We start from the raw sequence: 144,179 nt of genomic DNA, 5'->3' as shown, positions 1-144,179 counted from the left end.
TTTTTTTTTAAATCCTGTATGGTAGGACTTACTGAAGAACAAACAGAGAGGGGAGTGGAGGGATAAACAGAGGCATTCATTACTAACCAAATTCTCAAAATTTCCTGGGAATCAGCAGAGTGAAGAGTCTGCCCCAGAGCTTCAGAGAGTTTCCCACTCTGCTTTGAAAAGTGAGGGACCCTATTGTATTAGTTGGGGTCACCCTAAGAGGAGATTGAGTTGAGGTCTTGGATGCAGGAAGTCTAGTCGAGAGGTAGCTCAGCTGCTGGGAGTTTAGGTGGGAGAGGACCCCCTACCTTCAAGTAGCACTAGGAGGAGCTGGGAAAGGGGGGCACAGAAGTGGGAGGTAGGTTATTGCTATGGGTGGCTGGGCTGGGAACTGGGGAATTTATCGCTGACTCCCATTCCACATCGACCAAGGGTGGCTCCTAGTAGCACTGGCTCACCCCCCTTCCAGGCTGCCCCTTTGCCAGGGTGCTGGAAAAAGTCCCTACAGAGGCTGAGAGGGAGACAGAACTTGGGGTGGGCCAATGTTGGCACGCACAGGAGCTGCCCAGTCCGGTTTCAGGTGAATGCAAATGTGGGGTAAAGGATCAAGAGCACCCAGACCCCACATGCCCCTAAAGAGACTCGTCCTTATGAGGATTGTTTCGGGTGGGCTTCCCTCTGCTAGGAAGAACAGACCCACTGGAGCAGCTCTGCTGATGGGCTTAGTGCAGGACACAGACTTGGAAAGAGGAATGTAGTGCCGCAGGGCCTCAGGAAGGCAACGAGGACTGGAACACTGAGTGATGCCAAGGAAGCCTCTGTGCCTCTCAGGCACCACATCTGTTTCTTCATGCAGCTCTGTCCCCTCTGCCGCTCTTCACCCTTCCTCTCCAGATGAACTTTCTCCATTCACCAGTTCAGGGTCTCTCCCATGGTCCACACAACCATAAAGCTCAGCTAACTCAGGCCAGCTCCTGGTGTTGTGATGGTGAAACCCCGGGAGGTGAAATTTATTATTCCTTCTTGGGTGCGTCAGCTCTGTGGGGTGGAGGATGCTTGAGTTGGCTGCTCCAGAAGCGGAGCCTGAGAGGAGATCTGTGGACTATCGGTGCCCCATAAGGGAGCAGGGTAAGCAGAGCAGGACAGGGACACAGGAGTGACAGAGCCTGCAAGGGAAAATTTCAGGCAAAGGCTGCAGCAGGCAGCTTCACTCACTCCTGCAGGGAATTCGGGAGGGCAGGTGACTCCTCAGAGGTGTCCCAAACTGAGACTTTCACATCCCTGCACTAGCACTGTTGGAGACCACCCTTGAGGAAAAATAGACTCCCTGGTAACCCTACTGGGTGTGGGTTGGTGAGTGGCTGCAGTTGCTCTAGGGCTGGCCTCTGAGGAACCACGGGTGAGTGCTGTCAAAAGTACACTGAAGCTTTCGACAGGGGCACAGAAATGGTAAGGGAACTCAAGGGATCCAGTCAGCACCCACATTATCTACTGAGGGCCATGGAGTCAGGGGTTCTGGAGCAAGTTGGAAACCAGTGCGCAGCATGGGTCACTATGTCTGTCCCTTCTGTGAGACTCAGGTTAATGATGGGTCTAAGAGACAGGTGCTGTGAGAAGCTGGCCTCTCAAATCACACCCTCACAGGGATTCAGGGCACAGCTGACAATGCAGAAATCAAGCATGTCACACCACTTGGTGGCCATCTGCCAGGCATCGCTAACTTGACAAAGTCAAGTTTGAAGACTGCTTATTTGCAGACTTTGCATGAAAATGTCAACACCACCATCTTCTGTTTCATGAGTTTAAACTCCCTTCAGGTTTAAGGATGTGGTACCTTCAAAAGTCACCTATAGAAACCACCAGAGTCCCAGGGGTTGTTGTAGCTTAGTTTTGTTGATTTAGAAGGGGGGTTTGGCTTGGGCTGTTGGGGTCAGGACTGAGCATCCGCGGACACAGAGGGGCCTTATTGGGAAAAGGTATCAGCAGAGCATATGATCCGAGCGTTTTCTGCTGCTGAGCTGAATTCACCGCAGTTGCCGGGGGTTTGCTGAGATGACAGAAATGAGGACATTTTCTCAAGCTCTTTCGGAAGTGTGACCACACTTTAGGAAACCTTAAATATATACTCAGAAAAATACTTGTTTTTCCTCCAATTTGTGATTTCCACAAGCCTTAACAACTCTTCACAGACCCCACAGGAGGGTGAAATTGAGGGTAAGAGATTCCGCCCAGAGCCCGCACAACGCTGCGCTCCCTTCCCTCTGTGCCTCCTTTCCAGGCATTTTCCGTCTGAGTCTTGGCGGCTGGCTCAGACATCTGAGGGGCCCTGTGTGCTTTGATGAAGCTCTAACCAGACTCACATCCTCCCACCACAGCCATCATGGGGAGCTGTCATGGCCACATCTCCTGGGCAGCAGAGTCAGCCACCTAACTGCACCCCTCTCTTCCCCTTGGAGGGCTCAGAGATAACCTCCCCCAACCCCAGCCCAAAAAGGGGATTTGAGGTGAGCAGAACACAGTTCACACACTACAATGCTTATTCTTTCTGCATCTTCTCAACTCAATGGGACATCCCATTTTCAAGTTGGGTTAATAGGAATGGACTGAAAATTATCTATTTCCTCAAATATAAAGCTGTCTCTTAGGTAAACTCCATCTCCTTTAGGTTAAACCAGTGGTTCTCAAACTTAGAGCATTATAGTTGTCTCTAGGGCTTCTTGAAACACATGGCAGACCCAGCCTCAAGAATTTCGGGGCCGGGCCCTTAGAATATGCTGCCATAAAATGCTGACGCTTTGAGATTGGCTGGGTTAAATGGGAAGTTCAGTCTAAACTCTTAAGCAGAGCTTTTTCTCCCTTCTCTCAAAAGCTTCTGCCCTTTTAATATGGTTTGGCTGTGTCCCCATTCAAATCTCAACTTCAATTGTATCTCCCAGAATTTCCAGGTGTTGTGGGAGGGACCCGAGCAGAGGTAGCTGAATCATGGGGGCTGGTCTTTCCCATGCTATTCTCCTGATAGTGAATAAGTCTCATGAGATCTGATGGGTTTATCAGGGGTTTCTGCTTTTGCTTCCTCCTCATTTTTCTCTTGCTGCTGCCATGTAAGAAGTGCCATTCACCTCCTGCCATGATTCTGAGGCCTCCCCAGCTATGTGGAACTATAAGTCCAATTAAACCTCTTTTTCTTCCCAGTCTCAGGTATGTCTTTAGTGAAAATGGACTAATACAGTAAATTGGTACCAGTAGAGTGGGGCGTTTCTAAAAAGATACCCAAAAATGTGGACACAACTTTGGAACTGGGTAACAGGCAGAGGTTGGAACAGTTTGGAGGACTCAGAAGAAGACAGGAAAATATGCGAAAGCTTGGAACCTCCTAGAGACTTTTAAGTCTGACTTGTAAAATGGAGGAAAAAAATCTCAAAGCAAGGTGAAGATGATGTCCAGGAAGCTGCCTGGGATTCTCTGGATGCTTTCTTTGTTTTCCTTGTGAGGACACATTTTGGGACACTTTTCTGCCCTTGTCACTTGCAGAATCGTCTGCTGCAGGTCTTGGTCCTCCTAACTTCCTGATCTGGCCTCTCTCACTTAATCTCCCTGCAGACATTTCTCAGGACCTGCTTTTAGAGGCCCATTTGTCTGCAGTGCCTGAGCCTCCCAATCCCCATGCCTTTGCCTCCCATGATATGCGAGGCAGCCCATCACCTCGGTCTGAAGGTAGCCACCTTCAGCATTTCTTCAGCTGCGGGACTTTTTCAAGTCTGTGTAAGGTCATTGCTTCCTTGCACTTCAGCCTGTCAGGGATTCCATCATTGTTGTCCTTCTGTCTTTTAATGCCATCTAGCTGACCTGGCAGGAGCTCATTCTTCTCCTTGAACCACTCAGCCTCCAGGTGTCTGCACAGCGTTTCACATAACAATTGCTTCATTCTGAAGACTTCGGGGACTTGGATTTCTCTCTTTGAGGTCTGAAATGGGGTTGCGATGAAACCTTAGACACTTTCATCTCTCTTGTTCCTGTGTTTCCAGGAGTTTTGCCAAATGTGTTTTCCAGAAGGTGGTATCAGGACCCCCAGGACACTCACCAGGGAGATCACAACATGCTTGCCTTGTTTCACTGTGAAGTTACTCTTCTCGTGATCCATGGTCTCCGCTATGGCCTGAAAACGTGTCCTCCCAAAATTCAGATGGTAAAACCCTATCTTCTAATATGATGGTATTAGGAGGTGGGGTCTTATGGAGGTGATTAGGACTAGATGAGGTCAGGCAGGTGGGTCCCTCATGAACAGGATTAGTGTCCTGATGAAAGTCTCGAGTTGTTTCTCTCTACCATGTGAGGACACAGATAGAAGAGCTGTCGATGAACCAGAAAACAGCCCTCACCACACATTGAATCTGCCTGTGCCTTGATCTTGGACTTCCCAGCCTCCAGAATTGTGTTCAGAACTGTGACATATTTCTGTTTGTAAGCCCCTTGGTTTATAGAATCCTGTTACAGAAGCCTGCACAGACTGAGACATCTGTCTTATAGTATAGCATGTGCCATACTTGTAGCACAACAGTTCCTGGAACTGTACTGGGTGCCTCCCTTTTTCCTGGCAGGCTGGCAGAGCCCAAGTGTCTTCCAGAGCCTCTAGGAAACACGTTCAGGTGCTCTTGGCATGAGCCAGATCTTCACAGAGCTCTGTGTCCTCAGAGTTCGCTTAAAAGTTCCTTCCACTTCCAGAATCTCTACATCCTATCTCCTGGAGCTCACTTGCTCTGTCAGCTGGAGCGCAGGTGCAAGTTTGAGGCTCACATCCTCCAGGTCTTTCTTCACTGTCCATTTCTATTTACTCATGGACTGATGATCTTGGTTCCTGGATCTGGCTCCATAAGGTCAGCTATAACCACCCTGTTAGTATTTCTAGACTTCTCCAGATATCTAGTGACCTTTTCCATGAAAAAAGGGACTTTCTTCTTGTGTTTTTACTCTTGCCATCCACTGTTAATACTTGTTTCTTCCCATTTCTCTTGCTGTACATCCTACAGAACACATAAGAATTCTTTACAGTGGACTTCTTTATTTTCACACAGGCTTATTATTGCATTTTTTTCTGCCTCCAAAGCTCATCCCATACATCAAATCATACAGATCAGATTTCAGAGTTTTATTCTTCTCTTTGCAGTTTTCAGGTTTTTGGAAAGTCGGTCTATGTCAAATGCCATTCCTTCTTGTAAGTAAGCACAAAACTCCCCTGAAGATCTTCCACCAAAATACTTTTTTAAAGATGGGGTCCTCTCTGTCACCCAGGCTGGAGTGCAGTACTGCAATCACAGCTCACTGCAGCCTCCAACTCCTGGGCTCAAGTGATCCTCCTGCCTCAGCCTCCTGAATAGCTGGGACTATAGGCATGCACCACCACACCCAGGTAACTTCTTTAAATTTTTTTTCAGACATGGCATCTTGCTATGTTGCCCAGGCTGGTCTCAAACTCCCAACCCCAAGTGATCCTCCCACCTTGGCCTCTCAAAGTGCTGAGATTATAAGCATGAGCCCCTACACTCAGCCTCATTTCTGATTTTTCTAATATTTGACACTATCTAGTTGAAGCTGTATGTGCACATGTCTTATAGAAAATGAGTTGGCTTCTTTCTCCTGATACTGAATGAACTACACCCAGTTTCTTCACAGTTAGCTTGCCTGCAGAGTTAAACTATAAAGGTTACATACCTCTTTTCAGTCATTCTGAGTTTGAGGACCTCTGAGCTGCAAGCCAACTATGAAGGATGCTGTTGCTGCTGTGTGGTCGGTGAGTTCTTCCTGAGAAGGACAATGCCTGCATCTGTGTGAGGACATGTTCCAGTTTATCAATCTGTTGCTGATGCTTTGACATCTCTGATCCTCTTCGTTCAACCTCACCTGATGAGACAGGTGTTGTTGTCCCTTTTTGAGTCCCTCAGGAACGGTCTCCATAGAGTGCTCACTCATCTCAGGAATGACTTAACTTGATCTAATCATCTTATCATCAGCTAACGCTCTGGAATTCTGAGCACAGAACCAAAGCTTTACATCTCAGGGTGTGGTCAGGGACTGCCAGGACTGGTGGGTTGTTGGTGGGCTTATAGTCTTAAGTCTTTCTGCACAAATTTTATTTTGCTGAGAAGTTTCTTACTACTCACAGGCTTTTTGAGGTTAAAGTTCCCTTTTGCAAAAACTTAAACCCCAACTTCAAGTCTAGCTATTTCTTCCTCGTTCTTTGAGTTTTTTATGTGTTTGCTTTGACTCATTCAGCTCTGAATTGGCAGGAGTTGTGCTTTTAACTTCTCAGTGCTTGTCAGTAAGCCTAGAGTTTTTGCAGCTTTAAGGAAAATTCCTCTTGATGTTGGTCTTTCATCTGTGCTAGATGTTTCATGAAAAGCTTTTTCTAGTTTTGCAATAATATGGGCACTTATCTTTTCAGCTAACTTTATAAGCCTTAGGATGCAAGTCCTCCATCCTCCTCCCTGAGGGAATTCTGTTGGTGGAGGCTTCATTCACAAACTCCATCTTAGATGCTCAGCCACCAGGTTGGCTTCTGATTAACCCCGATTCCAGGAAGCCTCTGAGATTTCCAGTTTGTCTATTGTTTGTTGCATAAGAACAGGTCCTGACTATAAATCTTGCTCTTAGGTCCAACAACCCGTATGCTATTGTGCTTCAATTGTCCCACACATCCCTTCTGAATCACCCTTTTCCTATGTTGGGGTGGCTGAGGGCAGAAAAAAGCATGAGTTAGGCCCTAAAAACTGCATGCTTTCTTAGCCCTGTTCCCTAACAGGCTCTACCCTAAATCCAGTAATCTAATGAAGAAACAAACTAGTATCAAACTAAATCCGCCTTTATAACTCTTTGTGAAATAAATGCATGTCTTTAAAGGAAATCTCCATTTGTAAAGGCATCTTTGTCTTTGCACTTAAACCACCATCTAAAGACCTGGAATCAATAGAAGGGAATGTCTGGGATAAGATAAGGGATTGTGAAGACCAAGGTTAATCATGCAGATGAAGCGTCCAGGTGGCTGGTTTCAGAACTCTGATAAGACAAAAAAGGTGCCAGACTCTTAGTTAATTCTCTCCTGAACCTGGGAAGAGACCTGGAAAGGAATGGAGATTCTCTACAGGATGTACATTTTCCCCACAAGAGACAAGTTTGCAGGGCCATTTCAAAATATGTCAAATATAATTTGGGATAAAAAACCTTCCATTTCTTTCAGGGCCAGCCATCTGTCATGTGATAGTAGAGTCAGGTTGGAATTTGGTGTCTTACTTCTACAAAGAGTCTGCTTTGCCAGTCTTAAGATCTGTTTTATTTGGGATACTGAAGCAAGAGGATCACTTGAGCCCAGGAGTTTGAGACCAGCCTGAGCAACAGAGTGGGACCCCATCTCTATTAAGATAAAAAACATCTGTAGTAATGTAAATGCTGGTCAGCTGTGCCTGAATTCCAAAAGGAGAAGGGTATAATGAGGCAGTCCAACGCCCTACTTCCCATTATGTCCTGAATTAGTTTTTCAAATTAACTTTAGAATGTCCTTGGCCCAGGGGAAGGGTCCATCAGTTGGTTATAGTTCCTTGAATTTTATTTTTCACTTACATATATGATTAATATGATTAACATATATAACATATATTAAACTTTATGTTTCAAACGTGTTTATAGAACATGAAGATACAATTTTCAATTAAAGAAAAAGTCATTTTGTTTAGAGGCTATTTAAAAGTTGTTTCAAAACAAAGGAGAAAAATGATGAAACTAAATGGATGGAAAGAAATGATAAAATGGTGGGAAATGAGAAACCTTTGATTCTTGGGTGGCCATGTGGTCACCATGGTATGGAGCTATAGTTGAATTCCATTCAGTTACTAAGGATAAAAGTTACCAGTGGAACTTAGAAGATGAATCGAACCACCAGGGAACTGAGTCACTAGATTCATAAGGAGATGCAAACTAATAGTAAAACATAAAATACTCAATCTCCTGGTTATTATCTATCATAGCTGAAATGAAAGTAAAAAGAATGTGCTGGGTTGGGCCTTGAGGATGGACCCAGCTCAGATGTGGGCCTGTGTGAGCTCAGGTCACTAACTTCAAAGCTACCCACAGAGAAAATTATGCCAGAAACAAAAGTACCTCTCAGATTTATTGTTACTGTGAAGGTAGTCTATGTGGGGGATAGGCAAAAACAAGTAACTGTTGAAACCAGAGGGTATAGTGTGAAGGAGTGTTCCATTTTATAGATGGGTTTCATCAACTTGCTGAGGAACCTTTACTAAAATGGATTGTGAATGCCTTTGATTTTTAAGTGCTGCAGAGTGGAAGAGCATGTTTGGGTTGATGCAGGACCCACGGCTCACTATTCAACAACCACAGATGGGTATATATATCTATATATATAATCCAGATACACAGGTATTCCCAAGAGAACAGCCAGCATGGTAGACCAGATAAAAGCCACTGGATAAAACTGTCTGCTTACCTTAAGAAGGGGAACTGTCCCGTTCACTCAATAAATGCCAAGTGGAGCACAACAGATGAAGAAGCTGTTATGCTTCACAGGCAAGGACTGACTTTATGATGAGCTGAATATTCACCCACTGAATATGACTATTACCTAGGTCATGGTAAATGCTCTGGTTGAAGGAGGCCCCTTCTGCATGAACAGCTCGTTGTTGCCAGTGTACTGCTGGTAAATCTATACAATATCAGGTACCCTCCCTAAAGGTTCAGGGACCACTGTGGAAGAAGAGGATAGATGATATTGTAAGAGCAAATAGGGGGTAGAGTGTGGAGGCCAAAGAATGCATTTTGGATGCTGATCTGTCATGTTGACTTTTGATTAACCCCTGTTCCAGGAAGCCGCTAGGATTTCTGACTTACCTATCATTCTTTGTGTAAGAGCAACTGCTTATTATAAATCCTGCCCTTGGATCAAACAACCTTAATGTTATTATACTTCAAATGTCCTACACAGCCCTTCTGAATCATTCCTTCCTTAAGGTATATAAGCCTTGGGTCTGGCAGTGATGGCGTGGGGAATCGACCATATTTTCTCACTGCCACCTGAGACACAGACATGGCTTCTGTTTGTCAGTCCCTTTTTTTTTTTTTTTTTTTTTTTTTGAGAAATTGGATTTGCAAGCCTCTTGTTCGGCTTCTCAAATTCCTCAGATTTTTGGGCTGGTTTGTAGAACACTCTTAAATTCACCAGGTTTCCTAGGAAGATATATATCTTAATAATTTCATTGCTCTCCACCATTGCCTTTATGGTCATTGTAAAGACAGCAGGAAATATAGAGGATTCTTTACTCATTCTTTCAATGCCTCATGTTTGTCTCACCACTGCCAGGTGGGCTTCCAGACCATGGTTAACACTTGCCAAACTGCACCCACCACACAGGTTTCCTTTTAACACAGACCAGCCAAGGCAGAATCCCACAGGTAGGTTTATAAAAAGGAACCCTGATAAGAAAACCCTAGCTCCAGCTTTCTCTTTCCATACTAACGTAAGAAATACTCAAAACTTTGTGAAATTGCTCCTCATGTCATGAGAAAACTGGGATGCATCATCCTAATGTACTACCTATACCAGTCGGTCCAAATGCAAAGATGATGTCATTACTTATGCAAGACACCACAGAGCTCCTGGGCACAGGTAAACACAGGTATCAGAGTAGTGACCAGAAAGGCCTCAAGGAAAGCACAGATGAGGCTATAGATTATAGACTACAGATTAGCTATAGATTTTGTGTTTTCTTCACAAAGCTCAGACAGTTTCTCTCTCTTCCTCGTGTGCTGGGAGTCTGTATCACTAGTGAAAGTTGAATGTTATCAGATGCTTTCCTGGGTCTGTTTTTCTCAGTCTGTTGATATGGTGGATTATATTAATTGATTTTTTAAAAATTTATTTAAAGATGGACTCTCAGGATTCAGGGGATCATGGCGGATGGGAGGCAGGACTAGATTGCAGCTCTGGACAGAGCAGCATCCAGAAGTTTGCATTGTGAATTTTAGCTTCAGGCTGACTGCAAGAACAAACCAGCAATCCCAAGAGGACCCACAGACCCTCTGAAGGAAGCAAACTTCTCCTGCAGGACCAGAGAGACACCCCAAATACTGTGAGTGCCCCAACAGCCAAAGTGTGAAAGGGAGACCTCCCCTCCTGAACACACACCCCCAGTGGAGAAGCTGCAGGTCTTTTTGCAGGAGAAGTTTCCAATGTTACCTAGATCTGAGTCACGTTAGAGAGCCAAGCAAACTGGAGAGGTAGAGTAAGGAGTGGAAAGGCCCTGGGAGCTCACTAGGTCCCCAAGCAGTCCATTCAACCTGGCACCACAGGGATCCATCGGGAGGGTGACCAGAGGAGCAGGGGGTAAAACTCTACAGGGAGAAGGAATTTTCTAACTGAACTTTGTAACAATTTGAAAGGTGTGAGAAGCCTCCTGGATAGAACTCGGGGGAGGGCATGATCGGGCATGCAGACTTCACAGGCCAGGGAAGAACTAAAGCCCTTTTATCTCGCAGATGGGAGGCAGATAGCTTCAGGAAAGTTTTCAAGCCCATCTCACTCTCTGCCAGGAAACAGACTTGGGGCTGTTGGGGGGTGCACAGTGGGAGTCAGATGAGCCCTTCAGTTTGTGTGGGAGCTGGGTGCGGCCTGTGACTTCCGGCTTCCCCCACTTCCCTGCCAACCTGCATGACTTAGCAAAGGCAGCCTTAATCCTCCTAGGTACACAACTCCAGTGACCTGGTAATCTCACCTGAACTCCCAACAGCAGCTGCAGCAAGACTTGCCCAAGGAGAGTCTGAGCTCAGATATCCCCCGCCCCACCTGATGGTGCTTCCCTATCCACCCTGGTAGTGGAAGACAAAGGGTATATAATCTTGGGAGTTCTAGTTCCCCGCACACCACCAGTCCCTCTTCACACTATTACAGGTGATGCTTTCCGGAAAGCACCACCTCCTGGCAGGAGGCCAACCAGAACAAAAATAGAGCATTGAACCACCAAAGCTAAGGAACCTCACAGAGTCCACTGCACCCTCCATCACCTCCACCAGAACAGGCAGTGGTATCCTCGGCCGAGAGCCTCATAGACAGTTCACATCACAGGACTCTGTGCAGACAAGTCCCTGTACTAGCCCAGAGCTGGGTAGACTTGCTGGGAGGCCAGACCCAGAAGAGAGACAACAATCACCTCAGTTCAGCTCACAGGAAGCCACATCCATAGGAAAAGGGGAAGAGTACTATATCAAGGGAACACCCCGTGGGACAAAAGAATCTGAACAACAGCCTCTAGCCCTAGACCTTCCCTCTGACAGAGGCTACCCAAATGATACGAACCAGAAAACCAACCCTAGTAATATGACAAAACAAGGCTCTTAAACACCCCCCAAAAATCACAGTAGTTCACCAGCAATGGATCCAAAACCGGAAGAAATCCCTGATTTACCTGAAACAGATTTCAGTTTAGTTATTAAACTAATCAGAGAAGCACTAGAGAAAGGCAAAACCCAATGCAAAGAAAAAATCAGAGAGAGAGAGAGAGAAGAAAAGAAACAAGAAGTAAAAGGAGGAATATTTATGGAAATAAATAGCTTAAAGAAAAGACAATCAAAAATTCAGGAAACATTGGACACACTTTTAGAAATGGTCTGGAAAGTCTCCGGGATAGAATTGAATAAGTAGAAGAAAGAAATTCAGAACTCGAACACAGCGTCTTCAAATTAATCCAATCCAACTAAGACAATGAAAAAAGAATCAGAATATATGAGCAAAGCCTCCCAGAAGTCTGGGATTATGTTAAACAACCAAACCTAAGAAAACTCGGTATACCAGGGGAAGAAGAGAATTCTAAAAGTCTGGAAAACATAATTGGGGGAATAATCAAGGAAAACTTCCCTGGCCTTACAAGAGACCTAGACATCCAAACACAAGAAGCAGAAAAAACACCTGGGAAATTCATTGCAAAAAAGATTATTGCCTAGGTACATTGCCATCAGGTTATCCAAAGTTAAGATGGAGGAAAGAATCTTAAGAGCTATGAGACAGAAGCACCAGGTAACCTATAAAGGAAAACCTATCAGATTCACAGCAGATTTCTCAACAGAAACTCTACAAGCTGGAAGGGATTGGGGACCTATCTTCAGCCTCCTCAAACAAAAGAATTATCAGCCGAGAAGTTTGTGTCCAGCAAAACTAACCATCATGTATGAAGGAAAGATAGAGTCACTTTAAGACAAAAAATTCTGACAGAATTCACCATTACCAAACCACCACTACAAGACCTGCTAAAAGGAGCTCTCCATGAAACAAATCCTGGAAACACATCAAAACAGAACCTCTTTAAAGCATAAGTCACATAGGACCTATGAAACAAAAATACAAGTTAAAAAGCAAAAACAAAAAAAACACAAAAGTACACAGGCAACAAAAAGCATCATGAAAGCAATGGTAACACACATTTCAATACTAACAATGAATGTAAATGGCCTAAATGCTCCACTTAAAAGATACAGAACTGCAGAATGGATAAGAACTCACCAACCAATTATCTGCTCCTTCAGGAGACACACGTAACACATAGGACTCACATAAACTTAAAGTAAAGGGGTTGAAAAAAGCATTTCATGCAAATGCACACTAAAAGTAGCTATTCTTTTTTTTTTTTTTTTTTTTTTTTTGAGACAGAGTCTCGCTCTGTTGCCCAAACTGGAGTGCAGTGGCCGGATCTCAACTCACTGCAAGCTCCACCTTTCCAGTTTACGCCATTCTCCTGCCTCAGCCTCCCAAGTAGCTGGGACTACAGGCGCCCGCCACCTGGCCCGACTAGTTTTTTTTTGTATTTTTTAGTAGAGACGGGGTTTCACCGGGTTAACCAGGATGGTCTCGATCTCCTGACCTTGTGATCCGCCCGTCTCGGCCTCCCAAAGTGCTGGGATTACAGGCTTGAGCCACCGCGCCCGGCTATTCTTATATCAGAAGTAGCTATTCTTATATCAGACAAAACAGACTTTAAAGCAACAGTGGTTAAAAGAGAGACAGTATATAATGGTAAAAGGCCTTGTACAATAGGAAAATATTACAATCTCAAACATATATATACCTAACACTGGAGCTCCCAAATGTATCAAACAACTACTAATAGACCTAAGAAATAAAATAGACAGTAACACAATCATAGTGGGGGACTTCAATACTACACTGACAGCACTAGACAGGTCATCAAGAGAGAAAGTCAACAAAGAAACAATGGATTTATATTATGCCTTGGAACAAATGGACTTAACAGCTATATACAGAACATTCCATCCAACAACTGCAGAATACACATTCTATTCAACAGCATATGGAGCTTTCTCCAAGATAGACCATATGAGAAGGCATAAAACAAGCCTCAATAAATTCAAGAAAATTGAAATTACATCAAGCACTCTCTCAGACCACAGTGGAATAAAACTGGAAATCAACTCCAAAAGGAGCCCTCAAAACCATGCAAATACATGGAAACTAAATAACCTGCTCCTGAATCAACATTGGTCCAAAAAAGAAGTCAAGATGGAAATTAAAAAATTCTTCAAACTGAATGACAAAAATGACACAACCTATCAAAACCTCTGGGATACAGCAAAGATGGTGCTAAGAGGAAAGTTCATAGCCCTAAACACCAGCATCAAAGTCTGAAAGAACACAAACAATCTAAGGTAACACCTTAAGGAACTAGAGAAACAAGAATGAACCAAATCCAAACCTAGTAGAATAAAGGAAATTACCAAGATCAGAGCAGAACTAAATGAAATGGAAACAAACAAAAATAAATACAAAAGATCAATGAAACAAAAAGCTGCTTCTTTGAAAAGGTAAATAAAATTGATAGACCATTAGCAAGATTAACAAAGTACAGAAGAGAGAAAATCCAAATAACCTCACTAAGAAATGAAATAGGAGATATTACAACTGACACCACTGAAATACAAAAGATCATTTAAGGCCACTATTAACAACTTTATGCACATAAACTAGAAAACCTAGAAGAGATGGATAAATCCCTGGAAAAATACAACTCTCTTAGCTTAAATCAGTAAGAATTAGATACCCTGAACTGACCAAGAACAAGCAGCAAGATTGAAATGGTAATTTAAAAATTACCAACAAAAAAAGTCCAGGACTGACTCAAGCAGAATTCGACCAGACATTCAAAGAAGAATGGGTACCAGTCATTTTGATACTATTCCACAAGATAGAGAAAGAAGGAACCCTTAATTCATTTGATGACACCACCATCACTGTAATACCAAAACCAGGAAAAAATATAACCAAAAAAGAAAACTACAGATTAATATCTCTGATGAACATAGATACTAAAATCCTTAACAAAATGCTAGCTAACTGAATCCAACAACATATCAAAATGATAATCCACCATCATCAAGTGGGTTTCATACCAGAGATACAGGGATGGTTTCACATAAACAAGTCAATAAATATGATACACCACATAAACAGAATTAAAAGCAAAAATCACATGATCATCTCAATAGATGCAGAAAAATCATTCAACAAAATCCAGCATCACTTTATGATTAAAACTCTCAGCAAAATCAACATACAAGGGACATACTTCAATATAATAAACGCCATCTATGACAAACCCACAGCCAACATAACACTGAATGGGGAAAGTTGAAAGCATTCCCTCTAAGAACTGGAACAAGAGAAGGATACCTACTCTCACCACTCTTCTTCAACATAGTGCTGGAGTCCTAGTCAGAACAATCAGACAAAAAGAAAGAAACAAAGGGCATCCAAATCAGTAAAGAGGAAGTCAAACTGTCACTATTTGCTGATGATATGATTGTTTACCTTGAAGACCCTAAAGACTCCTCCAGAAAGCTCCTAGAACTGATAAAAGAATTCAGCAGTGTTTCCAGATACAAGATTAATGTACACAAATCAGTAGCTCTTCTATTCACCAACAGCAACCAAGCAGAGAATCAAATCAAGAACTCAACCCCTTTTACAATAGCTGCAAAAATAAAATAAAATACTTAGGAATATACCTAACAAAGGACTCAAAAGACCTCTACAAGGAAAACTACAAAACACTGCTGAAAGAAATCATAGATGACACAAATGAATGGAAACACATCCCATGCTCATGGATGGGTAGAATCAATATTGTGAAAATGCATATTGCCAAAAGCAATCTACAAATCTTAAACGTAATCCCCATCAGAATACCACCATCATTCTTACCAGAATTAGAAAAAAACAATTCTAAAATTCATTTGGAACTAAAAAGGAGCCTGTACAGTCAAAGCAAGACTAAGTCAAAAGAACAAATCTGGAGACATCACACTACCTGATTTCAAACTATACTATAAGGCCATAGTCACCAAAACAGCATGGTACTGGTATAAAAATAGGCACATAGACCAATGAAACAGAGCAGAAAACCTAGAAATAAACCCAAATACTTACAGCCAATTGATCTTCAGCAAAGCAAACAAAAACATAAAGTGGGGAAAAGGCACTCTTTTCTACAAGTGGTGCTGGGATAATTGGCTAGCCACATGTAGGAGAATGAAGCTGGATCCTTATCTCTCACCTTATACAAAAATCAACTCAAGATGGATTAAAGACTTAAACCTAAGACCTGAGACTATAAAAATTCCAGAAGATAACATTGGAAAATCCCTTCTAGACATTGCCTTAGGCGAGGATTTCATGACCAAGAACCCAAAAGCAAATGCAATAAAAACAAAGATAAATAGCTGGAACCTAATTAAACTAAAGAGCTTCTGCACAGCAAAAGGAACGGTCAGCAGAGTAAACAGACAACCCACAGAGTGGGAAAAAAATCTTCACAATCTATACATCTGACAAAGGACTAATATCCAGAAACTATAACGAACTCAAAAAATCAGTAAGAAAAAAAATCCCATCAAAAAGTGAGCTAAGGACATGAATAGACAATCTCAAAAGAAGATATACAAATGGCCAACAAACATATGAAAAAATGCTCAGCATCACTAACGATCAGGGAAATGCAAATCAAAAGCACAATGTGATACCACCTTACTCCTGCAAGAATGGCTATAATAAAAACGTCAAAAAACAGTAGATATTGGCATGGATGCAGTGAACAGGGAACACTTCTATACTGCTGGTGGGAATGTAAACTAGCACAGCCGCTGTGGAAGACAGTGTGGAGATTCCTTAAAGAACTAAAAATAGAACTACCATTTGATCCAGCAATCCCACTACTGAGTATCTACCCAGAGGAAGAGAAGTCATTATTTCAAAAAGATACTTGCACATTCATGTTTATCACAGCACAATTCGCAATTGCAAAATCACGGAACCAATCCAAATGCCCATTAATCAATGAGTGGATAAAGAAACTGTAGTATATACATAAAATGGAATACTATGTGGCCATAAAAAGGATGAATTAACAGCATTTGCAGTGACCTGGATGAGATTGGAGACTATTATTCTAAGTAATATAAGTCAGAAATGGAAAACCAAACATTGTATGTTCTCACTGATATATGGAAGCTAAGCTATGAGGATGCAGAGACATAAGAAAGATACAGTGGACTTTGGGGACTTGGGGGAAAGTGTGGGATGGGGGTGAGGGATGAAAGACTACAAATATGGTGCAGTGTATACTGCTCGGGTGATAGGTGTACCAAAATCTCACAAATACCACTAAAAAACTTACTTATGTAACCAAATATCACCTGTACCCCAATAACTTATGGAAAAAATTTTTTAAAAATGGAGTCTCACTCTGTTGACCAGGCTGGAGTGCTGTGGCACAATCTTGGCTCACTGCAGCCTCCATTTCCTGCATTTAAGTGATTCTCCTGCCTCAACCTCTGAAATAGCTGGGATTACAGGCGTGTGCCACCATGCCCAGTTAATTTTTGTATTTTTAGTAGAGACGGGGTTTCCCTCTGCTGATCAGCCTGGTCTCGGACTCCTGACCTCAAGTGATCTGCCTGCATCAGCCTCCCAAAGTGCTGGGATTACAGGCGTGAGCCACCACACCCAGCTGATTTTAAAACATTAAAAACAACCTTACATAACTGGAATAAATACCACTTGATCATGGGATATTATTCTTTGTGCACTGTTGAGTTGCATTTGTTAGTGTTGTGAGCATTTTTATATCTATAGACTAACATCTCTCAAGAACTTAGTTTTCTTTTGTGTTTGTGCTCTCTTTCTAGCTTTGATCTCCAGGTAATACTGGCTTCCTCAAATCCTTTGGGAAGTGTGGCCTGCCTGAAACAGTTCCTATAAACTTCATAATGAGGGAAGAGGAGAGGGGAGAAACAAAATAAGTCCAGCTTGCAGCCCACTCAGCGTTCATCGTGAGGTCAGCCGCTCTCTGACCCGCTTCTTCAGAGCTGCATGGTTTCTGTTGTGCTGCAGTCATGTAGACCCTGTAGTTTCTGTTAACTGCTCTATAGACAGCGTTTCATGATGTTCAAGTTACATTTTCCCTTTGGGAGAATGCTTCAGGTCCTGTATACTGATGCAGCTACTGACTCAGCTGTTCTTAAGAACCCCAAGAGGAGCTGACTCAAAAGAACAATTTCCACATCCTGATGATTTCATCTCCCATACCTCATCCAATCAACAACCCTAATTTTCCAACCCCTCACCCTCCACAGTCCCCTTAAAAACCCCAGCTCACAACTCCTCAGGGAGATGCATTTGAGGGTCTCCTCCCATCTCCTCATTTGATGTACTATGATCATTAAACTTTCTCTGCAAACCCTGCTGTCTTAGTGTAATTGGTCAACTGCACAGCATGCATATGAACCTGTTGGTTCTAGAACATGCTTTTTTCTTTTTTGGAAGTGATATATGAAACTGGTGTTACCTTGACTTTGAATGTTCGGTAAAATCCTCCAGTAAAACAGTCCCTTGTAATTAGCATAGCGATGAATAAATGATATACTGTCTCAAATCTTCGAGTAGGAGTTATAAGAATATCCTCTAACAAGAATAGAATCTAGTCCAAATTCTTCAACCTACAGGTAATTGGAAGAACAGTGAACAGCCATTTGGAAGCAGGCTGCAGTTGAGGCGGTTGACTCACTGCTGCCCCCTCATTGTAAGTCATCCAAAGGGCCACAAAAGAGGGACAATTTTGGATAAGTCCAAAGAAAAGCCACTAAAAAGCTTCAATATAAAGGGCCCAGAAGAGGGTAGCAAAATTTTCAAAGATAATTCTGAAAAAAATTCCAGGTCACTGGTGCTGGCTCTTCAAGCTGGGGGAGTACCTGGGCATGCGTGGGAGCCCAGGTGTCTGAGTCCTTGGGAACATGCCTAGGGGTCTGCTCCTGCCTGGATAAAGAGCTTATGGGAATTCTGGGGATGGGCAGGAGGGCTGCTCCAGGATCGTAGGCTGTGCTGCCTGTTGATCCATGGCCCAGTCATTATTATGGATCCGTTCCTTGGAGCTGGAAGAGGCAGTGTGCCTCTGCCTGGGCTTCATAAAGGTACAGGCACAGGAATGCTGGTCCAGAGGCCCCTCTGAACTTAGTCAGAGTTGCTCTTCTTTACCTGCTTTGTTCAGGACTCTGAATAATTAACTTGGAAAATCAAAGTTGGACCACTCAGAAAACAAGTTCTTCATCTCTCTAGAATCACCTGTTCTACTCACCCCATGAGCTGAAAGGAACAAAATTTACGTCACTCTTTTCTTCTTGGAATTTACCTTTTGGTAGTTAATAAACTTTGTTATATGGTATTCACTATATATTTGACATACTAAGTGTCACATACATGTCAAGCCATGATGAACCAAACATTCCCAAGGGTAGCTGGGCCTGGAGCTTGGGACATCTTGTGATTGAATCCTTCTCCATAGCTTTGAGTTTCCGCGTGGGCTTTTTAAAAAGCTGTCGGGGAGGGGAGGTGTTAGGTCTTCCCTTGTTTCCCTGTTGGCTTATCCACTTCTCATTTCCTTCAAGCACTGACACTGTCCCTTCTTCACCATTTCTTAGCACCTAACAAGGGACCCTTGCATAGAACTTTGGAAGAGCAGAGGATGATAGGTAAAATTGAGCGACCTTAAATCTGAGCAGGCACCATTGTTTCCCCTGGGCACAGGCCATTCCCACTTCATGCATACATACTCACAAACACTTAACCTAAGCCTTTGTCCAAATCCCTCTCACAAAGCGTCTACCTTGCCTCTCCTTCCTCTGTCCCAAGTCACCAGGAACTTGAATTCAGGCTTCCCGGAGCAGTAAGAAAACCTTCTCAACTTAATATGATCAACAGCTCCCCTATACGTCTGAGCAGCCTGGATGACTCTTTTGCAGAGCCAAAGATCCATTTCCCAAACAAAATGTCCTTCTCATCTTAGGGAGAACTCTGTTAGGAATGGGGATGGGATCTCTACCTTGAGGTCTTAGGACAGAAATCTGGTTAAGAAGAAATTACATCTTTATTTCCACTAGCCTGTAACTGAATTTTGGAATCTCCTTCTACCATGAATGGAGGTAACAAGCTAGAGTTTTATTATCAGGACCTATGATTTTATCTCCAGTAGAAATTGAAGATATTTTCATCTCATTTCAAACAGGTAAATATATCTTCAAATAGCATTTATGTTCCCTACTACTCTGAAATTATAGAAGTTATCACTCCTGCTGCTAGGACCTGTTAATAGCTAAAACCACATAGCTTTGACTATACTTACAAAGTTTAGTGTTTTTTCTTTGAATCACACATATTTGATTTTCAGCACTTATCAGCTTTCTTCTGAGAAAGGTTTCTTAGGCTCCAGCAGACTGCCAAAGAGGTCCATGGCACAAAAATCCCCATATTCCAGACACATCTTGTGACTGACTGCAGTCTATCTGTACCACAACCTGTCTCCTTTTTAAGCACCTCACAATTTGGTCAGCTGTCAGTTACCAATTAAAGGCATATCAAAGCTTTAGAGTGGATAACTTATTCAAGGACTACAGGAACTGGGAGGAGAGTGAGCAGGTGGGTGTGGAGCTACTTGTAGCAATACCCTATCCATACTGGTTTCGTCTGGGTTTTCCCATAGGCCCAAGTGCCCAAACTGGCCTCACCTGACATGCTGACATGAGGATGGCATTGTCGCATGTGCTGCCATCTATGACAGAATTTGGTCCTAGATACCCTGTTTCAGAACCCAGAGGTGGTGGTAGGCAGAGGAACAAAGTTAACTGAGCCTCTAGGGGAACAAAAGGGAACAAAGGAAATATTTAACATATTAAGAGACAATTGGAAGACAATGAGAGGAGGCAAACTATCAATGGTCAGATAATCAGGGAGTCCCCAGCATGGGTGAGCCCACCCTCAGTGGGGAAGGGAACTTGTCTGTGGTGTTAGCTTCTGTGATGGAAGTCCATGAAGAAGAAGTTCTACAAATGGGGAAATTGAGACAACACAAGCAAACTAAGAAACTTGGGACACATAGTAGAAATCTAGATGGTTCTTTTAATGGACAGGCTATCCTTTAAAGGAGGTCCTAAAATTGTAGAGATCACAGTCCCCGCTAGGTTCACCATCCCACCTGGCAGGAAATATTGTGAGAAGGGGTTTAAGTGTAAAGCAAACTTGTAACAAGAGTGGCTGGCGTCAGTCTAAGTAAGAGGTACGACAGGGAGGTTGTGCACATCCAGAAATGTGGAGTTCCACAACTCTCAACTAGCTTGTGGGAAAGCGTAGGGCTGCTTTTCTGTTGACTAAAGCTATGAAAGAACTGAAAACTGTGGCTCACCAGGAAAATAATCACTGTCCCCAAAGACACTAGCTCTGAGGACCTGAGAGGAAGCAACACCCTTGGATCTGCTGTCCCTTGTCTAAGAATGGCAATCATCCAGTAAGAGATCACCCTTGGCTTTCAGGACAACAGATTTCAGGCACTTTTAATAACCTGTGCAACCATTGCCACTATTTTCTTACCCAATTCCTTTTCGGCTCCAGCCGGTCCTGCCAGTCACCTTATACAACTTACCCTCACTGGCTTTTTACATTTCAGAATTAAGGAACATCATACAGCAAACAAAGGGTTGACTTACAAAAACTTGTTTGCACATTGTTTTAGGAATTCAAAACACATTTCCCAGAGAAACAATGCAGACAAGCCACAAAGGCAGATGGTTCCCTTCCTTCTGCCCCCACCCAAAAGTTTAGCCTGTGATGTTCAGAAAGCACAGCATTATTTCACCATTAAATTGTTCCTGAAATAATACCTTTTGAGTCATAATTCAGAAGGCCTAAATGAATTTTATGGTGGCTTTATATGTGACCCCAAAGTTCTCTGTACTCTACGTGCTCTTCCCTTGAACCTGGCTCTGATGACTTGACCAAAAGAATAGGGCAGAAAGGATGCTGTGCCAGTTAATTTTGTTATTGTAGAATTACTCGGATACCAAAACCAGACAGATAGTACTAAAAAGTCCCAAAGACCAATATCCCTAATAAATACGGATGCAATAATCCATACAAAATATTAGTAAATAGAATTCCGCAATACAAAACTATATACCATGATCAAGTGAGATTTTTTTTCCCAGGAGTGCAAGGCTGCTTTAATATCTAAAAATGAATATAATCTACCATGTTAACATACTAAATAAAAATCACATGGTCATATCAAGGGGGAGGGGAAGCATTTGACAAAATTCAACACTCATTATGATTAAACTCTCAGAAAAATAGGAATAGAAGAAAACTTTCCCAACTTGATGAGCATCCACAAAAAGTCCAGGCTCCCTACATGGTCTTCCTGGTAACATGGGAGTGGGGGACTTTCACAGGCTGGCAGGGATGGAAATCTTGGCTCCCTACTCAGTCTTCTTTGACAGTGCCCCATTCATTGTGGTGGCTGGGCTCCTCATTAGCCTGGTGGTCTAGATACCCCATCTGGCCTTGGCGGGTGGAGATGGGGCCACAGATTTTCTGTGGTGTTTAGATGGAGTAAAGCAGATGTTGCTTATAGGTTTTCTTTTTTAAATTTGTATAAACTTAAGAGATATAAGTATAATTTTGTTACGTCAATATATTGTATAGTTGTGACGTCTGGGCTCTTAGGACACCCATCACCCAAATAATGTGTACTGTACCCGTTAAGTAATTTCTCATCACACACCTGCCTCCTATTCCCTACCCTCCTGAGTCTCCAATGTCCATCATTTCACAATTTGTCCTAGTTTATACATTATTTAGTTCCCACTTATAAATGAAAACATGTGGTGTTTGATTTTCTGTTTCTGCGTTATTTCACTTAAGATAATGGCCTTCAGTTCCATCCATGTTGCTTCAAAAGACATGACTTTATTTTTTTTTGGCTGAGTAGTATTCCATCATATATGTGTACCACATTGTCTTTATCCAATCATCTGCTGATGAACACTTAAATTGATTCTATATTACTGTTATTGCGAATAGCGCTGTGATAACATATGAGTGCAGGTATCATTTTTATACAATGATTTCTTTTCCTCTGGGTAGATACCCAGTAGCGGGATTGCCGGATCAAGGGATAATTCTATTTTTAGTTCTTTGCCACATCTCCACACTGTTCTTCATAGAGGTTGTACAATTTACATTCTCACCGACAGTGCGCCTGAAGGTTTTGTGTCTTGCCGAGGCTTAGTTCTCTGGCCAGAGAGAGCAGGTTTTGAGGGGGGCTTTTCTTGCCTGTGCCTGTTGGTATTTCTGGGTGGCTCACTTCTTTAGCTCTGACTCTGGAATATGAATCAAAAAGAGAGTCCTGGGACTTACTGCTAGGTCTGGGTCCCTGGCCCATCTGCCTCTTTCTCTTCACCTTTCAGAGGCTTCTTACGTTTGCTTTGCAAACAATGTCCCAGATTTCAGTTGCTTTTAGCAGGATGGATAGGGATAGATAGATAGTCCGTCTATTCTATCTTCCTGGAAGCAGACACCTGATATTTTTGGATATCTGGATTCTGCCTCATACTTTATTATTTGACTGGATATGGAATTCTAGTATGCACTTTAGAATCTGAAGGTTTTGTTGCACTAACTTCTTCCCTTCCAGCATTGCCTTCTGATTTTTTTTAATGGGATCTTCTCTCCCTCCTGCTCTCTCTGTGTCACTCTCAACCTTCAGGATGTTTTTTTTTCTCTCTCTCTAGAACCTCAAAATGTCATGAAGGTGTCCTTGATATGTATGTTTCTCCTTTCTTTTGTGGGGTACTCTTAAGGCTCCTTTAACCTGGAGACACATGCCTCGGGAGTAGAGAATCGTTCCACTGCTTATTCGACAGGTTCTTTTCCTTTATGTTTTTCAGCCTTCCTGGAACTCTCAACAGTCAGCTGTTGCATCTTCTGGAAGAGAAGATGCCTCTAGGTTTCTTTTCTCTATTTTTCTGCTTCTTTTTTGTCTATTTATTTTACTTTCCAAAAGAGTCCTTTAATCTTCTAATCTTTCTCTACAATATTGATATGGTCATAATGTATACATCCCTCACCCCAAATTCCTATGTTGAAATTCTCACTTTTAAGCTTATGACATTACAAGGCGAAGTCTTTGGGAGGTGATTTCATGAATGATATTAGGGCCCTTGATTTAAAAAAAAAACCCAAGGGAGAGGCCAGGAACAGCGGCTCATGCCTGTAATCCAAACAGTTTGGGAGGCCGAGGTGGGCAGATCAAGAGGTCAGGAGATCGAGACCATCCTGGCTAACACGGTGAAACCCCGTCTCTACTAAAAATACAAAAATTAACTGGGCCTGGTGGCACATGCTTGTAATCCCAGCTACTCGGGAGGCTGAGGAAGGAGAATCACTTGAACTCAGGAAGCGGAGGTTGCAGTGAGCCGAGATTGTGCCACTGCACTCCAGCCTGGGCGACAGAGGCAGACTCTGTCTAAAAAAACCCAAAAAACTAACAAACAAACAAAACCAAGGGAGATACCTCTCCATTTTCACCATGAAGGACACAGCAAGAAGATGCTGCCTGTGAACCAGACAGAGGGTCCTCACCAGGCACCAAAAGTGCTGATGCCTTGATCTCGGATTTCCCAGCCTCCAGAGCTGTGAGAAATAGATTTCTGTTTTTTATAGCCACCCAGTTTCTGACATTTTGTTACAGCAGCTAGAACAAACTAAGCTTTTGGCTATCACATTTTTTATTTCTCAGACTTCCTTCATCTTATCTGATTTTTTCCGTTTTGCACAGTCTCACATATTTAAAACGGAACAACTTGCCTTGGGTCATCTTTTTTCCTGTTTCCTTGTGTTTGTTTGTTTGGGGTTTGTGTGGTTACCTGTTTTTGGTCTATCTTTCGTGTTGAAGGATTCCACCTACCTGGTCATCCTTAGCCATCTGTTCACAGTGGACATGGAGGAACGGGAAAGCTGGCTGGAGAGTGAGCTGTGTATCTTTTACCTGCCCTTCCAGATTCCATCCTCTTCTGCTCTGCTCTGCCCTGGAGGCTGATCTGCGTGGCAGCATCACCAGAGCTTCTTTACACTCTGGACTCTGGTGGATTCAGCCAATGAGGGGCACTGGCAGGAGGTCAGACATGGAAAGGAGAGAATGTCTACGGAATTCGTGTCCCAGAACCCTCCCCGCTGAGCTGTCATTTGGCAGTGGTTGCATTCCGCTTTTGAAGGTGACAGTCCCTGTGGTTGTCCCTGTCTGATAGCCTTAGCCTTTCTTGAGTTCTGGGAAATAATCAGAGCTCCGCTCTGCTGCTCACCCCAGGGACTTCACGGTCCCTTGCGGTTTCTCTCACCATACCTTTCCTCTACCAATAGCTTCCTCATTAAGCTCTTTTCTCCCCACCTCTGAGACTGTGATCTGTATTTCTTGCCAAGCCCTGATCATAACAGAAACTTCATGTGCTTGCCTGTCAGCTAGTGGACTTCATGGCAGCATGGCTGGCCTTTTCACTGGTACGCACCAGAGTGCACCTGTGTTGGTCTGCTGGGGCTGCCAGAGTACAGTCCCGCAGACTGGGCAGCTTAAATGACAAAAACTTATTTTCTCACAGTTCTGGGAGCTGGAAATGTGAGATCCAGGTGCCAGCATGATAGGTTTCTTCTGAGGCCTCCCTCCTTGGCTCACAGATGGCTGCCTTCTCCCTGTGTCTTCACACGATGGTTCTTCGGTGCACATCTGGTGTCTCTGCGTCCAAATTTCCTCCTCTCATAAGGACACCAGTCATGTTGGATTTCAACACTTTTTCTCGTGGCTTCATTTTAGCTTAATCACCTCTTTAATGGCCCCATCTCTGAATATGCCAATTCTGAAGTACTGGGAGTTAGGATTTCAACTCACAAATTTTAGAAGACACAGCTCAGCCCATAACAGTTTTTATCTGGAGTTGTTTCTGTGGATAAGTTAAGCATGATGGAGTTTGTCACTTCAAAAGAATCCTCTAACCCGTGGTTTGATAAGTGCACGCTGGGCTGCAGGTCTTTGGGAATAGGTCAGAGGAAAGGGCCAGGAAAATGGCCCCACTGTTCATGATGAAAAATTTCAAAGAATCCCTCTATAGTCGACCCTCCTGCTGGTCTGCACCCTCCTCTGTGTGTACAGAATCCTAAAATAGCTTGGTTCACTGTCTCCAGAGAATAAACTGACCTCCTGCTTTTGGGGAGAGGGAGACCTGGGATCAGAGAGGCATCCACTGCATCCTCTCTCAGCCTGTCCTACAGCACTGCCCTTGGGGTATCATGCCTTTGGAACAAGGGCTATTGTAGGTTTCTACAGGACGCACCGGCTGACTTCTTGCTGCTACTCTTCTCCATAGCCACTTAGTTTATGTTTTTTTTCTGCCTTTCTGCCTAGGCATGTTACCACCAGTACATCCATAAATTCCTATAGGGAGAGAATTTAGACTAGCAGATATTCAGCCTTGGAGGAGGCTATTTGTAGATATTAGCTGTTTCTCTTCTAAAGCATCTGTGTTAGTTCATTCTCACACTGCTACGAAGAAATACCCAAGACTGGGTAATTTTTAAAGAAAAGAGGTTTCATTGACTCACAGCTCTACATGGCTGGGGAGGCCTCAGGAAACTTGCGATCATGGCAGAAGGCACCTCTTCACAGGGCAGCAGAAGAGAGAATGAGTGCCAGCAGGGGAAATGCCAGATGCTTATAAAACCATCAGATCTTTTAAGAACTCACTCAATATTATGAGAACAGCATGGGGGAAACTGCCCCCATGATTCAATTTCCTCCCCCCAGGTCCCTCCCATGATACTTGGGGATTATGGGAACTACAATTCAAGAAGAGATTTGAGTGAAGGCATAGCCAAACCACATTAATATTATTCTAGGAATGGCTTCTTCTTTATGTTCTTTGTCCTTACTATATTTTGTTTCTTTCTTTACCGTCATCATAGTCATTTGGAGAGGAAGTGAAGACAAAGGTTTGGGGTGAATCTGCCATGTTTCATCAGAGGCTCACATAGAATTTACTCTGCACAGTCCCACAGTCCCTTCCACCCACTAAAAAAATGGCCTCAGCTTACTGGTATCCAAGCCTATATAACAAATTCTAACAGAGGGGCTGAATTTCAGATTCTTTTGGTATCGGTTATTTCTGTTCATATTTCTTAGCGTAAGGCAAATGTTTTTTGCCTTGAAGAATTTCATTATTTAATAATCAGCTTCCCTGAAAACCTGGAAAGAATTCAAGAACTTTAATTGTATACCACATTCTAAAAATCTTCCTTGAAAGCATAGGTGTTGTATGCCTTCTGCTCAGGACCACCCCCTTTTTATTATTGTAATTTAAATAACTTTTTTTGTTTTAGAATAGCATTAAGTTTACAGAAAAGTTCCAAAGATAGTACAGAAAGTTCCTGGATGTCCCTCTTCGGTTTCTTTGATTGTTAGCAGCTCCATTACCGGGTACATTGCTGTTACAACTAGCAACCAATATCAGCACTTTACTATTAACTAAATCCATATGTCATTCAGATTTCAACAGTTTTTCCTTCATGTCCTTTCTCTGTTCCAGGATCCTACCCATGATACGAGATTACATCTCATCTTTGTGCCTCTTGTTTTGTTTGAGACAGAGTCTTGCTCTGTTGCCCAGGCTGGAGTGCAATGGTGCAATCATGGCTCACTGAAGCCTCAAATTCCTGGCCTCAAGCCATTCTCCCCCCTTGGCTTCCCAAGTGGCTGGGACTACAGGCATGCGCCACCACACCAGGCCCCTCAGGCTTCTTGAGGCTTTTTTGGTCTGTGACCATGTTTTAGACTTCCCTTGGTTTTGATGACCATCATAGTCTTTAGGAGTCCTGGTAAGGCATTTTGTGGAATGTCCGTCCTCCTGGGTTTGTCTGACATATTTCTGATGGTTGGACTGGGGGTTTGGGAGAAGACCACAGAAGTGAAGTATCACACCCTCACAGCGTATGGAAGGCACATAATCGGCATGACTTCTTGCCAGGGAGTGGTAAGTTTTATCAGCTTCAAAGCTACTTTCCCCCTTTCCACATTCTGCTGGGTGGAAGTGCGTAAGTGCTGCCCCCACTCAAGGGGTGGGGAGTTAAGGCTATGCCTCTTTGAAGAGTTGCCCCCTTTTTTATTTTTGCAAAATGACAAATGATTGCAATGGCCCAAGCCTATCCATAGATGTGTAGATACTCCTCTGTATGTTTGTGCAAACACATCCTCAATTAAAGACAAAAGCCAACTTGTCCTCTGCTCCCCCTTACATCCTTCCTCCTCAGATAAAACAATTGTCTCCTCTTCTCAGAAACCACGTCTCTGACCTCATGACAATAGGCTTTCCTACAAGAAAGCAGGCCCATGTTAGGCAGTCTCTTGGGGGGTCGAAAGGGCCAAATATGTACTTAGATGTGGATTTCAGAGAGCGGTTAGGTATGTAGATGTGTTTGTTTGAACTAAGCCACATGCTCTGGCATGAAGAGACGAAGATGTCACATTACAGACCTGGCACAGTGTGCAGAGGAGTGAAGGCACCCTGCCTCGGTCGCCTTTGTATCCTGGGCAGATCTGTTTTCAATTGTGCGGGACGTGGAGAGCATTTCTTGGCACTTCCCCCACCCCCAGGCTCTTCAGGGGACTAATGAAATAAGTGTGCAGAAAGTTCTACACGCTCCTTGGAAGAAAGAAAAAGCCTGATGCTGAAGGATTGCTGCTTCTCATGATGCCAACCACCTCTCCCTGAGCCACATCCGCAGAGCCTCACTTTCTATGGATGGGAGGAAACCATGAGCTCTAAGTAAAGGAGTGGATTTTCCTTTAGCACTAGCCAACGTGAGTGTGAAAGGCTGCAGGAAAACCACAACATCGCCTTCACCGACTCAGCAGCCCCAGGAGCTCACTTCCCCTTCACTGCACACCCGGGAGTCGCTGGTTCCCTAACCACCGCCAGCTTGCACAGGCTGTGGCTCTTTTATTTATTTTTTTTTCATTTCCTTCATTTCACTGAAGGGAGTTGTGGCATATGAATATTTGGGGTGTCCTTTTGCTCTTTGGCCTGGTTTATTACTATTCCACACACCTGCAGTTTATACCAAGAGGAATAAGCACAATAGTTCTCAAGTTATTCTTGGAATTACACACAAAATTTAGATGGTTTTGAATGTCCTGGTCGTGGTGGACCCACTTAGTTTGAATTAAATGATCACTGACTACAAGAGCATCCCTGGTTCATGGTGAAAATTATAAACTACAAACAGATTAAAAGGAGCTGGAATCCAATCTCCAGTTCATTTACTCATTCATTCATTCACGTAAGATAAGCTGAGCTTGCCTACTTGTTCAGCAAACCTGAGGGCCCTGGGGACAAAAAAGAGAGGGGCAGGCAGCCCTGTAGAGCTTATTTTAAAGGAGACCGAGCAGAGGACTGTGCGTGGGGCACAGTGCATGCAAATGGTTAACACTCAGGCTCCACACACTGCTTCCAGAAACACACCCAGGAAAAGGTGAGGCCCACTGCTGAGTTCACAGTTGGCCCACTTACAGAAAGACTCGGGGTTACTTTTATAAAGAAAGCAAAGAGGCTAGATCCCTTCCAAACAAATCCCAGATGGACTGAGACCCTTTTCTGTTAAATAAACATGTCCAGAATTTAGGAAGTGCAAGGCGAAGCACTTACAGGGAGATCTGAAGTTGCCGAGAGTGAGGGGGAGCAGTGAGCTGAGGACCACATCACACTGAGCTATCTGACACTGGCCTGTGTGCTGGACCCTTCGGGGAAAATCGCTGTGCCACTAGAATTTGGAACTCACTTTGGACACTAGAATTGCAGACACAATAGAATCTGTTTTAGCGCTCTAAGATGGTCACCTGTAAGACATGAGATTTGCTTTTAATTTTATTAAAAGTATATATCAAGCTACTGCCATGACATTTGCTTCTTATTTCAGTGGTTGGGGTACCCATTTATATTATAATAAGCAAATAAACACTATACAGTGCAAAGAAAAGTGTGTATACGTGCGAGTCGTGTGATCATGTTTGGGTGTATGTATGATTGTGGGAATAGTAGAGTTTCCAGGTTTAGCAAATAAAAGGATGTTCAGTTAAATTTGAATTTCCAATAAACAACAAATAGTTTTTTAGTATAAGTAATGTCCCAAATTCTGCATGGGACATATCCACACTCAAAAAGTATTCATCGTTTAACTGAAATTCAATTTAACTGAGCATCTCATACTTGGATTTTACCTGCAATCCTCACCAGTGTAAGTGTGTGGAGTTGTGTCAGCATTGTATGAGTGTGTGAGTGTGTGCATGCACATGGCAGAGCCGGGGGAGGGCAGGGGGGCATATGTGAGGACTGTGGGTGAAGGTGCCACCACCAACCTGAAGGATGTCGCCTGACCTCATTCTTCATCCTATCCTCCAGAAAGAAACAAGACCAATCACAAATCATACATTGTAAGTTGTGATAATTTCCAAAGGTTTTACACATATTAAATGCATAAGCTTCAAAAACTTTTATGACTTTGTTAAAAAGCATTAGCATCAGGAAACATCTGGTCTAGTGAATTTTCAACTCAGGGATTGATTGACTCTGAAAGACTTTTCTCCTAGGCTCAGAGTCCCTGAAACATCACTTCCTCTCTTACTACATATATGAATAACTATTTTTAAATAATAATTTCCACTTCATCAATTTAACACCTGGGGCTGGGCACAGTGGCTCATGCCTATAATTTCGGCATTTTGGGAGGTTGAGGTAGGAGGATTGCTTACGGCTAGGAGATCAACCTGGACAACATAGTGTGGCATAGTCTCTACAAAAAAATAGGCTGTGGTGGAAGGATCACTTAAGCTCAAGAGACCAGGCCTACAGTGAACCATGATCACACCAGTGTACTCCAGCCTGGGACATAGAGAAAGACCCTGTCTCAAATAATAATAATAATTCAATACCCGAGAAAATTATTTTTAAAAAATCCGAAATGCAGTGACCACATTATGTAAGGAAAAATATTTATGAAATAGAAAACAATTGCAAATACCTAAGTGTCCTAAGAAAGGATGCCGAATTCATTATGGTCCATTCACACAGTGAAATAGTATGCTGCCAGTAAAGCAATGTTCATGAGAGTTCTGTTCTGTGCAGACTAAAGGCAAACTGAAAAACAACAGGCAAAAATGCACTCACAAAATGATATGTCTGTGCATATGAAGTGTATGAAAATGGAGGTAGAGAAAGAAAAAAACATGTATTGTTACTAAGGTAGAAAAACAAATCACATGCAGTAAAATTTTGGTAGAAACTTTTTGTGAGTTTAAAAGAGTTTTTTGGTTTTTTTATGCTTTTTATAACAAATATGTATTACTTTCAAAATTGGAGATAAAATTTTGGAAGCAAAATAAGCCTACAGAAAAATGTGCTTTCCATAGTTGTGATATGTGTAGCAGGCCGCTGAGACCCGGATCCCTGAGACCACGTTCAGCTGTGGCTTCATGGGAAGCCTTGGGAGCTCTTATAGAGAGAGAAGCCAAGACTAGCTGTCACAGCTCTGACCCTGAGAAAAATGCTTCATGGACTTCTATGTAGGCAAGTCAGATGCCCTGGGGTCTACCTGCCAGCACCAAGAGAGTGCCTAGCAGCAAAGGGCATAGTCACTGTTTAGGCCACGGACTTGAGAGACAAATGTCTTGCTTTTGGCCAGTAATGGCTAAGTGGTGGCTGTCACCCTTGCATGTGGGATAGCATTGGCTTATGGAACTTCAGTCAAACATACAAGTCCACATGCCCTGGGAGAAGGACCTAGAAATCAGACCAGCCCCTCAGAACTATTGAAGTGAAGGGTTTATTTCCATTGGCTCTCTCACCCGTTGCCTTCATGCTCTTGTGTATAGGACTCTAGCTTGTTGGCTTCTGTGTCTCCCATTTCTTTGTTTTCCTCCTGCCTTAATGCAGAAGTGCACTTGAAGATGGGTGTGTTTGCTCCGAGATAGTCCATGAGATCTCCAAGCCAGGGGATAGTCAACGGAAGAGCAGAGGCCTGGGGCTGTGTGGGTGTCTGGGCGCAAGTGAGGGTTTATGCAGAGCAGTAAAAACCACTGACCCTTCAGAATCGGTGAGCTCAAAAGTGACTATCTTAAAAACCAAAAGGAGAATATTGTATTAAATTCTGCCATAGGGCATGGCTCCATGTACACAGATCTGGGTACACTCCTTGCGGAAGTCACTTTCTGTCTCGTCAACATTCATTCTTCCCTCCCCTGTTTGAGAAGGCTTTGGGGGTAGGGCCTGACTGGTCTCAGTCCTTGAGGACACCCATCCCACCCCACTCTGCCTCTCCCATGGTGGTTCCCTCTATAAGTCCTGGTTCAAGAATGGACACATAATCCAGTTTGGTCAAAGAGACGTGAGATCACGGCCCCTGGAAAAGAGACTCTCCTCTTTGGACAGTGAGGTATGTGAGTGTGAAGGTTATAACTACTGCAACCTTGCAGGGAAGGAAGCCAGCGGGCCCTGGGATGAAGCTGGCAGGACAGATGATGTCTTAGATCCAGTTGTTAAACCAACGTGGAAGGGCCTTCTGATCTCTGGGCTTTCTAGGTGTTTCTTATTGTTTCTAAAAACAATGTCTCTTTTATTGTTCAAACTGGTTTGCATGTGGTTTTCAGTCATTTACACAGAAAACCTCTTAATTGGTTTCCACGGGGGTTATATTTTCCACAAGCATCAGTGAGAGTAATGGAGAATAATGAAAGTGTTGGATAAATAATAAGAATTGGGAAATTGCTGGAAAATCCAGGGTCTCTAGTTATCGGAGAAACATCAAGAAAATACTGACAAATAGAGCTCGGGAAGGCCGTAGAGGGAAGGTTCTCATACTCACATGCCTGATTAACAAAAGTATCACAAAAGACTGCAAAAAAACACAACCTTCCCCAAAGGCCATTACAGTCTTACCCCAAAAATACTTCAGCACAGACATCTGACCAGCAACTGCCTGTCCATCCTCGGACTGGTGTCACCCTTGTTAGTGATCTTTGTAGCCAAGGATGATTATTTCAAAACAATCATGTAATCTTCATTGTTTTTTCCCCTTAAAAAGTCTTTGTCTTCCTTTACCTTCCTGATTAGGCAAATGGTTTACTATGCACGCATATCCCCATTGCAATGCTTTATTCTCAAATAACCTTTTTTTTAGTGAGCCTCTCTCTGCTTATTATTTAGGTCAACACCACAAATAAATCATTTTCCCCAAATGACGTAGCTCAGTGGCTAAGTTCAAATCACAACTTGCAAAAAGGTGTGGTATTAGGTGACTGAGTTTGGAAGCTGAAGACAGCCCTAGAAGAAACTATGTATTTGGTTGCTCCACCAAATGAAGCCAGCTCACACTCTTCCTCCCTATCTTCCCCCTTCATTTATCTCCATCTCGGAAGCCAAAAATGTAGCTTCCAGAGTCAGACTGTCCTGGACAGATCTTGGCTTCTCCACTTACCAGCCAAAGACTTGGGAGAATTCCAGAGAAGGTCCCTTTCTGTCCTGCTGACTCCACGTGGGACTCATGCCCATCCTTCAGCCATCCTTATGGGAGGGAGTGGTACAGACCTATTGATAAGGACAAACTGACTCAATCACTGTGGCAAATGAAGTGGATCTGTTACCCCAACTGGCTGAGACCAACCTTTTAAAAACAGAGGGTCTGGCAAGCACCACGCTTTTGAGGGTTGGCCATTGTCATTTCTGCTTCTTACCCACCTAGGCAGGCTGTTTTATTCATGTCCTGTCTCATATTGAATTATTGTTATTTCACATCATGATGAATATTCAAATGAATATTGATAATGAGGGTGTGGCCTCCCCATTTGACAATTTCTTTGGTAGTAGGGGCTGGAACCTTGGTCTGAGGAGTGGAGAGGGTCTCATTTTATTCTTTGGAAGGAGAAAAAAGAAAATGGAGACCAAGTGATCAGAACCTGCCCTCCCAAATATTTTCTCCCGTTCTGTGGATTGTCTCCTCACTTTGTTGATTATTTCCTTTGCTGTGCAGAAGCTTTTTAACTTGATGTGATCCTATTCAATCATTTTTTTGCTTTGGTTGCCTGTGCTTGTGGGGTATTAAGAAATTTTTGCCCTGACCAACATTCTGGAAACTTTCTCCAATGTTTTTTGTAGTAGTTTCATAGTTTGAGGTCTTAGATTTAAGTCTTTAATTCCCTTTGATTAGATTTTTGTATATGGCAAGAGGTACGCATCTAGTTTCATTCTTTTGCATATGTATATCCAGTTTTCCCAGCACCATTTATTGAAGAGGCTGTCCTTTCCCCAGTGTATACTCTTGGCATCTTTGTCAAAAATTAGTTCACTCATTTTTGTAGGTGTGTAGGTTTGCTTCCGGGTTCTTTATTTTGTTCCATTGGTCTACATGTCTGTTTTTATGCCAGTATGTTTGGGCTACTATAGTTCTGTAGTATAATTTTAAGTCAGGAAATGTGATTCCCCCAGTTTTGTTCTTTTTGCTCACCACAGCTTTGGCTATTCTGGGTCTTGTGTGATTCCATAAAAATTCTAGGATATTTTTTCTATTTCTGTAAAGAATATCACTGGTATTTTCATAGAAATTGCACTGAATCTATAGATTGCTTTGGGTAATATAGACATTGATTCTTCCAATTCATGAACATGGAATATCTTTCCATTTTTTGGTGTCCTCTTCCATTTCTTCCATCAGTATCTTATAGTTTTCATTGTAGAAATCTTTCACTTTTTTGGTTAACTCTTAGGTGTTTAATTTTATTTGTGTCTGTTGTAAATGGATTACTTTTTAAAAATTTCTTTTTCAAATTTTTCATTGCTGGCATATAGAAATGCTGTTGATTTTTGTGTGTTGATTTTGTTTCCTGCAACTGTACTGAATTTGTTTATCAGTTCTAATAGTTTTTTGGTGGCATCTTAGTTTTTCCAAATAGAAGTTTGGAATATGTTTCATATTCAAACAAGGGTAATTTGACTTCTTCCTTTCCAATTGGCATGCCCTTTATTTCTTTCTCTTGCCTGATTACTCTGGCTAGGACTTCCAGTACTATGTTGAATAACAGTGGTAAAAGTGGGCGTCCTGGTCATGTTCTACATTGAAGAGGAAAAGCTTTCAGTTTTTCCCTATTCAGTATAATACTGGCTGTGGGTCTGTCATACATGGCCTTTATTATGTTAAGGTATTTTCCTTCTATACCCAGGTTTTTTGATGATTTTTATCATGAAGAGATATTGAAATGCTTTTTTAACATTAGTTGAAATGGTCGTATGGATTTTGTCCTTCATTCTATCTACATGATGTATCACATTGATTGACTTTCACTGAACCATCCTTGCATCCCTGGGATAAATCACTTGGTCATTATAAATGATCTTTTTAATGTATGGTTGGATTTATTATGCTAGTGTTTTGTTGAGAATTTTTGCATCAATATTTGTCAGAAATATTGACTTGCAGTTTTCTTTTTCTTTTTCTCTGTGTGTGTGTGTGTGTGTGTGTTTTAATGTGTTTTTGTCTGATTTTGGTATCAGGGTAATACTGGCCTTGTAGAATGCATTTAGAAGTATTCCCTCCTCCTCTATTTTATGGAACAGCTTGCGTAGGATTGGTATTAGGTTTTTTGCTTTTTTTTTTTTTTTTAATATTTGAAAGAATTTAGCAGTGAAGCAGTGAAGCATCAGGTCCCAAGCTTTTCTTTACTGGATGACTTAATTATAGCACTGATCTCACTACTTGCTGTTAGCCTTTTCTGGTTTTGGATTTGTTCATGGTTTGACCTTGGTAGGTTGTATGTGTCTAGAAATTTATAGTTTTCTTCTAGATTTTCCAATTTATTGACAAATAGTTGTTCGTAGTAGCCACCAATGATTCTTTTAAGTTTTGCAATATCAGTTGTAATGTCTCCTTTTTCATCTCTAATTATATTTATTTGCGTCTTCTCTCTTTTTTTTCTTAGTCTGGCTAAAATTTGTCAATTTTGTTTATCTTTATAAAACTAACTTTTTGTTTCATTGGTCTTTTGTATTGTTCTCTTCATTTCAAATTCATTTATTTCTGTTCTGATCCTTATTATTTCTTTTCTTCTCTTAATTTTGGATTTGGTTTGCTTTTCTTGTTCATTAAAATGCATCATCAGGTTATTTATTTGAAGTTATTCTTCTTTTTAGATGTAGGCACTTATAGCTATAAATTTCCCTCTTAGTAATGCTTTCACTATATACCATAGGTTTTGGTATGTTGTGTTTCTGTTGTCATTTGTGTCAAGAAATTTTTAAATTTCTGTAATTTCTTCATTAACATATTGATCATTCAGAAGCACATTATTTAATTTCCATGTGTTTATATAGGGTCCCAAATTCCTCTTGTTATTGATTTGTACTTTTATTCCATTGTGATCAGAGAAGATGCTCAACATTATTTCAATTTTTTTGAATGTTTTAAGGTTTGTTTTGTGACCTACTGTATGGTATCCTTGACAATGATCCATGTGCTGAGGAGAAGAATGTGTATTCTGTAGCTGTTAAGTAAAATGTTCTGTAAATATTTATTAAGTTCATTTATGCTATAGTGCAGATTAAGTCCAGTGTTTCCATGTTGATTTCTGTCTGAGAGATCTGTCAAATGCTGGAAGTGGGGTGTTGAAGTCTCCAGCTATTATTGTACTGGAGTCTATCTCTCTCTTTAGCTCTAACAATAATATTATCTGGGTGCTCTGGTATTGGGTGCACATGTAGTTACAATTGTTACATACTCTTGCTGAATCGACCCCTTTATCATTACATAATAACCTTCTTTGTATCTCCTTACAGTTTTTGTCTTCAAACCTATGTTTTCTGATGTAAGTATAGCGATTCCTGCTCTTTTTTGGTTTCCATTGGCATGATAAATCATTTTCCATCCCTTTATTTTCAGTCTATGTATATCTTTATAAGTGAAGTGTATTTTTTGCTGGAAATGGAACATTAGATCTTGTTTTTTCATCTATTCAGCCATTCTATGTCTTTTGATTGGAGCGCTTAGTCCATTTATATTCAACGTTATTATTGATAAGTAGAGACTTATTCCTCCCATTTCGTTATTTATTTTCTGGTTGTTTTGTGGTCTTCTCTTACTTCTTTCTTTCCTTCCTGTCTTCCTTTTAGTGAAGGTAATTTTCTCTGGAGATATACTTTAATTTCTTGCTTTTTATTTTTTGTTTTTCCTTTGTATGTTTTTTGACTTAAGACTACCATGATGTTGGCAAATACTATCATATGACCCATTATGTTAAACTGATGATCATTTAACACTGATTGCATGTGCAAACAAACACATCCACAAAAAGAAAACTCATAAAATCCTTACACTTTAATTTTACATCTCTACTTTTTAACATTTTGTTTCTCTTTATGTTTTATTGCATTATCTATATCTTGAAAAGTTGTAGTTATTATTTTTGATTGGTTCATTTAACCTTTCTACTTGAGTAGTTTACACATCACAATTAAAGTGTTGTATTATTATGTGCTTTTCTGTGTGCTTAATATTACCAATGAGTTTTGTGCCTTTAGATTATTTCTTCTTGTTCATTAACATCCTTCTCTTTCAGATTGAAGAACTCCCTTTGGCACTTCTTGTAGAATAGGTCTGGTGTTGATGAAATCCCTCAGTTTTTGTTTGTCTGGGAAGGTTTTTGTTTTTCCTTCACTCTTGAAGAACATTTTTGGTAGGTATTTTTTTCTAGGGTAAAAGTTTTGTGTGTTTTTTTTCCCTCAGCACTTTAAACATGTCCTGCCACTCTCTCCATGTCTGTACAGTTTCCACAATAAATTCTGCTGCCAGATGTATTGGCACTCCATTGTATGTTGTTTCTTTTATCTTGCTGCTTTCAGAATCCTTTCTTTCTCCTTGACCTTTGGGAGTTTGATTATTAAATGCCTTGAGATAGTCTTTCTTGGCTTAAATCTGTTTGGTGTTCTATAACCTTCTTGTACCTGAAGGTTGATAACTTTCTCTAGGTTTGGGAAGTTCTCTGATAATATCCCTTAGAATAAACTTTTTGCACCTATCTCTTTCTTTACCTCCTCTAAGCCAATAACTCTTAGGTTTGTCCCATTCAGGTTGTTTTCTAGATCTTGAAGGCATGTTTCTTCATTTTTATTCTTTTTTCTTTTGTCTCCTCTGACTGTGTATTTTCAAATAGCCTGTCTTCAAGTTCTCTAATTCTTTCTTCTGCTTGATCAATTCTGCTACTAAAAGACTCTGATGTATTCTTCAGCATGCCAATTGTATTCTTCAGCATGTCAACTGCATTCTTCAACTCTAGAATTTCTGCTTAATTCTTTTAAACTATTTCAATCTCTTTGTTAAATATATCTGATAAAATTCTGAATTCCTTCTCTGTGTTATCTTGAATTTCTTTGGGTTTCCCCAAAACCGCTATTTTAAATTCTCTGTCTGAAAGGGTTTCTCTAGAATGGGTCTCTAGTACCTTATTTAGTTCATTTGGCGAGATCATATTTTTTTTTGGATGGTGTTGATGCCTTGTAGATGTTCACTGGTGTCTGGGCATTGAAGAATTAGGTATTTATTGTCGGTTTCACAGTCTGGGCTTATTTGTGTCTGTCCTTCTTGGGAAGGCTTTCCAGGTATTTGAAAGGACTTGAGCCCCAAACCCAATAACACTGCCATTTTTTTTAAAGAGTAGGAGAGATATAGCCTTGTTGGTTTTGGATAAGATCTGAAGGAATTCTCTGCATTACCAGGCAGAGACTCTTGTTCTTTTCCCTTACTTTCTCCCAAACCAATAGCATCTCTATCTCTGTGCTAAGTCACCTGAAACTAGGGGTGTGGTAATGCAAGAATCCCTAGTTCACTGGCTCACTGAGACTGCTCTGGGTCAGACCTGAAGCCAGTGCAGCACTGGGTCTTGTCCAAGGCTCCTCCCTTCAGGACAGCAAGTTCCTCCAGACTCCAGGCATGTTCAGTGATGATGTTTGGGAGCCAGAGATTAGAGTCAAAAACCTCAGCAGTAACCTGACATTCTATTATATTGCAGCTAAATTGGCACTCATACCACAGTACAAAGTCCCTCCTGCTATTCCCTCCTCTTTCCACAGGCAGAGGAACCTCTCCCTGTGACCACTAACACCTCTGGTCCTTGGGGGTTCTTCTAGGCCACCACCTATATTCATTTAAAGCCCAAGGGCTCTTCTGTCAGCTTGTGGTGAATGCTTCCAGGCCTGGGACTCAAACTTCCGGGCAGTGGGCTCCTCTTTGGCCCAGGGCAGGTCCAGAAATGCTGTCCAAGAGCCTAGGCCTGGACTTGGGCGCCCCAAGTGCTTGCTTGTTGCTCTACCCTACCATGGCCAAGCTGGTATCTAAGGTGCAAGACAAAATCCCCTTTACTTTTTTCTCTGCTTTTCTCAAACAAAAGCAGTCTTTCACCATAGCCACCACGACTGGGAATGTGCTGGGTCTCACCTGAAGCCAGCATATATCAGAGTTCAAGGCCCATGGCATAATCCCTGGATATCACTGGTGGTTATTCAGGGCCCCAGGCTCTCTTTAGTCAGCAGATGACGAATCCTGCAGGGGCTGGGTTCTTCCCTTCAAGGCAGTGGATTCCCTTTTGGCTCAGGGCGTGTCTAGAAATGTCCAGGAGCTAGGACCTGGAATGGGGTCCTCATGATTCTGCCCTGTGCCATGTCCTACTGTGGCTGAGGTGGTGTTCAAGATACAAGACAAAGTCTTCTTTGCTCTTTTCTCTCCTCTCCTCAGTCAGATAGAAAAACAAAAACAAACAAACAAAAACCTACTTCTGTTGCTGCAGGCTGCACTGCCTGGGGTTGGGGGAGGGATGATTTCAATACCCCCTTAGCCATGTCAGCTGATGTCTTCCTAGGTCACATGCCACCCTAGTTCACTGGCTCTAAGCTCAGCTTAGCACTAGGAGCTGCCTTTCAAGTTTATCCAGGACTCCAGTGCACTTCAGCTCACAGTGGTGAGGCTTGCTGAGAAACTCAAGTTTCAATAGCAGGGATGGGTGATTCCCCTCTGGCCAGGGCTGCGCCAAATGCTTCCTCCATGCATGGGTGCTGGTGGAGCCCAGCATGGCTTTATTCTCAGCTATGACAGGGCAGCATGGAGTTCAATGTAAAGTCCCTCAGTCACTGCACTCTCCCTCCCCAAAGTGCAAAGATTATCTCTGCTGCCAGGGGATGGGAGAGGTGTGGCATCAGCAATTCAAGACTGTTCCATCTTCCTTAATACCTCTTTTAATGATATGAGGTTAAAACCAGGAGCTGTGATTGCTCACCTGATTTTTGATTCTTGTGATGGTGCTCTTTTGTGTGCAGATAGTTGTTAAAATCTGATATTCCAGCAGAGGGGACGAATGGTGTAGGCTTCTATTCTACCACCTTGCTCCACCCGTCTCAAGTTTAAATATGAGACTAGATGAGTGTTCCTCCCCCAATGTTGTTGTGACCATAGTTTCTAAACAAAATTGGGAGTATGTGGTTTAACAATGAGACAACAGATTTGAAATCTATGAGAGTCTCAAAAAGTTCCAAACTTAGGAGAAACTTCTCCATACTCCTGTGGGATTGGTTACTCCACACTCACTCCAGATAGGGTTGCTATGATGCAAGCAAGTCATGGTAAGATATCTGGAGGTAAAATAAATTCATCCTTCATGCTGCATGTAAACAGAAAAAGAGGAGACACAGTGAGCAAAAGGAAAGACATGGGATGTATGTCCAGTTAAAGAGTAATCTAAGTCCCCAAGTTCAAAACCAGGGAATTCTGGCTGAGTGGTAACATGATTATGTCACAAATTTTAACAAAACCTATAACCCATTAGGCCTCAATTACCATAAATAATTTAGTCCAGCAGTCTGTAGGAATAAACACCAAGACACATATTTTACTGCCTTTTTCACTTGACACTTTAAATAGCACTAAGGGAAACATGAGATCAATTGTAAAGAAATGTGGCCCAGGTTGAATAGCCAAATACTCATGTGACCCATTTTAGGAAAACCTGATACTTGAATATGCTTCCATCTAGAAAAACTAATAGTTTAGGAGTAATTTTTAATACAGCCTATCTTCTTAAAAACAATTCAATAGAGGGTTTATTTAAAAGATGAGCCATGAAAATGAACTGAAACAAAGGAAACATTGGTTCCATGAAATCTCTTATTTTCAAATTTCATTTATATCAACTAGGATGCCTTCACTGCAAGCAAAAGGAGCTTTTCTCACAGGCACAAACAGTAAGACAACATTTTCCATCTGTCAAGAGGACGTTTAGGGTGCCGTGGGGGCTCTGGGCTGAGTGATTCAGCCACTGGCGATGCTGGCAGGAACAGTCCTCCCTCCCTCTGCTTGGCCATCCTCAGTGGCTGCATCTGCTCCTCTTGTAGTTGTGAGATGGTTTCAGGAGTTCTGGGTCTCAAACCCAGACATTTGACATCCAGGGAACAGGACAGAAACAGACCGTCCCTTCACAAGATTCCGTAAGAATGAGGGAAGCTTTTCCAGAGGGCTCCACAGCCATCTGTTTTTGACATGTTGGTCAGCAGTGGGTCAGCTCCCACCCTCGCCCATTGCCAGGACTTCAAGACTACAAGATGGGCACAGCCTGGACTAGCCACAGGAAGGGGTGGAGTTGTGAGTTGTGGCCTCTGGGTCACCTAGGAAATGAGTGGATACCTGAACAAAACCAAAGTTTGACCAGGAATCTATTCTAGTTACGTTGTTCTAGCTTAGCATTTTCTGAAAACACATGAATTCAGTTCTGGCTTGAATTGATTGGCTAAGAATTTAAAACACTTTTAAATTCAGATGAGAGTGTCAAGGTCAGATGAATTTAGGGCCTAGCAATTACAGCAATTTTTTCCAGATGTTACGTCAGTTTTAGTCTGCTGTTTCAAATGTGTGGTAATTTACTTTGTAGACATGCTGAACACACAACTTTTGAGCGTCAATATATCACGAAAATAAGGATTACTTATGTTTGCTTTGGAACATATTCTGACAGAAAAATACAGATGTACTCCAATGGTAGTACTGAGAGGTGTTTTGGAAGTCAAATTTCTGTTGCTTCTTACAAAGTATTAAAATGTCATTTTAAATATGCCATTCTTTAATCTATATCTGATATTAAAATTTCCATAAAGACATGATAATTAAATTTTATAGGTAACTGAAGAATACAATTAATACAATTCCAAACACGTAAAAATTTAGTTTGATTGATATCAAATATGGAAAAAAGAAAAGTTGAACTGCTTGTGTCTAAACATATTTTGGGAATAATCCTCATAAAAAAATTCAACCTTCTCAAAAGAGCCTATTTTAACCTAATTTGGTGAATATAGGTTTATATGATAATGTTACGTTGTTTATCTTGAGGTATTTTGGGATGTGACCAGTTTTAGCCAACTCTCAAACAAAAATTAGTCCAAATAGCATTTCTGGCAGTTTCCGAAATTGTTAAGCTGATTTGTCCTGCTGTGGCTTGTCATGATGACCATGACAACTGAGGCAGGTCAAATGGCTTCTTTATATTCCATTTTAGTTATGAAAGACGTTATTTGGCCAGATGTTTCTAGAACCCAAACTTAGACCTGAAGAACACTTCCACCATCCTCCGTTGTTGCTCCCCCTCATTCCATCTTTCCTTCCTTCTGTTTGTCCATTTCTCTGGCAAAGGGACTTCTGCTGCTGATCCTGCAATATTCTGAAAGGCTGATTTGCTGCTATGCCTGTGGAAAAACAACAATTTTATGTGAATTCTCATCTGTAACCCATGGGTGATATTCAAATTGTTCCTATCTGAGAAACTCTAAGGAGCTGGCCTTTCTCTAACAAGTCCTTTGGTGCAGTGGGAAGGGATGCTGAGGTTTTGCAGCCTCATGCTGCTGTGTGGGTTGACTCCAGTGGGCCTCTGCTGTGGTGCCCAGGACGGCCGTGTCAGCATCACCTGGGAACACACTAGAAATGAAAGTCCTGGGGCTGCCCAAGAGCCATCTGGGCCTGGCCCACCCATCTATCTGCTAAGGAGTCTTCAAGGGGATCCTGATGCCTTCTCAAATTTGAGAACCAATGGTTTCGATTTTTTTAAATTATTTCTCCCCTCAAAGAGCTACAATTTGGTAATTGTGAAAAACGGGTCTATATTGATGGGGTGTGTGTGTGTGTATATGTGTGTGTGTGTGTGTGTGTGTGTGTGTGTGAGAGAGAGAGAGAGAGAGAGAGAGACAGAAAGAAGGGTGGGGGTTTAAGGTTTACAGGGAAAATTGTGAATTCCCCCCTGCTATAACCAACAATATCCTCAGTGTTTATAACCTAGCACTGCAGATTCCCGGCCTTGCAGCGTGATGGCAGTACTAGAAGCCTGGACCCAGGAGGGGTACACGTTCTGCTACTCATGAATAAGTCACTGCAGAAGCTCCCTGGACTGAAGCTCAGTCCCAAGCCAGCACTGAATGGACTGAATGGCCTCTGCCTGGAAGTTTTCAGCAATGTGCACTATGATTTAGGATAATAGAGTTTTGTTCATTTAACCAATAACAAGCGTGCGCCTGTTCTATGAGATGCATCATGCAAGATATCAGGACCTTTACAATTATAAACAATCTTTGACTCAAGGGGTGGATACATGTGGTGTAGGGGCCAGCCGAATGGTGCACTCACTGTAGCAGAGTGGTCCTCCCTAAGGTCACTGAACTGAAAAAAAGAGTTTCCCCGAGACCAGGAGGGTCTGATCCCATGCTCATTCTGCAGTGAGAAGTTTCCCGGGATATAAAGAATGGATTCGAGTATGGGAGGAGATACAGAAGAAAGTCGTTTGCTTTTTATAACACAGGTAATACCTGTAAACCAGCACCCCTCCAGAGAGTCATGGGACCTAATGGCTTTCTATGCTCAAGAATTCAAGGGGTGTCTCTCCACCTTTATAAGCTGATGTGGGTTTATGCAAAAATAATAGTTTTAAATTAAATCCTCTAATAGTTTTCCTCCATAAAATTCCATTGACTATAGGAAAATTTAAAAAAATAAAAAACCTCATAAGCATAGGCCTGAAACCTTCTAGAAAGTGTGTGGAGCTCAGATGTGAGGGGCAATGTGATATTACGCAAAACTCCTCAAAGTTTCTGTTTTTTCTGAATGCCTTTGGGGTGTTCTTCTAAAGAGCAGCTGAGTGTGAACAAGTTCTGTCTGGCTACAGAGTTGCCCTGCGATCCAGGGCAAGTGGACAGAGGCTCTGACTACTCAGAGACGGGACTGAGAAGGGCATGCAATGTTTTCATGGGGCCATTTTGATTTGGTTATTCTCAGATCTTGATATCTTGATACCTTGAAACACAATTAAACGTTACGGTTCTTTAAATTATCAAATATTAAGTACAGAAGATGACCTTCAGCCCATTCCCAAGAAACCATAGGAAGACCCCTTATGAAATCTACAGATGTGGAGCCAGTGAGAAGGTAGATTAAGCACTATATGTGTGGAAGTTTCCCCCAGACTCTAACTATATCCTCCTGAGGGAGTTTCCACGACTGTTAGAAAACCAATAAAAAGAGCATTAAAACACTGTCATTTTATAATAAATCATTATAAATCATGCCTTCTCAAAGCAGCTGATACCCAAAATGTTGTTGTTATTTTTTCCCCCACTTGCACCATTGTAGAACATTGTAGCTTAGGAGAGACGGTGGCTCCATGGAGTGATTCCCACAGACAGAGGCTGGTCACGAGAAGAGCAATTGCCCAAGTGTGGGTGAGTGGCCTTGTCCCTGAACCGTACCAGGTCAGAGTTACCTCTGGGAGGATTGCAACAATTTTTTGGCCCTTTAGGGCTAGCTGAGTTGAAAACGACCCTGTTGGCCCAGCCTGGTGGTAATCCATCAAGCTCTGAACACACACTTGCTGAAAGAGATGTGAACGAAGTGGCATGCATCGTGTTGAGGTCAATGAACCCCAAGAGTCAAGAGAGACTGAGCAGGAGAGAGAGCAAGTGTGAGTGCAGACACAAGACAGGTGAAGTGACATCCCAGCCCCTTAACTCCACAAAGGCAAAGGGGCTGCCCGGCTGGCCCAGGACAGACAGAGATGTAGGCAAAAGTGTTAAACACCTAAAGAGACTTAGATTTACGTGACTGGATTCAAAGCCTAGGTCTGTATAGACCTCAGACTGGAGCAGCCACTGATGTGCTCATCTAAGAAATGGCCATTTCCACTTGCCCCATTCCTTTCCCAAGCAAGATCTGTGGGCAGGAGAGAGTGCCTGGAAAGACATTTTAAAGCATGGCACAGATGTTAAGCTTGATCTTCAGAACAACTGGATCTATTTTTGCCTGACTAATTGTCACCAGAAGTGTTTCCTAAGATGTCCTCAATAACAAGGAAAAAGGCCTCAAGGGCATCTGGTGAGTTTTCAAATGGAACCTCCTGCTGCCTGGCAAGTTTTCCTGCTAATGCCAATCCATGATCTTCCTGTGGTGGAAAGACAAAAGCTAAACAATGATTCAGCTCAACAGCCGCTCAGACATTTACTTGGTGTGGACTGTCTGCCAGGCAGTATCTGGTTGCTAATATTCATGAGGCAGTTTTGGCCTGTCCCCATCCCGAGCCTGTTTACCTCTTCTGTAAAATGGAGATAAAACAACTTACACCTTGTTACGGTCCGTTTGACCAACTATCACAATTTACCACCTTCTGAGCAGCTTGTAAACAACAGAAATGTGTTGCTCACAGTCCTGGATGCTGGGACGTCCAAGATCAAGGTGCGGGCAGATTTGGTATCAGATGAGAACCTGCTTCTTCACTGACAGGGTCCTCTCCCTGTCCCCTCACATGGCAGAAAGGGAAAACAGCTTTCATGGTTTCTGTGAGAAGGTTACAAATCCCCTTCATGAACACTCCACCCTCGAGAACTCATCTCCCAGGGGCCCCGCCCCCTAATACTATCACCTTGAGGGCCAGTGCTTCAACATATCAGTTCTGGGGGATGCAAACATTTAGCTCATAGAACACCCTTTGCCTATTGTGAGAATCAAATGCAAATGGTCCTTGAAGATCTCAGCAAACCGTCAAAGGCATGCTCATGGAACGAATTGCTGGTCTTTTCCACAAAGGCAAGCTGAGTTCCAGAACTGTCCACAAAGCTGTGCAGGACATTGTGAGTATTTAACATTTCCTTTCCTTTGCCTCAGATCCAAGATGACCACAAATTGTTCCAACAAGGCATGTAAAAGCACTACTTAAGATGGGACCAGCCAGGCCAGCCTCTCCTCTGTTCCATCCACAGACCAGACCCAAGCAATTTTATCTTAAGTGCTGCCTAGTAATACATCAAAATCAAAGGCAGATTTACAAGCACTCTGAAGACACCAGTCAGGCACCCCATAAAGATACTGTGAAATGGAGACTGTGTCTCTTTGTGATAGGTTCCAAGTCTCTGTGCTGCCCTCAAATGTTTTCTCCCTACACATTTTTTCAATAAACCATTGATAGGAAACTGGACATTCTTTGAAGTGAGAGGTGTCTTTAGAGTGGCTCTTGACAAGTCCTACTTCTGAGAACCCACGCAGGGTGTCTAAAGCCAGCATACGCTCCAGTCAGCACCATGTCCTGGCATTCGGGCATTTAGCTTTCCCAGCTGATTGCATTGATCAGGTTTGCTTTAGACTGGCTCCACAACAGGCAAACACTTGTAGGAGGCAGAAGGTGGGAGCTGATGGGGTTGGTTCCCTGCCCACATCCCCAAGGCCCTCACCATTCTAGTCCCCATAATCGAGGACATGCACCTCCCCAAAAGAGCTGCCTCCCTGCCCATGGAGACAGGCTAGAAATGCCAGGGAGCCAACACTCCCAGGAACTGCCCGTGGACAATGACAGACAGGACTTGGTGGGTGAGTAGTCACGCCGGCCTCCTCAGTCCAGGAGCAGGCACAGCTAACCCTGCAGCATGTTGCATACTGTTTCCTAGAGCCCTCCCATGGGATTCAGCCCCAGTCGCCTGCAGCGGAAACCTGCTCACCAGCATCCCAGGCACCTGCAGTGGAGCCTGCTCACCTGCACCCCGTATTGGCTTGACCCCTTCCGTGTCTCACTTCCCCACTTCCCTGATGATGCATCCTGGGCCCGCCTTTGGAAAAAGCACTTCCTTCAAATCCTTGTTTCAAGACGGCTTCTAAAGTTCTCTTAACAAGACAGAAACAAAGTTTTGGGGATAAGAAGTAACTTCTGAAGCTGTTTTCTCTCCTACAATTAGTGATTCAAAGTTATCTTGTTGTAGGGGCCTTCTGCCCCTTAAATCACCATTGGTGACCTGGACCCAGAAGCCTCCATAAGAATCCTCTTGTGGTGACCACTCTTAGCTCCATCTGAAAACTGACTCAGAAGGTTCATTGAGGCTCACTGTTAATCCCAGAGCATGGCCTCTGGGCACATGGAGGGCGGAATGAAAGCATGATGGCTCGCACTGCAGTCTCTGTACTAAGGGGGAGTTTAAGGGCAAATTGAGAGAATGAGAAGGGCCAATGGAGTTGCTTTGCTCGTCAGAGGTGTGTCATCCTGTGCCACCTCTAATAAGGCTGTCATCATCACTGGCACAAAGGGATCTGGGCCCAGGACCAGGGACCAAGGCCACCTTGCTTATCACGGGGTTCCCAGTGCTACACAGAGAAGATGCTCAAAGCAGTCTGTGTTAAGCACTGCGGAGAAAGCAAGGCCACAGCTGCAGCAGGACTGATTTGGCTGCTCAAGATAAAACGAACCATTTTCAGATTCAGTTTTGTTAATTTACATGCAGAAAGAAGGAGTAAACAGCCAAAGGTACCAGAACCCAGGTCTTCATCCCACACACCAAACAGGACAACCTCAAAACAAAAGGGGCCGATGACTGCTATAGGCATTGCCGGGCCAATCCCGTGCTGAGCTGAGCAGAAGAATCTGCACCTGGAGTGAGTGAGGCAGGAAGCCTCAAATCACATCAGAACTCAGGAGGCGATGAGAAACCATCTCTTGACAGCCTCTCAGGGGGATAAGGCAAGACATATTCGAGGTCCTCAAAGGACTTCCAAAACCTTGGTGTTCTGGTAGATCACAAAGCGTTCTGCCAAGACTCCGAGTCATTCTGGTTAATGTCTTTGCCTGTGTGGTCTATGCAGATACATACGAGGTCACCAGGATGCCACAGTAGAGTTATTGTCTTACAGTTTAGCGAATTAGTAAATAAATTATGAGCAGAAATCAGAGCATTCTAAATGTCATTCTTCTCCACTGTCATATTTGAGCACCTACTTATGCCAACTGTTATATTAAACTTTGGAGTGCATTGTGTCTGTATTATCTAGGATTCTTCAGAAAAACAGAACCAACAAAGAGATTTATTATAAAAAATTACATAATAAGATTCATTATAAGAATAAATGTCTACTGTAATCACGGAGGCTGAGAAGTGCCATGATCTCCCTCTGCAAGCTGGAGACCTGGAGAAGCTGGTAGGAAAGCTGATGGTGTGTCTTAAAGACATAAGAGCTGGAAAAACGATGGTGCAGAATCTGGTGCAGGCCTGAAAGCCTGAAAACCAGGAACTCTGAGGACAGGAGAGGGCTGATGTTCCAGTTCAAGCAGTCAGGCAGAGCTAAAGCAAACTTCCTCCACCTTTTTGTTCTATTCAGACTCTCAACAGATTGGATGGTGCCCACTCACATTGGAAAGGATCATCCTCTTGACAGAGAATGATACATTTGGTCTGATAGTCCTTCAAGCCCAATCAATCAATCGATCAACACAGAAACCACTAAAAGTGTTGTGAGATGTTGCTTAGTCTGTCTATATAAGAGTAAAATCTGATAGCAGTTAGCTCCACCTCGAGGAGGACAACTGACCCCAGCAGGTCATCCCCTGGAACTCTGGAACTAGGTGATTTTGTGCAGCAGGATGTCACATGCAGATTTGGTTGCCAGTGGGAGTGCTGTCATCCTCCCTCCATGTAATAAACAGAGAAGTGAGTCTGTGATGCATAAAAAAGGAAACAGAAACAGAGAGGGGGGCCCAAGAGATGGAGATATTGTTGCTTGGGCTCCCACAACTTTTCATCTGCTAGTTTCTGTCCTTTTCCGAGATTTAATAACGTTCCCATCACAGAGATTCACTGCCCTGAGCCACCCCAGAAACTGTGGGGTAAGTTCCTTTCTATGTGTGGGGAGATGCTGTTTCAACTCAAGTTGTTTCTGTTTCATGCAGGCAAATTATTGTTTTAGGATACATGCCAATTTCATTCACTGAGGAACTAGTTCCATTAACAGGCCTCTTGCAAATATCTAGACTCATTGATTATTTGGCATACGCAACGTCCACAGCAGCCACATCTGCCACCTCCATTTTGACTCAAGAGATGCTTAAGTGGTGGCGGCTCAAATTGCCACCCTTCAGAAAATTCTGTGTTGCCCAAGTCCTTGGGGATTCATATTCAATGTGAAAAGGAAGAGGGATGCCTATCTCCATGTAGAGGGAGAGAGAACCCATTCCTCAGGGTCATTAGATTCTATTTGAAGATCTTGCCAGAAACTTGATTTATATAAACATGAGTCTTGTGATCAAAGTCAAGTTTTCCTGTTAAATTTACTAAATGTCACATCACAATAATAACAGGCACTGTTTAGCTCCAAACTGAGACGCTTTGAGAAATTATTTCAATGGCTCTTTTGAATGCTTTTATTTCCCCAATAGGCCAATAAACCCCAAACCCTCTGTTATTTCCTTTCCACCCACTCTGTGTTTACGACTTTTATTTTCTGGCTATTGAATGCTCCACATGCAATCCTAAACTTAGACATAATTGCACGATTTCCCTGATATTAAGATTTATGACAAAGGATTACAGATGTCTTTAGTAAATGGTTACCATGAAAATACTGACATGAAGTACATCACTTTTCTTGCACACCTGGGGTGTTTACTGTGGAATGAGTGTTGCATGAGTTATCATTCCTAAATCTTTCATTGCAATGGAGAGTCAACTGTTAGTCATTTGCCCCTTTAATTTTCATCTGCTTTCCCAGTTTGCCATGGCTTGACATCTCCTATTCTTCCCAGGAGAGCTCCAAATTTTTTAAATGCCTTGAACATTTTGTTCCTGAACATAAGAATTAACGGGCATTCCAGTTTTCAAATTTGTAACAGGAGTAAGCCACGTCACCTGGGGTAGCACCATCTCCATTTTCTCCACATGCCCCAGCCTTTCCTGTCCACACTCAGCCCATTGCCTTCACCATGGCTTCTGTTGGCATCTCTGCCATTATTCCATCCTGAACTTCCAAAGTCCTTGGACATCTGCCTCTCTGACTGGTCGCTCACATAATATTATCAAGGAAAGTGAAAAACACATAGGTAAAGGGTAATAAGTAAATTGATGCAATAAGTTTTGCTCACTCAGCATGGTGCATTTTAGGCACTCGATAAAGGCAGGTTAAAACTGTGATTAAAAGTCAAAAATTCGTATGAACTTGAGTGTCTGTAAAATTTATTATCCCATATTTGCTAGCTGTCTCATCTTCTGTAAGAGTTTTTTTTAGGTATTCTGGATATGTGTTCTTAAAATGATGTGGTAGTGGTGCAAAGATAGGCAAGAACAATGAGAAAGATTAGGGGGTCTAGAAGCAGCCCACCTGATTTAAGGCACAGAAACCACTGAAAGGCAGTGGGGAAATTGTGGTCTTTTCAATAAAGTGCTATGTCCACAGGGCCTCCGTGTGGGATAAAATGAACTTGGACCCTACTCCTTATGCAAAAATTATTAGCAGATAAATAGTGAGTGAAAATGTGAAGAGTAAAATAGTAAACTTTTTAGAAGAAAACAGAATATTGTTATGACAGTATTCAAAAGGCAGCAACCTCAAAACAGCAACAACAACAACAACAGCAAAACAAAACCAGATGGAATATCCCTATCCAAAATGCTTGGGGCCAGAAGTATCTCAGACTTCGAATTTGGGGAGTGTGGGTGGGATATTAGAATATTTGCATTATATACTGTACTTATGGTTGAGCATCCCTAACCCAAAATTTTAAAATCCGAAATGCTCCAATGAGCATTTCCTTTGAGCATCATGTAAATGCTCAAAAAGTTGCAGATTTTGTAGCATTTCTGATTTGTGGTTTTTATAATTAGGTATACCCAATTAGTATTGAGAAAACACATTATCTGAAAAATTAGAATGCCTTTTTAAAATATATCATTAAGATAGTGAAAACACAATATGTAGACTTAGATAAGAAATTTGCAATACATATATCATGCATGATTTCAAAGCTAGCTCAAAACTTCTTTGGAATAAAAGGGAGTAAAACAAAGAATAACTGGCATTAATTGGGCACTTACTGTGTATTCAGCAGTGTGCAAAGTGCTTCATCCACCGTTATCTAATTTAATCCTCATGAAAATCCTCACTGGCAGTTGTTGCTAAATCCATATTTCACAAGATGAGGAGTCAGTGGTGATGGTGCAGGGAGTTGTGCTTGGACAGGTTAAGTAACTTACCCAAGCCCACAAAGATAACAAATGGCAGTCAGGAGTTAAACTATATCCCACAGCTCCTGTATAATTTCAGAGGCTGAGCTCTTAACCAGTGCATCCAGCCAACAATCTTTTCTTCCATCTTTCCATCTGTGTATCTTTCCTGCCATTCATCCTTCTATCCATCTATTCATTATTCCTTTCTTCCTTTTTTCCTTTCATTCATCCATTGTGATGCAAGGACTTAAATTTACATCCACTATTATATACTGCCTTGACACCTGGTGGAACTGGGAGGACCTCACATGGCCTAATTCCAAGTTTCCCTCCCTACTCTGTTGCCATGGTAAGGCCCCCTAACCAAATAACGCTACTGCTCAAGGGGTCCAGGGGCAGTTCCTGCTTATCCCTGAGTAACAGGTTTCAGTTCTCTGCCAGCCCACAGAAATATTTAAATAAGCCAATCACATCCTCCTGCAGGAACCAGAGGATACTCTACTCTGTCTCTCTTTTTTCTTTTCTTTTTTTTTTTTTTTGATACAGAGTCTCACTCTGTTGCCCAGGCTGACCTCTCTAGGCTAAAGCAATCCTCCCATCTCAGCTTCCTGAGTAGCTGAGACTATAGGTGTACACGACCACACCCAGCTTTTTTTTTTTTTTTTTTTGGTATTTTGTAGAGATAGGGTTTTGCCATGTTGCCCAGACTGGGCTGGTCTCTAACTCCTGGGTTCAAGTGATCTGCCCTCCTCAGCCTCCCAATGTGCTGGAATTACAGGTGTGAGCCACTGTGTCCGGTCATTCTACCCTCTTGACACTACAAAGTCTACCTCCCACAGCCTCTGATTAATCATTTTGTTCCCAAGTGCACCCCCCTGTGTGGCCCTGCACAGTGTGATAATGCCTACAGTTTTACTTACACTTTTAAACTGATGTTTTGTTTAAATGTACCAGGAAAATATCACCTTTACACATGCAGATTTAAGGTCTCTGACATGCTCAACAATGCCAAGATGACAGGACTGCAGGGAAGGTGTGCAACATTCTGGCAAGGCAGCAGTGAAGGCTTAAGAAAGGTGAGCTGGGCTGGCGTGGTGGCTCACACCAGTGATCCCAGCATTTTGGGAGGCCGAGGAAGGAGAATCATCTTGAGCCCAGGGATGTGAGACCCGCCTGGGCAACAGAGGAAAACCTGGTCTCTACATAATATAAAAATAAATTAACCAGACATGCTGACTCACACTTGTGGTCCCAGCTACGCAGGAGGCTCAGGTGGGAGGATTTCTTGAGCCTGGAAAGTCAAGGTTGCAGCGACCCGTGACCACGCCATTCGCTCCAGCCTGGGTGACAGATCCAGACCCTATCTCAAAAAATTTTTAAAAAAACAGATAAAAGTCAGCTGGATTTCCACCAATAAGGAGAAGATGCTCATAAAAGTGATGAATGTCCTTCTCCTATGGGAAGGACTGTGCAGGGGGCTAACACACACGGAGTGACTCCCCACCAGCCACTGAACTGGTCCCCATTAGAGGCCTCAAGAAACAGCGGCTCTGAACCTGAGACACCCTCAGAGCCTTGGCACCTAGAATCCCTCCTGGCCCAGCCGAGTCCATGGGTGGGAAGATTTCCGTGGCGGGGCGGGGAACCTGACTCCAGTCTCAGGTTGGTGCCCCAGCCACCGCCCCTCCTCTCCTCCTCTCCTGCGTCACAGGAGGGTTATGCACTTCCAGTTCCTCAGCTGTCTTCCTCCCCGACCTTGAACACTGGGAAAGGTGGCTTCCAGCTTACTATTTCCCCGAGCATAAATTTAAATTCATATCTTGTCTTTTCTACTCCAAGAAATAGAAAACTTAGAGATGAAACTTGAGAGAGAAAATATTTTACAACACTCAAAAACTGTGAGCCTAAAAATGCTGCAGTAAACCACATTTGAGGAGGTGAAGTTTCGCAAGCCCTCTCGTTCAACTGGCAACCTCGCAATTGTCATTCCATCGCATGGGTTCAATAGTCATGCAGTCCCAGGGCTTGTCAGCCTGGGATATATACCCAAGGACCACGCCTGCGACCAGGCACCGTGCTGTTTATAAATTCTCCAGGTGATTCTGATGCCAACACAGGGTGAGAACGCTGAGCTGCGCTGAGCTTCCCTAATTAAAGGTGAAGCTAGGAAGGCCCAGACATCCCAACAAAGGGTGAGCCTGTGGCCCGCAGTCATTTAGAATGGAACTTGCTTTGACTTATTCGGATCCGTGTTTTCACTCCTGCACAGCATGCCATAGCTCTGTCACAGGTGAGTCAGAAAGAAGGCCAGGAACGTTCATCTGCATTTTCTTAGGAGAATGGCTGAACTACCAGTTGCCTAGAAAGGCCCATACATTTCCAGGGTAAATTTATACCAGATATAAAGTTTTTGGCGACAAAGTCACAGGAACAGTAAGCGTCATATAAAAGGAATTCAATTCTATCCCACACCACAAGGATGGCACCGGGACAGAAAATAACATTTTTTTTTTTTTACTTCTCCCCAGTCAACCAAAAATTGAGTTGGCCTACAACTAAGACACACACAGAGGTGTGAGTTACACACAGTAATTTTAGGAAAGACAATATAATAAAATAAAAATGAAGAATCAGAAACAGAGAAAACGTTTTTAAGGATAAAAAGAAAAAATATATAGACAGAGATACTGAATGAATCATGAAGTGTTACTTGTAGATGCTTAGAACTAAAGAAAATAATACCTAAATATGTATTAAAGGGGATTCGATTAAATATATTATGAGATGTCTATATTATGCAGTCATGAAAAATGAGGTGGCTTATGTAATGACATAAAATCATCTCCAAGGCAAATGAAGACAATGCACGTTCAGGCCATAGCCTGCACCCTGCTGCCACCCTTGGGAGAAGAGACCCCCAGCAGAAGCGGAGGCCTCCAGGGAGGGAGCCAGGCTGGGCAGAGATGGGAACGAGCTGACATTCATGATATATCCCTTGTGTATGTGTGCGTGTGTATATATATACACATATATGTATACGTACATATGTATATACACAGATGTGTGTGTATATACATAGGCATATATGTACACATATACACATATGTATGTATATGTGTACATATATATAATCTCCAATTTCTTGAATAAAAATAACACTAGGACTATCGTTTAAAAGAGGTCTATATAATTTTTAGAGAAGTAGAAATTCAAGACTAAAAAGAGAAAAAACTCAAGTAACCTAGAGACCTTAAGGCCATAAATAAATCATTTAAAAATTTCCTTCCTGGCCTATGAAGAAAAGGATGGGAAAGGAATAGCTGAACTCAGGAAAAGCCACCTGAAATGAACACTCGGGGATAACGTTCCCAGCCCTGTGTCTGGGCCATTCAGAAACTGCACAATTTGTGAGTGGCAGCATTCTTCTCTGCACCCCCAGACACTGGAACGCTTTCTCCTTCACACCAGGAATGTGGGTCTTCAAGGTGCCGTCTCTGGGCACTGCCCAGTTCCAGTGGGCACACTGTCTTAGAGCAAAGTCCACACCCACACAGGCCGGCCTGGATTTCCACCTCCTCCAGTGTCTGCCATAATAGACTCCTTCCTCTTTGGTCACGGGCCTGCATGGTGGTGATGACAAACAGTACCTTGATGTAAGAGCTATTTCCTGGAGACAAAGTATGTTCTAACACTGAACATACTTGTTAGGCAGAATGGCACTCTGAATGATTCTAAACTATAGACTCTTCCAGCAGGGACCCTTGAATCATGCCATCTAAACAAATTCCCACATCTCCCCCTCGAGTCTGTTCTGCTGGTCCTCTGTCATGATCACTCTAGGAACACTGATTTCTATATTTTCCCCTGGACTTTCTCCCTTTACTCTCCCTGTTTAAGCAGATAGACAAGCTGCACACTTCCTTACCTTGGAGGAGGTTGTGGCAAAGGGAAAGAAGAACTTGTCTGCAACAAACTTCACTTGCCCAATTGTGTTTTCCCAAAGCCCGCTCATGTTGGAGATTGCATCTGGTGGCTGGAAGAGGATGGGAGGAGCTGTCAGGACAGTGCCCTGGGTGGTTGGGAAAGTGATGGGCAGTGTGAGTCCTGGGGTAGAAGCCCGGCTACACGCTCAGCTGTGCGGCACCCAGAGGGGTGGCAAGGCCTGTGGTTTGCCCAGGGAGCTCAAGGCTAACAGAGATCACACACCCTTCTCCATGAGACCCTAAAGGGAGGCACCTCTCCTAATGCTGAAGATGGCAGTTTGCAGGAATTTAGTTGCGGGGAGGGGGTTGTGGGTCAGAATGACGTTGATTTAAGGATGCACAGATAAATTTGTTTCTTGCATACCTGAGTATGTGGGCTGTAAGTCCTGGCCAGCCACTCAAAACTTCTCAACAACTGTTTCAGAACAAATCTGACATCCTCTTGTATACTTATTCTCACGAAGTAGAACTAGAGAAAAAAGAGAGATTTTGGAAGTGGGTCCTCTTTAGCCTCTCCGCATGTTTCCCAGTGGGAAGACGTAAATGGGGCAGAGGCATACTCTTTTCTAAGCCCTCACGCCTGCTGTTTTCCAGGGCTTGTCCACTCCCACTATAACTTTTTGCTTTGATCTGTTTTTTAATTTCTATTTTTAAATAGAAGAGGCTTGGCCAGGTGTAATTCCAGTATTTTGGGAGGCTAAGGCCAGTGAATTGCTTGAGGCCAGGAGTTCAAGACCAGCCTGGTCAACGTGGTGAAACCCCAACTGTATAAAAAATACAAAAATTAATCGGGCATAGTGGCACATGCCTGTAATCCCAGCTACTCAGGAGGCTGAGGCAGGAGAATCCCTCGAACCCGCAAGGCAGAGGTTGTTGTGAGCTGAGATCACGCCATTGCACTCCAGCCTGGCCAATAGAGCCAGACCCTGTCTCAAAAAATAACATACAACAAAATAAATAAATAGGAGACACTCCAGGCAGAGCCCAGAAAGGTCAAATGAGAGCTTGTGAGCACCCGAAGGACAGGGTCCCAGCCTCACCTTCTGGATCTCCAAGTTTGACCCAGGCTCAGAGGAGAGCGGGGTCCAGTATGGTGGATTTGGAGGACAGAGGAGGTTGTGCTTTTTGGCTTCCTGCCTATGTGTTTTATCTGTGAGACTACATCAACCCTCCTGGAAGAAACAGCAAGTCTTCCAGACAAATCCAACTGTCCTAGAGAGCGGAGGACACACTGGGGGCCTGTGCAGTGCCCTTTATGAAGGGGAACCCGAGAGTTCCTGGTGAGAAACAGCCGTAGGTAACAGACACCGTCTGCACCCCCGCCCCCTGGGGCTCATCATAGGGGTGGGTGAAGTCCCAGAGAATGACTTGCTGGGACTGGAAAGGTCCCACTCACAGCCCTGGACTGTTCGTTCTCAAGAAGCCTGCCATTACATGAGATAAACTGCTCAAAGATGACAGCTGGAGATACGACTGAGGCTCCTCACTGCCCTTCTGTCTACAGAAATGACGTGACAAAAAGCAGGCTGGCTGAGAAAAGACGAGATTAGACACTAACTGCATTTCCCACTAAAAAATACAGAAATTTTGCCATGAAACCCACAAACAACTTTGCAGAAGTGGATGCCATAGGCGGGATTCTGGTGGGAGCTGGGTTGTGGGAGGGAGGTTGAAACTTCATGCATCTATCTGCCCGGTTAATGGGATTAACAGTCATCATTTTTAACTTTCCCTTCAAGGGAAATTTGACTGGAAAACCATTCCCCAGCTCTATAACGCAGCCTCTGCAAAACAAATGGGACAGGCTGGCTACTAAGAATACAGGGCATACACCACTGCCAATGCCCCTCCCTGGGCACCACTCTGCCCCATCCAACCCTCTTCTACAGAGGCTCCTGATGGAAAAACAAACACCACCACCTGTGAGCTAAATATCAACTAAAAATTTGTTTCTTTAGCCTGCAACCTTTTTAAAAAGAGCAATTGCATGTAATTTATCATCAAATGTCAATTTTGGTAAAATTACTAGATGTAGCAGAATAGGCCCCATAATACTACACGCCCACGATCAGAAAGGGCTGAAGTGAAGCTCTGCTTTTAGACGGGGAATAGCACCCCACCTGGCCATGGTCCCCACACTCCCTATTGCCCCAGTACCTTGGTCCACTTTGTTAACTGATATTATTCCCTGACCCCTATAGGCATTTGGGACTGTGACCTCTGGGGTCCTAGAAGCAGAAAACCTTTCAAGACCCAGCTCTGTCGTGGTGTGGCAGGATGACTCTCCAGCAAGCATTTAACCATCAACTGTAGGCTTCCCAGCTCTAACAACGGCCATGATATCTCCTGCTGATACCTCGCAAGGCAGTAGTGACACTAACTAGGATGGGCTTGAAATGATTTTTGAAGATTACAAACAAGTTTATTCTTGAAGTAGGGGAGCAAGCACCTTTTGCCACCTTCGATTAAGTGTCCCTGTGGATGTGGCCTTAGGACACTTTCTTCTGATGAAAATGCTGTCCTATTCCTCCAGGTCTACACACAGGGTGGCCTGGGACACACCCCGGTCAGTCACCTCCGTCACAGGCCTTTATGCCAATGGTCTCTGCTCAGAGAATTCAAGGTGCTCATCTGAAGTCTGCTGAGTATGAAATGGATAACTTCCTTTGCTATTTGAGTTCACAAACTATGACCCTTTTATGTGAAACTCTGAAGACCAGCATACACCTGGATTCTGAGAAAGCTTTCCAATTATTTTTCTCAAAGGACAATTCTGAAGCTTACTTTGAAAGGATCTAGATTTCCAAAGACAGGGCAACGATGTTCTGAGAGTAACTGAGGCTGGCGAACATCTCCACTGGAGGCAGCTGTCTGCCTCTCACACTCACGTTAGCTACACCAAGCTCTGTCTAACCCTCCATTTCGTCATCGCGAATCAATACCTTACAAAATAAATGTACAACAGCCCTCCCCTCAAGCCCTCTCCAACTCCCATCCAGGTCCAGGCCAAAAGTCAGCAGAAGCTGAGAATGAAATGACAGCTGATTATGGCAGCTGGGCTACACTGTCAGTGAAGCTATTAGGTCCCACTAGTCAGTGGCATGGCTTTCGTTGCTGATAAGAAGGTACGCTATAGCTGATGCCTAGACCACTCCCATTTGGACTTAACAGTGCTGCTCTTGAAGTGGTATAACGTATAATTAATAGAAAATTCCAGACTGCGGGGTATAAATGTGCCCTATATAAACGTGTATACAAACTGTATATAAACAAAATCTGAATTTCACAAATGTATCGTTTTGTTTAAAATTCCAAAACGAGTTAGTAAAACAGGATTCATTTGGCCCTAATTTTACATATCTAGGATCGTTAGCTTCTTCCTAGGAATGATTTTAGAGAAGGAGGGAGGAATTAAGAAAATAACTAGAACTTTGAAAGCAAGTAGCTGCTCCCTCGCTGAACACATATTTGACAATCCAGTTTATGTTCATCCCTGGGGACACAGCAGTGCACAAGTACAGAAAGTTTCTGCTGTTCCAGAGAAAGAGACAAAAAAAGGTCAGTAGATACATAATTGCACAGCTAATAATATAGTGCTGAGTCATCCTAATAAAATGATCAAATGTTGGCTCCAGCCTAGTCTGAAAGGTAGGAAACATGGTCAGACAAAGAAAAGGACTGATGGCTTGTCAAATCAGTAGAAATTGGCAGGTAAAAATTAAGAATTGGGAGTAACAACCAGATGTGAGTTAAAGAAAGCACAAGCCAGCCACAGTGGCTCACATCTGTAATCCTAGCACTTTAAGAGGCCAAGGCAGGCATATCACCTGAGATCAGGAATTTGAGACCAGCCTGGCCAACATGACGAAACCCTATCTCTACTAAAAAATATTCAGGTGGTAACATTTCAGCTTTTAGAAGAGACTAGGGGTCGGGTGCGGTGGCTCACACCTGTAATTCCAGCACTTTGGGAGCCCGAGATCGGTCTATCATCTGAGGTCAGGAGTTCGAAACCAGCTTGACCAACATGGTGAAACCCTGTCTCTACTAGAAATACAAAACTTATCCAGGCGTGGTGGCAGGCATCTGTAATCTCAGCAACTTGGGAGGCTGAGGCAGGAGAATTGCTTGAACCCAGGAGGCAGAGGTTGCAGTGAGCTATTGCACTCCAGCCTGAGTGGCAGAGTGAAACTCCATCTCAAAAAAAAGAAAAGAAAGCACCAGGTATAGGAAACAGTGTGTGCAAAGGTCCTGGAGTAGGAATTGTGCTGGATTGTTTAGCAGAAACTGCAGTTTATCAGTGAACCTGAGACAGGGCTAACAAGGGTTCAGTAGGCAAAAGATAAGGATAAAGAACTAAGCAAGGTCTCACAGGTGAAGGTGAAGAGTCAAAATGATGTTCCCTCAGCCTTGGAGAACCCTGAAGCTCTGAGCTACAGAGTGGCATCTCTACTCTCTTTTATTTTTACTTATTATTTTTTTTTTTTTGAGACAGAATTTCACTCTTGTTGTCCAGGCTGGAGTGCAATGGCAAGATCTCGGCTCACTTACAGCCTCCACCTCCCAAGTTCAAGCGATTCTCCTGCTCAGCCTCCGGAAGAGCTGGGATTACAGGCACCTGCCACCATGCCCAGCTAATTTTTGTATTTTTAATAGATACAGAGTTTCACCATGTTGGCCAAGCTGGTTTCAAACTCCTGACCTCAGGTGATCCACCCGCCTCAGCCTCCCAAAGTGCTGGGATTGCAGGCCTAAGCCACCGCGCCTGACCCCTAGTCTCTTCTAAAAGCTAAAATGTTACCACCTGAATATTTTGATTTCAATCTTTATTTCTAATTCTTCTAAAGGTATAGCAAAAATATTTTTTAAATATGATTGCCTTGCATCCATTGCTAACCCCAGTTTCCAGCTCTCTTGCCAGGGCCTGGAAAACAGTGGAGAAATAGAAAGGGAGCGAATGTTCACTTCATTGCACTGTGGCCCCACTAGCCACGTGGAGCAGCATTCACTCTCAGGGCGGGGAAGACCGTGAGCATGGCAGGTGCTCCTAAAGCTGCAGAGCCTGGGGGTGGCAGGGAGGCACAGCCACCCAGGGGAGGCCATCTGGGCTGCTCTCAGAACACAGAGAAGGTCCACAGCCTGCCATGGTGATACAAGGCAGGCAAGGCCCCAAATTGGGGCTTAGCCTTAGAAAGCTCTTGGCTTCATGCAGGAATGAATTAAGGTCCACAGCCTGCCATGGTGATACAAGGCAGGCAAGGCCCCAAATTGGGGCTTAGCCTTAGAAAGCTCTTGGCTTCATGCAGGAATGAATTAAAGGGCCAGCCTGTGATGTTAAACAGTAGATTCTCTTGAAGCAGATGTGCACAGCAGCATCAGAGGCTCTGCTCCTCATGGAGTGGGCTACCCTCAGGCAGTGTGCCCAGAGCAGCAGCTCAGAGGCAGGTCTGTACTCACATTCATACCCACTTTTAATTATATGCAAATTAAAGAGCAGAGTATGCAGACATTTCCAGAAAAAGGATGGTAAAGGGATGGTACGTTTTGGATCATCCGGTCACTGCCATGGAAAAGGGCGGTAAACTCTGGATGTTGCCATGGCAATGGTAAACTGACATGGCACATCTGGTAGATGTAGCTTAGGGAAAGCTGCTTCCGCTCCATCCCTGTCTTAACTAGTCCTCAATGTGGTCTGGCATCTGAGACCTATCTCCGGAATCGAGTCTCGCCTCCTGCGTCACTGAGGCACACTTTATTATCCAGGGCCTCAAAGATGTGATGTGTGGCTAGTTCCCTCCCCTTTATCTGACAGGGCCCATTCTAAAAGTGGCCTCTTCAGAACCTGCTCCTGGGCTCCCTTTCCCCAGGCCTCAGGTGTGTGACCCTCAAGCTGAGGCTGCCCATGGCAGGCTCCTGCCTGATCCTGGGCTGATCTTGGTGCCCAAGCAAAGCAGTTCCTGCAAATGGAGGCCTAAAGGTCCCTCCTCCCATCAATCTGTGTGTGGAGCTTCTAAGTTCCTGCGGAGACTCAGCTAAAGCTCAGCCAGGGGCTCGCTACAAAATTCCTAGGGACCTGAGACATCTCAGAAAGTGTTAAATTTGACAGACACAGAGGGAGTGATATGATATGCCAGGCTCATACTAGAATGAATGTTCATATTAAATCCTCATAACAAGTGTATAAGCACAGCTTCTAAAATATCTACCTTCTAGACTAAAACAAACAACAGCAACAATACAATCATAGGCACAAATATACACCCTGTCTGGGCCAGGGTCACAGAGCTGGTAAAGACACCTGGGATTTGAATGAGCATCTCTTTCCAAAGTCTGTATTCTTTATCTCTACCATGCTGCCACAAAACCCACAAGCTTTTAGATGAATTGCAACCCCCCTCCACCTACCCCCACCAAGACCCCACTTTTCAGTGAGGCAGCAGGCTTCAAGTGCAGCTCAATATGGCCCCATTGCTGAAAGGGAGTTCTGTCAAAAATAGTTCAGGAGGAATTCAGTTTCACAAAGACAGGCTTCTTCATAATCAATGATGTCTGAATAACATTTTTAGCTAAAAGAACACTATTCTGCTGTAGTTGCTTTCTGATAAAACTGAGTATGTCTTCCATTCCACGTTGCTTTGACATCTACCTATTTGTTGAGTGCCTGACATTATTCTAATAACTTTACTCCAGACATTGTATTTTTAAAGTTCTCCAATTTTCATTTTTAATCATTTCTCTCTCTCCACTCAGAATTTCCATCTTTTTGTTTATTATTATTATTATTATTATTATTATTACTATTGAGATGGAGTCTTGCTCAGTTGCCCAGACTGGAGTGCAGTGGCACGATCTCGGCTCACTGCAACCCCTGCCTCCTGAGTTCAAGTGATTCTCCTGACTCAGCCTCCCGAGTAGCTGGGACTACAAGTGCGTGCCACCATGCCCAGCCAATTTTTGTATTTTCAGTAGGGACGGGATTTCACCATGTTAGCCAGGATGGTCTCGATCTCATGACCTCTTGATTCACCCATCTCGGCCTCCCAAAGTGCTGGGATTACAGGCATGAGCCACCACACCCAGCCCATCTTTTTGTTTATTATAAGCGTGTCTTCCTTTATTCATTGAGCATACAGCCAATAGTCACCTTAAAATCCTCACCTGCTGATTCCAATGTCTGGGTCCTCTCTCTTCTGTTGTTGTATTCCTGGTGCTTCATGTACTGAGTAATTCCGTATTGTCTTCTGGCATTTTGGTCAGAATGCTGTGGAGTGAATTATCCTCTAAGAAGAATGCTAATGGTTGGTAATTTGCTTGCTTGTTTGTTTTAACTGGAAAATAATTTAGCTGGGCTCAAACTGGAAACCCTGTTTTTCAGGGAAGAGAGTAAATGCAGTCGGCTCCCTGATCCTCAGCTAGGTGCCTGGCGCCTGCTCTGCCCCTGCGTGGCTCAGGGGTTGGTCAGGGAAGCAAGCAGAGTTTATGCATCCCCTCTCTGGACTCCTCTTCTCAGTATTCTCACTCCCTAGCAGCTACGGTCCTCTTAACTTTGACCTCTGGTTCTTCAGGTCAGTAAAGAGGCAAGTTATTGATCAGGGTGTTAGCTTCCCAGAGTGGCACAGACCGGGGCCTGCCCTTGGCTGAAAGCCTGAAAAAATTCGGCAGCTCACAGCAGGCCATTCCAAGTGTTCTCTCTTCCAGCACCGAAAAGCTCCTTTCGAGACCTTTCTGCGGGCCCCTGCTGACCACTTAAACGTCCCCCTCATTTCAGTCTCATTGCTGCCCTGCAAGGAGTGGGATGCCTTAAAGATCATACCCATTTTACTGAAGGGGAAACATAGCTCAGAGAAGAGAAGTTATGGCTGTAAGATCAAGATAACAGCTGGCAAATGTCAGCCAGGAATCAGACCTGGGTCAGCTGGACTCACATGCCCACATTCTCATTCTTTCGGCTGTGAAACCATCCTTAGCCGCTATCATAGTTGCCTTTGTTCAGGAGTGGTTTTGAATAAGTCATCAACAGAAGCTGTGCTCTGGACTGCAAAGTTAAGAGAGGTGCTGAGACATGGGTTGGGGGCAGGTGCTCAGAAGGCTCTGAAGGGAACACAACCCCCTCTCCACCCTTCTCTCAGAAGGGAACACGGCTGCAGCTCCCCTCTTTTAGTTCTAACTGGAGAACAAGGCAGAGACCCTTCACAGAGGCTGAGAGGACTGGGAGGGCTGCCCAGGCCACCTGTGACCTTTCTAGACTTGCAGAAAGCAGGAACAGAGAACATTCTTCAGAGCGCTTGGAAGAAGAATGCAAACCTCCTTAACTGATCAGTACTAGAGACTCCTGCACTGCCCTGGCCAGAACGAGCCTCTTCCAGCACCAGAGGGGAAACAAGTAGTACCTGCCACAAACCCAGAGCCAGGGAGCGGGCCAGACAGGGAGCCAGAGAAGAAGCTGGCTGTACTGGTGCTCACGACAAGCTTAGATTAATTTCCCAAGAGACAATAGAGAGGAGGACATGCCTGCATTATATATGGGGCAGAATCAGGAAGAGAAACCAGCCACACTGCAGAGAGAAGGGGTCAACTCCCTGTCCATCCCCACTCACCCAAAAAGCTTCCTAGGCCTTGGTCAGGAAATGATTTGACTTTTCTGGAAAACCCATGCAATCTGACTCTTCTCAGAGACTGCATGAACCCTGGGTTGTCTCAGTTTGAGGTCCACTCCACTGTCTTTCAGCTGTGTGGCCTTGGAAAAATCACTTCACCTCTTAGGACCTCTATTGTGTCATCCGCAAAATGTGGATCATAATGGTCCCCACCTTACAGGGGAAGGGAGAAGTTGGAAGATCAAATCAGTTAATACGTGTAACACTCTCAGAACACTGCCTGAAATATAAGATGCACTAAATACGTACTAGCTTCTACTATTATTAGTACTTAATACTATCACTGCTGCTATTAATATGCCTGCTACTGCTATTACTACTACTGCTGTTGTTATTATTGATACTACTATTACTACTCCTGCTGTTTCTATTATAATTATCACTGTTGCTACTGCTGCTGTTGCTATAATTATCATTACTACTATTACTATTGCTGGTATTACTATTACTACCAGTACTACAATTATTATTCATGAGGAGAAGCTAAGTGGCTGCAAATGCTTTCTTAAGCTCTGCATGAATTCAAAATAGACACAGACTCAAAAAGCACAGTGGTACAGTTGTCAGATTTAGCAAATACAAACACAGAATGCCCAGTGAAATTTGAATTTTATATCAGAAGTGTTTTTTTAGTTTATGCAATAAACTAAAAATAAGTAAGCTCCAAACTATTGACTCACACAATATTTGGGGCTTATTTATCCTAGAACATGATTTATTGTTTATCTGAAATTTAAATTCAACCAAGTATCCTATAGTTTGACAACCCTTCTTGGGAAGTGGGTGGTGACTTGTTCCTTGAACACCTTTGGCCTTGCGTTCTCAACACACACACATACACACACACACACACAAACACTCATGCTGGCAGGAGGCTTCGCTCTGGACTCATCTTTATAAGGGCAGCGTTCTGGGTTGGGTTTCTGGAATCAGAACCCGGGCAGCATTCTTGTTCAATGGAGAGTAAGGGAAGAGGGTGGGGAAGGGGAGCAGAGCTGAGCCAGGATGAGCCCCACCGCATGATGACAGCATGAATGACCTCCAGAGTGAGTCTCTCTGGGAGACAGGAGAAAAGGACCTGCTGTGGATTCATGTCAGTCATTGCAGGGAGCTGGGAAGTCTCTCTGGGAAGGTGGCTCTCCTTGGTCTGAAGGGTCATGATACCTGCAAGTTGGCTCCCCCATCTACCCTAGTAACATCCAAAGGCACCCCCAGAGCCACGGGGAGCTCTGGAGCCAAGCACCACGCCATGAGTGCCACTCAGTGGCTGTCAGTGCAAATGCCCAGCAAGACCTTCTGGGACAGGATGCAGCAGCTACAGTCTGGAGCCTGCTTTCTCCTGTGAACAGAGGCAGCCTGCGCGGAGGAAACAGCCCTGTGCTGCAGAGCCTTGTTGCCTAAGTGCCACCAGCGACAGTCGGTGCCAGGGGCTGGCTGTAGACAGTCGTTCCGTGCAGGGATTTGGCTGAGGCAATGCTGACTCGGGTAAAAGAGCTTTATGCTGTTCAAGGGTTCTTGACAAATTGCCTGTATCTTTTTAAAACTCCTGCAATTCATAAGCACAGGTTATTTTGGCAAAACTTAGTGTCTTGGTTGTCAGATTCAAGAGAAAAAGCACAAAATTAAGCTTTATTGAAATATGCAGAAAGACACATTGCCCAAGGCCTGAACATGGGCAGCCAAGAGATGCCTGTGACAGATGAGAAAATACCTGCCATTTCATGTTGGATTTCTGAGGGAGGCTTATTTCAATAAATTACTTTTTTTTTTAAAGAGGATTGTTATATCTTGCAGTAAAAAACACTAGACTTTACTTGCAGTAAAACACTACTCTAAAGCTTCTCCCTCCCACCCACACCATGGCAGTCACATAATCAGATGCTCAGAGACAGGTTCCCGCAGTCCCACAGCCCACATCTACTCAATCCACAGCCCTCACGGCACGCTCCTACCCAGGAGCACCTGGAGAATGTCCTGATGCCGTATGGGGCTGAGGGAAGTACCTGCGGAAACAGCGCATTTCCCCAGAAGGCTGCAGAGTCTCTGCTACTCCATGGAATCCTAGAACCCCAGTTCTGCGAAAGGGAATGAGGCCTAAAAACAACCCACAGGAGTTAGTTACACATGCAGGGATTTATTTAATTAAACAGTTATTTATTGAACAGATGGGCTGTTGTCAGAGGCATTCGAACCAGAGCAACTCCATCTTGAATAGGGGCTGGGTAAAATAAGACTGAGGCCTACTGAGCTGTTTTCCCAGGAGGTTAAGGCATTCATAGCCATGGGGTGAGACAGGAGGATGACACGTGAAACAGGTCACAAAGCCCTCGTTGATAAAACAGCATGCGGTAAAGAAGCCAGCCAAATCCCACCAAAACCAAGATGGTGAAGAAAATGACTTTTGATTGTCCTCACTGCTCATTATATGCTAATTATACTGCGTTCGCATGCTAAAAGACATTCCCACCAGTGCCATGACAGTTTACAGATGCCACGGCAATGTCTGAAAGTTACCCCATATGGTCTAAAAAAGGAAGGAACCCTTAGTTCTGGGAATTGCCCAACCCTTTCCCAGGAAACTCATGAATAATCCACCCCTTGTTTAGCATATAGTTGAGAAATAACCATAAAAACAGCCAACCAGAAGCCCTCAGGGCTGTTCTGCTTATGGAGTAGGCATTCTTTATTCCTTTACTCTCCTAATACACTTGCTTTTACTTTACTCTATTGATTTGCCTTGAATTCTTTCTTGCATGAGATCCAGGAACCCTCTCTTACGGTCTGGATCAGGAACCCCTTCCAGTAACACTATGGGCCAAGCAGGGTTTTAGACACCAAGTCTGTCATAACAAAAAGATCTCGGAAAATAGAGTGTGTTTTGTAACTATCGTTACTGAGAGTTCTCTTGAACACGGTCACAGAGTTCTGGAAATTTAACACAAACAGATATTTTTTAAGAAATTATGTTATTTCTAACAGTTGTGTTATTTCTAACAACTGGCAAATAAGTCATAAACATATTTCAAAAAGAAAGTATACATGGGAGAAGTCAAATGTGGACTGGGAGGGCCTCCACTGTGGCCCTTTAAGACATGGACAGGGTGTAAGCTTTTCTGGAGGCATTTCCTTCAGGTTCATCACCCATTGTTTGGAAGGAAAAGTGAGCACATTTACCACCCCTGGCAGAGATCTAAGGTCCTGATTTCAGCCCACAGAACTTCAAGCTAATCAAGAGACTCTGGTATATTGCACTGTTTATACATCCAAAGTCATGCCCATTATAGTGAGGCCCTCTGCATTATCTTAGTAACTGGTATTTGCAGAGGAGGAAGAGCTTTAAAACAACAGCCATTATCTTGTGTATTTGGCCTCTCCAAAGTATTGTCCAGATCTGCACATTGTAACAATGTTAAAATTACCAGGAAAGATAGGCATCTCCATAATACCTCAGAGTTGCTCAGTGAGGCAGGCAAAGCAAAGCAATGGGAATTTAGTGCCTTCCTTAAGTCCAGACAGCTGCACCCATGGCAGGACAGAGGAGAAAGCACTCTACGGGACAGAAGAAAGACTATCTTTTTGATGGTGTAACTCTACTGGAACATGCTAATTGTACATGTGGATTAGACACTATTGTTACCCAAAAAAAAATCCAGGTTCGTTTGCTTGGCAAGTAAGAAATGAATCTCCTTGAGAGCATAGGTTTGATCAAGTTTTATTACTTGGCACAAGTAAGGATCCTATCTCTCCAAGGGAAAGTTACAGGAGGGCTTCATGGGGAGACGGAGAGAAGAGAGGATGCATCATGGCATGTGGAGCAGGGGCCCCAGTGGTACAGACACAGCGAGTCATCACACCAGCACATAGGTTGCATGTTATGGTGATGAAGCTGTGGCTCATCCCAGGATGGAGACACTAGCATGGTCATGAGAAAAGTTCACTCGGGTTTCTCTATAAGCTGCTGAGATCTACCAAGAGCTGGTTCCATGCAATAAGACAACTGCATTCCACACAAGCTGCAGGGCAATCGGCTGTAAAACAGGTTGATTGTTCAACGGGATTATATTCTTATAATCACTCAAGACTCTCCCTGTCTGTTCACGCTATCAGAAGACTGGGGTCTGAGAAAAATTAGAGCTTTCAAGAATAAGGGGGGCAAAGGCAGCAATGATCTCATCAACAGTTGAACAAGTTAAATGCATGACTTTGTCCTATTCGGTTGTGCCAAAGAATTAAAATGTAGAGATGAATATCTAAATTTAGCATTTTATTTGGGAAGAAAGAATTGCAAGATCACATATTGGGTGGTCTTCAGTGTGTCCAAAGAACAAAGAGATGGTTGGAGGTTTTATAACAAAGAGAAGTGTTATGTATTGCTCTTGAAGAAAGTTCATTCGCACTAGTACAGTTCCAGTGAGACGGCAACTTTTGATTGGTAAGTAATGGCATGGGTATAATTGGTCTTAGAGTTGCAGCAGGTCATTTTAGCAGCTATTAGATAAAACTGGTTTCAGGTTACAGCCACCAGGCTTGCAGAAAATTACATTCTTGGAGCAATGTTATGCATCCTGAGCACTTTTCTCTCCTGGCTTTTTGGCGGTTTTACTTGGATATGATAAGAATGACCCAATTTGTATGATCAACTTTCACAGTTGTTTCTTGTGTGTGTTTCTGGCTCTAAGCATTTCTAACACCTTAGAAGAGCAAGTATGGAAGAAAAAATAGCAAAACATGATACCCTTTAGTCAGCAGAAAGAAGAGAAAATGCAGAAGGCTCATGGACATCTATCTCCAGCGATGGAGGCTGAAGGAGGCTGAAAGGAGCTGAAAGGAGCTGAAGGGAGCTGAAGGGAGCACCAGCAAGTGAATGAGGGGTGAGGGGTGGGGGACTGCAGGCCCCTACTCCATCTTTCTCAGCCTTTCTTTTGTCATTCAAAAGACCACTAGGATGGATAAATAGTAGAAAGGAGTGTTTTATTGGTGAAGCCATCCTCACAGGGTTAGCAAGAATTCTGGACAGAAATAGTTATAATTAAGCATTAATCACCCTGCACCTTGACCCACTTCCTTGTAACTGAAAGTCATGCAGCACTGATACTGACCCCTGGCATCCCTATTGTTCCTATGAACAGGATTTCTGATGTTAGAACCATAAGGCTTTTGTTTAAGAACTGCCTAGGGTGTTTTCCAGATCCCAAATTCCTACTAAACACCCACCAGTTTGAAGACCCCCATAGAGGAACAGAATCAGCATGAGAAACAGTTTCACCATCTCCCCATCCCATGACTTCACCCTGCACTTTTCAACCAACCAACCATCTCCACACTTCAGCCCACTCCAAAACCATTAACATCTCTAATATCAAACTCTTTGGTGTAAGGTTCTTGTATCGGTTTGAACCCTGAGAGCACACCAACAGACAATATGAGGCGGTATGGAGAAACATGCTGTTTTAATGAGCACCTGGGTACAGGCAGCCTGAGGCCTAAAATGGCATCAGCCCCAAGTGAGGACGGGGCAAAGGTTTCATAGTCTCCTTTAAACAGGAAGTGTTCTAGTCTGACGTAATTGTTACTTTGTACCCGGATGGCCTCTTTCTCGATCTTCAGGGGTACCTGTCTCCCGGTGTCTTCCCGCCAGCTCTCTTCCTGCTTCTGCTAACTTGCTGACGCACGCTGCTGACACAAATGGCCTTGCGCCTTGGGACTGGGCCTGAGAAGGGAGGACTTGTTAATCTCCTTAAGCTTTCAGGCCCCGGAGAGAATCTTACTCTTGGGGAGATGGATTTAAGGTTCCTTCCCATCTTCTAGATTGGGGCCCTAGGATTCAATCTCCTTCTCTGTTGTGAATTGGTGTCTTGGCAGATTGACTAGCCTTGTGCCTCGTTCATGGACTTATTTCAGTTACATTGGCAATCTAAGTTTGCAAACCAGGAAGAGACTGTCTCCAGCATATGCCATTCGTGCTCTCTCTTTGAAGAGGCAAGGGGCGGACTGGATTTTATGTCTCACAGGCCTGTATCACAGAATAGAACTCTATTCAGCGGGTTATGGGGAAAAGCTATACATGTGGAGTGGGAGGTGAGCACACACACAATGGGCACAGGTGTATTAACATGCATTCCGTGCTCACTTTGAGGCATGGTTTCAGCATAAAAATAAGGCGGAATGTGGCTCTTTCCATCAAAAAGTGAACTGTAGGAGACAAACACAATGTGTGCACAGTCTCTGTAAGCTGCTGGAACTGATTTGACTTCTTCAGTTGCTTATCAGAAAAGAATGTTTCTAAGGTCCTCTGTCCAATCAGAGTTGTGGTGGTCTGGGTTGTAAATCAGAGGTAGGAATTTGCCTGAGAGCTCCTATTGTTAGGGAGTTGAGCAAGCCTGTGCTTTTCTTGTAGCTCTAGGAATTTAAAGAGTTGCTCCACCCATAAGTAACTTTTCTGTTTCCTTAACCTTAAAGTCCACCTTAGTTGATAAAGGGCATCTATCTTGGTCTCTCAGATCTCAGTTTCATGTGCTACATTGAAGTCTGTATGAAAAGAAACAATTGTCTTTATCATTTCATTTTTTTTTTCTGTTCTGATTTCAAGTATAGTTCATGCTTGTTACAGAATATTTGGGGGAAAAGCAGATCTTTTTAAAAGAAATACCATCCATCATCTCACTACTAAAAAATAACTATGTTAGTAACTAAAATATTCTTCCTATATGTCTATACACACTTTTGAAAAGTAAATTTCCACAGAAAAGTAATAACAATAGTTCAAAGACTTTCATATACTCCTTTCTCATATTCACTTGTTTACATTTTCCATTATGTGATTCTCCTTCTGTCTAAAACACTTGAGAGTAAGTTGTAGACATCCTGCAAACTTACTCTCTAAATATTTCAGTTGGCTTTTCTTAAGAACAAGGACATTCTCTTACATAATCAAAATTGTAAGGTTCTTGTATCAGTTTGAATCCATAGAGCACACCAACAGACAATACAAGGCAGTGTGGAGCAACATGCTGTTTGAATGAGTGCTTGGATGCACGTGAGCTGAGGCCTAAAATGGCATCAGCCCCATGTGAGGACAGGACAAAGGTTTTATACAGGAAGTGTCCTAGTCTGATGTAATTGCTACCTTGTACCCGGATGGCCTCTTTCTCCATCTTCAGGGTTATGTGTTTTCCGGCAGGCTCACTTCCTGCTTCTGATGTCTTGCTGGCGCAGGTTGCTGGTGCAAGTGGCCTTGCACCTTGGGACTGGGCCTGAGAAGGGAAGAGTTACTCATCCCTTTAAGCTATCAGGCCCCAGGGAGAATCTTACAAGAATCAGGAAATTTCACGTTGAACAGTACCACTACGAAATCCACAGGCCACATTGGAATGCTGCCAATTGTTCCAGCTAGGGCTTTCCTAGACCCTCTCCCTTTCCTCAGCACCTGTTCCTTAACCTGCATGTTTTTGAAGAGTAGAGGTCATTTGTTTAGTAGAACATTCCTCAGCTTGGGTTTGCCCTCTGTATCCTAAGGAATGGATTCAGGCATGCATCTGGGGCAGTGATGCTGCAAACAGGACTGCTGCTCCTGTCAGGGCATCGCATCCACTATTATGTGATGCAGGTTTGTCCCAGTGTTGCTGATTTCAGCTTCCATCACTTGATTTAAGGTGCTGCTCACCAGGTCTCTCCACCAGAACAGTTACTATTTTTCCCTTTGATATACCTATTTTTAAAAGTGAAATTCCCAGTCATTTTATATTACATTGACCGAGAATGTTACTATGACTTTAGAAAACATCTCTGTCCCATAAAAGACAAAGAACTTCACTTGAATCCTCCAAAGACCGTGACAGGTGGATGTCAAAGAAATGTGGGCATGGAGATTGTGGGGTTTGCTCTGGTACTGTTGGTGCCAGTAGGAAGGGAAAGAGGGGATGTCGAGTTTCCATCCCAGGGGGCAGCAGTGAGAGAAGGAACATGCCTGGGGGCAGTGGAGACCCTCTTCAGACAGACACCAACTGCCAACCGAAGTCAGGAGCACTGGTTCTCAAACTGGAGCACGAGCAGAATCCTCTGGAAGGCTTGCTAGATGCAGATTCCTGTGCCTCAAGAGTATATAATTCAGAGTATGGAGGGTAGGGCCCAGAATGTGCATTTCTAGGCAGACTCAAGAGAATGCTGAGGCTCCTGGTCTAAGGATCACAATTTGAGAAACAGAGGCCTAAAAGAACAACACTTGGGCCATTCTTGGGCCTCTGCAAGGTGAGTGTCAAATCAGTCACTTAGCAAATATTTATTTTTAGCATTAATTTTGTTACTAAAACAGAAGAGTTGAAACCTGCTCGTGTAATTTCATCTAATGCTGTGAAAACACATCTCCCAGAGCTACTCCAGATTCGGTCTTTGATTGCCAACCCCTCACCATCCTGGAGCCAAGCTTCCAAGGGGTTTGTAGAGAGCGCGTACATGTAAACCTTAAACACACCTTCTTTTACTCTGAACATAGCTCCATTCACACTTTTCCAGTCATATTGAACTGCTTGAACAGTGTCAACAGTCAAAGATTCTCCCATCCAGGCACCCACCCAGAATCCAACTCTTATTGCCAAGTGAGACTACTGGAGGCCAGAACAGGCAGGAGTGGGGAGGTCAAGAGAAGCAAAGGCAAGGGGCCCTCTGCTCCAGCCTCACAGAAAAAAAAAAAAAATGAGTCCTTAGATTGTCCCCCATCCACCCATGCACATGGTTCCGTCCTGCTCGCCTTCTCTGATCTAGTGGAGAAGGTTGAGTAATTATCCGAATTCTCTCTCATCATAAGTCTGTTCCAGGCCCCAAGCTGAAGGAGGTTCATCTTCCTTGCTCCCTGAGTCACTGACCAGGCTCAGGTCTAGCTGTCATTGCATTGGGAAAGCTCTTTGTTTACCTGCCTTTCTCTCCTCCCACAGCAGACTGAGTTCTCAAGAGTAAAAAACAGGATTTTGTTTTCACCTGTCCCTCAAAATGCTTTATCCAATGTCTGGAGCTTACAAAAACCTAGATGGATGAATGAATTAATGAATAAATGAACAGGTAGCCAAGGACTCCAGCCCTAGAAAGCCAGTGGGATTACAAGGCAGAAATCTCCAAGGAGTTTTTCTCTAAGGCAGAAATCTACAGGGAGCCAAGTTGCCAGCCCAGGAGCAGCACGGCAGGAGAGAGAGAAAAGCCACATGTCAGGGGTGTGGGGTGGGGATTCAAGTTAAAGAACAAAGCAAGAAGTCGGTCCTCACCTGTGTTAGGAAGAAGGCAGGCCCAGTGCTCAGTGTGTACTCGGCTTGAGGACAATCAGTCCCAGAGCTGAGGAAGAGGTTCACTAGTGGGCAGGGGTTATTGGATATATAACTCTTCAGTTATGGGAACTGCAGGGCAGGGAGCCAGATGGCTCAACATAACCTCAAGAGCAAAGGAAATAGGTCCCGCTTCCCACACCCCCAAACTTCCACATTAAATACTAAACTACAGGCTGGCTCTAACCAAGCTCTCACAGTTGCCCACTTCCCATCCTCTGCTTTATCTTGACAAAACTTGGGTCAGGCTTTTCTTTTCTATGGCTCTTTTGTATAAAAGAATAATTAAAATGCAAATAAATCCATGCAGTATCATGCAGGATGAAAACTCATTCAACATGCAGCATCAATTCACAAGATCAGAACCTCTTTTTTCTGAGAGGTCAAGATTGAAAAACTGGAGGGATTTCTTGGAAGAAGATGAGAAGAGAGAGAGGCCATGTAGACAGTCCTGGATGGCCAGTTCCGACTCCTCCATTCCCATTCAAAACAGCACTGGGAGAAGCTTCAGGTCCTTGGAGGCACTGTTGAGACAGGCTTCGTTTTCTAGAAAGTCACGAATTTCTAGAAAATGGGAGAAAGGAACAAGCCTTTTTCCCATTGATCTTTCTTCACTGGGCTGCCCTTTCTCGAACTGCTGGTGTTGCAATTGCTGTTCCATTTTTCTGAGTAGAATTTACATCAACAGCGTATTTCAGTGATAGTACTAATGATTCTGGCACTACCTAAAGGGCATAAATCCTGTGAGCCATTAGCAATAAAAGGAGCTGTCAAGCATCACTCTGGATACACTCAGCTGGTTGGCATAATCTGCTTCACTGAATATTCAGAATATATAGATGTTTATAATTAAATGAATTTATTAGGGTGACTTCTGTTGAAGTTATTTGAATCATGCTTGATGACTTTTTTCAGTATAAGTGATTTATGAGATTTATAAAAGGACTACTGCTACTAACAATGATAAAACCAGTTATGCAATCCATGCTTGTTAAATGAGCCTTTACTGAGGCTGTCTTCCTGTCCTTACCCTACAGGACTCTACCCACTCCTGACCATCCACAGAGGGTTGGCAAAGTGTGTTAAATGACACTGACCCCTGGTGACACTAATTGAACCAGGCCTGGATACTGGACCCAAGCTGGATCAATCAGATTCCCTTCCTTGGTAATCTGAACTTGGAACACTGAATATAATTTATTCAGAAAGTAGTGGAAGACCAAGAGGTGACACTTGAGGTTGGGGTCAGCTCAGAGCCAAATGCAAATATAGCAAGCAGCTCTGCTGAGGAAAAAAAATAGGGTACGCTAAAAAAGCATGGTAGAGGTGAGTGAGACCGGGTGGTTTCCCAGTGTTGGGAGACAATTCTCCATGGCCTCTCCATTTCTGCACATCTTGTGAGCTGAGACTGACAGCATCTTCTCTGAACTATCCTTTCAAAGATGTTTGTCCAGCAAGAACCTCAGGAAACGGAAATACTGTCTCCTTCTGCAGCAGCAGATTAGTATTCAGATCAGGGTGATAAAGATGGTATTTTTCTCTGGGATAAGGGTTGGGAAAGTTTGCTATTAGCCCCTTGTAAGATTAAGACTTCTCAGTGCTGTGCAGTATCCACGTGGACCCACCCCCGTACCTTGAGCTGTGGGAGTGGGAAGAGGGGTAAGGGGAAATGGTGCCCACACTGACTGCTGGGCCCTAAGTAATGAAGCCCTAGGTCTCTAACTGAGAAGTGTCCTGTCTTTTGCCAGCATCCATGAAATTGTGGGAGGCTACCTGGTTCATTCTCAAATAAATCTTCAGCCCTTCATAGTCCTTGACAAAGCGTTAAGAAATTGACTATTTAGTGAGTGACTCAAACTATGCAGGAAATAACAGGTAGAGAGCATGGTGTACTAACAAAACAAAAATCCATTTCTAAACTGAGAAGTTTCTAATCCATTTAGAACCATTCTTATAATGAGCTCGTTTAGCTTCCAGGTAGATTTGCAAGAACTTGTATTGAGTGTATTTTTTAAACTATGCATTATACTCTGAACACTGAAAAGGCAGTTTTCTAAGTATTGATTCCTGTGTCATTCAATTATGAGAGCATTTGGGTTTCAAAAATGTTTCCAAATGCCCCTGTAATTTTCCTTGTGGGATGGTGGGAGGAGCGAAAGGTTGCTTTCCCTGTTAGTAAAATGCCTAGGAACAGAAGGTCTGAATTAATAGCCTCATTCCCGCAATCACAAAGATTATAAGGATAAGTTTGAGAATGTAAAAGGTTCAGGATCCTAGGCTAAGCATGTTATGTATGTTAAATGAATAAACTGTTTTGAACAGAGTTGAGCACATAGTAAGTGCAGCACAAATGCTTGCTATTCTTATCATTACCTTATCTCATTCAATGAAATACAAACTCTTGTGTTCATCTCTCAGAGATGAGAAAATCGAGGGTTAAAGAGGTCAGTAATTTGCCCAAGGACAGTGGTAAGAATATTTTAGGCTGCAAGTAATAGAAAATGCAACAAAACACTAACGTTAATTGTTTTATGCAGCAAGAAGTTCAGGTTGGCTGCCTTGTCAGCTCTCACTATGATCAAGTAGCCTGGTTCCATTCTGCTGTCAGTGGCTCGGTTATCACACTGGACAAGCTTCTCACCTCATGGTCACAGGGTGGCTGCAAGAGCCCAACCTCTCCTAGAAGCTGTCTCTGCAAATTTCCCTGCATGTCTCATCAGTCATGGTTGGGCCACGTGCCCACCCCTGAAGTGATCTGAGGTCCCGGAGAGGAAACCGATGTGAGCACACAGGTACATTTAAAGTGCAATCTTAAACAAAATCGGGGATTGGTCCACAAGGAAGAAGAGACAGTGGAGCTTGGAAGGTATGCAACCATGGCTGAGACTGCAAGAGCCACGGTGGAACTCCAGGCTTTAAAGGTTCTACCGTTAACCTCAAAGGTTCCACTTTCCATTGTGATGAAAGCATTTCAGGTTTGCACTGCCCAGCTTGGCAGCCGCAGCCTCACATGACCACTGAGCACTTGAAATACAGTTAATATGCTAAGAAAGCCCATTTAAATTTTTAATTTCAATTTGCTTAAATTCAAAGAGCCACAGGGGTCTAGCGGCTCCTGTATTGACAGCACAGGGCCATCTTGTTAGTGGCATCATTTATCACCCTGGGCAGCACTGCTATGGGAATAGCCATATCCTGTAAGTCTATAATGCAGTAGAAATAGAATGTGTGGTGCGAATGGAACTTAAAATTTTAAGTAGCCACAGGAAAAAAAAAAAAGAGAGAGAGAGAGAAACAAGTAAAATTCATTTCATAATATGCTTTATCTCTATTTTCAAAATATTGTCATCTCGACATGTAAGAAATATAAGAAGTATTGAGATATTTTACATTCTTTTGTTCATCATAAGTGTTTGAGATCCCATGTGCATCTGACACAGCACCTGACTTCGAACTCACCACATTGTGAGTGCCCCATAGCCCACGTGGCCATGGTTTAGAGATTTCAGAACACATTCATGGAAAATTCTCTTGCCTGATCCTCATTCACTACCCTGGGAAGTGGCCAGATAAGGAAGCAAGGCCCAGAAGGGCTCAGCCAGTGGTTCTCAGACTCCAGAGTCATTGCGTCCCTGGAGGGCAGGTTAACTCACAGACGACTGGGCCCTGCCCTCTGCATTTGCCATCCAGCAGGTCTGGGCGGGCGCCAGGATGTGGATTCCTAGAAGGAGAGGCTGATGCTGCCAGTCTGGGGTCACATTTTGAGAAGCATTGCTCCAAGGGCCCCACCCACGCTCACACCCCAGTAAGTAGATGGCTCAGAATTGAAATCCTTGCTTTCCATCTTACATCTCATTCTCTTTATATGCACAGCCATGAAGCCAGGTTGCTAAGACAGTCTGAAAACAACTACCAAAGAACAGAGGTGCTGCTCATAGTTACCCCAATGTGCTGCAGCCCCTGTCCTCCAGCCAGTGACAGCAGGGTGACCTCATTTGGATACTTTGTAGGCATTGGACCAGTGTGACCTATCCCAGTCCTGTGCCTTTCTCTGGCTGACTTTTCTTTATCTCATGTGACTGTGGGTTCAATTTCTTTAAAGGAAATCATTTAATGAAATCTTTTTTTTTTTTTTTTTTTTTTTTTTTTTTTTTTGAGACGAAGTCTTGCTCTGTCGCCCAGGCTGGAGTGCAGTGGCGCAATCTTGGCTCACTGCAAGCTCTGCCTCCGGGTTCAGGCCATTCTCACCTCAGCCTCCCGAGTAGCTGGGACTACGAGCCGCGCCTCGCCCGGCTAATTTTTGTGTTACCCAGTAGAGATGGGGTTACACCGTGTTAGCCAGGATGGTCTCGATCTCCTGACCTCGTGATCCGCCCGTCTCGGCCTCCCAAAGTGCTAGGATTACAGGCGTGAGCCACCGCGCCCGGCTCATTTAATGAAATCTTAAGAAAGCCCTCACCTTTATATCTGGTATAACAGTTGAGTTTTTGGGGTAGAGCTGAGGGCTCTATCATTGCAATATCTAGGGTGTCCCTGGAGTTCAGATGGGAATCTGAAGACACTTTCCTGTTCCACACAGACGACTTCAGACAATGTCCTGCACTTAGCCATGGGTAAATCATGCTTTTAATATGCTCAGTGGCAGAACTGGTCAAAGCCACTCTGAGCTGCTGAGAGCACTTCAGATTATTTTCCACAACAGCAGGCGATAGAAGTGGCTTTCAGGACCTGCTGTCATTGCTGCTGAGAACCAAGACTTCTCTTGGTGCACTGTGACTTGCAGGGAAAGCTGTGTCTGTCTGACCTGTGGGCCAGAGGTTCTGAAGGTTGCTTGAGGTTGCAGGTACCTCCAAGCTTGAGCAGCACTTTTGAAGTATGGAGATGGGATGCGAGTTATTCACATCTCTAACAAAGGAGCTGCTGCTTCTGGCTTCAGGAGGGGCTGAGAGTCCCCTGATTCACTGTCTCATCACTGGGCTGGAAGCTCCACAGGAATCAGTTAGGCCTGCGGGCCATGCTTTCAGCACTTGGAGGAGAAAGTCCCTTAGACTCAGTCTATCTTTGGCTCCATGCCACTCTCACAATGTACAGGGAAGCCACTTGGGCCTGATGCTGGAATTTAATCAACAGACAAGGAACAGGCCCCCGTGTGTACTGGGCAAAAGGACGGGATGGGTGTGCTGAAAAGCATCTCACAAACAGACTTTGTTTTCCCGTGTTTTAACTCAGCGTGAAAGTTCCCCTAGGTCTCCTCTCCTGGGAGAGAAAGCTAGTGGCTTCTTTCCTGTTCCGGTGCTTCTTTAGTGTCCTGAGAGAGAACAGCTATGGACACCCAGCTGCCCCAGCCTCTTCCTGTCCCAGGGCTCCCAGGTTGCCCCTCAGCAGTCTCCAGCTTCCCACTCCTGTGAGCAGGGGCCTCTCTTTTTGGCTTTCCTGACATTTCTCCTGACCTCGTCCGCTAGCCTTCCTGAATGCACAGTAATATCTGTACATCGTAGCTGGTCCCCAAGCTGTTGCCTCTCTGTCTCTCCATCTACTGTTGCATCTGTGCACTTTAGAAGTAACAGGGAGCCTTCAAAATATATGGATGCCTGGACGCCACTCCAGATAATTCAGTTACAGTCTCTGAAGACAGGGCCCAGGCATGCATGTGTGAGGCTTTCAGGTAATGCCAGCAGGCAGCGTGTACTGGAAAACTCTGTATTGAGGTTGAGGCCCTCATGCTGCAGAGGGGACCTACAGCACAGCGAAGTAAGTTCCTGGAAGCACTAGTTTTTTGCCACATAGGGCTAATAACCCTGGGGACAGTTGTGCATGCTTCTCTTCTTAGATGCTAGCTTACTGTGCTTGGAGGTATACACAGGTGTATGGGGAGAGGAGGGCAGAATCAGGAAGCATTAGGAGAAAAACCTAAAGTAGACATGGGAAGGATTCCAGGGGCTCAGACATGAGGCAGGACAAGAAGAAATACTTTCTCAGGAAAGGGAAGGGGCCAAGTGTTCAATGGGCCGAGAGGACAGCAGAAGAGAGGAGACCAGGAGGACAAGATACGCCCAGCACTTCCACACTAAGCCCTGGAAAGGCTACCTGCAGAGGAGCCACATAAGGGTTTTCCCAAGACCAGGGTTAAAGGGAAAAGCCCCTAAACTCCTCTTCCCTCCCAAATCTGAGGTTGCCCTTGTTCCCTTCCACCAAAGGATGTTGCCAAGTAGAATGACAAAGGTGCCATCTCCTTCCTCTTTCTGAGGGAAGGGTCTCTCTCTTAAGGACAAAGATGCGAAGAGTCTCTCTCTTAGGGACAAAGAGGAAAGGACAGACCAACCTACAGAGTGGAGGAGTGCTAGACCAAATCCTCCCAATACATCTATTTGAGTGACAGAGAACAGGGACAGTGGTTGAGGTCAACCATGGAGCTGCACTGTCGCTAATCAGCCCATGCTCCCATCCCACGCCTGGACAAACAGCAATCGGCAGCTCCCCCACCCCCGCAGCCTTGGAAAGGCCTCCTCCAGTTGCATCCCGACTCCCTCCTCTCCATCATTGTCCCAGCTACCCAGCGGAAAGCTGAGGCCCCATCCCCCAGGTAGCCAATTCTAGACCCACCAAAAGCCCTTATGGGCTGTGCTGGGGACTAAAGGGGGCCACTATCTCACAGAGATGGGGCCAAAGACAGTCAGCCTCCTAAAAGTCAGCGCTACTTTAAGAATAACTCTCCCAGGCCGATCCCCAGTTCAGGAACGTTGCTGCGCCCTGGACTAGGGCTGGAGCTGGCGGCTGCTCCTGGGTGTCCAGCCCAGGGGTGAGTGAACTCACTATCTCTAGAGTTTAGCTGGAGAAGGGGAATTCCAGGCCGGAACCACTTTCTTTCCCGACCTCTCAACCGCAGTCCTCCCCAGGAACATTTCAGAGGCCAGGGATGGAGACGCAGTCACAGGGTGAAGTTTCCGAGATGTCCGGCTCCCGTAGCTTCTGCCAGTTCCTGAGGGAGCTAGCACAGGCTTGGCCTTCTTTGATGGCATCTCTACCTCCACCTGTCCATCTCCATTCCTTGTGCCCACCCCACCTCAACTGCTCGGAGACAGAAGTTAAAAGGTCCGGCATCTGCAGTTGTCCGGGGTGGGTTGGGGAGCAGGGAAAGGAATGGTGAGCGGTGGGGAAAACGACATCCTGACAGACCTGAAATTCACCAAGAGGCCAGTGGAAGCCTCAGGTTCCGCCTCTGTCAAATGGACCCAGCCATGGGCCAGGATGGGTCGTCGCGAGGATTAAAGGGCAGGGTGAGGGGATGTCAAGTGCAAGGCAAGTGTCTCCGAGGTTCCAGGTGGTCCCTGACCAATTCCGGGCACATCTTTACCCAAAGGGAGGACTCCGGGACCCCCAGTCCCGCCGCTGCAGACCCCCTGTACCAAAGCAGGGAATTGAACCTCAAAGGGCTGCTGGGGAAGACGGAATCTGAATAGAGGTGTGAAGGAAAGAGGCCAGGCGGGGGACCCCCAGAGGGCCGTACGGGGCGGGGGTTACTGTTGGCCCTGGAGCCGGACTGGATACCCGGGAACCTGGGGCAGAGTAGGCAGCAGGGAAGGGGCTGCGAAGGTGGGAAAACGGAGCGGGACCGGAGAGGACGCCAGGGCTGTGTGAGGCCAGGCGCCCAGGAGCTGGGGTGCCTAGGAGCGCTGGCCACAGCGGTGCGAGCCAGGCGGGCCCCCGCAGCGGCAAGGCGCGGGGTGCGGGGATTGGCCGGCGCTCCGCGGTGCCTGCAGCTCTTCAGCGGAGCTGGGAAGAGCCGCGAGTCTGCGCGCCAGCCCCGGCCCCGGGTCCGGCGCCCGCGCTCTCTCTCGCAGCGCTAGCTCCGCCGCGCCCGGCCGCCCGGCGCCGGCACCCCTGGGCATGAACACCCCCTCGACGCTGCCCCCCGGGGGCGAAGAAGAGCTGGAGACGGCCTGGCCACCGGCAGCCAATGCCAGCAGCGCTCCTGCGGAGGAGGAGGAGGCGGTGGCGGGGCGCGGGGACGCGGGGGCGGCGGGCATGGTCGCCATCCAGTGTATTTACGCGCTGGTGTGCCTGGTGGGGCTGGTGGGCAACGCCCTGGTCATCTTCGTGATCCTTCGCTACGCCAAGATGAAGACGGCTACCAACATCTACCTGCTCAACCTGGCCGTCGCCGACGAGCTCTTCATGCTGAGCGTGCCCTTCGTGGCCTCGTCAGCCGCTCTGCGCCACTGGCCTTTCGGCTCAGTGCTGTGCCGCGCGGTGCTGAGCGTCGACGGCCTCAACATGTTCACCAGCGTCTTCTGTCTCACCGTGCTCAGCGTGGACCGCTACGTGGCGGTGGTGCACCCTCTGCGCGCGGCTACCTACCGGCGGCCCAGCGTGGCCAAGCTCATCAACTTGGGCGTGTGGCTAGCGTCCTTGCTGGTCACTCTCCCCATCGCCATCTTCGCAGACACCAGACCGGCTCGCGGCGGCCAGGCCGTGGCCTGCAACCTGCACTGGCCACACCCGGCCTGGTCGGCAGTCTTCGTGGTCTACACTTTCCTGCTGGGCTTCCTGCTGCCGGTGCTGGCCATCGGCCTGTGCTATCTGCTCATCGTGGGCAAGATGCGGGCCGTGGCCCTGCGCGCTGGCTGGCAGCAGCGCAGGCGCTCGGAGAAGAAAATCACCAGGCTGGTGCTGATGGTCGTCGCCGTCTTTGTGCTCTGCTGGATGCCTTTCTACGTAGTGCAGCTGCTGAATCTCTTTGTGACCAGCCTTGATGCCACTGTCAACCACGTGTCCCTCATCCTCAGCTATGCCAACAGCTGCGCCAACCCCGTACTCTATGGTTTCCTCTCCGACAACTTCCGCCGATCCTTCCAGCGGGTTCTCTGCCTGCGCTGCTGCCTCCTGGAAGGTGCTGGCGGTGCTGACGAGGAGCCCCTGGACTACTATGCCACTGCTCTCAAGAGCAGAGGTGGGGCAGGGTGGATGTGCCCCCCGCTCCCCTGCCAGCAGGAACCCCTGCAACCAGAGCCCAGCCACAAGCGCATCCCCCTCACCAGGACCACCACCTTCTGAAGAGCCCTTCCCCTACCCGTCCTGCGTGGCCACCTCCCAAGAGGTCGGCGCCATTCCTACAGCCCGAAGACTGCATCTCCTGGATGCTCACCTAAGCTCCACCATCTGTTCCTTCCGGCAGCCCATGTACCTGCCAGAGAGTGTCAGAACTCTTCTGCTGCTCTCCTCTCCCCTGCACTCTGGCTTTCGGAAGGATGCTTCCATATGGGTAGGACTCCTCTGGGAACTGGGCTAGGATATTAATCATTCCTGAATCTCTGGCTGTTGCAGGAGGTGGTGAGAAATGAACGGCCCCTGTGTGTGACTCGTTACAACCACTGCTTGGGAGAGGACTCAAGAGGGTGGAGGGAGGTAGCACCCTTCCTCTCTGCAGACACTCTGCCTTGTGGTGGGAGCACAGCTTGTACAGGAGAGAGGAGGAAGGAAGATGCCCCCAAGCACCTGCCCTCTATATCTCTTCCTGGGCTCTTGTTAAGTGAGACTTATGTTAACAGCCAGGGGCACTTGCTTCCCTCCCCACTCACCCCTCACTTGGGAACACCTGCTTGCTGTCACAGCTGTCTCCCTGGGTTGCCCCGAGCCGGGAGCAGTCTTCCTGTGAGTAGAAAAGCTTTGGAGAGGCATGACATGGGGTTTATTGCAAGACAAAACCAGGTCAGTAATAACAAAGCAGAGATAATAAAAACCTCATCTAGCTCATATGATGTAATTTTTTTGTCCCTGATCCTTTGGTGTGGGAACATAAGAACTCATTAAGGCAGCAATTTATACTGTGGTGGTGAGTGGGAGAGGAGCCACGGGCGGGAAAAGCCGACCAGAGAGCAGTGAGGGATGGGAACCAGCCCAGGTTTTGGATAGAGGAGGCAGCTTCACCACCCCCTATTTTAGAATATCATCGTTCAGTAAAACATCAGCCACATTAGATATTAACATGTAAGCTGAACACAATAAAAGGCTGTATCTTTGTTGCCTGATGTGTTAACCAAAGGATAAATTATCTTTCCCACAGGGAAAGAGCTCAAGAAGAGCTTTAATTCTGCTTTCTGATAAAAGCAGGGGAGGGGACAAAGGAGAACTTGGAACACTTATGTTAGCATCTGGTGTGACAACATAGGAACATGTATGAAGTTTGGGGGGGGCCCACCTGGCTTAGCACTCAGAGACTACCTCTGAGTTTAGCCAGCCTGATTCTGGACAATCATTCTGGTGCTATGGGGAAGATGGTGTGGGGACGGGGAGAGACAGCCAAAGGGCAACACCCTGTGCTGTTCAGAGTGGTCAGCCTCACAGACCGCTCTGAGAGAATGCGTAGCCATGTCTGTACTACATACTAGAGACATGACTGTGGAATGGAAGTTTCAAAACTAAGTCACAGAACCCTCTGATCCTGCAAACACACATGCATATACACAGAGCTATCAACCATCCCTAATTTGTCGGTACCCACCAGGGATACCTCGGGCATCTGGAGTAAGTCAGTCTCCATGTCTGTGGGTCTTGTGTAACCATAACTACTTGGAGGTTTTTTAAATTGCACCATTTCTTTGTTCCTCAGTGTCTGACAGTGCCTGCCAGGATGGGCACATGATAATTGTGGTTAAACGGAACTCCGAGGACCACCCAGGTTGATAGCAGTGAGGTGAGGGGTTCACAGCACTGGCAGTGGTCACCAGAGCTTCTTCCCAGCTTGTATGTGGGGTTGGGGGATCCTTTCTTTAGTGTCCCAGTGATCAGACTGGGCAAACTCTCTGATAAGCAAGGCGTGGCACCTATCGGGAGTCTTGGCAACACTAGTGTGTGGCTGCCCAGATTAGCATGGAATAAGACACATTCTATTTAGCAACGTCAACCTTTTAACTTAGTTGATGAAGGTTGAAGGAGAGGCAGCTACAGGTGATAGAAAGAAAAGTCTCTGAGAGGCAGGACACCTTAGCCTCAGCTACCCCGTGAGCAGTGATTTAACTTCTCTAAGCCTCAGTTTCCCACTTGAAATATGCGCCAAGGGAAGTTTCAAGTTTTGAGCTCTTTCCAGCTGTAAACTCTGCTGGCAGAGACACCGGGGAGACACACGAATCAGATGGTGGGAGGGTGGGAGATAGCACACTTCTCTGCTTAGTCCTCTTTCCATCACCGCTGGAAAATGAACGTGAACACTGCCCTTGACTCTGCAGTCATAAGTCATGAGGATGGAGGCAGGGTGGAGGTGGGGGGTGAGCCCACCCACTGCTCTCTTCTTCAGCTTCAAGTCCTTTTCAATTCCCTGGCAGCAGCAAGGCACCCTGAACACTTGTCGGGGCTGTGTTTAAGCCCATCAACAGTGCTGCCAGCTTTACTTCCATCAACCCCAGGCTTTTGTAACAACTAGTTGCATGAAACCCTCCCTTGTAGTTTGTGTACAGAAGATTGCAATGAATTGAAGTCATGAGCCATACAGCCAGGATCCTGAAAGCCACTGACATACGTCACCTGCCTGGGAGACTTGCTTCGATGGTCATCTTGTTCTACCTACTAAGGCCAGGAGTCATAGCTATTGACATCGTTGTGAATAAAAACATTTTCTGCCACAGGTGGAAAAAGCCTTTTCTCATCCCTCCATCCATCAGAGATCTTGCTTTTTCTTTTAAAAATTGTCTTTAATTTACTGTTCCATGACAAGTCAGGTGTTCCGTTTTCCCAGATGGTCAGGGAAGATGGTATTTGGACATGACAGGCTCTCACTCAACAGGATACTTGCCCAGTTTGTCAGCTCTGATCTGTGAGCAAAGATGCATATGACTTTCGCACTCATCTGTGAAATATTAGCTTCACTTTCGTTAAAGGCATCATAGCTAGCATTCCTTAGGTGCTAGAGGTGGATGAAAAGGATCAACTAAATGCAGCATGTTTCGGCCACACTGCCTCAGAAACCAGACATGAATCCTAGCAGATGTGGGCATTGACACTCTTCTCTGAGAAGATGGAGGTAGTGAATCACCGCTGTCTCCCACATTCTCATTCCATAAGTAGATGACAGCATAGCCTCGGATTCCTTAAGGACAAATGTTAGAATCCTAGGGCTGTGTTTTCTGAGACAGCTCCACCATGGTGTACGCCGTCAACCAGCAGCACACCCTGGAAACTGTCTTGCTGACTAGCATGCAGGGGAGTATACATGCGGACAGTTTGCTGAGTGCTTCTCTCAGGCAGTGCAATAGGTTTTGAGACAAAATGATGAATCTACAAAGGCAGCTTCTGCCTTCATGGAGCTTGGAGGTTTAGTGGCAAAAGATATGCATTAATCAAATAAGCACAGAAATGAGAGTACAGTTCTAAACCTAAATAAGCACTATAGGGGAAAGGAATATGCTTTCTAAGAGATGATAAAAGAAGCTGCCCTTGACTCAGAGCAGGCTTCCCCCAGGAAAATGGCTGGAGATGACCTCCTCTGAAGGGTACCTGGGCATTAACTAGGAAAGGAAGCGGCGGGGCACAGGGTGTTCCTGTAAGCTCTAAGCAAAGGGAACAGCATGTGCAAAGGGCCTGCAGTGGAAGGCACCGAAGGGCTCAATGTGACCTACAGACCACAGGGGCATGTGAGGCACTGGCAGGCACATGAGCAGGAGCCCAGCCCAACGCCTTCTATGCCACCTCAAGGATGAGGACTTTGCCCTAAGAGCCAGGGGTCAGTGGTGGCAAGCTCTAATGAGGGGCTTGGGTCTGCCTAGTAAAAGAAGCCTATCAAAAACTCTGGGGTCCTTGTGAAATTGAGGCTCACATGCCTCTGCTCTTCAGGGAGGGGTTGATCATGTCCTTCTTTCCAACTTTCATCAACTTTATATCAACTGAAAGGCAGGGTCCTCAATCCTGTGAAGGAATGGACTTTAGTGCTTAACAATGGGGGCACTTTCTGAAATGAGGGAGAACTTATGTAAAAAAATGCCTAGAATGAGAGTATTGACTTTCTACAAATAAAAACATGTGGCTTCCTATTGTCAAAAGACACCATGAGCATCCACCTGCTGCAACATAGCACTTGAAATGACTGGATTCCTGGGGCTCTATCTGCCTAGAGAGTGGGGCTTCCAAAGGTCAAAACTCACCCAATGTGGATGTGTGTAGAAGGGGAGAGAGGACAGATTGAAAGGCATGCAGACCAGGGCCTAGTCCCGGCTCTCCCGCTTCCAGCCCACAGTGGCCCAGGGAAGGCTGCATTCCTGTGTGGAGAGGACAGAGCGACAGTATCCACCTGCAGGTGCACAGTGACACACAAAGTCCATGTTCCTGGCCCAGGGGAGGTAGGTTTACCATTCAAATGGTGACTGCTTCATGACACAGAAGAAGGAAGAGGGAGCTGGTGCAGAGTTGGGTGTCTTTTTTTCATTTTTTTTAAAATCAGACTTTCATTAGTGTTCTGAGGAGGCTGTAACTTCTTTTTAATCTATTTTTAATTGAAGTATAATTTACATATGGTAGAGTGTTCTCTTTTTAGTTGTATAGTTCTATGAATTTTGACATGCAAATTTTTACATTTGACTAACTATTGCCCTAGTCAAGATTGGGACTGTTTTGGTCAACATCCACTTCCCTCTTAGTGGCTGTGATTTATGGCCAAGGAAGCAGGACACAAATAGCATGGGAAGGATCTGAGGAAGTACAGAATTGGAGATGGTGCTATCCCCAAATCCAGGAAAGCCACCTGGTTATACCATTTCCCAAGCTCCTTCCCCCAGACTAGGAGACCTCAACTAGTTTACATAGGAAGCTACAGCCGTCTTGACCTTATGGATCTGAAAAGAAGTGTCCTGGACTCCAGATACCACCTGGAGAAACTAGAGCGTTGAATATGTCCCTGGGCAAGCTGCTAATTCCATAATGACTTCGTGATCCTTTACTCCAAGCACTGGAGAGAGGGTATGGATTCTACTCCAAGCTCCCTTCCAGCCAAACAGAGCAGAGTGTTCCTCAAGACCCAGCCCCATCCAAAAACCACCATTTCCATTTGTCGCAGGCCTCCAGGCAGCTTGCTGTTGAGTTTGCTCTTCATTTTAGTTCATGTTTATCATGGCTGTATCTTGTGCTCTGGAGAGTCATAGACAAATTAAACAGTGAAACTGGGACTTGCCCCATGCCCTTCTCAGACTTTCCATTCTCCTGGCACTACCATTGGGTTTCTGCAGTACTACCTTTTTGGAGGAGGGGGAAAATACATGAAGAAAGACTGTAGTCAAACCCTGGCAACGGCTCACTGAAAATGGTGATTTGGGATTATTTGAGCATTTCAGAACAAATTTATCAAAAGAGGGGGATAATGAACAAGGCGTAGGATCTCCAGAGAGTTTGTGGAAGGTGGGATCCATGTTCTCAAAGGAATTAAATCAAAATAAGGCAGGAGGCAGAGGGAAAAGGGGAGGAATTAGGGAGAATGTTGAAAAGCCCCCCTCCTCTTTGCCAAGTAGAGCAAAGCTTTGCTGGACAACAGTGGGGTAACTTAACATTTAGGGACAGCATTAATGAGAAGCCAGAAAGAAGATTTGAGACAGGCAAGTACAGAGGTTATATTGCCAGGTGTTGAATATGCAGAAGATAAGTGGGTTTTGTCTCAGGATAATATCCGTATAAAATTTGCTATTTTAACAGAAGATTTCCTTCAGGCAGAGATTCAAGGAAATATCTGGCCCGTGGCCCAGGTCGCATAATTGTCACAGACCCCAGCTTTGACTCTTGGTGTTTCTCATTGGATTCCTGAAACCCTCTGCTGTCTGCTCCCCATCTCCAGTGGGCGTGACCTTGAGTTAACCCATCCCCAGGGTTCTTTTGTCTTTTGCAATCACACTTTCAAAATACCCTGAAAAGGATTTCAATTCTATTAGAATCTGATGTTAAAACAATATTTAGTTTCTCTTGTAAGAGGAAATCAGTTGTTTGCCTACATCTGAACCTGCTAACCAAAAAAAAAAAGGAGGAAGGGAACACTCAAAACAAAAAGAGATAACGCTGAGCCCAGGGCATTCATTCTGGAAAAGAAAGAAAGAACTGGGCATTGCCTGCATTGTTTTATGAAGAAATGCCTGTAAAGGTCAGGCAATGTATTTTGGGTACCCCTACTGAGCTATAACCATGAAGAAAATGTGTTTTCATGCATTATTTGCAACCTCAGTTTTCCTTGAATAGATGATATAATAAGGAATCGCATTCAACAGAGAACAGCAAGCGTCTCCAGAAGGTAGGAGGTGGGGGATCTTCTGTCCCCTGGCCCCATCCACAACCATAATGTCTTTTGAAGGAATGTCACCTGCAGGAACCTCCCTCCGTACCTCTGATAGGAGGCCTGGCTCTGCCGGGGCCAGATCTGTGTGTCTCTTTCTCCTTTGGGCCCTGAGAAATGGAGAAGGGCACTCTGGAACATGTTCTTCCTCCTCTGAGCCTCCCTGGGAGAACAGCAGAGGGAGTCTCTGCCCCCTGTACTTGACTAGGCCTTGTGAGAAGGGAAAATAAGCTGAAGCCTTCAAAGCTAGATTTTAAAGTGACTGAGTGTTGGAGCTCACTTCTTACCTGGCACAAAAGTCTTCCCGTTTAAGCCATGATAGATGCCTGCAAATCCAACATTACACTTCCTCTGGCATTGACAACATCACTCCAAGCAACTGCATCTTCCCTTGATGGAACAGTCTCCACTTTGTGCAACCTTGAGTTTGCCCCTAAGACACTCATGATTCCAACACAGCTTTTTTTCTGTACTCATTTATGCATTTACCAGTTCACTGGCACACAAGTAAACAGTTATTGGACATCTACTCTGGGCCAGAAACTGAGCTTATTGCCTCACCTAATCTTCTTGGAAACCTCGTGAGATGGCACTGCTTGCACCCGTCTTAAAGCCTTTGAAGGGTGATGTGGTGCCCGTGGCCATGTGACCAGCAGGTGTCAGGCTGGGATCACACCCAGGTGTGTATGCTGCTCACACCACATATTAGCCCTGCGGGGTGCTTACAGCAGAAATTGTGCAGGTTCCTGCCCAAGAGGGACAGGTAAATACATCTAGAAGTAGTTGTTATCTTCCCAAACAATGCAGTACATAAATTGAATCCCAGTGCACTCTTATCAAAACTCCTTGAGTACACCCACTTGCACCTAGAACATTTTTCAATGTCATTCTTTCAGTCTTTCTTTCAGTGTCTTTGACCTACAGCCTCTACAGTCATCTCCCACTGCTTGTATCTCTCTTTCCACCTCTTCAGCTCCCTTGCAGCCCGTCTCACCTCATTCACTATGCTCAGTGGGCTCCACCAGGCCTCTTCCTGGTGCAGGGCCTTCGCGGTGTGATTCTTCCCGCCTGGACTGCCTCCCGCATTTGACAAGCCCCTCCTTCTCCTTCAGGTCTGGTGTTAAGTGTCAGCTTGTCCAGGACGTTCCCTCTAGTCCTCCACTCTAAATCCTGCCTCCCTGGTGTGCCTTTTCAGAGTGTGCTGTGCTTTTCTTCCCCTGCACTTATCACTGTTTCTAAGTTAAGTGCAATTTGGGGATGATCAGTTGTTTCACGTCTTTCTCCCCTGCCAGAGTCTAGCTTATATGGCAGGGACTAGTCATTGTACCTATCACCATGAAAGGCACAGAGTAAGTGCTCAGTGGATAATTGCTGAACTAATCTAAGAAAAGAGGTGAGAATTGGGGAAAAAAAAGATAACAAAGTCATTTGACTTAAACAATGAATTCTGTTTGCTTTATAACAGCAGGCTAAGAAAAAAAAAAAAAAAAAAAAAAAAAAAAAAACTTGAATGCTGGCTTATCCAGAAATACCACCTTGGCTTTCTTGCCCCAGCCTTTCATGCTGTGAAATACCACCAGCATCTGGTCCCTGGGAGTTTCCGTCAGACCTGGATGTCCAATGATGTGAACAGAAAGCAGAGACCACTCAGGTTGACCCATGGCACTGGTTTCATTAGGTCTGTCCTGATTTTAAATGCTCAGGGACAGTTTTTAAAGCTAACTGATTTGTTTATGTGGTCCTGGTGTCTTTCCCTGAGAGGCACTGTGGCTATTTAGCGTTTTGAGAATCTCAAGTTCAGATGAGACCGGTAAACAGAGCTGCTGATCCCCCGGGCAGCAGGAAGTGAGGAGGACAGGGAAGCTCAGGGCCCCACACAACTAATGTCCTGGGGCCCAAGATGCCGCATGAAGGTTTTTGCCTCTGGGTTTTGAAAGTGTGTTTTGGTCTTCCAGTGTTCCTTAAGAAAATGCCCTTCTTCTGGAATAACAAGAAATCCTAACGCAATGAGGTCCTACAAGTCGATTTGACAGTGACTAGGAGCAGACCCTTTTGAAAAACAGAAGGCTGGGTAACAGGGGCAAACTGTAAGGTATCACTGTCTTCTCTGGTCTCCCAGCCTCATTTACCTGCACCTGTCCTGCTTGTGTAGCTCTTCACAAAGATTTAGACTACTCCTTAGGGAGAGCATGGCTCAGCTTGTTTTCTCCATAGGGCATGGTGCATGGCAGCTGCCCCAGCACACACACTACAGCCATCACTTCATCTGCAATGGATGTCAAAATCTCCAACCCTGTCTTCACAATAACCATTCAAACTAAAACTCACGAGTTTGGCATTATCCAGATATATAAAGCATTTGAATATTTGCCTGGACTCTACTTTAATTTCTTCTTTAAAAAATCTTTCTGGGCCCTGCATATTGCATTCAGCCAGCCCTACCATCCTAGAAAAGTGAGCCGAAGAAATGTGTGCATTGAAAAGGCGAAGTTTTTAATCTCCAACAGAGATGAGAATGATTTCATACTGGATGAGACATTTAGAAATGAATACTTGAATTAGAGCCACAAACTGAGACCCTTCATGACTACAGTGAATTTGGATATCTCGCAGAGGAGATAACGCCAAACCATACACAGGACACACAGCTGGGATTCGCCAGATGCCCCAGGAAGGGTTTATTTAATTCATTCCAACAAATAATCCTATAATGTGTTTAAAAGCACAGAGACCCAAGTCCTCATATATGAAGTTGTTATGGTTACAGAAGGAAAATAAATAAATATCTGTGCACACAGAGATAGTATGAAATCATTCTACAGTGAAAATCATAGCCTCTAGAAAAAGCTTTGAAAATCAGAGATGGTGCCATCACCAGACAACACAAGTGCTGGGGTGCAGGGCAGGCCTCCCTGCTTCTCATAGCATTTGCATGGTTTGTGAGTCCCATTTAATGACATACAATGAGGGCACTGGGGGAGGAAAAGTGAACAGACACACAACCCGAGAGTACACTGTCATTTGTTTATTTTGCACAAGTGATGTCATAAGCAAGGATTTTGCCTGTGTTCTAGTTTTTCTCCAATAAATAAATAACTATGTACAAATATATTGAGTTTACAAAATAGAAGAGGAAAACCTTTGTCTTACAAAAGATACATTTCTATGATACATTTATTTCCATATACTGAAGCAGGATTTCATTCCTGGCTTAGTTGAACCAAAGACCTTGCAGATCCTGTGTGGCAGTGTCTAGAGCTGTGTACCTAGTCTTTTCTAGCAAAGAGCAAAGCTACACAATGAAAATTCCTCAGTTTCTTGACAATAAGGGCCTGACTTGGCCTGCTACTTATGACTGATCCATATTTAATGTGTTCCAGAAAAATTGGAAGCAGTCTGGAACAGTTGTCCTCAAATTACTGAGTAGACACACCCCCTGCTGATCTTGTTAAATATAGATTCTCATGAACTAGATGGGGTGGAGCCTAGGATTCTGCATTTCTAACCAGCTCCCATGGGCAGCTTCCAATTCTTGTTCAGGGGCCACATTCCAAAAGGCCTCTCTGAAATGGTAGAAATTCTCTGAGGACCTGATTAAGGCTAGGCCCTAATTGGGCATCCTCCAGTATCTATTCCCAAGCTCCCAATTCCACAAGACCAGTAGAGCTGGTTTTATTTTGGTCTACCAGTGACAAGAACAGTGAGAGTCAATTGCTAATTGGCATGAATCTTGCAGTTCAAAACTTTCTTAAACTGTTTCCTGGGAGGTGCTTGTCTCTTCTCTCAATCTAGAGCAACCTTCTCAACATTTTCAACACTGTCAAAAACAAGTAATAACAACAAAAAAGGAAACTGCATAAGAATATTAGCAACAATTACCATTTTTCGGTACAAATCAAAACAGCAACAAAATTCAGGCTCACTGTTTAAAAATAAAGATAAAAACCTCTTTGGGTGTAATTTCTATGACAGTCCAGCAACATCAATTTAATACCTGTTACATCTCAACATTTGTTTAAAATTATTTCGCTCTGAGAACCTGAAATTTCAGGATAAATTAGCAAATCTGGTGAAAAAGCAAATGGCCATTTTTACTTTTAGTGTTTTTATTTCTGTTTCACATAGGCGTTCTGTCTGAGCAGATAGCTAAGAGCAAAAGAAGTAGGGTCAGGCACAGGTAGGGTGACTCAAGTGAGTTGACCCAGTTCCTGGGCTGAGAAAACTAGGAAGAATGGGGAATAAATGGGGCTTGCTTCATAAATGTGAGAGGGCTAGGAAAAAAACAAATTCACCAAGATAGTTTAGCTGTCACATGACAAGTGGGAGTCTGGAGAGAGAGAGAGAGAGACCGGAGAGCCGTGCAAAGTGGATACTGGAGACATACAGGTAGGAACAAAGGATACAAACAAAAACCTAGATACTTAAAAAAAAATAAATATTTTGGTCATCCCTAGCCCACGAGGACAAGGTCTGCCCAAAAGGCTCTCGACCAATAACGCTCACCCTCCTGCGCCCAGTGACGAGGACCTGGGACACATCGCAGTCTGCGTCTTCGTTGCAAAATTGCCATCTCTGCCCAGTGGTCCAGTGACGTCAAGGAAGAGGCCGAGGCTCATTCTCCCTCTCTCTAATCACTCCCTCCCCAGTTAGCCATGGAATCGAAGAAAACAGCTTGGGGGTGCGAGGAGGGTCTTCTCCAGCTGTAATGCCAACTAAGGTGCTTTGGGTAGCAAAGCTGGGGGTGAGGAGGCCCAGGAGGGAGAGAAAGGCCACGCCAAAGCCGGGCTCCTGGACGGAGGCCGCTCAGAGTCTCTGCGGCTTCCGCTCGGTCCGCACGGGCTGCAGCACTACCTCCTTGGAAGGGGCCGCGCACTTGTACTCCATCTTGGCCCTGGCGGCGCCCTGCTTCTTGCGCAGGTGGCAGAGGAGCGCCAAAAGCGCCACCACCAGGCACAGGCTCGCGATGGAAATGCCTATGAGCACGCCCGAATGCACGCGCCCCACGGCCGGGGGACTCGAGGTGCAGCCGGGCGTCGGGCCTGGGGGGGGCTCCCCAGAGCCGTCGTCACCACCATCCACTTCGGCGGAGTCACAGTCTTTGCCAATCAGGCGGACACGGGCCGAGTCGGGCCCGCAGATGCACTCGAAGGTACCAGGGAGATTGCGGCACACCCCAGAGCAGTAGCCGCCGTTTTCGCACTCGTCGATGTCCGAGCACATGAAACCGTCGTCCAGGATGTAGCCGTCAGGGCACTCACAGTTACCCCGGGTGTTGGGGTCGCAGTCGGCTGGACAGGCAGTCTGGTTGCAAAACATCTGACACCTGTGCGGCTCGTGGGGAATGGGCGCGAAGCCCTCCGCGCAGACGCAGAGGTAGCTTGTTTGGTTCAAGGGCTGGCACTGGTACTCGCAGTTGGCTCTGAAACACGGGTCCACGGGCTCCACACACTCGCCGTCCACCAGGTCGTAGCCAGGTTTGCAGTGGCACTCGAAGCCACCCTGTGTGTTGACACAGCGCTGTGGGCACGGACTGGGCACCAGCAAGCAGTCATCCACGTCCTCGCACCGGTGTTGGTCGGCCGCCAGCCGGTAGCCCGTCTCGCACATGCACGAGTAGGAGTCCGGCTTGTCGGGGTTGGGAACGCAGAAGTGCTCACAGAGGTCGTTGCAGGAGTGCGTGCAGGAGCGGCCGTCTGCCTGCAGGGCGGCGCCGGCTGGGCACAGGCAGCGGGGAGCTCCTGCGATCGTATTGCACGCGTGCTCGCAGCCGCCGTTCTCCACGCTGCAGTCCCAAGCGCCCGGCGCCTCCCTAGCCCAGTGCCCCTGGACTGCTTTGGGCGGCGCGGCGCACATCAGCTCTAAGCCGAGGGGCGCCACCGCGGCGGAGCTGCCCACCGGCAGCGCCTGGAAGTCCGCTCCGCGGGCCGCAAACGGGGTGCCGTAGGTGATGGAGACGGCAGCAGTCGCGGCGCCGGGCTCCACAGCCAGGGGCCTGCAGGTAACTGGGAAGTAGAACTCGCAGAGGAAGCCATCGGCCTTCACATCGCACTGCTGCTCCTCCCAGACCGGCTCCCCGGGCGCAGTGGCCCCAGCAGCGGAGACAGCGACGCACAACGGGCCGCAGAGGGGAGCCCCATTGAGGTCGAGCCGCGCCCACCTGCTGTAGCTGGTGTTGTTGTCTCCCGTAACCCACTGGAAACCGCGCAGGGGCCCGAGGGGCTTGGGGTCGCCGCAGACGGGTGGCAGCTGAAGGCCGATCCAGAGGCGCCGGCTAACGCCGCGGTCGCCGCTCAGTAGCAAGGAAATGACATCGGCAGCCACTGAGGAGCGCACTGTCATTAGGTGGCCCCGCAGTCTATTGCAGATCTGACTGGCATCGAGGAAAGTCGCGGGGCCCGGGTAGAGCGCGAAGCAGTCGTGCTCCACGCACTGGCTGCCACCGGGCTGCGGTTCTACGGGTGCGGGGAACCCTGGGCCGGCCAGGGTCAGCACGCCAAGGAGCAGGACCCCGAGCATGTTACCCAGGCGCACAGCGTGCAGGCGCCGAGGAAAGCGCTGGCACTGAGACTGGGCCGTGCCGGAGCAGAGGAGCGCAGGACGCGGATGGCGACAGCCGCTCCTGTCCATCCCAGCCCAGACACTTCTGGCCGCGGCGCGCAGCCCCTGCGAGGCAGCCTCTGACATGAGGATCCGCCGGGGCACGAGTTTATAAGTGCGCGGCCCTCCCTCCCTGGACGTTCGGGAAAAGGAAGGAAGTGCCTAGTGGGAAGGGCTGATGCCGCATACTCGGATTGCTGGGTTCTCTGGCCGCCCTGCGCCCGCCCTCGCGCATGGGATCACCTCGCGGGGATGAGTAAACTCTGCCCTGGCGCAGGGAAGTTCTCGGGCGGGGCCGGTAGGGGCAGGCGCCAGGGAAGGCCAGCACCCCTGTAGCGAGACGACTGTCCCCGCCCCCACGACTCCGGCCCCCATGCGTGCAACCCTCTTTCATCTCTTGGTTCTCCTTTCTTTCTTTTCATACATGTTACGGCCACTTCCAAGGAAAGCCTGGATTGCAGAGCTCTGAAAACCGGAGACTTCAGAGAAGAGGGCTTTGAATGGAGCGTGGGGGAGATGGTGCACAGGACCTGCAGGACGCTGGGAGGGGTGATCGGCACCAAGGGAACTTTGGCAGGCACTGCCTAGGACGTGGACTTCCCCAAAGACAGGATCGCAAGGAGAAACAGCTGGATCCCATCCCCGGCCTGGGTGCCTGGCTCAGGAAACCAGCGGAGCGTTTGGCCTCACAGGACAGTGGGTGTGGCTGGGGTGAAGGGGCAGGGCGGGGAAGACTGGCCTAACACCAGCGCCCTCTGCCCTATGGCTGGCCAGGGACCCGCAAGTCCCTGGGCACGCACGAGTCAACGCCAGACTCCATTTCGTCGGGTGGGGAAACCGCGGGGACACCGTCAGGGCGCCGAGGTCCGGACCCCGCTCAGAGGCCGTGGCAGGTGGATTGCTGCGGCGCCGGGTAGGAGCAGGCGCGTGGGAGCAAGTCATCCTGGCCAGTTTCGGTCCAGCTTCCGAGGGACGTGCTTCTCTCACCTCAACAGAGTGGCTGGCAGTGCCCCCGGGGGAGGCGCTGCGGGATCCCAGCGGATCCTACCCGGGTCGGCTAAGGAGGTTTCCATTTCGTCCAGAGGCCGAATTGATACCGAGGTGCATAGAAATATCACTTGCTCGGCAAAGGGCACTGAAGAGCCACGGTCCTGTGGATGGGCAGGGTGGGGAGGGCTGGAGGAGGAGATGGGAATCTGTCGCTTTCGACCTCATCAGGTAGTACACTTACCGGGAATGCGGAAGAGTGTGTCTCCCCCTCAGGTCGCCCCCATAATGGTGAGAGACAAACGGTTTAAAAACACCCTTGAGCCGAGATCGCGCCACTGCACTCCAGCCTGGGGGACAGAGCAAGACTCCTTCTCAAAAACAAAAAAAAAAACACCCTTGCCTCTCTCCTCTACTGTCCTCACAACGAGCGCCAGGGGGCGGCGCTGTCGAGCTCTAAACAAAGCCAAGGAAGTTGGAGAAGTTTCGGTCTAAAAAGGGTTAAGGTGTAGGAGCACATAGGCCTCCGTCTGGGGTTGGAAGCTGCGTTCCCGGGCAGTTCCGCGTGGATTCCGCGGCGTTCACCTCTTGCCTCCAGGGCCCCGTAGATCCCGGACTTTAAACAAGAACAGAGAGTATGGCCTCTGCACGTGCTACAGACACGCACCGGTGGGGTGGACCCGGCTGGACTGGACTGACCCGCAGTGACCAAACGGGTGGGGCGTGGACACTCTGAAACTGAAAGGGGCTAGCACCACTATCCCGCCCCATACTCCCCAGCGCCTTGGGGCAGAGAGCCTCAAAACATCCCGCTGAGCTGAGCTCTGCGCTGGGAAGGCCGCCCCAGCTCCCAGAAACCAAGGAGCTGCTGGACACGGGGTTCTGAAGCTCCCGGAATACACACAGCTGCACCTCCTCTGATGCGGACTCCCTGGGAAGAGGAAGGGAAGAGCAGCAGATAGGACAGTAGGGCTGTCCTCGGCAGGAGCAGGCAAGCGGTGGCTGCCCGGGCTGAATCAGGGGGTCGTGACTCCGGTGCATAGCTTGCCTAGCGGGACGCAAAAGCAAGGCTGCCTGGGGTGCCGCCGTGGGGGTGAGGGCGGAGCCTCAGGGGCAGGAACCTCGTTGAGGCACTGCCGAAAGGTCTCCGAATATGGGGACAATTCCCAGAGTGAATGAGACAAGAGAGGGGACAGGATCAGTTACAGAATCAGAGACCAGTGCAAAGTGAAAATGTGGGGTCCCTTGTTCAATTACAAGGATTTCAAGACTGTGATAGCAAAGCGTTAAACAAGGAGTGGGGCCCTGGGGGGCTGATGAGCAGGGCCCTTCTGAACCTGCCAGCCCTAAAAGGGACTGAGGGACACTGAAGGATCGATCTCACCCCACACCAGGCTGGTTGCATTCTTGGATGGATTCTAGCTGATTCACCACCACAGTGTTTCACTGGACGTCCTATACAGGTACACTTGCACCCATTACACATTCTTGGAAAGAAAAAAAAAAAAAAAAACAGTGTGAAAACAGCCCCAGTAACTGAGTCCACTAAGAACTCAGTGATGTCTGTGAAACTTGGATCAACCCTATATGAGGAGGTGCAGATGTTGGATGTTTCTGTATTAGAAAGAAACTAGAGCAACAACAGATAGGAGCAGAGCATTGCCCCATGGGTGGCACCACAGTGTCTGGGTTGCCCTGCAGAAGGATGGGTGGACATGACCCACTTGGCTTTCCCACCTGTCAGGGCTTTACCCCTGGCCCTCAGGATACCTTTGCCTTTTGGTGCCTACCTTCAGCCGCTTCGTTTTTCCTCTCCAGCCAACACCTTGGAGGCTTTGCATATTTTAAACTACCTTCTGGTGACTGAAGGCCCCCTGTCTCTGTTCTTGCCCCATCCTTATCTTCCTATCTGTGCCCCCTGCACACCAGGGTGGGCCACTCCCTCCCACCCCTTTGCAGGTAACACATCCACTTCCCACTCTTTGTCCCAGTTCCTGGCCCAGCACCCTCACTCTGGCCCACCAGCAGCATTGCTTTACTCCTGAAACACCTCTCTTGAAGAACACTCATCTGGTCCTAAATACTGTTGCCAAAATCTTGTTTTCAGCCATCTTTCTAGAAGCCTTGGTGCCATTTGCACTTGTGACCCTTCACCATTCTCAGGGCTCCTCCTCCAATTACTTTTGAGACACATGTTTTCCTCCCCTCCTCTCTTGTGAGCCTTGAGGAGGCCCCTGGGATCCTCTTGTCCCACCCACTAGCGTGGTCATTCTCAAGGTTCTGCTGGTGGTCTTCATCATCTCTTTACAATCCACCTTTTGGTGAACTTACCCATTCCCCTGGCAGTGATAGCAGTGTCCAAGGAGATTGGGGAGGGGGTATTCTAGAAGGGACCCCTACTCCATCTTTCCCAGTATCAATAGTTGGTCCACTGAGGTTTTAAACCATGCATTTGCCTTTGACTTTCTGCTCTCCTTCATCGTCTGCCCAGTTTTTGTGTCTTGTTTCCCCTGATCACTGCTCCTGCCTTCTCAATTTATGCTAAGACAGCTGGGTCTCCAGCTCTTTTCCTTGCTGCTTTTCTCTCCAGCTCTCCACTGTGGCTGAGGTCACCCTGATCCTCATACTGCCTCAGTGCTGCACCTGCCCACTGGAAGAGCCTATGCTCTTTCCCCTCCGCACTGAAGGTGCTCGCAATAGTGCCTCTCTACTCTGTGGCCACAGATGAGGAAATTTGCACGCAAGGCGCTGCGCTGGAATTTGGACCCAGAGCCTGCACCCCTTCCACCTCACAAGGCTTCAAGGACCAGTGTCCTACTGGTCCCCACGAATGCGGAAACATCCTGGCAAGGGAGGCTCCTGCTCGCTGTCAGAGAAGCACCTTGTCCACTCACCTCCACCCTGTGGTCCATATCTCTGCCTCTGCCAGCGACATTCTCGTCTGCCAGGCTCTTCAGCCACTGAAATCTTTTCCTTCTTTCAAGTCCCAGTTCAAGCTTCCTCATCAGCAAGTTTTCTGAATAACCCAACCAGAACTGATCTGTCTGTGACTCCCATAGACAGGTCGTTTTCTGAGCAATTTAATACTCACTACTCCCTCCCTGCTGTGTACCTAATCATGCACATACCACACTTTTTGATGCAGTCCAGATTCCCACACATCTTTGTATCCCCTTGCACCTAACAGCACACTTTGTAACCAGACAGTGCCCAGGACTTATTAGAGCACCTGTGGTAGATGTTTCTTTGTCCTCTCCAGGGTGATTTTCTCACATTCACCAGCAAAGACGAGGATGGGGGCCCTCAGAGTCTCAGGGTGAATTAAAAGTGTGAACTTTGGAGCCAACTTGGCTGCACTGGAGACCCAGCTCCAGCATTCACAAGTTTTTATTTGTTTTAAGATTTGACTGATAACTCCTCCCCTTTGTAGCTCAGTTTCCTTGACTGTGTAATGGGAATAGTCCCTCCTTCAAAGTGTTAGGATGAAGATTAAATGGGTTATACGCGTAAAGCATTTAGAACAGAGGAGCTGTAGTCAACTCACAATACATTTTAGCAAAAGAGAAAACACTCAAGTCCCTAGAATTTGGATTCTTCCTCTGATTGTATTCAATATCCAGCATGGTTTCTTGTCCATGGTAGGGACTCACCAAATGTCTGTTGGATTTAATTTGTTCCAGCCAAGATAATAACAATAAGCAATTGTGAAAAAATCGGGGATGGAGGCATAGGGAAGAAATTGAAGCATGTCCTGTCTCAGGCTTCCCATCTGCCCCAGAGACATCCATAGTGACTCCCCATTGCCCAGGTGTGGAAGCTGAAGGCCAGAGAGAATCAGTGACTCTCCAAAGCCACACAGCTTGTAAGCGGTGAAACAAAGATTCACTAGCCCGTGGTAAGGATGAAATAAGTACAATGTAGAGTACGTCTGAGCCCCCGTTTTGCCACATATTGGCCAACTTGGCTGAGTTATTTCAATCTCTGGTGTTCTTTCCCCAAAACTGGAAATATAATATTTAATATATATGATTAGTGTAAATCAAAACAGAAAATGCACACAGAGTGACTATTACTTTTCTTGGAACACAGCAGCTGTTTAACACATACAGTTGTTACTACTGGCAAAAAAAAGAAAAAAAAAAGAAAAAAAGCGCTTTATCAAAGACCCCTGTGGTCACTGGTATCCATCCAGGAAGTCTGACTTTTTATTTATTTACAGACTGATATTGACTTTTGAGACAGAGTCTCAAAATCTGTAGCCCAGACTAGAGTGCAGCAGTGTAATCATGGCTCACTGCGGCCTTAACCTCCCAGTTCAAGTGATCCTCCTATCTCAGCCTCCAGAGTAGCTAGGACTACAGGTATATGCCACCACACCCAGCTGATTTTTTTCTTTTGTGTGTATGTGTAGAAATGGGGTCTCACTATGTTGTCCAGGCTTATCTTGAAATCCTGGGCTCAAACAATCCTCCACCTCAGCCTCTGAAAGTGCTGAGATCACATGCATGAGCCACTGTGCCCAGCCAAGTCTGGCTTTTTAGAAGGAAGTTTCTGCTTGATGTCTGTGGAGGAGGCTGGACCAACTACCTGGGCAGTGAACAGACTTCAGCCATTTTTATTGAAAGCAAACCTATGTGAATGTTGTTAGAACAGAGATGAAAAGGAGTCCACAGACAGAAGGGGGCCCCAGTGGCATTGTGCTGACCCCATACATACCTTAGTCGTATTTATAATACACTAAAAATACTAAAATGCAAATGTAAAAATTAAGTCTCTATGGCTATGTAGCAGTATATAAATTCAAGGATGGACAAATAACTGTTAAGCAAACGTTGTCTAATAACTGCAGCATGTTAGAGCAAAACAAGTATTTTGGTAAATTTTGGCACTTACTCAGGCTTTCTTAAAGATATAGGGTAAAAGTGGACAATTCTTTGTTGGTCCATTCTTCAGAATAAACTTTATTTGTCTGTTACTTGTAAAAGAAAATATGTTGCATATCCAAAAAACCATACCGCTAATATCATACTCAACGGTAAAACATTGAAAGCCTCCTCCCTAAGGTCAGGAACAAAACAAGAATGTCTGCTCTTACCACTTCCGTTTAACATTATGCTGGTGATGCCAGAACAGTTAGCTATGAAAAGGAAATTTAAAAGTCCAGGCTGGAAAGGAACAAATAAAACTATCTATATTTGTGGATGATATTATCTTTTTTGTATACGGAAAATCCTAAGGAAAACACTTTTTTTAAAAAACTAAGAACTAATAAAGGAGTTCAGCAGTTGCAGGATACAAGATCAATACATAAAAAGCAATTGTATTTCTGTATAACAATGAAAAAATGAAAATTATGAAAACAATTCCATTTATAATAGCATCAAAAAGAATAACATACTTGGGGATAGATGTAACAAAATAAATGCAAAACATTTGCTCTTAAAACTACAAAACATTGCTGAAAGAAACTTTAAAAGGCTTAAATAAATGGAAAGACACCCCATGCTCATGAATTGGAAGACTTAATGTGATTAAAGTGGAAATATCCTCACAATTTATCTACAAATTTGATGCAATCCCTGTCAAAATCTCAGACTTTTTCTTTGCAGAAATTTACGTATTTATCCTAGCATTCACATGGACATTCAAGGGATTCCAAAAAGCCAAAGAAAACTTGGAAAAGAAAAAAATATGAATGCTTACTTCCTGATTTCAAAACTTGCCACAAAGCACCAGAACCAAACCAATATGGTGCTGGGATAAAGACAGACATGAATCAACGAAATAGAATTGAGAATCTAAAAATAACCCTCACATTTGTGGTTAATTGATTTCCACAAAAGTGCCAAGGCAATTGAAAGAACAGTCTCTTCCACAAATGATTCTGGAACAACTGCATATCTACATGTGGTAGGGTAGGACCTCTACCTCACATCAAATAAAAAATTAACTAAAAATGGTCAAAACACTTAAATGTAAGACTAAAACTAGAAACTCCTTAGAATAAAATATAGGTGTAAATCTCTGTGGCCTTCAATAAGGCACTGGTTTCTTAAATATGGTACAAAAAGCACAAGCAATCCAAGAAAATGTAGATAAGTTGGACATTATCAAAATTTAAAACTTTTATGCTTCAAAAAAAAAGTGGAGACAGAAAGGTAGGAGACATTTACAAATTATATACCTGATAAGGTCTCTCTAGAATATATAAGGAACTATTACAAGTCAATAATTAAAGACAACCCAATTAAAATGTTGGCAAAAATCTGGATAGATATATCTCAAAAGAAGGTATATAAATGGCCAATACATCAGGACACCTGAGTGAGAAGACAGAGATCCTGTGCACATGGAAAGATGCTGAACATCATTAGCCATTAGGGGAATGCAAATCAAAATCACAATGAGATACCAATACACAATCACCAGGATGGCTACAATCAAAAAACAGAGAAGAACCCTCAGATAGTGCCGATGGAGATATTTAGTGGTGCAACCACTTTAGAAAGCAGTTTTTGGCAGTTCCCCAAAATGTTAAACAACAGTTACCATACGATGTAGTAATTCTACTCCTAGGTATACATACTCAAGAAAAATTAAAACATATATATTTTTTTAGATGGAGTCTCACTCTGTCACCAGGCAGGAGTGCAATGGTGCAATCTCAGCTCATTGCAACCTCTGCCTCCTGGGTTCAAGCGATTCTCCTGCTTCAGCCTCCTGAGTAGCTGAGACTACAGTTGCACGCCACCACACCCAACTAATTTTTGTATTTTTAGTAGAGACGGGGTTTCACCATGTTGGCCAGGATGATCTCAATCTCTTGACCTTGTAATCTGCCCACCTCAGCCTGCCAAAGTGCTGGGATTATAGGCACGAGCCACTGCGCCTGGCCCGGGTAGCATTATTCTTCATAGCCAAAGAGTAGAAAGAACCCAAATATCCATCAGCTGTTGAATGAATGAATGAAATGTGGCATGTCTTGTTCATATAATGAAATGTTATTTGGCAACAAAAAGACAGGAAGTACTGATTCATGCACAATCTTGCAAATATTATGCTAAATAAAATAAGCCAGTCCCAGAAGGCCACATATTGTATGATTCCATTTCCATGAAATGTCCAGAATTAACAAATCTAGAGAGATGAAGAGTCCATTACTATTTGCCTAGGGATTGGGAGTAAGGGGGAATTAGGAAAAGACTGCAAATGATTGCAGGATTTCTTTCTGGGGTGATTAAAATGTTCTAGAATTAATTTGCAAAACTATGCATATGTTAAAAGTCATTGAATTACACATTTTAAAGGGGTAAACTATATGATGTGTGGATTATATCTCAGTATAGCTGTTTTTAAGAAGAACATACGTTCCCCCAGTGAATGAAGCATGAGAGCTTAAGTGATAGGACATGAGAACTGCCAGTGCACCTCTGAACCTTTTCCTGCAGCCGGGGACTTACTGTATGAGGGAGGATAAAATATCAATAGCTGTCTACCTTGACACAGAGCTTTGGATCTATCATCTAGTGGATTTCCACGGAGCCAAAGGAAGCTCGCATATGCCCAGTGATCTGTTTGGGATCAGTCATCCAGGGTGGCCCACTTTGGGACCAAAGAGAATTTTGTGTAGCAGATTCATGGGACACTACCTGAGTCTTCTCACTCAGGTGTCCTGATATAGCTCCTCCTCTCAAGAGGTGTTTTCTGAGAAAAGTGGAGGACCAGAGAAAATAGCAAGAGAGCCCCAGAGGCTGCCTGCTGGGCAATGTCTCTTTCTGGAACATGTATCTGGCTGGACCTAGTAATCTCTGCTTAGGCCAATAGGTGGTGAGCAAGAGATGAACAGGCATTTGGGCCATGGGTCCTCCGGCAGTTGGTTGAAGCCCACAGACCCCTTTCTAGAATAATATTTTAAATAAATGTGTCAAATAAAACACACGGAATTACAAAGGAATCCACTCATATTAAAATGAAATATCAAAATCTCAAAAAGAAGCAAATATGTGATATCAAATATAAGTGCTTCTTTTGGGATATTTTAAAACACAAGTTCTCTTGGTACATCACTTAAGTGCTATAATTTCAAAGTGGTGATCAATGTAAACAATATTTTGAGAGATCTGCAACAACTGTAATGTGGAATGAAGTGTCTGTGATTTATGGTGATGACAGTCTCAGGTCCTGCTAACACTACTCTTGGTATTTACCTTGCCTTTTCTTTTCTTTCTTTTTGGAAGGAAAGGATATGGTGTTTCAGGTGCAGATTAGTGAAAATATAGAAGTAATGTTTTCTCCATTCAAGTTGATGAAACCCCCAAATGAAGAACTATTCACTTGAAAGAACACAGTATTATCTCAGTCAGTCAAGTAGAAGCCTCTAGAATGTTGTTGTGTCAAGGTGCATTTGTGCCATGTTAGCCTCTCCCTTTATTTTCTACAAAATATTTATTCACAGCAGATTATATTTTTATTGAAAACAATGTATATTTGAAAGAAATGCTCTTACACTCAGAAACACTGTCTTTGAAGACAGTCCTCACAAGGAAGCCAAAAAATCCACAAGTGTTATTTGAGAAACGTCAACTATGCTTCGGCTGCTGGCGCACATTTCCTGTGGGATAAGCTCAGGCCTTAAATGTATGCAGGACAAGAGTCTTAAAAGTGAGCATGTGCAGAGAACAAAACTTATTTAGGCAGGAAAATAAGATACTTGGAACTATATATTTTAATGTTATTTTACAGAAGTATATTTTAATATATTATTTAAATGTATTAAATGTGAGAAATTGAGCAATGAAAATATCTATCATTAATGTAACTGCAAAATTTAGTGCTTGCCTTTAATCTTTTGTGAAAATTAAAGATCTGAACATTTTGTTAGCACAATAAGTATATTAATATACTTATTATCAAATTATAACTGATAGATCCAGTGGATGGAAAGCTATGGCAGTAAACACAGCTAATATAGAAAGAAATACTACTTACGGTATAGGAGATATATACGTAATTGTTACAGTAGGTAGCTAGTCAGGCCTAAGCAGGGCAGGAGAGGGCTCCTCCACCACCAGGAATGTCAGGCAGCCATCAGGTGATGGTCAGGCAGTTGTTAACTGTCTTTCTATAATAATAATTTATTGTAGCCAGTCCCAGGGAAAGCAGTCTCCCTATCGATAGAAAAAAACCTGAAACTGGGGACCTGCAGCTTCCAGATAAGGTCTCAGGAGTTGGGTGAGTGGGCTCAAGCTTGTGCATTAAGATGCAAAATGACAGAGTTTAATTGGCATATGACCTTCTAGGGACATTTGACTGGCAAGGGATGAATGCCTGAAGTGAGCATGTGTACAACTCCAGTAAACAAACCATGCATGCTCCCCTCCCTAGTGCTGGCAGGCCACTGAGCATGTGGACCGCCTACCCCAAGGGAAGAATCAGAGGAGAAAGGATGCAAGGCCTCAGAAGTATGCCAACACATAAAACCCCAAGTCAAAAAGTCAAACCACGCACTTGTGTTTCAAGTTGGCCACTTGGCCTTCTTCCGAGTGTACTTTCCTTGTTTCTTTCCTGCTCTAAAGCTCTGTAATAAACCTTCACTCCTGTTCTAAAGCTTGCCTCAGTCTCTCCTTCTGCCTCTCAGCTGAACTCTTTCTTCTGAGGAGGCAAGAATTGAGGTTGCTCCAGACCCATACGGATTTGCTGCTGCTAACATCATTATCTCTGGGTTGAAGCAGAACGGTTTTTACTTTCTTCTCTTTCTTATATTTTCTACATGCATTTATTTTATAAGTTAAAGTCTCCATTCCGTTAAAAAAAGGTAAAATTATTTTTTGATAATTGAAAACTAGTCAGTTCAAAGTAATTTGGCTGGTAATACACAATCACATTTTTGCAGTCTCTTGCAAAACAGAAGCTATTCTGACTCCCTTGTAGCTCACTAATTTTCAAGAACTTAATAAAAGGCTGCTGCCTGAAAGAGCCGCTCCTGTCATCTTGAGAAGGCTGGGATCTTTGCACCCTCTGAGTTCAGTGAGTGTTTCCCCAGAAACACATTTCACAAAAGGACAGACTTTATCACATGGATTCAGCCGGGCTGTGTAGTAGAGACCCATCCCAACCCACTCTGTTATTACCAGTGGACTACTGAGGTGCTAAATCTCCGGCTTCTTGGTTTGAGTTGTGGAAGGACAGATAAACAAAAGTACCTGCTAAGACCCAGATATCTGGAGGAATTCTGTGGATCCCCCAGAGCAAGGTTGGCACGCAGTGTCTGTCAAGTGCCAGAGAGTAAACATTTCAGCTGCAGGCCTTTCAGCCTCTGTCATAACCACTGAACTCTGCCTTTGTTGTGTGAAAGCAGCAGGGCTGGTGGAGCCCCACAAAATCGGTTATTACTGCCAGTAGCAAACCTCCCCAAAACTTAGCGATGAGAACAATGAGTATTGAAACCGCCGTTAACTGATCAAGTCATTATTGGATAAATTTGAACGGAGATCTTTCAGTAATTTGCAGAAGCTGGTGCAGGCAGACATCTTATTTTCATCAATATCTAGCTCCCTCAGGCCTGAAAACTGCAGACTAGCTACTCCAGACTTCTGGTGGCTGAGAACAAGCCCACAGAATGGCTTGACAGCTCTGGGTAAACTGTCTGGGGACATCTTCAGCTTGGGCGGAACAGCTTTCCAGGAGTGAAGATGTCACAGAGAGTGGAGTGCTGGAGAGGGCTTTACTCCGAAGTGAGGGCGGCCAATATTTCATCCCATCATTCAGAAATCTCTCTTCTACCCACAGGCCTGGCAGTGACTGTGAGAAGAGGAAGGGAGTGGCTCTTCCCACTGAGGGTGCCTCAGACCCCACTTACCTCCACCCATAGCTGACCCATCCACCATGGGTGCTCAAAAGTAGAAGGAGGGATTGGGAAACATTCAGTCTACGTCCAAATCATCGAGAAGACTTTTCCGATTGGGAACAATTCCGAAGCCAGATCCCAGCAAGGCACTGGCAAAAGTGCCTCTTTGGGGTTTATTTTCCTTTGGAAAGGACTTTTGGGACATACGGCAAGAGGGAGCTCTCCGGGTCCCTTAAAGGGCCTGCAGGAAAGAAGGGCAGTGGGACGCATTGTCTGCTCTCCGCAGACAATAGGGCAGACTGCTTCCTCCTTGGGTCTGGTAGTTACATTTATGTTTCTGACAACCAGCTGGCCACTGAAGAAGCGTGGAGCCAACAGCTGCCTGGGATAATTTTGGCAGCATCACCCACGGTGCACATTTAAAATTCCAGCTGGTTCTACTGCAAGCAGGATAAACACAAACAGCTGATAATAAGTAAATTCAGAACTTGAAATATGCCAGAGACACTTTATAGCCCTCTATTTTCTCCTGGTGTGCGCTCTTTCTGCTCTCATCCTGTGGTCTTGAGCATAGACATCATTTTCATATTTTATCCTGCTATCTAAAAGTTTTATTTATTTGGGAAATATGCAGGCTCTGAATCTGGGGGGAAAATAGTTGTCGAGAACAAAATATTTGGCTTCCTGTTTCCCAGAAAGTGTTTGCTGCTGTTTCCATTTCTGGCCCAACATTTTTCCAAAGAGTTGAAAATGTCATTTAAATGAGTCAGTCCCCCGGGCTCAGTAGAAATGATAAAGATGTGGACACGGCCCTAGAATGTTGGAGCACCACTGCCTCTGGTGGACTGAAGGGCAGCTGGCATTGAAAACAGGATGTTCCTGCTGTGATACAGGCTGAGAAAGAAGAAGGGTATGCAAACCAAGGCAGTCCCCTGCAGCCTTGCCCCTCAGTGTGTGGTCCCAGACCAGCAGTGTCACTGCACCTGGAAGCTTGTTAGAAATGCACAACCAGCCGGGCGCGGTAGCTCACGCCTGTAATCCCAGCACTTTGGGAGGCCAAGGCGGGCGGATCACGAGGTCAGGAGATCGAGACCATCCTGGGTAACACAGTGAAACCCTGTCCCCACTCAAAAAAAAAAAACAAAAACAAAAAATTAGCCGAGTGTGGTGGCGAGCGCCTATAGTCCCAGCTAATTAGGAGGCTGAGGCAGGAGAATGACGTGAACCTGGGAGGCAGAGCCTACAATGAGCTGAGATCGAGGCACTGCACTCCGGCCTGGGCAACAGAGTGAGACTCCGTGTCAAAAAGAGGAAAGAAAGAAAGAAAGAGAGAGAGAGAGAGAAATGCACAACTTCTGACCCCACCCTTGACCTTCTGCATCAGAATCTGCCTGTTGGCAAGGTCTTGGGGGGAAGGGTGTTGGGGAATTTGCTGCACACACACTCTCTTGGGCAACCCGGCGGCCTCAATGAGACCAACGTGCACAGGATTCTACCGGCCTTCCCCTACCTTCCACCACAGTTTCAGTGATCCTCTCTAGGAGTATGAAAAAGGAGTGGCCAAGATGGTCAACGTCAGTTTTTATCTTCTCTCTGTGAACACATGTATCACTTACCACCTTGTCAGAAAGGCAGATTCCTGGGCCCTAATTCAAACCTGAATCAGAAACTCTGGGGATTGAGCCTAGCCATCTGGGTTTTAGCAAGCTCTCCAGGGCGTTCTGATGCACAGGTCTGAGAAACACTGGCTCATTGTCTGTCAGGCATGAATGAAGTGGCCTCTGAGGCTCTGCTCACATCCTCACTACCCCATCTCTTTCTCCTGGGCTTTCCATTTTGGGTCCCGGCTCTACCAACTCTTCCTTGGACCCTGAATCTACAGTTTCTACCTGCATGGGCACAGGTATCACAAATCTTATCCTGATGGGGCAGTGGAACTCCACCTTCAAGCCAAGATAAATGTAATTTGTAGAATTTTTACACAAAGACAAGAGGTGCAGAGGGCATTGTTATCATGAAGCTGAAAGTCATGCAATAGGATGGAAAGGAGGAAGACTGAAGGAATCCAATATGCTAAAAGTATTAAGAATTCATAGCCCAACGAGACTATCAGCCTGATACTGTTTTCTGCGAAGGAACAGATAATAAGTGCTTTAAGTTTTGCAAGCCATTTGGTCTGTGCTGCTGAAACAGGAGCAGCAGACCATATATAAATGAATGGATGAGGCTGTGGGCCAATAAAATTTTGTTGACAGGCTTTGAAATTTTCATAATTTTACATGCCATGAAATATTTTTCTTCTTTTGATTTTTTTTCTGACCATTAAAAAAAAAAAAAAAAAAAAAAAACATTTTTAGCTCATGGACCATACAGAAACAGGCAGTGGGCCAGAGTGGGCCTGCAGGCCATAGTTTTCCAAACTCTGCCCTAAATCCATTCAAAAAAAAAAATTTTGGAAGATGCAGTCCTTACTTATGAAAACTTTCTCTACTTCAAAGAAGATCTATAGAGAGAAGAAAAAAAACCCAACCACTAAGAAGCATTGTATTCAAATGCAAGAGACAATGGTGGGAAGAACCCTCTATGTCTTGTTTCTGTACATTGTGGATGTTTTTTATCACTGTTTTGCAATTATGGTGAGTGAAAGAGAGGGTGTTAAGAAGGAAGAGAAGAAAAAGGAGAAGCAAAATACAGCGAGTATTTAGGAAGTTGTAGAAGGCAGAGTAAGGACTGAAATGACCACAGGCTTTGTATTACAAGGAGAGAGAAAAATGTGGTTCTATTCTTTCAGTTAAAGAGAAAAAAGCTTCCACCTTACTCCCCAGTAGAACCACAGATCTCAGAGTTGGCTTGGCTGAGACCAGGCCTATTGGATTCTTCGCATTCGGTATCATGCAGCTTCTGATTAAGTCATGAGTCTGTGTTTGACATTCCTCAACACTCTAGACTCCCCAGCTCCCAAGGCAGGAAAAACAACTTTCATCTTTGGTGAGTTAATCAGGTCATTTTGTTCTGCTATGAAGGTGTTTCCATCTCAAAAATTGGTAGCTCATACAAAGCTGGCAAATGGGTGCTGTGGTCACCATCCTACAGACACTGCACTCATTTACACGCCATTTTGCATACACTTGTTCTGACTGCTCTTCAGTGAGAATGTCATTACTTTTATATTACAGAATTGTTATACTTTTAAAAAACTTTAAATATCTGTCATTTGTAGTGAGCAGCTTAGCATTTTCCGTGATGGAGTATATTAGTTTTCCATTGTTGCTGTGGTTAAAAACAACACAAACCTATCATCTTAGAACTCTGGAGGTAAGAAGTCCAAAACTGGCGCACCATCGGGGCTGCTATCCTTCTGGAGAATATGGGGGAGGATCCTTTCCTTATCTGTTCCAGAGATCACCTTTATTTCTTGACCTGAGGCTCCTAGCTCCATCTTCAAAGCCAAGAGCATACGTAGCATCGTCTCACCTCTGTCTCTGACCTCTGCTTCTGTGTCACATCTCTAACCCTTCTGCGTTGATATTCCATCTTTCAAGGACCCTGTGATTGCACTGGGCCAACCAGGCTGAAGTCATGGAGTCAAAGGACAATAAAGAATTAATAATAAAACCAAAGGGAAAAAAATCCTTTGACAGAATTGCCCTAGCATTTCTGGTTTAGCACATGAGCAAATACAGCATTTGGGCTGCGTCTTATGAAATCTTAATGGCTTGTGAATGAAATGAGTTAAAACTGTCAACCATCTCTCACTGAACTGAGCTTAGTGTTTCCACTTAAGAAACTCATTTCTGATTTTTATTAAATTTTTAAAATCTCACTAAAACTATAGTCCTGTCTGCTGATTCCTAGGGTAGATGGCCCTGATGATGTAATAAATCCTCTTCATCAGGAATGTCTTGGTCTTTTGTATTTCTGGCACTCTCGTCCTCACAGTAGAGAATCGCATCAGTTCTTGGTCATTTAAACAAAACTCACCTGGATTTAGCAGCAAGAACTTTAAGAACTCTGATTGTTGGGGCTGTGAACCTAAGCTTGAAAGGATAGGTTTATTATCAATATCTCACACTCTTTTTTTTTTTTTCCCCATGTTGAGCAGTAGAGTATAAGAGAGGAGAATGAGGAAATGGAAATTAAAGACGTGTGCATGTGCCGCTCCCTGCAGACTTGGTTTATACCGTGCCTCCAGGATCACGGAGCCTCGGACACAGCAGGATGGGTGGTCTCATCCCAGCTGTTTGCAGCCCACACAGTGATCAGGGGATTCTTTATTGGTCACTCTTTTTTCTTTCTCTTTACCAATTAATGTTCCTTGTTCTTGATCCACCCCCTTTGAACCAAACTACCATTGAAAAGATGGAAACATCATTTTCCGTGAAAGTACACATCTTGAACCCTGTTATAACCTGAAACAGAAAATGTAAAAAGCTGCTGTCAGTTCCTCCTTCAGTTTCAGAGTGCACACAAAGCCCTATTGTCAAACTTAAACAATGTTTATGGTGAAAAGAAATGATTAGAAGCAGGAAAGCACCACAGGGAGTAACAATCTTTCATGTTCGGAGGGATTTTATTTGCTTTTGCAATCTAATGGAAGGAAAAGAAAACTCCCGTTATCAGGAACATCACCCATCAGAGTACCTAGTAATAAAAGTGTCCAGCACCAATAATGTTATTAAAAGAAAACACTTTTTAGGTTCTGCTACCCACATGTTGTATCCCTTTAAAAGAAAGCACAGTGGATAGCACAGTGCCTGTGAAGCCTGAGCTGGATGTGGATTTGTTTGCCTTGAAGCTTTGTATCAACAGTATGGTCACCTAAGCTCTGAATTTTCTGATAAAATGAGGTGTGTATGTAGAGTTCATGGCAATAGTGACCTTCAAACTCATTCTTCTTCAGATCCTTATTTTTAGCTAGATCTACAATAGCATGCCTTTTCCAAGAATGCTATTCCCAGGCTGACCAAACTCATGTTACCATGTATTACCCCCCAAGGCAAATAGCAAAGTTTCCTTTGAAGACAGTAAATACATAGTCCACGTGCTGGACAACTGGAGGTGTTTTGGAAAATTCTTTTCATTTTCAGCAAGATACAGAGACCCACTTTCCTTGGATGAGTTACAAAACATGAAAGCAGTTATTCTGTAGATGTCTAATGGAAAGCTCTAGAATCTCCACCACATTTCTTGGTGCCAGCATTTGCATTTTTTGGCTATTTATTGGAACGTGGTTGCATGTCATTTTTTGTTCATCCATGCCCTTTTCCGACTATTTACTTTGTGCTAGGTGCCACAGTAAGGATAGTAAGCACACTACATGGAATACTCACAACAAATTATTTTTATTATCCCTATTTTACTGAAGATGAAATCAATTTAAGAAAATTAGCCTGGCCAAGGTCATGGGGCAGCAGTGAAGCGAGAATTCAACCGCAAGCCTGTGTAAGTCTGACATCCAGCATGTAACCACATCTCAACCCCTGAAATGATTTAAGCAAAAGGAAGCAAATAAGAAGAAACGTGTGCTCTTTATAGTCTTATGCACCATGTGTGGGTTTGCCTCTGAGATGTGTCAAGGCCCCGTTGAAACAGTCTTATGAGATGTTGCTTCAGAAAGACTTAGAAACACAGCTGTGTATTGATAATAGTCCCAAACTGGTAACACTTGGGTGTTCATCAGCAGGTAAATGGATACACAATTGTTAGTGAAGCTGCGCAGGGGAATTCTAGGAGCAATTAAGAGTGAACACCATCATAGACAAATCTCAAAAACATTGCACCGCATAAAAGCAACTTTACATAAAACAATATATTCTGTCTGATTTGAATTATATGACGTTTTTAAACAGGCTAAATAATCCATGATGGGAGGAAATCAGAACAGTGGTTGCCTCTAGCTGGGGAGGAGGTGAAATTGAGAAGGGGGATGGGGAAACTTCCTGGGGTGATGATCCAGGTCCTTATCTTGACAGGATGTTGGTTACACAGATGTCTGCATTTTGCAAAACTCATGGAATGACACACTTAAAATTTGCACATTTAATTGTGTGTAAATCTTATCTCAAAAGAAAAACATAACAAATATTGGCCTCTAGTTAATGAAATTGCTTGACGTGTTTAGGGGGATGTGTACTGATGCCTACAACTTACTCAAATGCATCACAAATAAGCTGTATTGATGGCTGGGTAGATAAGAAGATGTGACAGAGCAAGTCAAGTGACATATTAGAAGTGTAGAATCTAGGTGGTGTTTGAATTTAAGTGATAGGATTCTATCTAGGTAGAATACACATAGCTGTTCACCGTTTGTAAATTTTTGTAGCAAAATATTAGGAAAAAGACTTTGCATGTGGAGTCCAGGCTCTTTCCTCTGTGCAGCTGCATTTCCCCAAATGTGGGGGAGACCCACTTGCCCTGTAAAGGACCAGCGGTGATCCCGATCTGACGCTGCCACAGCGAATGCCACGGGTGTTCTGTGCCAGTCAGTGATTCAGCCTTGTCACAGTTGGGGAATAGTGAAACAAAGCCTTGAGGGGAGCAGTGGAGGCGGCCAGGGCCCATCTGACCAGCAGAATGATGCCCACCACTGTCCTCTCTGGAGGAAAGCTTGGAATAGGAGCATGATTCTGAGGAGTCAGATACACTTCAGTTTCATTCCTGGTTCTGACAACTGCTTGCTGTGTGACTTTAAGCAATTTGCTGAAATATCTCTGAGCTTGTATTTCCCCATCTGTGAAATGGGCACAATGCATAGTGGCTGGCACAGGATGGAGGAAGGTCCTTAGCACAATGCTAGGCCCACAGAATGTGCTCAAGTACTTTTCCTAGAAACTGAAGGGCCTCTAGCCAAAAGGCCTACAGCCAAAAAGCAGGGTTTGACTCTGGCCATCTCTAAGAAAGAAATGTAGTCAGATGATTTAAAGGAAAATGGGTAAAAGAAAAAAAACCAAAGTTGCAAGTTTAAAAGGTCAGTTCTCAGGATTGATGAGAGGAAAGTGGCCTTGGAACAGACAGGGGTGACCACTCCTTCATTATGTGTGTGTGTTTTGATGGAGGTCGGTATAATTATGGATATTCATGATCCCCAAAGGCCTCCTTATGGGACAGAGGCTTAAAGACATTTTCCCTACTCTTGGTCTTTCCCCACTCACCCTCCCTCTGACCCTAGGACCCATAAAGCCACTGGAGCCTTTTGTTTGGGACTCGGTCAATAGTGAGAGGACCCCAACAACCTGACCCTGGATTGGTGCACTACAGTTCCCAGGGCAAAGAGAAACAAGAGGGGTCAGCATTTTCTCTGGTTGAGACTCTTGCTTGTACCATTGCCATAAGTGATTTAAATCTTCACCAGTACTTTCATTTTGGCTCATTGTTGCTTTAATTGGTTATTCCAACACCTGACAGCTCAGCTGTCTCTCTCCTGCTCAGCTGAACTCCTGACACCCAATAGAGGAATTAAGATGCAATAGTAAAATAGACATAAAATTTAAGACAGCTATTCTGCAAAAGACCCTCTGGAGACAATGAAAAGACAAGCCACAGACTAGAAGAAAATATTTGTGAAATATATACAGTCTCAGATGGGGATACCATCTGAGAAATACATCGTTAGGCAATGTCATTGTGTGAACATCATAGAGTACTTACACAAGCATGTATGGCATAGCCTACTACACACCTAGGCTGTGTGGTATGGCCTATTGCTCCTAAGCTAAGAACCTGTACAGTATGTTACTCTACTGAACAGTGGAGGCAATTGTAACACAATGGAAAGTATTCATGTATCTTAACATCTGAACATAGAAAAAGTATAGTACAAATACAGTATTATAATCTTATGGGATCACCTTCATGTACATGGTTTGTCATTGATTGAAATGTCATTATGCAGTGCATGACTTTATCTGATGAAGGGCTAATATCCAAAATATACAAAGAAACCCTAAAACTCAACAATAAAAAGAAAACAATTAAAAAATGGGCCAAGGATTTAAATGAACACCTCTCCAAAAAAGAGGCACAGGTGGCAAAGAAGTATTGAAGAGATGCTCAATAGCACATGTCATTAGGGAGCTGCAAATTAAAACAGCAATGAGATATCACTACATACCTATTAGAATGGCTAAAACCCGGAACACTGACACTTCCAAATGTTGGCAAGGATGTAGAACAGCAGGAACTCATTCACTGCTGGTGGGAATGCAAAATGATAGACGCTTTGGATGACCATCTGGCAGTTTCCTACAAATCTAAATATACTCTTACCATTCAGAAATTGCACTCCTAGGTATTTACCCAAATGAGCAGAAAAATTATATCCATGCAAACATCTGCACATGAATATTTATAGCAGCTTTACTCATAATTGCCAAATTTTGGGAGCAACCAAGATGTCTTTTGGTAGGTGAATGGATAAACAAATAGTGCTCTATTCACACAATGGAATATTATTCAGCACAAAAAAGAAATGAGCTATCAAACCATGAAAATGCTTAAAGGAAACCTAAATGCATATTACTAGGTGAAAGAAGCCAATCTGAGAAGGCTACACATTCTATGATTCCAACGGTATGACATTCTAGAAAAGGTAAAACTATGGAGACAGTAAAAAGATCATGGTTGCCGGGAGTTGGGAGGGAAGAAGAGGCACAGCACAGAGGATTTTGAGGGCAGAGAAACGATTCTGCATGACACTGTGAAAGTGGAACACATCGTTAGTCATTATATATTTGTCAAAACCCATGAAATGTACTAAGAATAAACCCTAATGTAAACTTTGGGCTTTAGTTAATAATAATATGTCAATATTAGCTCATCAAGTTTAACAAATGTACCACACCAACATGAGGGATACCAAATTATTTCTCCCGAAACATTGAGGGTTGTTAAGCTACAAACGCCACAAGTGCAGGGAAGCACTTGGCCTCAGCCGCTGTTTGGCTGACAGCAGCACTGAAGTCTTTCCTTACTGAAGACAGCACTCACTTCTCAGCCCAGAGAGGGCATCAGCAGGCACAAGAGACATCTGGAAGCAGGCTTTACTATCTTCCCAGATCTTCCTGCCTTTTAAAAGACAAGAACTGCTCTCCCCTTAGTTTTGTCACTACACAGGACTTATGTCTCTTTGCTGAAATACTATTTAACCAAGGACTCCCTAAGCCACTGCCTTGAGAAATACTTTTGGACTAAGGCTTCTCCTGTGTGATGGGTACTACATAAATTAATAAACTTCTGCTTGTTTTTCTTATGTTAACTTGACTTTTGTTTTCAGGAGAGTTTCTCATCTAGTAACGTAAAAAGAAAAAGAAAGGGAATTATGTTTTCTCTCCCACAACTGCAAGTTGTTAAAGCATCTCATGGGATGGGATTGGACGAGGCATATATGGGAATTTTCTGTACTTTCTACCTAATTCATCTGTAGATCTAATGTTTCTCAACAATGAAATTACAACAATTTAAAAAGAATACTTGAATAATCCCAAAGAAAACAGGAAAAGAGAACTGAAAGGAAGAGAAGGAGGAGGAGGTGGAGGAGGAAGGTGGGAAAGGTAGAAAAAGAACCGAATAACAGGCCTAACCCCAATAAACTCTGATTCTATCTATGAGAACTTCTAAAACAGGCCAAACAAATCTGTGGTGATAGACAGCAGAACAGTATTTGTCTTTGGGGTGGGATTTGACTGCAAGGAGCATAGAAAACTTACTAGGGGTGATGGATAGTTTCACATCTTGACCAAAGTGATGGTTACAATGATATATACATTTATCAAAATGCATTAAATTGTACAGTTGGGATTAGTACCTTTCTCTGCATCTTACTTCAACTTTTTTAAAAGGATTAAAAATGCTTCCTTGGTGAGTGGGACTTTTGTGTGAGGCCTGTAGGCACAGCAGCCATGCTGTAGGCACGAGGATGCAAGCCACATGCTTGCTGGTGCTGGAGGACCGAAAGAAGAAATGCAGCTGAAAGCAGCTGCAGCAGCCCTGGCTTTCCCGCCTCTGAATTTCTTGTCATGAGAGAAAAATAAGCATTATGTTCACCAGGCTTTATTATGCACAGGCAAATTTACTGCTAAATATTATAAGTTTATTAACATATTTGGATATAAGCAGGACCAGAATAAGATACCCAGAACAGATACTGATTTTCTTGCATTCATGTCATAATCATTTAAAATTCATATCTGCTTTACATGAATAGATATAGAGCTAAGTGCTCCTACAAGACGAATTTTTAGTAGGCTAAACAGCACAGGTAAAGTATCTTATGAACCTCATTTCCCCAACATATCTTTTATCTCTCTTTCTCTTCTTTTGGTTTGTTTCCTGTTCGTTAAGCTAATAGATGTATTAATTCCATCCCAATGTGGCTCCAAATTTTGAAATTATAAGGCCCAAATGAATTTTTTTTCTTTGCTCGAAAAGGATAAATACCTCATTCTGAAGACCATTCAACACATAACAAAAGTTAATGAATGGCATTTCATTGCAGCCACAAACCCATTAAGCATCAAATCCAGTAGCTGTGAACATCAAAGAAGTCAAACTGGGCATCTGGTCTCTCCTGTGCAATGGAAAAACCTCCTAATGAAAGGCCATGACTTTATTGTTGACACCGATTCCACTTCAAACTTGGTGCCTGCAGTCTCTGCCATAAGATTTTCCGAGGTTTTTTTTTAACTCATAAAGTTACGTAACATGAAATGTTGTCTCCATAGTAAAAGATGCTTTCCTAAAACTGAATGGCCTCTAGCCAAAAGGCCTACAGCCAAAAAGCAAGGTTTGACTGTAGCCATCTCTAAGAAAGAAATGTAGTCAGATGATTCAAAGGAAAATGGGTAAGAGAAAAAAACCAAAGTTGCAAGTTTAAAAAGTCAATACTCAGGATTGATGAGAGGAAAGTGGCCTTGGAACAGAAAGGGTGACTGCTCCTTCATGATGTGTGTGTGTTTTTATGGAGGTCAGTATAATTACAGCTATTCATGATCCCTGTGGTGCTTTGGTGGGAGGTAGAGGGGGACAGTCAGAGACCGATGCCTTCGCAGTCGCTAGTGCTGAGCAGAGGATTTGGTGAAGTAACCTGCAGTGGGTAAAGTGTAGAAAGCACAAAACTAACTCCAGCCCACAATAATCATTCACTTTTTAATACCACTAAAATAATGAAGTTCAAAGCAATCATGTCTCCGACTTCTGGAAAAATATTCGGGTTCCAATTTATAAATCTTTTGTTTAATTCATAACAATGATTAGCAGCATTTAAAAATCAACTTTATTGAAGTTTAATTTACATACAATAAAATGTACCCATTTTCTGTTTATGGTCTAAGGAGTTTTGACAAATGCAAACACTCGCGTAACCAACGCCCAATCAAGACACAAGTATTTCCATCATTCCACGAAGGCTCCTCAGGGTCTTTTGCTCCCAACCCTCACCCCTACTCTCACATAACCACTGAACTACCTTCCATCACTGCAGATTAGTTTTACCTCTTCTAGAATATCATAGAAATGGAATCATGCGGTGTCCAGCTAATTTTGTTCCTTTGTGTCTGGCTTTCTTGCTCATTGCGTATTTCAAACACCTTCTCCTTTTCCTTGATAGGGGATATCCCATTGTGTGCATGGCCCACAGTCTTCACCTACTGATGAATATCTGGGTTGTTTCCAGATCGAAGCTGTATAAATAAACCTTGTGAATATCTGTGGCCAAGACAATGTAGATCATGGCTTCATTCCCTTAAATAAATATCTAAGAGCAGAATTGTCAGGTTGTACGGTAAGTGTATGTTTAACTTTCTAAGAAAGAAACCATCTGTTTTTGAAGAAGTTGTACTGCTTATATTTCTATTACTGTGTGCAAGAGTTCCAGTTGGGAAGTGGCCTCTGAGCAGGTTAGGACCATGGGGAGGTTTGCACATTCCCACTTCCCTTCCTCTCCCACTGCATTCAAATACATTGCTCTCACCAAGGCAGACTGGGGATGGCCACACGGGGGGACCGTGAGGGTGCGTTCTCTGGGATCTGCCCTCAGAGCAGGCAAGGCAGGTCTCAGGATACACAGTCTCTCTGATCAGAGAGCTTCTGAGTAATTCTACCCCAGTGTGTGTGCATGTGTGTGTGTGTGTGTGTGTGTGTTTGGGGGGTACATACACAAGCCTGGGTACGTTTATTTGAACATGTTGTTAAAAATACCTGTATTGCTTAACGCTCTGCTTTTCCTATCTGAAACTGACTGAGAGGCCCGCTCATCTCCCCACTCTTTGCTGGTTGACACTTTTTCAATTGCAGTTCCTATTCATGTCTAATGGGAGGCAGGGAAGCCTAGTGATTAAGAGTGAGAGTGTAAGATTTCATTCATCTATTTCACCACTCATCTTCTCTCTGCCTCAATTTCCTTAACTATAAAATGGAGATATTAATACTACCTATTTCTCAATAGCAAATACTATTTTCCCATTTGGTACATAGTAAAAAGTCAGTGATTTTTTTCCTCTTCATTGCTTTAATAACATATGCGGTATAAAATGACATATCCAGCGGTCTTGTATTTAAAAAACCTTTGAGGCTTGACTGTGAGTAAGGCACAATACAGATGTGCCCCTTACTCTTGAGTGCCTTACAGTCTCTCAGGAAGACACAAGTCATATAGCCACTGATCTATCATGCAAGGAATAAAGTGATGAAAGCCAGCAGGAAAATCCTGAGATTTTCCCCATGGATACAGCTCCTCCTGGAAAAATGGAGGCATGACCTCTAGAGGCAGGGAGGACTGTCTGCACTGGATTTAGAGGACAGCTGTGTGCTGGAGGCTGCCAGTGCTCAACAAATTGAGCTTGCACTTTTCACTGTGCTCAGGTGAAGTACTCCTGCCAGGGTCTGCACCTATACCTGAAGGTTTCCCCCTCCTAAGTGTTGAAGGCCACTTTGCCCACATGTGTGGTCATCTGGAGGTGCTTAGAATTACACACCACCACCACCCAGGGCAGCCCTCTACTCATTACCAATGGGTATTTACACAGCGCTCCCTTGGCTTTCAGATGTGATGACCCCGGAGCGTTTTGCACCATTTCCCACAGTTTCCACAGTGATGTCACCACTCAGTGCTGCTACCACTGTCCCCTGTGCTTCCCAGTGAACCACAGGAAGGTGAGTCCTTGTCTCAGGCTCTGTTTCTGGGAGCTGGAGTGCAGAGCCCCAGACCAGATGGATATGGCGGCCACAATTCAGATCAGCAATAGGGAAGACTTGAGTGCAGGCAGTGCCATGAGCCGGAGACAGGGGACAGGAGAGCAGATGGTGGAGGAGGAGCCCACAGCCTTGGATGGCAGGTGAGGAAGAGGCCCTGGATAGCATCGAGGCTCATGCAGGCCCACCAGGAGGGTGCACTGGCCCACCCTGCCTGATACACTGCTCCAACCCCTAGCTTAGTCATGCATTCCACATGTGTTTACTGAGCACCACAGTATGCCAGGCCCTGGTCTAGATGCCTAGGGCATATCAGAGACCAAAAGACAAAAAAAGGTGTCCTGGTGGCGCTTACATCCTAGTAAATAAATACAGGTCCTAAATAATCATAGTGTACAAACAGAAATCATATACCACGGTGGAAGGTGATTGGTGTTTTGGAAAAACAGTAGAGCAGAGCAAGGATCGCTGGGAGGGCTGGAGAGAAGGCCCAGCCTTATAGCCCACTGGGAGAAGATAGACAAGTAGAAAGTGAGGAAGGAAAGAACCATCCAAAATTGTTGCCAAAATAAGAGAGTCAAGATAATGAACAACAAGATATACTAACAAGAATGAATAAGACAAGACTACTCGAGATCAAATGAAGCAGCGGTTCTCCAAGGGTGGTTCCTGGACCAGCAGCATCAGCAGAAATGCAGGCTTGGGCTCCACCCCAGATCGGCCAAGTCAGAAGCTCTGAGGGAGGGGTTTGGTTTTAAGGAGCCTTGCAGGAGGTTCCAGGGGATTCAGATACATGCTCAGGTTCAAATACAGCTAGAAGGAAACACCCTCCTGTGTTGGGAAAAGCTCACCTAGTGCAGGCGGGACCAGAAAAGAACCCAACCTGTGACCTGAAGCGAAACCTCAGAACTCAACAGAGAACAAGAAAATCACCAAAGCACTCGGGGAAAAAAGGAAAAGAAAAAAGAAATGGTCCATGAAAGAAAACACATTATTTGACATCAGCCTTCTCATCAGTAACAACATATGCAAAAAAGCAAAGGCTGGATATGTCCGGAGTTCTGCGGGACAACAGTTTAGAGCCTAGAAATCTATGTCTAGGTGAGGCATCATTCAACCTGCGGAAGGGAAAGGCATTTCTGGTCATGCAGGCATGCAGAAAACCTAACCATTGATGACCGTCTCAGAAAAAGACACAAATCAAAACAAAACACTCCCGTGAGAACTGAATCCAACGGTACTGGGAATCAGAGGTGAAGATGAGAAAAAATCAAGAAAAACTCATGGCATCTAAGTAGGCTTTGACTGTAAAAATGTATAACAATCAAAAAATAAAATTCAGATGCAATCCAGGTGGGCAGTGGTGTGGGAATTCGGGTAACTTGAGAGGAGAGGAAATAGAAATAACAGATTGTTGAGTATTTTGGGGGAGGGGAGAGGAGATAGCTATTAATTAACATGAGGACATTGATAGGAAGACATAGGCTTTAGTATGTGAGATGAAAAAGTAAGACTATTTGAAGAATACAAATAGTCTATATCAGTTCCAAACTATTAAGGGAAAAAGTAGATCAAAGAAAACTTAATCAATCTAATAATTGACGAGAGAGAGACTAGAAATCCCAATGAATCATTATAAATGGAATACATAAAGTAAGTCAGCACAAATTTATTAGTAGCCTTAATGAAGGTGAATAGATTGAATTCTCCCATGAAAAGACAAAGACTTTCAATTGAATAAAAGAAAAAAAGTAAAGTGAAATCCAGCTTTGTTGTTTACAAGTGACAAAATGAAGTGCCACCAGAAGGCTGAATTTAGGGAAAAACAATCAGATATTCATCAGATGCAGTAGAATGAATCGGGTATATCACTTGTAAAGTCATATATAATATAATTTGAAGTGAAAATGTTCAAAAACATATATTTTATATTGGTGAAGGATGAAATCTGCCAAACACATATTAGTCCCTTCACCACGTGGCTATAAATAGAAGACAAAATTGGTGGAAATCTGAGGAGAAGCTGACGAAGCCACAGCCATGGGGGATGAGGGCCTGGATGGAGGCCAGAGCATGAGGACTTGTAGGACAGATGAGAAGAAAAACAGACAAGCGGGTGACACCCTGACACACACACATGGGACGGGAGGTGGCGATTTCAACAATGAAGTAAAACATTTGTGACATAACCTTTTTGGGAAAGCCAGACCCTGGAGAAAGAAGGTAGACGTCCCAATTATTTTTTTCCACCTCACAAATTTCATTATTTCTTGATACTTGAACACAGGAGGAGCCCCACAGAGACAGGTCACGGCCTTGGCTTCAGACCTTATGATATGAACTATATAGACAGGTGTAAGGCCAGTGGCAGAGGCAGGCAGGCTTTGCAGGAAGGTGACAGGAGGGTGCTGGGCCTCATCAGGGCCAGCAGAACAAAGCGGCCTGGAATTTGCACAGGCACGGCCTGAGAAACTCAGCCCTTCCTTCTCAGGCTCCAAGCCCAGCTTCGTGAGACCTGATTGTGACCACCACACCTGGGACATTCCTCTACCCCCTTTTGTGTTTTCTCTCTCTCTCTCTTCCCTCCCCCATGTCTCCTTCCTTCTCTTTCTCATTTATTCGTTCCCTCCTATTCGTTTTCTCCCTCCCTCCCATTTATTCCTTCCCTCCCTCCCATTCGTTCCTTCCCATTCTTCCCCTCCTTCCATCCCTCCCTCTCACTCCCTCCCTCTCCCTCCCTTCCTCCCTGCCTTCCTTACTTCCATTCAGTTGAATTCTGTGAACCAGTTTTAACCACAAGAGAACATCAGCATCCAAGTTAATGATGACAAACCTCAAATAGAATCCAACTACTAGAACTTAGAGAGGGACAACTGCTCACGGGAATTCGGTGGTGGTTCCCCTGGGGACTCAGGAGAGGGCCTGTGCCTGAGCTACACACTGAGCATCCTTAAGTCAATCACAATTCTGGAAAAATTACTGCATTTGATCCACACCTTTTACTCTCTCTGCCTCTTTTTTTACTATTTCACTCTTGAGCTGTCCATAATTTCCTCTGAAAAGGGGGAGTTAGGAGGCACTCAGAGGATCTGAAGGGTAAACCCATTAGTCATTCTCTTTCTAAGCAACTGTAATGTCAAATATAATTCAGGGAAAGGCTGACTGTGACTTCTCTGGTTTTCAATTTATCATCTCTGCTCTCCGTATCGCCTCTCACTGAATATACACAAGAGTCAGCCGAGAACTTGATAGGCTCACTCAGTGTATGTTCAACCCCATGGAAGGTGCGTAGTACATGTCTGAGTCTCTCATTTTAATCTGCATTTTGTCTGATGACAGCAACACAAATGTACTCTGCATTGTGCAATAGATATGTGTGCAAATTAATTTTTCTTGGCAAATCATTTGTTTGCTAATGATTTACCTAGCATTTAAGAAATTTTAACTAGATAGCAAAAGTCGCCAAGAAAAGTAACCATCACAAGTTGGTGTTTTCTTTCATAGGCTTTTCCTAAATTGAGAAACACTGGCCCCGGGTGTACGAGACAGAAGGATGATAGAACTGTGTGTGCTTGTGGGTGTGTGTCTTGTGGATGTGTGTTGTGTGTGTTTGTGGATCCATGTCTCTGTGTCGTGCATGTGTGTGTTTGTGTGTGTGTGTTGGGAGAACAGCCATGGTTATTCATATTGAGGAATAATTTCCAAATGTATGTTGTGAATGACTAGACTTCTAACAGGATCAGCTGCATTTAACCCTAAATAATGGATATTTATTGCAAGTGTTCTGTACCATCAGCATAACAGAGCAGAACCCTTTATTCTTCTTAAGTCCTGTGCTTTTGCCACAGCCTTTTGCACAATCTTAAAGCAGCCTGACTCAGAATTGACCACCATCTGCTGTTCCTGACTTGGAATCACCATGAGATTTGTGTAGCCAAACAACCAGCAATCTGATCTGCCTGTCCAATTAGTTAAATAAACTGAAAGGGCTTTGCTGACAAAGTAGTGATAAATGCTCCAATGATAATTATAGGACAGTATTTTCACATCGCATCCATTGGACATGTTTAATTCTGCGCCAGGCATCACCCATGCAATTTACAAGATGCAGGGAATTAAAGAGTGATGAGGGGACCATGGATAAGTGGACTCTGCTGCCATGGACACTGGGCGCAGTGCAGCCCTCTGTATTCCATGTCCCCAAGGGCAGCACACTGAGGGGCAGGGAACACATTTGCTGAGGTAATGAAGGAGGGCAGAGCCCAGCGCCCCCTGTCGCGTCCAGAAGGTGCAGGTGCAGAAACTCAGCCACAGGGTACCTTCTTTTTAGCAACTCTTTGAAAACGGAGATGGATAAATGTAATGACCTTGAAAGCAAGTTCTGCCAGGTATTTCGAGTTGTCGTGAAATATATTAAAACAAGTTCACAACCAATGTATGTAAGAATTTATTAGGATAGGCACATAACAGAAAGCTCAAAGGACGACAAAGCTGCACCTTCCTAAAGGTTGACCCATGATGGCACTCAAAGCACCATTTTGTTAGAACTTGGAGGAAAAGCTCGATCTCTGAGCCTTCCCTCCTCACAGTCTGGGAAACATGCACAGGATGAAGATAAATCCTACATAGAAATCTTATAATTTCAGAATTAGTCAAACACATTTAAAATACACACATTTAAAAATACTTACATTCTCATTTTGCGTTCATGAAGTGATTACTGACATTTACAATCACATCTGACATCACAGCGCAAGGCTTTTCCGGGATCAAATTCAAGTTTAAGTCAAATCTACGCAAAGAACTTCAGCCCAGGGGAATAGTGGGCAAAATCTGCTGAAAAGAACTGCTTGCCACCTTGCAGATAAGAGCAACAGCGCAGTAAAGGGATTCCAGAGCTTCTACTTTAAATAGAAGGGCATTTATCTACAAGAACAGACCAAAACACAATTTATTTTTAAAGCCCTTCAGTGAGTATTTGTCTCAGAAATCTATTATGAAAATAGTGTCTTTGATTAGTGAATATATGGAGAATTCAGATTATCATCCTCTATTTTTGGTTGAGAAAATGCACAAACCATATAGATTTAAGCCATGGGTTTTGCAGCCAAAGTAGAGACAGATGTTTTCTGGGATCATATCTCAGATTCCCATGCTAAAGCTATTGTTCAAGGTGATGGAAATATGTAGGGTGCATTAAACCATTTTGCAGCTGCTAGAAAGCCGTGTTTTCCTGTTTTCCTGATTTAGACAATGGAGAAGCTAAGAGGAGAAATAATAGGAAAGGCTTTCCTATGTTAGTTTTAAAAAGACAGTGTTATTTTTAATTCAATTTTTTTTTGTCAAATCTCATCTCTGCTCTCCTAGTTTTCACAGAAATATTTATAGGAATAAAGGTTGAAACAAAAGTACCTAATGATCATCTCCATCCATCGAAATATTGCTCAGGGATAAGACCCATGAGGATGGAAAAGACAACGCAATTTGAAGAGAAAAAAAAAATTCTTTCAAACTCAGTTCACCCTGCAAAATGGACACAACACATGCATATAAAGGTTTGACTTTTTGACTCCACTTTTCTGCCTGATTGCGGGGAAGATGACATGAGGCTGGCCCTTCCTGAAGCTTTGCTCCTCTGCCACTGACCAACAGGCAGGCCTTGAGGTGGCCTTACAAGGTCAGCAGTGACCACAGCCCACTTCCCCACATCCTTAATCAGAACCTTGTGCAGTTCATCCCCACATTACCCAAACATAACGTCATAGTGCTACACACAGATGTGTTGCATCGTGATGCTGTGGCAATGACGATGATGCTGAAGTGTGGGCCACCGAAAGCAGAGACCAGATGTGGCTGGTCTTGCCTGGAAGCCAAGCTGTTGAGCAGGGGTGGAGTCCCTCTACAGAGGATGCTCACCAAGTTCCTCTTAATGCATTGTCGATAACTGTACTGCCCTGGTTTTTCTGCCTTCCTCAGATTATCTGTAGGAATTGTCCTCCTGCATCACCCTTCCCAAATGACGAAGAAGAAAGAAAGAGCAATGACAGCACCTGAAATTCAGGAATGAGTGGGTATGGCGAGCTGCATGTGTGACATGTTCTCTTTTTACATTGTCTGCTTTGAGACATGGGATGAGGGGAGGGAGAGAGTTGGTCCTGAATATATTCAGTTTTTTCCAAGAGTCTCCCAGAATTATTGACCTATTTGGATGACAAGTCTTCATTGCCTTGTTGTCCATCTCCATGTGACACCTTCCCCCTGTCCCCACAGCCCTGGCTTGTTCTGCTGTTGAACAGGTCACCCGGAGAGAAACACTGTGTCTAGTGAGAAGTCAGCAGGTGGCAGGGTGCACCTCTCCCCACACTATGACCCTTGGATTCCCTACTGTGCCACGCCCGAGCAAGCTTGGGTCCCTCAGGATAAGGATGATTTGTTAATGTCCCCTTGGCTGGTGGGCATTTGTTTACCCACTACTGTAGCCCCAAGATCCCCCAAACAAGAATTTCCATGCCTCAAAGTAACAGCAAAAATAAACAGGAGAATAAAGCACGTGTTTGAGCCCAGTGGTTTCCACCAGACGCACCTCCTGAGCCATCTGGTTGGGTTGCTGGCTCTTCCCCAGCAGTGGGAGTGGTGTGCAAGAGAAAGCACCACCCAGCAGGAGAGGGACCCAGCCCTGCCAGGGGAGGTTTTGAGGAACTGGATTCTTTATTACCCATTTCTCTCCTTGCGGGTTCCACAGAGAGGGTCCGTGTCCTCCCTGTTCTTGAGAATGGGGCTGCATGTTGTCACCTACAGAAAAATTCAGAGACCAGACAATGGGCCTGGGCTGTGAGAGCAATCAGAACGCTGTGGAAATAGGAGGCCTCGTTGGACCCCAGGATTCATACACAGACTGCGTTGGGGCTCTGGGAAGCCAAGGACAGAAATGCCTCCTTCACCCCAAATGATAAGGGCAAGGATTTTCAAGGCCCAGAGGGAAAAGTGTTGTATTTGCATTTATTTAAGTGCTGATGTTGGTCAGCAGCGCATCCAGCCATGTCTTTAGAATCCTCTGAATGGCCAGACAGGCAGCTGCTCTCCACGCCACAGGCTGCCCAGCTTCACACATCACCTAGAGTCTCGTGGCCAAGGAAGTTTTGCCAAATGGACACAGCCTTTGTCTCCCTTAAGTGTTAAACACCAAAGTTCCAACTGAAAACTGGAGACCATGAGATGACTTTAAAAAGAAGTTCCAAATGCCTCACTGAGCCCCACAAAACCTCCATCTTTCCTTTCACCTCCCCTGCCCCTTGAGTTTTCCATTAAAAACAATCTGAACCATAGCATCTATATTTCAAAACTGGCAAGAGTATTAACTCTAACCACCTGGTGGTTTTTCAACTGCTCCAGGGTGTCACCTCGGAGACCGATGCATTGCTAAGGCAAAACCAGAAACACCCTTTCTCTGAGGCTTTGGGGCCTTGGAGGGAGACACATTTCCTCTGTCTGTTCTCCTGCACAGTGACAGCAAAAAGCCCACAGGAGACGTGAGGCCTCCCAGAGATACTCAGGTAACTTCTAGTGACTCTGACCATTGGTGACCCCAGGGCTCTGTTCCAGTGCCCCAGGCAGAATGGTGCCGTGTGTGTGTGTGTGTGTGTGTGTGTGTGTGTGTGTGTGTGTGTGTGAAAGAGAGAGAGAAGGAGAGTGCACACTATCAACCACATTATCATCATAGGGAGAAATCTTTGCAAATGTGACTTTTAAAATGAGGATATAAATGTAAATGGCTTTGAGCAGTTTTTGCTGATAAAAATGATTTTAGTTAGTCCTCTTCTTCCCTCTTCCTTCCCTCCTTACCCCCAATTTTAAGGAAAAGAGAGACACAGAACAAAAGTTCCTTAAGCAAACTGCCTGACTAGCTCCCTACTTGGTGTGTGCCCCAGCCACACTTCAGGATTTAAAATCTCAGGATGCTGCATCAACTGGAAACTATGAACTGTGCTAAAATGCTTTAAAAGGACAGCTTTCAAAACACAGTGCATCATCTCCCGTTCACACATCCTTTAGAAAACAGCCCGATGGAAGTTTCCGCCATGGCTTCCTCCGTCTGAGCTCGGAGCACTGGCATTCCCAGCAGCATGAAGTGGAGGCGGGGCCACAAGCAGGGTGTCTGAGGCCTGCCCTGGCTCAAAGACAGGTTGTCCTTGATTTTGTTTCCTTGTTAGTGTGGATCACATCCGTAGTCAAGTGTGTGATAACCTCAGTACATTTAGATGAATTAATTCAAGTATCTTTGCACAAATCCCTGGCCTCTCTCGCCCTAGCCCTGTAGATTTTGTGACTTCACAAACACCTGTAACTCACTTCAAGCAACTTTTCTCATGCTTTTCAAGCTTCCTTTGCAAATAAACCCAAGACTATTAGAAATGTAAGAACTAAAGAGGCACTTCCTGCCTCCTTGCCACCTAAGAGGTTAATTGCACTTCTGGCCGTTCTGGAGGATGTCAACAATTTCACATTTAGCAAGACTGGGGAAATGCAAGAATGCAAATGTAAAGAAATGTTTCCAGTCCTGAACATGCTCCCTTTGACCAAAAAATCAGATCTTCTTATCTAATTGAATAATTAATTGACTTAGTTTTCATCCCAGGAAGAGAAACAAATCATTTCAATCCTAATCGGCATGAGCAGCCCACCTTTTCCTCTTAGATGGTCGAAGTGAGCAGAGAAGCTATTCAGGGGAGCCCCTTAGCCCCAGCCTCCTCACACCCTGATCCGGAACTGGTCACATTGGAATTTGAAAAGGAAGGGGGAGTAAGAATCATTACAGAGTCACAAAATCTCCACTGAGGCACGCCAATGCACAGCTTCCACTTCAGGAACACCACACACGCGTAGAAAATACCTGCATGTTCCAAGGGAGCTTTAAGGAGAAGGCTTACAATTGTTTGCTAAGATTTCAGTCCAGTCTTTCAGAAAGATGTGGGTCCCCCTTTGGAATGGGGAGTTCAAAGCTCTGAGGATGGTGGCCGGTGATTCTAGTGTCTCTAGGGCCACCTCACTTTCAGCAGTCTGCCCCAGGTGTCGGACTATGGGAAACAAAAGAGACAGTGTTGGAAGCCACGGAGCCCCTGCTGCCTGCACGTCTGGAGCTTGGGAGGGAGCCCCAGGTTACCTGCAGCCACGCTGCAGACAGGCAGCATGCTCTAAGGGAGCCCGTGTGCCTGGCGTTGGGGGAGGTTGAGGGGTCAGCTGCCGGGACCGGGGTGTGTCTGCCCACAGGGAACCTGGGCCTGCTCCTGCTGCCACCTCTTTGTACTGTGGTCAGTGTCCCCATGCCTGCGCATCCCCTCCCCCAGTCGCTCAGGGCCCCCTTTACCTGTACTGGTTCTCCATTGCCCTGCTCTCTGCTCGCTCTGGAACCCAGGAGTAACTGTCTGCTGCATTCTGGGGCTTCTCCTTCTTCTCCTCCCTCTTCGCTCTCCGCTTGCGATAGACCAGTAGCCCCAGAGCCAGGGCCAGCAGAAGTAGGATGCCCACCACGGTGCCTAGGATGTAGAATAAAAGCAGCTTTTGCCCGTCAGTGCCGTCGTCGTTTTGTGTGGCCACGGAGGAGTCCCCACCTGCAGGCTCCTGGGCGCCAGAGGCAGCTGTAGTGTGATGGATGCTGGGCTCCCTCCAGAGGCCTGGGGACCCACTGGGGGCCAGCACCTCAAGTGGGACAGAGGTGATGGGGGCATCAGATGAGAGCAAAGGTCTCCTTGTGGTGGGTGTAGACTTGGGGGTGCCCTCCAGGCCCCTCGTGGGACTGGCTGTTGCAGCGGGAGGCACAGTGCTCCCCTCTCTCTCTCCCTTGTACTCCTCATCGGGGGGCCCAGATGGTGGTCCCAGAGACACAGGCCCCATGGCGCAGGAGACCCCATTGGGGGCCAGCACCCAGCCTGGCAGGCAGCCACAGCGGAAGGACCCTTGTGTGTTGAAGCACAAGCTGTCGCAGAGGGGGCCCTCCGGGCCCACACACTCATCCACGTCGTGGCACTGAGTGCCGTCCTCCCCGGCCAGGACATAGCCCTCCTCGCAGGAACAGTGGAATGAGCCCTCTGTGTTGGTGCAGCCCTGGGCGCAAGGCGAGCGGCCCAGGGCACACTCATCCACATCCTGACAGGCCTCCTCTCCAGGACCGCCCGGCTCATAGCCAACCCAGCATTCGCAGCGGAAGCTCCCAGGGGTGTTGACACACTCCTGGGCACAGGGGGAGTCCTGGCATTCGTCCACGTCCACACAGTCCAGCTGACTCGAGTCCAGCTGGTACCCTTGGGGGCAGCGGCACGTGTAGTTTTTCCCATGGGGTCCCGGGATGCATGTGGCCCCCCCACGACATGGGCTAGAGCTGCAAGGGTTTCGTGAGGCACAGGTCACCAGGTCGTCCAGCAGCCGGAACCCTGGCCGGCAGCCGCAGAGGAAGGAGCCATCCCCGCCTTCAAAGCAGTCCTGGTGGCAGCCCCCATTGTTGAAGTTGCAGCCATACTTGGGGCTGACACAGAGGGGGCCCGAGCTGCCCCAGTCGAACACATCGGGGGCCTTCTCCTTGCACAGGAAATAATGACTCTGACTGTCGTCTTTGTCCCCTTCCCCACAGGCCACATTGGCGGCAGAGGCAAAGGGCACAGCCTCCAAGGAGGAACTGGTGGTCTGGAAGGGGGTGGTGTAGGTCACCTGACCTGGGCCCCCCAGGGCCAGAGGCCGGCACATGCCTTTGAAGCTGAATTTGCACACGAAGCCCTCGATGTTACTTCCGGGGGAGCCTGGGCTCCCACAGGGGCCTTCGGACCACTTCGGGAGGCGCCTGGGAAGGAGCGGCTGGGACAGGTCCAGCAGCAGAGACACACAGCGCTTGGAGATGCACGAGTTCCGGAGCTCCTTGTGCCAGTTAGAGTAAGGCGTGTCCTCCCCGCCGCCCACCCAGCTGAAGCCCTTCAGCGGCAGACTGGGGTCCAGGCACTTGCCCTTCTCTCGCTGGAGCCCAATCCAGAACTTGCCCATCCTTGCCGTCAGGGCTGCCTCCCGCCTCAGGAGTTGGGCCAGTACTTGCTGGACGTGCTGGGCCTCCTCCTCGCTCTTCACAGTGGCCAGGTTGCCCCCGTTCTGGAGGCAGAGGTTCTGGGCCTCGGCAGCGCTCAGCTTGCCCCAGTGGGCCGTATAGCAGGCGGTCCCCGCGCAGACCACCGCCTCTGTGTCAGCTCCTGTCCCGGCCCCGAGCTGCCTCAGGAGCAGCAGCAGCAGCAGCAGCAGGCCCACAGAGGTGGCCATCCCGGTCTCCGTGTGCCCCTCGGCAGGAGGCGAGAAGCCCAGCGGCGACAGTAGCTTCTATCTCGGCTCCCAGCTGGGACCCGAAGGGAGCTGAGGGGTGAGCTGCAGCCACTCTGGCCCCGAGAAGGACACAAAGACTGCGGGCTTTCCACGTCCCCGTGACCCAAGGCGCATCCTGTACTGTTGTACTTCTTATTTCTCACCGGATGCTGGGGCTTCCTGCAATGAATAGTTCTCTGACTCCTGCTGCCTTCATCACGGTGCTGTTGTTCATAAAAGGAGCTAGGCAGCTCTGCCGGGTCTCTGGCTCAGCACTGTGGAAACTCAGCGACGTGGGGAAGACGTTACAGCCTGGAGATACTGCCGGCTTGATTTTGGCTCCATTCTCTTTCTCATGGCATGAGGAGCCTCGGAGGCATGCTATGGAGTGCACAGAGGCTTTGGGGGCTAGGAACTCGAGGAAGCTCCCTTAGTAACCCATAATAAAATTCCACTTTGGTTTGCAAACCATCAAAAAAGAAAAAAAATTCTGAGACTTAAGACGCAAGGCCATGGATGGTTATAATTTTCAGCCTTTTTTAGAAGCAAACTGGACTTTCCTTTTGCCTAGCTCATGTTCTCTGTTGACTTTGGGAGTCTTTTCTCTTTTATCCTCCCATCCTGAACTTTAAATAGACAGACATTTTTTAAATAGGAGCTGGGTCGTGGGAATGTCTGGGTTTTCAACATAATGCCAAGCTCCTTGATAATGTTAATCCAAAATGGGTGAAATTTGGCAGTTTTGGGGGTTTCACAGTGGAAATATTGCATTGTGAGGTGGCAGGGTCACAAAAAGCATCAGAAAGAAAATGAAAATGTGTCCGGCCTTGTGGTGCAGGCCTTGCAGGCTCACGTCCCCTGGCTCAGGATTCCTAGCAAGGGCCGGAAATCTGGGCAGGGAGCGGGAATCCAAGCCCGGGCAGGCCCTCCCATGACATCGCGACTCGGCAAAAGCCCGGGACTCACAGGGTGCTTTTCTTGCCGCCACAGACCTTAGATCATTGGTTGGGATCCCCCAGGAGGGGACCCTGAGACAGGATTTGGGGAGACTAGTTTATGTGGAAGGGGAAGTGAAACAGACAAGGAGGAAGCCAACCCGCGATGGCTTGGGCTGCTGGAGCTGGTGCCGGGTCACTCTGGGGGCCTGAGGGGACCACACCTCAGCGCCATCTCAGCTGAGGGAGGGGCTCAGCTGTTCTCCAAGTCCCCTGTCATTGGTAGCAGGCTCTGTCTCTCACTTGGAGAGACTGACTATAAATTCTAGCCCTGTCCAGTGACCAGAAGTCTCTCTTACACAAAACTTGTTTCTCTGGACAGACACCTTATGACTCTCGTCTGACCCATGTCCAGTTTATTCCTATCAAGACAGCCACTTCCTAAGAGAGCCCTGATGGGAGGAGAGTTGGGTTGGGGCGTGGGTCGGGGGAGACGCAGGAGGCAGCACAAGAAGACACAGGAAGCAACAGAAGCACTGTGTCCCAGGGAGATGGCAGCGCGCCTCACGGGGCCTGCAGAAAGTGGGATCTGTCCGGGTCACGAACGCTCACTTGGGGCGGGGGGGAGTGAAGGGAGAGAGAGGGACCTGAGACCTAAGCCTTTATTGGGGTCCAGGGCGTTTCCCAAGCGGGTTTCCCATGGGGACTTCTCACTGGTGGGTTTAGAGCAACCAGACATGGGCTCCGTGTGGTCCCTGTGGCTGAGAGGTGGGCATGGCGGCATGTCTGGGAAGTCCCTGTGGGGTGTGGAGTCACTGAGGCTATCAAGTGGGCTGTATCTGCCTGTTCCACAGGGAGGTGGTCACAGGAGGTGAGTGTACAAGGCAGATATTTGGGTTGGCCACATTGAGGGACCGGGAGTGGGTGAATCCCTGGACACCATGTCAAGGGCGACTAAGCCCTGCTTCTGGTAGGAGAAGGTCCAAATTACATTCAAAATGGATGCAATGCACAATTATAAGAATTCACCACACAGCGGCAACTCTTTGGTGCTCTGCACTGACTGTGAAGGCCCCAGGGGACGCGCCATGGTGGAGAACACAGGGAACACCTGTGAACCTGGCACCAGCAACCACCACAGTGACCTCCATGGAGATGTTGGGGTGTCCCTGGGCCTGGGAGCTCGCTGGCTCCCTAAGGGACAAGGGGCTATCTCTGACTCCAGCTGGATACCCTCCTAAGAATGTGCCTTAAGTCCTTGCATTTTGGCAAAGATATTTGAGACCCTTTGGGAACTCTCCATAGAAGCCACCGGACCCTCCCTGTGCCCCTTCATCTATCCATCTGTTTGTCCATCCACCCATCAAACATTTGTTGATTAAGACCCTGCTATGCGCTGAGCGAGGCACTAGATGCCAGAAGGGGATCCCTGCCTCTGTGATCCTTGAGGCCTGTTAGAGTGGGACAACTTCGAACAAGTCACAGCACTGATGGCTTTATTTCAGGCAGCACAGGGGAGGGGGGAGGTCATGGTCAATACAGGGGTAGCATCCTGGCTGGGGAAGGGGAGTTAGGAGAGGCTCCTCTGGAGAAGACAGGCAGTAAAGTCGGAATCTAAAGGAGTTGCAGCTCAGATGTGGAATGGTGTTGGAATGGGGGTATAGCATGTACAGAAGCCCTGGGGACAGGGAGTGAGTGAAGGGCAGGGAAATCAAGGCCCAGGCAGTGGGAGGGAGGATTCAGGGGAAGATGGAGCCTGTGAACCCCAGTAATGAAGGCTTGGGGCTTCGTCCAGTGGACCCACGCAGGGGGTGGGGATCCCTCAGCAGGTGGCCACAGGTTTCCAGGCCAGATGACAACCACCTGGACTAGGCTGGCCCCCAGATTAGAGAAGGAAGATTGAAGAGCTGTGGAGGGTCCAGGTCAGATGTTCTCGGGGCTGGGCCGAGGTGGGGGGAAGGGCACTGGGCACGCAGAAGGACTGCATGGCTCCTGCTTGTGCTGCGGGGAGATGGGGTCCTAGAAGGCTGTGTCCGCTGGAGGTACCTGGCTCTGAGAACATGGGGGACTGCCTCCTGGGGCTCAGGGTCTCCCAGCCCCCTGTCCTTGTGACCTGCCTCCTCGGGACGCTGAGTGTGCCGCCAGAGCTGGGTGAGTAGACAGCTGTGAAGGGTCCAGGGAAGGCTGGTGTCCTCGGCTTCTAGCCAACATAGCTGGCCATGCATTTGAGCTTGGCAAGGGTCAATCTTGTTCTCTGCCTGGGAAAAGCTGCATTTCTAAGGGTTTATTTTCATGCAGGTAACTTCTTAACATTCTGTAAAATTGATCCTGCAGCCTTGGCATCCACTCATAGCAGGAAGCCTTTCTCGTGATCTAGGCCCCTGTTTGTGCAGCTCAGAGGTGGATTCCTCAGGGGTAGATTGTGATCTGCAGCATTCACTCACATTCTACTTAGTTGATGCTTAAGGATATGGGCTAAATGAGTGACTTTCAGCATGTTAGCCACTCTGACCCCCAGATCTTTGTCAAGATATCTTCTTTAGCTGTAAGTTATTCATCTTCCATGTGGGAACTTTCAAACCAATTACTATTCACTTAGCCAAGTGATGACATCTTAAAGAAGAAAATGAACTAGCAAGACATATACTCTGTTTTTTTAATCCATCAACCTTGGAAGTATTTGTAAAGCACCAACAGTGAGAAAGGCCATGTAAAATGCAGAACTGCCTTGCCCTGGGGGTCCTTGAATTTTACTTTATTATTTTCAGTAACTTGGTTAACTCAGCCCCACTTCTCATCTATAAATGCAGAGGTGGGAACAGGGCCTCTGGAAACTTTCTTGCTCTAACATTAATAAAAGTGAAATCATGCTTAACTCTCCCCTCTGGAATTAGGGAGAAAGCAAGTTGGGAAGAGAGTGGACACTGAGACCGTTGCTGAGCCCTAGACATGCTGCACATGTAAGCAAGCCTCTGTCTAAACTGCACACACACAGTTTCATCACAAGTTGACCCGCTGACTGCCAAGACACAGGGCAAGTTTTCTATTCCTTCTCCCCCACATCTGACTTCCACTCTGTCCCTTCACCCTTTGGCTGCTGCCTGCTGGGCTCAGGTGGGTTAATTCACCCGGGACACTTACGGCTGGGTTCTCTAGCTCCAGCCCCGCCCTTCTGTGTCCGCTCCCACCTATAGGTGATGCTCCTTAGAGGCGGCACAGGGGATTCTTAGAGGCTGAGGGCCTGATGCTTCAAACTCAGGGGAAGAGGAAGAGCTTGCTTTTCCTGGGAGGGATTTGGTGGAGTTTTACAAAGAATTTAAGATAGTCTGAATGCAAACTTTGAGGGAATTCTGCACCTCACATACTAAATTCCCCATGGATGGTGATTTATCCCATTTTATTTAGAGAGCAGATTATACCAAACCTCTCCAAGGACTGATACTTAAAACAGCAGGAATCAGCAGAAGGAGATTGAAAGAGTTTTTCTCGGCAGATCTTTGGACGGAAGCCACGTTAGGTGTTCTAGAACCATGGCGAGCCTAACAGCATGACATGTACCCTGAGCAAAAGGCTCCACATCATCTGTGTGTATTCTGCAGTCTTTGTGAGTACTCTGGGTTTTCTTTTTGAATTGCCTTAAAAATTTACTTTACATGATGCTGGAATGGAATGTTCTGATCTCAAATATGGGGACAGTTTAATCTCAATTATTTGGGAGTAGACTAGTTGGTTTGTGGATCATTCAGGCATCTGGCCTCTCTTTTTCCTTTTATTCTTTTTAACTAAAAATTGAATTAAAAAGGGAAACAAAGCACATTGTGTATTTCCTGGCACAACACGGTATATGTTAGACTCACAGTGAGCAACAGTGGCACAGAGATGGTGAAGGGAATGAAACAGAACTGGAGTCACTGCCACCTGTCATTCTATGAGACCACTTAGGGATTTTGTGTCCAAAGTTTAAAACAGAAACAGAGTGAAAACTGTGAGATCTGATATTTTTGCTTGTCAGTACAAATTTTAGTTCATACATGAGGTGCTTAACAGAATTTGAATAACATTTTTGTAAAATTGAAATTTGTCCTCTATTAATCATTTGCTTTAAAACTTAAAAAACTAGAAAAATCACGAATATTGATTATGACATGATGATTTCTGAAAGTCATTGTGGTGTACAGAGGTGAGAGGTGCTACAAGGTTCACTCTGGGCACAAAGATGCCAGGATTGCTGCAGGCAACGCCACTTGAGGACACTGTCTTCCCTCGGGGGAGGCTCATCAATTGACAGTCTGTCTTGCATTGAGAGGGATAGAGGCTGGGGGGCAGTAGCTCACACCTGTAATCCCAGCTGTTTGGGAGGCCAAGGTGGGTGGATCACTGGAGCTCAGGAGTTTGAGACCCCATCTCCCCATCTCCAGGAAGAGAGAGAGAGAGAGAGAGAGAGAGAAAGAAAGAAGGAAGGAAGGAAGGAAGGAAGGAAGGAAGGAAGGAAGGAAGGAAAAGAAAGAAAGAAAGAAGGAAAGAAAGAAAGAAAGAAAGAAAGAAAGAAAGAAAGAAAGAAAGAAGACATTAGTGAAGTGTGGTGGTGTGTGCCTGTAGTCCTAGCTACTCAGGAGACTGAGGTAGGAGGAGGATTACTTGAACCAGGGAGGCAGAGGTTACAGTGATCATGCCATTGGACTCCAGCCTGGGTGACGGAGCCAGACCCTGTCTCAAAAACACACACAAAAAAAGAGAAAGGATAGAACCTGTCTGCACTGGGTTACAATCCCACTCTGTGACTTACAAGCTGTGTGACTAAGGTCACAACTGAACCACTCTGTCCACTGTTATATGGTACGACTATCTGTAACTCCATACCCTCAGCTGTCTCCACCTCTCACAGGGCTTTGTGAAGACTAAGAGAGTGCATACCTAAAAGAAGCAGCTCAGGAAAGCACCCGGCAGGAACAGTGAATTCCTATCACACCAGGAGACTGTGGCCTGAGACCACCTGGACTCTACTCCTGCAACTGGAACTAGGGCCTCAGCCAGTTGCTGGCTTCGGGATTGGGACCAACACTTTCACTTCTTGGGGCCTTGGTTTCTTAGTTTACAAAACAGGGAGGATAAGAGTCAGGATGCCACTGTCCTGTCAGTGGCATTAAATTAAATGAGGTCCTAGCGGTAAGTGCTTCCTGCAAGGGCTGGCACGTGGCCGCCATCAGTGGACAAAAGTCATGTCACTCTGATTGCAATGACCAGAGAAGAGACAGAGCCCACACCCCCAGGGCCCATCCCTGCCAAGGCAAAAATGAAAAGGAGCAAAGCCTCCCTTATGTTTGCTGGAGACACGGAGCTTGTATTTTTCAAAAACTTCCCTGGCTTTAGAGTCTTTGTTTGGATCCTAGGCTGGGTAAACATTCTTCCTAGAGTGTTATTGATTTTTTCACATTTAGTAAATAGTCTTCTGACATAATTAATCATGTACCATATTTACAGAAAACTTGGCTGGGCTGAATGTTGTTTTTGAGGTTAACTTGTGCTCACCTCTTGACACTGGCCATGATAAGCAAAGGCTACTCACCGGCTCACCAGCTTTTGGAACGAGATAGATCATGGAGGGAAACAGAGTTTTCAGCAGGATCGGTTCACACATTTAATCTCCAGGGACGGCTCTGAGCATGAAATGCAAGTCTCTAAATTATGTTCACACGGCCGGTGTGGATGATTTCAGGTTCCATTTGACATTGACAACATCCTCGGTGATTCCAGTAAGTTGTCGTAACAGTTTAGCCATATTTAGACAATATAATTTGGAAGAGATAAAAATGATTAATTTAGCCTTAACATGCCAAGATTTAATTATTCATAAAAATGAGAACGATGACATTACAGTTGTTCGAAAGGAAGCCATTTAAGTTGAATAGATAAGCCTGCTTTTCTGAGAAAATTTAGTTTCCTTTGGGAAGCTGACTGGGGAATTCTGAAGATTCCTGAGAAGTATATACTAGAACTAGAAAGGAAAACCTCACAAGCACTGGTGGAGAACTTTCCAGTGCTGGGTGTATTTAGGACCACACCCAGGCACCCTTAGGATGAGGGTTTTAAACCAGCGAGACTGCCCAGAAGCAGGAGGAAGCACTCGGTCTCAGCCCAGTCTCCCGAGGCCAGGACTGCTGCCTTTGCCTTACCGGGTCTCAGTGGGCATCCCCCAGCTCCACTGACTTAGCACAAAATGGGAATAATAACCCCCGTATTCTGTAGTTTTGACCACTAGTCAAAATGTGCCACTTACTAGTCATGTGCCCCTGGGCAAACACCGTTCCTCTCTGGGCTTCAGTTTCCTTACATGTAAATGGTGTCACATCCACAAAGGCACAAGGATTAAATGAGATGACTCAGTAAAGCACTTTGCATAGTAAATGGTAAGTCCATGGTTCCATGATTAGTGGTATGAATATAGTCTCACGTTTACCGAATAACAGTTCTAATGATTACGGTTATTATTTTTGCCCTAATTGATTCTCTGGCAAGGAAGTCACCAGGAACACTCCAGAAGGAAGAAATGTCTAGCATGTCCTGGGTCCCCACACCCTTCCAAAGACCCAGAGATGAAGCAATGCTGGATAGACCCCACCTGCACACAGAGAAGAAATGCTGCTGGAGAGATGTCATCAGAGGAGAGAGACAGTGGCCCTAATCCCAGAAACCAGGCAACATGTGTAGGGCTCAGGGTGGCGTGTGTGTGTTTTCATGCCCAGCACCAGGACCTGAGCCCTGGGATCCTGGTATCGAGGTGTTGCCCGAAGGTTTCAGCACCATGTGGTCAATTGGCCATGCATCTTTATGCCAATCCGTCACCCTGCTGCTGGCGTCCTAGAGCCATTCAAGTTGGTCTGAGGCATTCAGGGCTTGCCAGCTCCCAGTGGGCACAAGGCAGCTTCCTTGTAAGAGCACTTCCCAGCTTTGATGACCTAACCCTCCTTGCTGGGGTGCAGGACACAGCAGGTGCACTCCCTCCATAACCCTCACTCAAATATGCCAGTCTGTGGGCTCATATGCCTTGACCTCCAAAGCACAGACATGCCAACTGGGCATGAGCTGGGCCCCCTTTGGAGGGGAGCCAGAAGCATTCAGAGCCATCAGCAAAGCACAGGGTCTCCCTCTCTGCAGGGGGCTGTCTGTGGAGCTCCCTGTGTGCCTGGATGGTAGGATTCAGTCGCTCCACAGAAACCTGGAAATCCCCCTGTTGTCCTGAAGTGTCCGAAGCCAAGTCCTGTGTTTTAGACATAGAGACCCTCTGAACTCTCTTCTCACTGCTGGCGCATGCTCTGTGGCTTCAGCTGAGTAATTCAATTCTGCAGGGCCCTTAGTCATCCGTTGGTGAGAACCAGTCCGGGCAGAGAAGGAGAGGAGCAGGGCAAGCTGAGAATGCAACCCATGATGCCGCCCCGATTATGGTGTTTCCTCACTGGATACGCGGATGAAGAGTGCTCGGGTTTTGATATCTCATAAAGAATGAGCTGACAGAATTGGGTTTGATTCAGTCATTTTGAAATAAGCAAAGCTGCTTTTGATATCCTTTTTGTTGAAAATGACAAATAGCTTGCCTTTGTGTAAACCTGCCTTGTTTCTCAGTCTAGATGTCTCTATTTCTTAGGAAGTGGGGGGACCAGCAGGAGGGGAGGAACATGACTGTGTCATGGCCCCAGCAGCCAGAGAGTGCCCCGAAGTAGGTGCTGGCTGTGACATCGGGTCCCCGTGCACTAAAATAGTGGGGAGCAAGGGGCATGGGTAGGGCACATGCCCCGTCTGGCCCTGGTGAAATGACAAAGAAGAGCCCTTCCTAGTTAGGCATTCAAATCATGACTGGATCCCCCAAGACACGAAGGTGTGGTTGATGTCTCCATGCCAGATCCTAGCACGGAAAGCTGTTCACCCAATGAGCGTCCATCCACACCCCTACTTCTGGCCTGTTCCACTGATGAAGGTGCCCATGTATGTATCTGTCTGCCCATAGTGGGGTTTTTTCACCTGGTTTTATTTTACCAGTGGCTGCATTTCATCATCCAGGGTCATTTCGCATAGAAGTTCTGCATGTTGTCTGGTTTTCCTCTGAAACTATGAATCACACTCTCCACGCCCTGCTTTTCTCCAGCACTGTAAGGAAAGCACCCCTCCGTGCGGGACACATTTCTATCTACTGCCCCGAGAGCCCTGGTTCATCTCGTCCCTCCATTCCAGTTCCTTCTGGAAGATAAAAGTTAGAAAGTGACCTGAGCCCAGTGTGGGAGAACAGGCAGTGGTCTTCAAGTCCTCCGCTGGAACATCTGGTGTCTCCCAAGCTGGATGCTGTGTCTGGTCATTGGAGAAAGTAAAGGCAAAGCCTCAGGACAGCTTCCAGATACCAGTGTCTTCATCCAGACAAGGTCAGCTGCTAACTCCCAGGATGGGGTCTGGCTCTTCATCATTTAGTATTAGACCCACACAGTGTTTTAAATATTTCAGTGAATTGTGCATATCTAAGAAATGTGAGATTTTACAGAAAGATTTCTATTTCTGGCTTTTCTAAAAAACATCAAAGTGTCTTGCCAGGCTGGCCCCCAGCCCAACATGACAATCAGCGGTTGCATTAGCTTCCTCGTTAGTGCCACCAGGCTGGTTCCGGCAGCCCTGGGAGCCTCAACATCACTAAATTCCTATCAACACCATAACCCATGCATCTTCTATCGAAAGTCATGACAGCTCCTCAAATGAAAGTTAACCAGGATCTATCCAGGATTCTCCCTATATCGAGTTTCTCCAACCTGCGACCCAAGAGCCCATGCGGCCCAAGATGGCTTTGAATGCAGCCCAACACAGATTCATAAACTTTCTCAAAACATCATGAGGTTTTTTTTAGCTTATCAGCTATCATTAGTGTTAGTGTATCTTATGTGTGGCCCAAGATAATTCTTCTTCCAATGTGACCAAGGGAAGTCAAAAGATTGGACATTTCTGTTCTTTATAAAGTGGGGAGGGTCCTTCTAATTACAGCATCTTGTGAATTCTTGAAGACTCTCCAACTATTACTCTCCCTTATTCTTCTGAAGACCAGCTCCACTGTTCATCTGTTGCTAGTAAGGGTTGGGATGTGCTGGAAGACTCCCCTATTCAAGGGGCAACCCTGACAGGTCTGGTCAACGATGGCATTTCTGTCCCCAGCCAACACCTGGCTCAGGAGGGACACGTGACACAGACTGGCCCATGTGGCATAAGGGAAAGTTCCAGGTGCTTCTGGGAAAGTCTCCCTTGCTCTTAAACAGAGACTGGAGAAATGGCCAGCCTGTCCTCTGAGTGGTCTTCTGAGGGGTGGTGTGCAAAGCTGCTGTGGTCAGGACAAGCTGGCTCAGAAAGGTGGCAAAAAGAGGGCAGGAGCTGGGGTCCCCAAAAGCCTCCTGGAACTGTGGGATTCACCAATCCTGAAATGATCCCACCTGAGACTTCTTATATGAAATTATTTGCATTCTTAATTGTTTGAGCAGTTATACTTTGGTTGTTACTTGCAGCCAAAAGCATTTTCTCCAGACTTCTGAGTCCTAAAAATTTCATTCTTTGACGCAAGAGCTGACCCAGAGGCCTTGAAGACCCTCTCAGGCCTGCAGAGCTTGGTCTGTTTGCTGAATCAGATTCATTTCTACATAACAGTTCTAGGGGCCAAACTCTGCTCTCCCACACCCCCACCCACTCATCTTGGAAGACAGAAGAGTCTTCTAGCTGAGCTGTTTCTGGTGAAAGAGTCGCCTTCCTTCCTGGGCGCTGATACTGAGGGAGGCAGCTACATGGCTACTTCCACCTGCAGATATTCCAGGTGGTGGCCCAGAACGGCTGACAGCCACACCTGGGGAAGACTAGCCTTTTTTTTTTGTCTGCTTGTTCATACTCCAACAGCCAGCACCGTACCTTGGGGTCCAGTGAGGTGAGGAGCAGTAGATGGCATGGCCAGGGCAAGGCAGACACGCTGGAGTTGTCAGGAAACCTGGCATCTACACCCATGCACTGGCACCCTCACCTTCCTTTCCCGTGGGAACAAAGTGGGTGGCAAAAAGCAGGGTGAGATACTCGGTCATTTCAGGCTCCAACTTGCAGAAGCCATTTCAGACCCACAAGGGGAGGAGGCTGCATCTTTTGCCTACTCAGGATAAAACGTGACTCTGCCGCATCATACAGAGATAGTCCCGCATAGTTTCCTAAGAAATGCGAAGCCAGAATGCCCAGGGCTTACCAGCATTTTACCTGAGTAAGTCACCAAGTGAGCATGCTTTCTGTTATCTTCAGGAGCAATTTCGGTGTGTTTTAATAATTTATCTCTGAGCTAAAAAATTATAACTGAAAATGATGACCACTTTCAGGAGTTGGGTTGCCACACTGTACAACCAATTCATTGCACAGAGGATAATAAACACATTTCCATTCAACTCAGCCTCAAGTGACGGGCAGTTGGAGGGGGTGCAGAACCACAGTAGTATTAGGTGCAGTAGTATTAGGAAACTGCACAACTCGTATATCAAATAAAAGCATCAAGGATGTGGGTGACAGCTGGAAAGCAATCCTGCTCTGATTGAGGGTTACTGTCGAAATCTCCCTGTAATAGAGCAACCTGATTCCTAAAGAAACAGATACAGTAGGCAGTTCACTCAAACTAATGCCCTCCTCAGCCCAGGGAAGGGGAGGTCAGCCACAGGACAGGTCCAGCCTCAGCTTTGCCAGAGCCTTGCATGGGTCCAGGAGCCACCAACCTCCAGGCCAGCACAGCCCGGTTTTCTCCTCCTGCTGCAGCCAGGCTCTCAGCACTGTGCATTCACCCCCACTGCTTTCCATCTCCCCACTTCTTCATTCTTGGCTGTCCTTTCTGCCTCTCTGGTGTCCTGGAGCTGCTTTCATGTCAGCCTCCTCTGACTTCCGCAGGCCAACAACATGGGCCCCATCAGTCCTCTGCTCCCTGACCCTCAGGCATCCCTCCTGGAAGTGTCCAGTGTGTGTGTACCAGGTGGTCTACATTCCCTGGGCCGCTTTCCTGCTCTGGCCTCCTTAGGGTTCCTTCCTGGGACCCATCTCTTTCCTGCCCCACTCACCCCTGCATGGTCGCATCCACTCCCCACACATCTCCTACTGCCCCATCTCGCAGTTTCACGGATGTGCCTGTCCACATCAGGCCCGTCCTTTCAGCTCCCAGTCCGAGCACCCAGCTGCCCGCTGTTTCCCAGGACATCTCAGAGTCACCAACCCAAAATATTCTCACTTCCTCCCCTAGTCCACCATCCATCCAGTGATCCACGACGTGCAGGCAGCATCCTTTCTCCTACCTTCCCAGCCTCTAGGGATGATCTGGCACCAAGCCCTGGGCCAGTCCTCTTTCTCCCTGCCCATGCCCCACCTCCACCACATCTCACATGGGTGGGCACAGCACTGGTGTCCTGACAAGCCCCTGGCTCCAGCCTCATCCCCTATGCTCCATGCTGTAAGGTGAGATCATGTTGAAATAGAAGCCTAATCATTTCTTTCCCCACAAGCACATGTACCACAGTGAAATGCTGCTGGGGCTTGCCACTGATCTTAGGATAAAAATCAGATTCTTTTTGAGACAGAGTCTCACTCTGTTGCTCAGGCTGGAGTGAGTGGTGTGATCTTGGCTCACTGCAACCTCCACCTCCTGGGTTCAAGCAATTCTCCTGCCTCAGCCTCCCAAGTAGCTGAGATTACAGGCATGGACTACCATGCCTGGCTAATTTTTTCTGTTTTTTAGTAGAGATGGCATTTCACCATACTGATCAGGCTGGTCTCAAACTCCTGACCTCAAATGATCCATCTGCCTCAGCCTCCCAAAATGCTGGGATTACAGACGTGAGCCACTGAGCTAGGCCAAAAATCAGATTTCTAACACAGCCCTGTTAGGCCTGAGACTTTGATCCTTCCTATTTTCTTTCTTTTTTTTTTTTTTTTTCTTTTTTCTGTTTTTCAGGCGGAGTCCCACTCTGTCGCCAGGTTGGAATGCAGTGACACGAACTCAGTTCACTGCAACCTCCAC

At 45.3% G+C, this 144,179-nt stretch overlaps 3 protein-coding genes and 1 long non-coding RNA gene across 5 annotated transcripts; 1 reads left to right on the top strand and 3 right to left on the bottom strand.

Moving 5' to 3' along the window:
• Nucleotides 1-31,595: 31,595 nt before the first annotated feature.
• On the bottom strand, nt 31,596-72,883 carry LOC116270778. 2 transcript variants are annotated; one of them, XR_004178983.1, is made up of 7 exons: nt 63,578-72,883; nt 62,139-62,241; nt 55,345-55,449; nt 54,923-55,030; nt 54,338-54,617; nt 38,945-42,234; nt 31,596-33,054 (listed from the first exon to the last, which is right to left on the bottom strand). It is a non-coding gene; the product is annotated as an uncharacterized LOC116270778 (long non-coding RNA). The 2 variants fall into 2 exon arrangements; XR_004178982.1 differs by lacking the exon at nt 54,338-54,617.
• Nucleotides 72,884-79,712: 6,829 nt separating this feature from the next.
• SSTR4 (somatostatin receptor 4) lies at nt 79,713-85,461 on the top strand. Its single transcript, XM_003905144.5, has one exon. It carries the CDS (start codon nt 80,836-80,838, stop codon nt 82,000-82,002), a length of 1,167 nt encoding a protein of 388 aa, XP_003905193.1. The 5' UTR covers nt 79,713-80,835; the 3' UTR covers nt 82,003-85,461.
• Nucleotides 85,462-91,256: 5,795 nt separating this feature from the next.
• On the bottom strand, nt 91,257-96,402 carry THBD (thrombomodulin). Its single transcript, XM_003905145.5, has one exon. It carries the CDS (start codon nt 94,928-94,930, stop codon nt 93,050-93,052), a length of 1,881 nt encoding a protein of 626 aa, XP_003905194.2. The 5' UTR covers nt 94,931-96,402; the 3' UTR covers nt 91,257-93,049.
• Nucleotides 96,403-124,284: 27,882 nt separating this feature from the next.
• CD93 (CD93 molecule) lies at nt 124,285-131,944 on the bottom strand. Its single transcript, XM_003905146.4, has 2 exons — nt 129,226-131,944; nt 124,285-128,935 (listed from the first exon to the last, which is right to left on the bottom strand). Exons 1-2 carry the CDS (start codon nt 131,154-131,156, stop codon nt 128,911-128,913), a joined length of 1,956 nt encoding a protein of 651 aa, XP_003905195.2. The 5' UTR covers nt 131,157-131,944; the 3' UTR covers nt 124,285-128,910.
• Between the last annotated feature and the right edge of the window lie 12,235 nt (nt 131,945-144,179).

The sequence above is a fragment of the Papio anubis genome, chromosome 16 (genome assembly GCF_008728515.1).
Source record: "Papio anubis isolate 15944 chromosome 16, Panubis1.0, whole genome shotgun sequence".
NCBI lineage: Eukaryota > Metazoa > Chordata > Mammalia > Primates > Cercopithecidae > Papio > Papio anubis.
Note: the sequence above shows the minus strand (reverse complement) of the source record. Positions and strands in the feature narration are given on the sequence as shown.

What these genes read in the sequence shown, in the direction of transcription:
- THBD (XM_003905145.5), bottom strand. Translation starts at nt 94,930, where the DNA reads ATGTCAGAGGCTGCCTCGCAGGGGCTGCGCGCCGCGGCCAGAAGTGTC.
- SSTR4 (XM_003905144.5), top strand. Translation starts at nt 80,836, where the DNA reads ATGAACACCCCCTCGACGCTGCCCCCCGGGGGCGAAGAAGAGCTGGAG.
- CD93 (XM_003905146.4), bottom strand. Translation starts at nt 131,156, where the DNA reads ATGGCCACCTCTGTGGGCCTGCTGCTGCTGCTGCTGCTGCTCCTGAGG. An exon ending in GCAATGGAGAACCAGTACAG is followed by an intron (nt 128,936 to 129,225) that starts GTAAAGGGGGCC and finishes TGTTTCCCATAG; the next exon opens with TCCGACACCTGGGGCAGACT.